Below are 144179 nucleotides of genomic sequence, written 5' to 3' on the forward strand. Positions count from 1 at the left end.
CAAAGAAGAGGATTGACGAAATTATCTCAAAGCACCAATCTCTATCTTGATCCCTTTATGAAAAAAACAAAACAAAACAAAACAAAGCCAAAAAAAACCCCAAAACTTCTGAGGCTATTCCCTGTGTAAATTAATGTGGATAAGTCTTATTATCTGACTTTTTTTCTTGATCATACTGTATTTTTTTTTTATTCTGAGGATATATGGATTCATGGTCATTTAAAATGTAAATGATGTTGGTGGTGGGCCTAGAGGATATATCAGCACACATGCAAATCAACAGCTATATGAATACTTTAGGGCAATAGTTCTCAACCTTTGAAAGAGGGAAGTACAGATCCCTGTAGGTAGTCATGTATTTGCTGAATCAATGAGAATGAGATGGAACTTCTTTCCAGAAAAAAAAAGGGTATGCATATTATTTGTGTAAAAAGGAGTTCAAAGACTATGAATTCCATCCATTCTTTCATTATAAGGTCACCAAACCCTAAGAGAAGAATCACTATTATATTGGCTTATAAATGTTTGCTAAATTCCTAGAAATATTCTAACATTCTTAGGAAGGTGATAAATTTAGCAAAACATTAATTAGTTTACTTATATACTCATCAAACAAATATGTATCAATTGCATTTTGCCATTATATTTGGTATTAGTGATTACTTTTTTCTGTTTCTCCTTTCCTTCCTTCCTTCCTTCCTTCCTTCTTTCCATCCTTCCCTCTCTCTTCCCCTCTTTCTTTCTTTCTTTCTTTCTTCTTTCTTTCTTTCTTCCAATGATTCATATGTTTTATAAGTTTTATCCTTCCTATCTACTCTACCTACAAAATATTTTAATATAAATTTGTTTCTATATTCCTTGCCTCACAATTTGCTTCAGAGACTGATTATCCATACTCCTGGTATATACCACTATCCTGAATATCCAGACAAATATATTCCTCTTTTGTGCTCAAGACACAATTTCCCTCATTCACTTTCAAGTCTTGTTTTGATCAACATAAATGCAGTATACACAATTCTGAAGGGCTCAGCTTGCACCGAATCCTTGTACCGTCTCTATTGCTTATGAGAAAACTCTACCCTTATTAACCCATACTTATTCCACCTTGTGCACCCAAATATAACAAATCTCCAATGCTTGATTATGTTGTTATGACTTCAATGTTGTTCTCATTTCTATAGATGGACATACTGACTGACAGGTAATTCATAAATTCACTCTTTTCCATTCAACAGTTTTACAGGGTGCCCACTATAGCCAGATATTAGGAATACAAAAACAAAAAAACATAACCTTTGCCATAGACACTTTACCATTTAGTGACAAACACTATAATATAAAAGAGCAACTGCTGTAAATGGAACACAAATACGGTATAGGAGTACGAAGAAATAGATGTAGATATCTGATAATGATTGCTGTATTATCTGAGATTTGTCCATTAAGCTGTTAATGTAAAAGGGCTTCAATACTGTGAACCAACACATGAGACCTTATTTATTTTCAAGTATTTAGATACTAATATTCTTAGACACTTTGTAATTTGGACTTTTTTTTCAGGTCACCTTTGACTTTTGCTAAAAATGAGTCAGGCTTGTGTAGTTTTGTGGGTGGTGGCAGGACTGAAATGATTACAGGTCATCAAGGATATCGATTGTAGGACAAGCAAAAGGATAGAGAGTGAAGAAAAACTGGAAGCTGGGGTGTTTTTCACGACCTCTCTTCTTGACATCTCAGCTAACTTGCAGGAGAAAATAGCATCCTTGGAAGGGTCCAATTTAATCAATTTGTTCCTGGGTAGATGGTTGATGTCCTTGGGGAATGGTACCATACTGGGAGCTAAGTATTATTATCTATTACTGAAAACCTGGGAATTTGCAAGCCAGACCATATTTGTTGAATCTATGTTGTTGATACTATGTACAACATTCATCCCTGCTGCTGTGCCCACTTGATGTAGGACTACAGTCTGTAAGGATGAGGATGGCTGGAGAAAGAGGCTAATTGACAGTCATACAACATCATCTTGTTCATGAAAGTATAAACATCTTATTCTGCTGAAACTATTCCTTGTGAGTATTCACAGATGATGGATCAAAATATATGCTGGCATTATGTGTTCATTCAGATAAATTTATCTAGATGTCTCTTCCCATACCCTTTCGTCACTATTTTTCCAACTGTATCTTTTCCAAGTCTCTGATCTTTAGTCACAGCCTGTGAATCCGTGTGGATTCTGCCTCTGACCATCTCTAATTTCAGGAAAAAAAAAAAAACAAACACAACAAAACAGGTATACTACTCACAAGTTCTTCCTATTGTGATTACCTTTCTTTACCAATTTGTTTGGAAATGTCATGGAGTGAAACTGTAGAGCTGCAGTTGTCTACTTTGGAATTGTTCTCGTCGATCCTACAGAGCCATTTGTAAGTAAGGCCTGACTTTTTCTGTTCCTCAGTAATTAGTCTCAGGGAACTCCTAATGGGGCTCTAAGGACAATGATTGAGAAAGAAGGGCAATGGAGATGGAGTATGGGCCATAGGCATATGAGCCATTTGCTCATGTGACTTAATCTATGCTTCATGCTTCACTCAATCCTGATCTCGTGTGTGTTGCTTTCATTTGATGATAGACTTCTGTCCGTTCCCTACAATATCAATTCATGAAGGGCAGCGCATATTGTATGGTAATTTGGTGGCCCATGGAAAGTGTTCATTCTCTATGTTACAGACCAGTTACAAGCCAGAATGTATATCTTAAAAGAAGATAATAATCTGAAGAGAATGGCGTAGGTTTGCTCTAAAATCTTAAAAGTCTACTTTGTGAGTCACCAATAAGAGTTTGCCCATAAGTGCCATACAGGATCCCCATCTGCCACAATCATGTCAAACATAATTGGATTTACAGTATCTTGTGGCCCAAGTGGTAGTGCAGCTTGTGCAATAATCTAAACTTAGTGCGCAATTTTCTCTTTTATAGAATCCCAATAAAAATAATAAAAGCACTAATAAAGCATAGACTTTGTTACTTGGCAAATGGGTTGGAATAATGAACCCAAATAAGGAATCTGTTGTCTCCAAAATCCAGAGGAATTATGTTCCTTCCTCAATAATAAGAAAGACCTGATACAGCAAAGTTCCCTTCACCTTCACAGGGATATCTGAACATGTACAGGCCATTGATCCTCTAGAAAGTTCATCAAGGTGAAAGCCTCTGAATTTTTGTGGAATTCTTTTCCACCTTCCATTAGCATGCGCCTTACCAAGGTGTTTAGAATAGTTTCTTCTTTTTGTTTCCCAAGTCCTACCAGCATGGTGTCATCAATGTAATTGAACACTATGACACCTTATGCAATAGAAGGGCAACAGAAGTGCCTTTAGACTAGATTCTGTCCTTAGGACGGATGTTAGATTTAGCTCTGAGGTAATTCAGCAACAGTGTATTGTTGACCTCAACTAAAAAGTAAGCTTCTAATGGGATTCAGCAATAAAATATTTGCTGCAGACCATGTGTCAGGGGATTGTCGAAACTCCAGCAATGAAAAAATGTGGATAACAGTTCTAATTGGAATCATTACTACTTAGATATTTTATAATCCACTGTTATTCTTTTATATCCATCTGCCTTCGGCATATGCCCACAGAAAAACTGAATGCAAATGTTGCAAGAAGTACTGCTTTTTCTCCTTTGAAGTCCTTGATGTGGCAGAAATGTGGTATTGCATTTTGTTTATTATGTTGATAGATAAAGGTCTTTCTGTGGCCTTTACTTGGGTTTTTCTCCACAGGTCAAGGAACTAATCTGGTCTTCTGCCGGTTTCTGAGTGTGTGCCTCACACCCACGCATTTTTAACTAGGATAAAATCACATGATGAGTTTAAGTGCACACAGGCTCACTGTGGTAACCAAACCATACATCGGTTATCTCTGTAGATCTCTACTGTGGTTACTATACTACAGTTGCGTGTTGGATCTCCAGGAACTGCTGTCAGACCCAGGGCCTTTTTTGCCTTAGAGTCTAGATATTCAACTTCTGCAATACAGTCACTCTGATAAATGTTGGCAGAATTTCTGGGAGGAAGGCTAGGAGGTAGATTTACAGAATAAGTTTTTGTCTGTGTCGCCACAACCTTTTATAAGGAAACCGAATATCCCCTTTATTAAGAGACTTTGGGTCCAGAAACTGACTCAAGAGTAAAAATTGGTCGAGGTGCTTGGACGCTCTTCTGGAAATTCAAATCACCTCTCTTCACAAGAGCTAGTATTTTTCATAATACACAAATCAATATGAAGTCTATAGATTGACCATCTACGTTAGTTCTAAGGACACCTTGATCAGTTGACTAACACCGAGGACCTCCACAGGTCAAAGTATGCTGATCACTGTTACTGCCTATAGTGCCAATTTCTGTAACCATGCCCGCCTTTATTTTGGTAATTAAGTGCTGCCACTCAGCTCTTGCTGTTCTGGGGTTTTATCATGCACATTGAATGTAAGGAATCCCTGGTATCCCATTATCCTCATTGGATTTTGGGAATTCCATTTAATGGCAGCATTTTCCACTGTCATCCCCAGGCTACAGGTAATAGTCCCCCCTAGAATCCTTCAAGGCTGCTGGAGCTTCCATGATTAATACATTAAAGTTAAGGGAGTGTCCTTGAACAAATTTAGGTGCATAGATTAGAGTTGGTGAGTGAGACAAATTCATACCAACTACCTTTTCTTCCTCATACTTTGGATATCTGCTTTTCAGTATCACAAATGTTTTAACTTAATTATTTGTTACCTTTGGGTGAAGGTATGATCAACCATTTAAGCAAACTGGTGGAAATACTCTTAGCCCCTTGAATAAACATATTGAATCTAGAATCTTTGCTTAGTGCATGTACTCATTTAAAACATTTGACAATCCAGCATTATAATCCTTCCACCCTGATCCAATAAGCTTAGAATCTATGTTTATAAGGGCTCCCCAGATTTTTGTAATTAAAAACAATTATTTTCATGTGTATGGCACTTCCTCACATGTCTAAGAGTATACTTGAAGACTATCCATGGTTTCCCAGTATTTACATGTAGTTGCTGTGTTCTTTGCTGGACCAAGAGCTACAGTGAGACAGAAGACGGAGGACAAAGCAAGGTGAAGGATGTTCTCTCTGTCTGGACCTTAATGGCCATAGGAAACTATATTACTCGTTAGCTACTAGTCAAAACCACACAAATAGACACATTGAGGACTATATACTGGATGTTAAGGGAGTTAGGTACTGGATAGGGCCCATTCAAAGATGCCCTGGGGTTACTGTTTCAATGCCAGTCCTGCCAGCAAGGTATGTTTAAAATAAAATATATTAGACTATATAAGTAATTGATATAATAAAACTCCATCAAGACCTTTTAAGTTTTCCATTAAACGTCAGGCTTTGATGAATCTCCAAGAGCTGGACCTCTTTCCTGTAAGTGTCTCATATCCTAAACAGGACTTACATTCTTTTGAAACATGGCTGCTTAAGGGTCATTCTTCAAAAACTCTTTCCCACCTTTGACATTTTTATGGGCTGGTCTTTTAAAATAAAATATGAAAGGTTTTCACAATAATGATGCCCTGGTATGTAGTCACTGAAATAACAGTGTTGGTTAAACTGAGAGGGGAAAGTTGTCTTAGAAGAAATATGGATGATTTTCTGTGAAGCTGACACTATGCTTTATCTCTCATCTAAAAGACAATATCACACGGCAGGTCAAAACATGGGCTCTGGAACCTAATTCCCTAGATTCAAATCCCAGCTCTAGCACTTACTTGCTGTGCCATATGGGGAAGTAAATCTCTGCTCTTCAGTTTTCTCACCTGTAAACTAAAGGAATTATAATTGTACCTGCCTCCCACGATTGTTTTAGACTTCCAATAAGTTAGGATATCTAAATAAACTAAGACATACAATGTTTAGAAAACTGTAGGACTACGTCAATGTTAGCTCTTGATATTTTGTATTTCCTTGTCATGCTTTCTTTACTTACTACAATTCGGTACTGATTATCAAAAAATAATTACAACAATGTCAACAACTAGTATTTCTACATCATTTAATGGTTTACAAAAAGTAATACTAAAATTATTTTTTTAATCTTCATATCTGTTTTGGTAGGAGTAATTGTCATCTCCATTTTCTAACTGAGAAACCTGACATTACTGAGATAATTGAGAGATGTCATGGTTTGCTAAAAATCATGAAAAAATAATTAGTGTAGACAGGATTTAAATTTATGTGACCTAACGCTACATTCCATCTTTTCCAAATATAAATTAATCGTATGATGCATGATGCTTATGAGGGTTTACTCATGTAATTCCAACTTCTGGTACTTGTAATTCATTCCTTCATTCATTTATTCATTCAGTTAATGGCTATGATGGGGCAGTATCCCAGACATGATGGGGCACTATTCCAGACATTGGAAACAGAGAAAAGACAAAAACTTTTGTTATCAAAGAATGACAGCCTGGATAAGAGACAAAAATTAAACAAATATTTATAAAAATATGTTTAAGAATGAAGATATATATAATCTATATCATAGAGAGCTCAATAAAATGCTAGCTCCATAAGAGCATGAAACTGTTGGTTATTTTGGTATCTTTAGTATATAGAAGAATGCTTGAAGCCATAAGGCTTAGTAACTAACGCAAACTAAATATATCAGTGAATTATGAAATATAGCAAGTGGAAGGAAGAGAAGAGGAAGGAAGGAAAGAAAGAAAGAAAGAAAGAAAGAAAGAAAGAAAAGTACTGAGAAAGGAAAGGAAAAGTGCCGTGGGAAGGAAAAGTACTGAGTGATATTAGATGACACAATGGAGGACTTAATTTAAACTGGGGAATTGGGGCTTGTTTGAAGATGTGCCAGTTAAGCTGAGAAAAGAGGACAATAGCAGACAAAGGGTGAAGGGTGAATGCAGTGATCAAGGTATAGGGAAATCACCCGCAAAAGCCAAAAGTATCAATAAGTCACAATAAAAAATAAACAAGAACAACAAACAAACAAACAAACAAACAAAAAAACAAAGGAGTGTGATTCTAGCTAGAACACATTGAAGGAAGGAGATAGCTGCTAAGGTGGAGTAGGGGAGAGAGGGAGGGGCCAGAAGCTAGAGGGTCTCAAAGACCATAATAATAATATGACATTTTTGTCCTAAATGCAATAGGAAATCATTGAATGGTTTGAGTAGAACATAGCTGTCTATTTGTTAAAAGACCATCTGATAGTTATATAAAAAACAAATTAGAGGTAGGCATGATTGGATATGGAGGGTGTTGTGGTAGTCCAAGTAAAAGATGATGGCTGCTTGGATTAATTGGCAGGAGAAATAGAAAGAAATTGGAGAATGGTAATAATAATAGCAAGAATTAAGATTAACTGAGCACTTACTATGTGCCAGGCACTATCTAAGAGCTTTATATAAATTGACTAACTTAATTTTTATAGCAATCATATGGGAATTAAACTGAAGAGTTTATGATAGATCAGATAATACATATATCTAGAGAAACTGTGAGGTTTCTGGTTTGACTAGGCTGGTATTAGTTGGACATATGCATCTAAAGTCCAATAGAAATTCCAGACTTGAAACGTGATTTGAAGGGATATATTTCCATTAAAAAAAAAAAATATATATATATATATATATATATATATATATATATATAATCTTGGAAAATAGATGAGGTTGCTCAATGTGAGAGTTTGAAGCAAAAAGAAATTGAACTGATATTTGAGTAATTCTACCATGTTCGGGCCAGATGGAACAAACATGTATAGAAGCCTAAAAAGAATTATTAAACATACTTGAGGAAAACCAGGAAAGCATGGTACCATGGCATGGAGGAGGGTTTTGGGAAAGAGGGAATGGTCAACTAGAAGAAATGCAGGTGAATGGATGATCATACAAGATGACCAGGGGAAATGTCTACTGGATTTAGCAACATAGAGGCATTGGTGTCATGGGGGCAGAAGCCAGAACACAGAGTTTGGTGAGTGGTGAATGATGAAGGAATAGGGAGGGATGGCTATTAATGGGAGTCAGTGATAAAAATGGAAGATAGAGTGGGAAATGAGGTTAATAGTGTGTCTATGCATATTTTGATGTTGTATATGAGCATATTTGCATGTTGGTGGGTAAATCAGATAGAAAGGAAAATATGGAAGATACAAGAAAAACTAGAGATAACCAGCAGCAAAAAGCCATATTAAGAAATTACAATACAGTTACAAACAAACAAAAAAAATGGGATGGACTTAGAGTTGGAAGCTATAGTTCCATTGCTGTCTTCCACCAAGGCTCCGCTTCTAAACTCCCTCTCTTGGCTGTACTGGAGAGGCCACATAACAAGTTTAAGGAGGTTGAACAGATTGACAAAAAAGAGTCTGTGCCTTCAGTCTTGAAATCTCTTTGTGCTGGCCCTCCCTCCTTGTTTGATTTAAATAATAACTTGATTACATAAATTAAGATGTCTTGGTTTGTTAAATTTGATCATGTTGACCTGCAAATAAGAAAAATAATTAATTCCCCTGGTCAATGGGAAGGAACAAGTCAAGCAACAAAATTTAGATTTTGTCCACTTAGAGACGGGCACTTGAGACTTGTGCTGTTGAATAGAGATCCCTTAAGGGCTCCAGAAATATATAAAAGGATTAAAGCCATTCATGTGTTTATTTATTCAATTATACATTGAATACTTATTTATTCTGCAGATATTTATTGAATGTCTAGTACTTGTTAGCCGCTGTTTTTGGCAAAGAGGGTGATGAAAACAAATGAAATCTCTGCCTTCATTATGCTACATTTTAGGGACAGAAAGGTACTAATTAAATATACACAAATATTAAATATACACATATTTAATATGAGTTCCGATAAGCACTTATGTAACTCTTTGATACAAGATTTAAAAACATAAAACTGAGAATTTAGGTAGCAATACAGGTAGTTTCCAAAAATGGTGATATGTTCTATGATATGAATATGAAATGGTTGCTTTAAGTGATAGAAGACTATTGCACCTATGTGTATTATAGAACTGTTAAGTATAATGCGTGGTGACACGTAGTGAATACTTAGTAGATTTTAACTATTACTATAGGACAGACTATACAACAGACTAGCATGGTGTGAAGAATCAATAAAGGTTTGGGGGGTGGGGGAAATAAGACTGAAACTTAACTAGAAAAGAATGACAAGAGAAGGCAAATGAAAAGGAGGAAAGACATCTTTTTTTTTTTAAATGTTTATTTATTTTTGAGACAGAGAGAGACAGAGCATGAACAGGGAGGGTCAGAGAGAGAGGGAGACACAGAATCCAAAACAGGCTCCGGGCTCCGGGCTCTGAGCTCCGAGCTGTCAGCACAGAGCCCGACGGGGGGCTCGAACTCATGGAGTCTGAGACCATGACCTGAGCCGAAGTCAGACTCTCAACCGACTGAGCCACCCAGGCACCCCAGGAAAGACCTCTTAAGCTGAGGGAGTGGCATATGGCAAGACAAAACAAGTAAGATACTGAGACATAAGTTTAGGGATCTGTTATTATTGTTCTGACTGATGTACAGTTTGTGGCCATCTGACTAAAAGTGCATTGGGAGAGCTCAAACAGGACTCAAAGTGTCTTCTCCCTTTGGAGAAACCAGGTATCATGATAATATTTAGGATGTGGTGAGAACAGCCGATCCTCTCCATCCCCTAATCCTCTCCATCCACCCTATTAGACTGTACCTACTAGAAATATCTACTTGGTGCCAGGGACTAACTAGGACTGGGGTACATGAATCAAATTTGAAGCCTACTCTCAATGAGTTAACAACCATGACTTTTTTGAGTAATTCCTACCATCCATGTACTGTTTTAGTGATCCCCATGTATTAATCCATTTAATCCTTAAAACAACTCTATAAACTAAATGTAATTCTTATCTATTTTATATAAGTGAAGAAACTGAAGCAAAAATTGCAACTCTTGTTCATTATTGTATTCTTACTTCCAGGCACAGTGTCTGACATCAGAAGTTTTCAATACTATTTTTTAATGAATAAATTAATAACAGACAGATGAGTATGTCAAAACCTGGCTTTGCTAAGGCCAGGGCTGCACAGACATAATCAGGTCACATTGCATTGGTTATATTGTGAGATGATTATGGGACAATTGTTCTCAAACTTTCTGAATGCATGATAATTGCCAGAGGTTCTTGCTATAAATCATAATTCATAGGTCTGGAGAGAAGTCCACGAATCTGCATTTTTAATAGGAACCTCAAGCATTTTATTCTCAGATGATACCTTTGGAACAAATTCTGGAAAAAAGAAAATTGATGTGCACAATGCTTTGGTCATCATTACAGCCAGATACGGCTGGATAATGGTTGTGGCTCAGCCTATCAAAGGAAGGAGGAAGAGAATGGTGACTCAAAGACAATATAAGGAAATCATCAGCTACAGTAGAATCTGGGTATCTATCTTCTTCATCTGTACTGTGGAGCTTCTCAACCTTGGTACTGTTGATAGTGTGAACTTTGTAAGTTTTTGTGGTGGGACAGCTTTCTTTTGAATTTTAGAATGTGTGGCAGCAACTCTGGACTCTACCCACTAGACGCCAGTAGTTTCCCCCACCCACCAAATTGTGACAACTGAAGACATATCTCCAGATATTGATAAATGTCTCAGGTGGTCCAATTGTCTTAAGTTGGAAATGATGGCCACAATGGACGACAGAGAGCTTCCTCCAGTCCCTTACTGGCCCAATTTCTGGCCTTCTCCTCTGGAATTGTGCAAGGCACCTGATCTGTTTCCCCTTGAGTACCAGGGGGCACATAGTCTGTGAGACTATGGTTTGTTTGCTTACCTACTTGGATTTTTCTAGAACTCACGATATATGTCACCATTCCCCTGCCCCATTTGATTTATTAAATCAAATGAGACAGACATCAGGATCAAGACATGGCTGATATCCAAAATAATTATTCCTTCTCCAGGTTCTGGAGGGCTCAGATCCTTTTTACTCAGTTTACAGGGAATTATAATTAACTATGACAGCAGAATAGGATCAGTTTTCCAGAAGACATATATTATAAAAAGGGGGAAAATCAAAGGAAGAGATAGAAATAAAGTCAGATAAAATTACTTGAAAGAAAAGAGCGAGATAAATTTGAAAATATTACAACACAAAATTGTTCAAAAATCTAGATTTTGTAAAACACAGGAAATTTCCCAGTCTAGAAATTACTCCAGTCTTTTATCTTTCATAAGAGTAAACAGTCAACATGTAATTACCCAAGGGTATATCCTTCACCTTTCCTCTCCATTAATTTTCCTTAACTGTTTTTAGCATCTTTCAGATATCTATGAGAACAAGAAGAGTGAAATCTTGTTAAGAATTTTTGATGGATGAACTATCAACTACTATTGTATAACACCATGCAGTGTCATATTCCTATTAATATATGCAAAAATCTTCCCTAATGCTAACATAATGCAAAGAGTAACCAGGCAGGTATTTGGTATTCACTGGATACTTATAGTGAATTAATTCCTGGTTCACTGGCTAATCAGATCAGTGTATTAGTGTGGGCATCCAATGAAACAGTTAAATAGCTATCCAAAGCACATTCTTAATTAAAGGAGAAAAAAAAAAACCTACTCAGATTTATATTGGCATCAACTTTTAACTAAATTTATTCACCTCTAAATCTATTATAATGAAACTTTATTGTTATATAAATTATTTGGTATAAGCTACCTTGACTAGCATGCTTTGTGAAAGAGAATAATGCCGCCTAATTAATGGTTGGTAGGAGAAGGAAAACAAGGAAGTCAATACTATTTTCAGAGGAGACTAAAAAGATGGAGAATCAATCAGAGAGAAGAGAAAAGCCCAGCACTGCACCATCTGTTATTCTGGGCAAGAAAATATTTGTAAGCTTGTTACCTCCATCCAGTTCCTTTAAGTGATTTCAGAAGATAAGGTAGCAGCAACAGTTACCTTATGCTCCTGTGCAAACACTGTTACTTCTGCCTTGAATTGTTTGCCCTGGAGACAAATACTCTCAAGTAACTTCCGTGGTTTTTACATGCGGTTCACCCCGAATCTGGTCAATTCCAGGTAGTGGTGGGGTGATTAATGAGACCGCCAAAGACCTCCACCCCAGTTGGCTTCAGTGGGAAGCAGGGATTGAGGAAGGCATAAAGGCAGAAGATGGCTGGGCAGAACGAGCCTGCTTCCACCACCACCACTGTCTTCGTCTGTACAGTTGTTCAATCTGCCAGAGGCTTCCGGTTGCCATGGTAACTGTTGGGCTCTGCTGCAAACTCAAAGCAGAGCCTCTGAAGTTAGGTACCAAACACTGGAGCTCCACAAACGCTAAGCCAACTGGGGAGGGAGCAGAGAGCAAGGACTACCCATGTAATAGGTCTCCAACTCCTATGGCTAAGAGGACATTTTTAAAATGGAATTTTTGCTTATGTTTTTGTAAAATGAGATTGTTCTTGCCGGGGATTATTCATGAGCATCATTTTTGGTGCCCTGGGAGAGGCGACTGCCAATCCTCTCACTCATAAGGGCAGCGGAAGGGGGCGGGGGGTTGGAAACGTGATTACCAGGAATGCACCAAGCCCGCTCATTCATTCATTCAATTATATATTCAGCATCTCCCGAGAGCTCATCTGTGCCGGGCATTGTGCCAGCTGCTGGGTCTGCAAAGAGAAACGAGACACCGGCCGACACTCCAAATTACCAACGATGATTAACAAAAAATAGCAGAACCTTCGTGAGCCTGGGGAAACGGATTAGGTACTGCCTTCCCTTGGAAGGCAGATTCAGAATCCAAACCCGGGAGAGAAAAAGGCAGCAGCCCCCGAAATAGAGTCAGGCAGGAGGGAAGGTCGGGGGAAGAGGGAGACTTCTTTTCCCAGGGAGGGAATCTGTCAAGGCCACTCAAACGTTTCTCCAAGGCTGCGTGAGAGAAGAGGTTTGTTTTTCTTTTGGAAAGACGGAGCCCTTTTCCCTACTGGGCTCCGATTTCTAGTAGGAGAAGCCCCGCCTCTCAGGGCCGGAGATTGGCCCAACTCGTTCTCAGATAATTTATGCCAACATCCTCTCGGTCTTATTGGCTCCCCTGCTCCATTCCGCTGGGAGTCGCATCCTACCTGGTTGGGAGGTGTACTGCCTTCCCACACTCTCCCTTCTCGTACTCACTCACCCGGCTGCTGCTGAGGTGGGAGAAAAAGTCCTGGCTGGGAGAACTGAGCGGAAAAAGCAATCCTGATGGGTTCTTGGAAAGCTGCTCTCTTCTCCCCTTTTCTTTTGTGGAGCCAAAGTAGAGTGGTGAGGCTGATGTTCTTGTTACTGACCCTGCATTTGGGAAACTGGTGAGTACATTCAAGGACTTGAAACTATTCTGTGGTATCCACCCACTCCCCCCTCATTTCTCTTTCTTAAAAAAAAAAAAAATCATTCTAAGTTAAGTAATTTGCATTCCCCTGGGCACAAGTGCGATCTTTTACCGTCCTTTTATTTTCCGATTAGATCTACTTGTTTTCAGATAGAATGAAAGGAACCTATGTGTGAAAGCGCAGAGGGGAGTTGAGTTTGGGTTTGTTTTGTTTTGTTTTGTGTGACTTGCCACAGTGGAAACTAGTAAAGGGTCAGTTACTGGGAGCAGGGAGGGGGAGTAGAAATGATTTTGCTACTAAATTTAGTGAATGGATGTCACTGATGAACTTTCTGGATAATTCTGCATTTTAAAGAGAAAGTTATTTTAGAAACTTGTTACACAACATGGTATGTATGATGCTTTTCTATAAAGTAACGTTGATTTTTCCCTTATCTTTTTTTTTTTTTTTTTTTTGGTATTCTGGAAAAACCAAAGTTTTATATCAAGAGAGATTATAAATATGGCTTAAAAATCTTTTGGGTTTGAGGGTGTGCTATATTTAATTTGGAGATAACCATGTATATTTTATTGAGGTATGTAAATAATTTTTATTTTAATTGGTTGTCTACAAGTAAGAAAAAAATGTAGGGATGTGAATGTGGTGTGTGTGTGTGTGTGTGTGTGTGTGTGACAGAGAAAGAGAGACAGAGAGGCAAAGAGAGAGACAGTAGCATCCCCAAGCCCCCAATTTAACAGGAACAAGACTTGAGCTTCTTGGATTGTAATATCTTCCAATAAAACTTTGAAATAATTCTGGTAGAAAAATAAAATGGTCAGGTATAGAGGAGTAGTGGCTGAATGGAATTAAAATATATTAACAGACACTATTTAGGTCTTGGATATACAATACATATCATGTAAATGTATTTTGTATAAATGCATATTTAAAATTATATTATTATATTATGTTATCCTGTTTAGAACTCCAGAATAAAATCACTATGCAGATGGAAACATGCCTCTATAACTACTTGTGTCATTACTGAAATAAATTATTATGATGATTAATTTTAGTCTATAGCTAGAGTGAATATTGTTGTCATTACCAGCAGATAGAACAACTGTATTTTCTCTCCAAAAACAGGAAATGGATTAAGCTATACTAAGCAATATTAGGCTTGTCAGAAAATGTTTGACATGCAATGTTTTTTTTAAGTATTGCAGTTTTAGTTTATTTACCTTTTTCCCTTAGAAACTTAAATGTTCTGCATGGGCACAAACATACTACCGACTAATTATTTGTGGTATATAAGTTGTACCATGATGGCTTATTTCTGTGAATATATTATAAAATTATAGAAGATATTTTGATAGATCATGTATCAGTGCTTTCACGAATCTTCATAATACTACAAATGAATCTGTGTTCTCATAAGTAAAAACAGATTTACCCAGTGGCTTTCTGAAATAACAACCTGTATGCTCCTTTACCTTTGTAAGTAGGAGTTTCCCTTGCAACCTAATAGGCTGATCCTTAAAGGACATACCGTCTACCTACAAAGATGTTTTATTTAAGTAATATCTTTTGTTTTTGAGGATATTTACATTGCAATCATCATAATTCGCTCCAGAAGTCTCTTCACGCTGCTCAGAATTAAAGAGTTGTGCAGTGTAGTTGACAGGGATGGGTTCTAGAAGTCTGGAGACATGATCACCTGTGTCAAGAGTCCCTAACCTCCTTGAACAGGTTCTTCATCTAGGAAATGAAGGGTGGTTGGAGATCATTAATGATTTCTACACATTTTCGTAGTCAATATGTTTACTATTTGAACTGAAACATAAAATACCTCAGTGGTTGCTCTACTGGGTTTTCTTTGCAGTTTTCAAGAGTGGAATTCTAATTGAAATTCCATGTACTTTGTTTTACCTTATGTATGAGTCAGAGAGGAGGCTTATGTAGTTAAAATTATATATAGATAAATAATTATATATAGATATATATAGATAGATAGATATATATAGATATATATAGATAAATAATTATATATAGATATATATAGATAGATAGATATAGATATATATAGATAAATAATATGTATATATAAATAATTCATTTTATCACAAGACTACAGATAATTTGGATTATTCTGGCCAATAAATAAAAGAATATTAAAAAATAAAGCTATATATTGCTGTTATAATTAGCTCTCAGGGCCTCCATAATGAGAGTTTGTGTCTTCACTTTAAAGTAGCTACAGTTGTGGTGAAGTTTTCATCCTTTTAATATTTAGTTGGAGATAATTGGTTTCAGCATGTATAAACCATTTACATTCATATTTCCTTCTCCCTTTCTCCTTCTTTTGAGGGGCCTTTCTAAAACTAATCACAGTTCTGTTTTTAAGAATTTTGATATGCTGGTTTCTAAAATAAATCTTTAGAGTCATCTATTTGGGGATTTACCAAATTGGGGGTTATTATTTCTTATATCTAATCAGAGACAATAGCTTGCTTCCTCATTAGTTTCCATCAAGTGCACAGAGAAGAGACACTATATTGATTTTTATATTGCTGAACTCTGAAAGCCTATCCTCTTATTGTAACTAAAAGCTGTAGTCATGGTACCTATGTTTCATTCTCTGTGAGGCTCTATGGCATCTTGATAAGTTGGTTAAAATCTCTTAAGCCTGATTTGACTTATTTGTAACGTTGAGAAAAGCTAATTATAATCCGATTTTTAACGAGTTGAAAAAGTAGTCGGAGGCTTTAGTTGTTTTAAAAAGTAATTTATGATAAGCTTTGACTGAGAAGTTATATTCCGAAAGAGCCCAGGGAACATAACTTGTTTTTTTTTTTTTTTTTTCAAACAATTTCATGAGTCAATAATCATACAGTTTAGCGTTCAGTTGCCCAAATGAAAATATTCAAATACATTTGCTTTATAAAATATATTATTTTCAAGTAATTTCAGTAATATATTTTATGGAGATACTAGTGAATGATTTTTCTTTAGGCATTTAGATTTTTGACTTAATTTTCTAATACAATACAATTAAACTTGAAGACAAAATTACTGAGTAATGATATCCCATGATCATAAAATATTCAAAGAAAGACTAAGAGACAAATGCTTTTGAAGCTAAAATGCCAATATCATTATTGATAAATCTCTTGTGTTTAGACTCTTTTAGTTATGCCCTTCTTCCATTTTATTCCATAATATATTATGAGACACGCTTTTGCCTAAGCAACAAGAGGACATGTTTGACTTTTTATTCAATCATTAAATAGGCTAACCTAATATTTTATAGTTATATAAAGGTGATTAAAATTTGTCTAAGAAAATATTAATGAAGGCAGGGTCCCAAAGGAGAGGAGACAAGGTAGGGTGGAAAACCAAAAAAAAAAAAAAAAAGGGCTCTTAAGATTTATTTATTTAATTATTTATATCAAAATATAATAAATGACTACCATGAGAGAATGAGGAAAGGTGGGCATAAATTAAATGTATGGACCTCAAGAGAATAATTCACAGGTACACACGGTACCAGTGGAGAATCCTGGACTTGGCCATTAGAATGTAAATCCTAGTTTTAGCTCCACCATTTCCCACTAGGGTGATTTCAGGAAAATCTTTGAGACAGAGTCCTCATTTGTGAAAATAGAAATGACACTCTCCTTTCCAGCTTGTTTCAAGACCAAGAGAGAAAATTTGTGCAAAATACATAGCATTTAAAATTTTAACTGAAAAGATATAACGATGGATATTCTGGGAATTACAGTGATTCTAGTATAATTTATACTGGTTAAAGTTGTCTCAAGTACGGTAAAGTCCTTCAACCCTTATGCATTATTAGGTATCTTTGGGATTCCAGTGAGATCATTCATAATTTCATTCAACAAATACTTCTTGAATGCCTGTTACATGCCAAACAAAGTGCAACGTGCTGCGTTTGCAGTGGCAAATAGACTAGATATGCGTAAAACCTATATGCAGCTTTTACTCATGGTAACGCCTGGATTTATGGTATTAATCAAAGCAAAACATTTTATAGTCACAATAAGGAAATATATATTCAGAAGGCCAATGATAAACAGAAGAGTCTGCTGTTGGAACAGATCTCAATCAAGGAAAGAGAATTAAAGAGCCAACAGATTTCTCACCAGCCATACCCGAAGAGGGAAATGTCTCCAGAATTCTAAAGCCACAGGTTCAGCATAGAACATTGTACTCAGCCAAATTACCAATCAAGTATGAAGGGAGAATAATATTTGCTTCTATTATTCTCCCCGTTTTACAGATGGGAAAACTGGGGCACAGCAATTTTTAAACTCGCTAAACATCTTGCTGATAAGTGCTGAATCCAACACTCAAATCCATGTATTCTATGCTCAGAGCCTGCATTCTTAACCACCACACTTCTCAGATTACAAATGCAATTTAAATCAAAGCAATTAGCATGACTGTAGATGGAGGGGGGAAGAAAGGAAGAGAGGGATGAAAAGAATGATGAAAAGAAAGGACAGACCATGCAGTTGATGGAAGCATAGTAAGTATAAAAATTTGTGTCGCTATCACATAATCTGGAATACTATGTATAGTGCCAGATTAATTATTTTAAGAAAACCTTTAACAAAGTGGAACACTTGATCTAGAAAAAAACACCATAGGATAAAGAGTTAATAGCAAGAATTTGGAATCCAGAAATGGTTTCTTGAGGACTCGGAATGGCAACTTATTTTTAAGGATGCTAAATAAAATCATGGTTGAATTTATTACACATAGGTATAATAGACATACCATCACTGACTAGTGGAAGCTACGTGAAGTCACATTTTCTTTCAACACAAAAGGCCTCTAACAAAATTATGGATGCCTTATCACCAGACTTCTTCAAGCAGAAGCTTGTTAGAGTTCTTGTGCTCTGTGGGAGGCAGATGAAATTTATGTCTCTTTCTATTTTTAAATATCTCAGAATCTAATTCTATCTACACTAAAATAGTGTAACCAATTGAAGCCTCATGTTTCAGGAAATAGTCTTAGCTATTAATTCACTCAGTAAACATCTATGGAGCATTAGCACTCATTCAACAAATATTTACTCAGGGCCCACGGTGTGTTAAGCAGAGTTCTGACAGCTGGAGATGCACTGGTAAGTAAGACAGAATCCTTGCCCTAATAACATTTGTGTCCTGTGTATGGGGCATATATGGAACAGAATATATGCTCAATGTACAGAACAAAGAAGGCAGAGTCCCTGTCCTCAGTGAACCTGCATTCTGGTAGTTTATGTTGATGATAAAATGCTATATAATTGGTATTCCGAATTCTAGATGAACTAACTATAGCGCGGACATCATAGAGGCTGGCATCAACTGTAACTCTGGGAAAGGACTCAATGTCATGGGCATAAGTTTGGGTCAGTATTAGTGAAGAAGAAAGAGTGGGAGAGACAGAGAGAGAGAACATTTCCTTAGTAACAGTTCTTTTTGAAAAACCTTCAAATTGTCAGAACCGGAATGACTAGAAAGATATTTTTCTTGTTTCAGTTCTACCCATTTGTATTCTCTTCTTTTTTAAGTGAATGGTCTGAGAGGATCCTTATGTCAATGAATATATTTTAATTTCTCATTTTGTGATTCTAAGAGTTAGGGAAAAAAGGTATATTTTTCTGCATTCAGAGGAACTCATTGCCATATCTTTATTCCACTTGATTTTAAGATCTTTTAATATGTTTTATAATTTAATAAGCTTCAATATTATGCCTCCACTTTGTAAAATTTTTAGCAGAATTATAGATTTTATCTGATGCATAAGAACATCAAAGGCATAGAGAATGTGAGTGTCATGAAGAATTGTACTGTTTCTATTGTATGTTCTCTCAGGGTCTATGTATATAAATTCAAACAATAGAGAATTTGGTGTTAATTTTAATATACTTTTAACCCAATGGTCACTTTTTTAATAGATTATAATTAAAATTATGGTTTATTTTCCTTCTTGTAAGAATATGTTTTCTTTTTATTCTGGCAGGGCAAACTTCATCTAATAATTCTTTTTTCGATAATTTCCTATAAACTCCCATACTGATTCTTCTATTTAGTTATGAGGATTTTAACCTCATACATGTGAACTACGGGATTCTGATTAAAACTTCATTAAATTTACAAGCTAATTTGGGGATTATATATTAACGGTAGTGTCTTGTAGCCAAAATATATACGTTGCCTTTATGTTTTGTTTCTGTTCCGATAGTCTTCTGTTTTTTTTCACATAAGACTTGTACCTTCCCTGTTACGTTTCCTCTTACTAATTTTATGTCAATTTTATAAGTCTGACAGTAGTACTAGTATCAGAAAGTTACTTTGTTCTTTGAAATTAATTTTATATTAGGTTAGCTACATTAGTAAGTTCTATTAAGGCCAATGATTTTTGTTTTCATTTGTTTGTTTTCTTGATTCACTTTAATTTTACTTGCAAACAGCAAGATGGGCTTGAATATTCTTTCCATTCATTCAGTGAATTTTTTTTGTGGGACAACTACTGGGTGTCAGGCACTGGTCTGGGTGCCAATGATATAACACTGAAAACCTTAACCGCTGCCTTCAAGGAGTTTAGAGATGTCCATAAATAAATAAGGTAGTTAAGAGGCCCCTGGGTGGCCCAGTCGATTGAGCGTCTGATTTGGGCTCATGTCACGGTGTTGGGGTTCATGAGTTTGAGCCCCGTGTCAGGCTCTGTGCTGACAGCTCAGAGCCTGGAGCCTGCTTCGGATTCTGTGTCTCCCTGTCTCTCTGCCCCTTCCCTGCTCGCACTCTGTCTCTCTCTCTCTCTCTCCAAAATAAACATAAATAAATAAATAAAGTTGTTAATTAAGATGCAGTGTGGTCAATTTTATGGGAGAATTAGATACTGGACACTTTGGAAACAGAGTGGAACACACTTAATGTTCCAGGTTAGGGTCCCTTCTCCTTCCTCAAATTTCCTAAGTATTCCTCTTTGTGTGTGTTAAGTGATGAGTCTTACATTCTCTCGTGCTAAAAGGAAAATCATAGAATTGAGTGGGCTATCATTTCACCTCTCTAAACCTCCGAAAGTTCAGATCTGTAACCCTGTTACCTACCAGGCTTTTACTTCTTCTGCTTCCCTACTAACTTGTACAAACAATAAAAATGATTCAGAGCTGCAATTGTAGAAGGGAGCTTTGTCTAAAAAAAAAATTAGCGGTTGGAATATAGAGGAAAAAAGAAAGCAAGAAAATTCGCTTTTTTAGTTTACTTTCATTTTCTTTGAATTTCAGATCTAAAATCAATATCTAGTCTCTAAAAACTAGCTCCTGTAGGCTTTGGCATTAGGATATCTCCTACTCAGAAACATGAGAACAGGTATGTTTCTTTCCTGGAACTTATCACTTGTCTTATGCTTATAAAAACATATTTGAAATTTATAAACAAAGGCTAATCTGTCATGCACAACAGATCACAGATGAGGCCTGGCTTTGAAGTATCATCTTGACCCTCTAAACAGATTAATGGAAGAGTTTTCCCCAGGTGTCAGAACCAGGGCATTTGAAGTCACCTTTATATGCACTATATACAGGGTGACTATATAATTTATCATCCAAATTAGGTCATTTTGTGAGTAAAAGAGGGTGCAATTATTATTCTAAGACAACAGATAGAAACCACGGCCATCCTGGGCAAACTCTGATGAATGTTTAGCCTATGTATGAAAGACAGGTTATATTACTTGATTGACTTGCTATAGACCTATATTATTTTTCTCTGTCTCCTTGAAATTATCAAGGAATCTCTGATTCCTTGAAATTATTATTCTATAAAGATCATATAGCATATATAGCATTACAATTCTGTTTGTAATTCTCCTTATAATTATAGGATATAGCATACTTTGGTTTACTTAGTCTGTTTGAATTATTATTAGTTCAAAGCTTTTGCTTGTTTTATTAAGAATAGTAATAACTCATTAGAGTAGTTTTTCACAAACGGTAAGTATATAAACTGATCGATTTGTATAATGTATTAAATAGCCTAGTAAAACAAAAACAAGAAAACCCAACACTGATGTATGTGACTCAAAATTTTTCTTTAGTAAATAGTTAGCAGTGTCAGTTAAAAAATATGTGGGAGGCAGAAGCTTTGGAGAAGCAGATACCAAGCTGAGATTAGACACGTAAGAGAGTTTTTAATTTTTTTTTCTTACATTTATTTATTTTTGCGAGACAGAGAGAGACAGAGCATGAGCAAGGGAGGGGCAGAGAGAGAGAGGGAGATACAGAATCAGAAGCAGGGCTCCAGGCTCTGAGCTGTCATCACAGAGCGGACGCCAGGCTCAAACTCATGAACCACGAGACCATGACCTGCGCTGAAATCAGATGCTCATCTGACTGAGCCCAGGGGCCCCAAGAGATTTTTGAGAGAAATGCCTATGTAAGGTAAGCAGGAGGAAGTGGACATAAGGAAAGAGAGGCTTCAGATAATAATGGAAGTCTGACACCTGTGAACACGGGGGAGAAAGAAAGTTTGTGTCAAAAGAGTCTCAGACTTCTAATCAAGTTTTGCGCAGGCTAGTGAGAATTGTCTCACATAAGCTGCCCTTTAGAGGGGTCCCTGGTCCTGTAGGAATGGAGCTGTACGACTAGGATTTCTACTACGTTCAGTTATTGCTACGAGCAGCCCAAGGGAACCTTGGGTCTCCTGTAGATGCAGGTCTGGTCCAGAGGGCCGGCAGCTGGGCCATCAGTCAACCACGTTCCCATGGAGGGAAAACTGAGGAGCGAATTTTCAGGGCTGCCCCTGCTGTTTTCTTGGCAGAGTATAAAGCCCCGCTTCTCTCTATAAAAGGCTCTGTTGAATTACTTAAGTTTATGATTAGAAATTTATTTCCGAACACTATCTGATGTATAGGAAAAGGCAGTTCATTTTTTAGGTAGGCATTAATGACACATTAACTCCTTTTCATGTCTTTGTATTATAAAATTCCTCAGAAAGGTCATAGCATACTATTGATATACAAACAAAATTTAATTTTCTGTAGCTCCACTAGTGTAGAATACTTAGAATACTCATTATGCAGCTTTCCCACCAAATCTTCAGCCATTTTATACATAGGCTTTGATAAAAGCAAATTGTTATATGTTATATATAACATTAAATCATGAAAATAATGTTCTATTTTTTACAGACTGTTCAATCTGTATGATACATCAGTCAAATGGGTACAATCAATCAAATCAATCAAGTGGGTACATTCATTACATCATAGGGCTCTATAATTATTTACTTAAATGTCCTCTTAGTATTTAAAATTTGTGCCATTTAAAATTTTTTTTTAACGTTTTTATTTATTTTTGAGACAGAGAGAGACAGAGCATGAATGGGGAGGGGCAGGGAGAGAGGGAGACACAGAATCAGAAGCAGGCTCCAGGCTCTGAGCCATCAGCCCAGAGCCCGACGCGGGGCTCGAACTCACGGACCATGAGATTGTGACCTGAGCCGAAGTCGGACGCTTAACCGACTGAGCCACCCAGGTGCCCCTAAAATTTGTGCTATTATAAATAATACTGTAATAAATATCTTTATATGTTATGGCTTTCTGTGTCATTTGTTTAAATAGGTTTCTCCTTTATTAAAAAATAAGATAATCTAGATCAGTAAAGCAACTTTGTCTTATTTTCAGGACTTACACATTTGTAGTACATGATATTTACTCTATAAATGAGTTAAAGCATTGGATTGGAAGTTGAGCACACATGTTAGAAAGTCTTTTTCATCAGAGCATGTGTTTGTGATTCCTTGAAATTATTATTCTAATCCTTTGGAATTCAAGGATGGAGATTAAGCATCCTATTCATGCACAATCCAAATATACTAATTACTTACCGTAAGAGTTGCTGTGTTCTTATGAATTAGAAAACTCACAGTCCAACCACCCTGAAATTTTTAGTGAAGATAAAATGTGATGATATTATGGAAACTTCCAAAAAAAAAAACCAAAAAACAAAAAAGAAAAAAAGTGAGAGAGACAAAACAAGTCTTCAAATTAATCAATATTCCTGGTTGTATTTTTTAAAAGGGTGTATCCTGGAAATTCTAGGAATTTATTTTTTCTTATCTGTAAAATAGAAACATTAATATTTATTTCATGGGATTACTCTGGATTAAATGGCATAAAGTGTGGAAAGAACCTAGCACACAATTACTAAAACGTGGTAAGAACTTAATGATGCACTATAGGTATTCAGTAGTTGATAATAACAATAAAAATGTCAACCATTAAGATAACAATTATTAAAATTTTATACTCAGTGGTCTAAATGTATTTCCACTAACTATAAAATTATACTTAGTTAAATTATTTAAAAGAAGTGCTTGAGCATGAGTCAAGAAATTCTCAGTGTTACCTAGGAAAATCATACTTCTTTCCCCTATGTGAATAGTCACTCAACATATGTAAACATTACAAATATCCCCCAGCTGTGAAAGATATCGAGACATCAGATCAACTATGTGAATTATTTTTCAAATTATGACAAGTACTTTTTAATCACCAAAATAATACCAATAAGGTCTTCACATACTTAATGAATATTCCGAAGGTAATTTAGAAAGCTTGGAGGGAAGATACAGAAAAATTAACCATAATGAAATTTCCTTTCTATTAGTGCCAAAAATGAGGACAGTTAGCTTTGTGATAGCACTGAGAGTCTCATATTACCTTCAAGCCAGCTGGGAAAAGAGGACTATAAATCACTATGAACTTGTACTTTGGGATTATCAGGACATTGCTACTGTTAAAAAATAGAAAAGGCTTTTATTTTTTTTTCATGGAAACTTCCATTTGACTACAATCATATTTCAAAGAAAGATCGACTGCTTCTATGTTCAGTGGCCTGCTTCAAACCACCAGATGTTTCACTCCATAAACTGGGAGTTTAAGCGAAATGGATGCTCTAGAATTTGGGTTGTTGCCAATATCTTAGCAATTCTAATTGGATAAGATAATGTTCCTGGAGGACACACCAGCAGGGACTCTTAATACTTCACTATTTTTAGTGATTTCGTTTATGAATGAATGTAGGTGTGTGGATATTTCATTGAGAGAAAATAAATTATTTTAAAGATGATCATATAGCTAGATTTCAGTAGTGTATACTTTTTGAAGTTAAATACAGCAATACAAATAATATAAATGGGTGCTTCATTGAAAACCTGTTAACTAAATGTACCATTGGAGTTTACGTAGGAATTTAAGTTGTATACAGTGGTAATAAAGTACCCCCAAATCTCGGTGGCTTACAACACTCAGTGTTTCTCACTGAGGATGCATGTCCCTTGTAGATCAGCTGTGGCTCTGTCCGTGTTGCCTTCGCTCTGGGAGTGAAGTAATGGAGTAGCTTCTACATGTTTCTGGTCTTTTGGCAGAAAGACAAGAGAGATATGATGAACTGTGCTCTGACATCAAATCTGCTCGGTAGTGATGCAGGCCACATATATTCCATTAGCTAAAGCAGACCACAGGGCCACCCCTGAATTCAGTAGAACAGGGAAGTACAATCCTCCAGCAAGGAAGGAGCATTTCAAGTCACATGGCCAAATTAGAAGTCAGTGGAGTGAGAAGTATAATTTTCTGACAGGAAGGAGAGAAGAAATACTGAGAATAATAGTCCTCTCCATTATCTGTTGATAATAACCATCAATAGAATTACAATGGAGAAGAAATGACTAGTCGATACTTTAAAGATGAAGCTTTCATTTATAATGTTAATTTGTACTCATTAAGAATAAAAAGGGTGGATGTTAATTAAGCTTATTGTGGTAATTATCTTTAAATATACATATAATTATGTTGTACACCTTAAATTTGTACTATAATATACATTGGTTATATTTCAATAAAACTGGAAAAAGGTTTTAAAAGATAAAGAGGGGGAAGGCTGCATTAGCGAAGATGTTTTAGGTCCAAAGCAAAAGAAATCAAAATGGATAGTGTGGAAAATTAAACTAAAGATACTGAGATAAATTTGCATGTTTACTGCTAGAGGGAAGCCTATCTCTGAAATATTTGGAAATAACTGATGTATTTTGGATTTACCTAATTTCACCAATGTAAGTGTTTATCCTTTTGACCCTTTTTCACTGGAGGGCTGAGATTTGCTGGAGTAGGTGTTAAGTCTAGGATGATCATACTCATTTGAGGATGGCATTCTTTATGAATAATGAAGAGTAGTTTGTTACTTCTGATGAATTGTAGATGAATATCTATATTGCTGCATTTTCTACCACAACACAGGATTAAGCTGCATCCTTATGCTTGTTAAACACAGGGGTGTAGTAGGAAGCATTAACTGAAGAGTTAGTTAGGACTTGTTTTTCAGTTTTCCTAATAAAAGTGAGTTTGTGCATTGGCTAGTTCCCTACTGTCTTCAGTTTTCTCATTTACAAAATGAAAGAAATGGTGTTATTTGGTTTCTAAAGTTTCACTTCTGTTCATAAAACTTGATAGTCGTGTCCCCCTTCATATATGTCAGGTGAGTCACCCATTCAAGATTTGATGACAAGACAATCTTTGAAAAAGTTCTTAGAATATGATATCTAGGTTCTTCTGAATTGAAAGAAGAGGCATGGATGTATTGAATACTTTTTCCTTTATTCTTCTTTTCTACACATGAATTTTTAAATATCTCACTACAGCAATTATTACAACTTTTCCTGTATTTATTTACCTTTTAATTTTTGGGGGGGATGTGTTGTGGTTGAGTCACCATAAACAGTTGTGCAGATTCTATACTGCGCAAATCTAAGACCATCATTCACATTTCCAGTGTATAATCTCTATGACCTTAAATGACAACTGTGGATGTGGTCAAGATTTAACTTATTATTTAAAAATTATGTGCTACACTTCTTGTACTGAATTCTTAATTTTTGAGTATTATTATATCAGCATGATTCATATGAAGAAAGTATCAGTCTTACTGAATGTAAAATATTTTTAATGCTTTTTTTCTCCTCTTACTACTTCCTAACAAAGAAATAAGAATTATGATTATCTTAAACTGTGTTTTTAAGTACACAATTTGTTGAAATTTCTATCATTTTTGAATTATTTAGTGTTGATAAAGTGGATGACGAAGATGATGAGGATTTAACAGTGAACAAAACTTGGGTCTTGGCACCAAAGATTCATGAAGGAGATATAACACAAATTCTCAACTCATTGCTTCAAGGCTATGACAATAAACTTCGCCCAGATATAGGAGGTAAGTTTGAATTATCTGTTTGGGATTTTGGTGACTATGAAAATCTTATTTACTGATGTCATTTTAATCATATAACTCATTCCTTGAGTGTCTGATGTATGTCAGAGACTGTTAAGTTTGATAATTTATTAGTTAAATTGGCAGTGTTAAGAATTCACAGTCTGATGTGGGAAGAAAGACATAAATATTTTTGATATAATTATTTTACAACTGCTACAATAAAGAGCACAACAGCAAAGTTTTGATAAAACTGCCTGAAAAGCTGAGAGATATTTCCTAAAAGAGATTATTTGAAAGGTAGGTAGGGATCTAGTTTTGTGCCCGTGCAGCACTGTTTTAATTAATGAATTCTAAGCCAGTAATAGTGCAGGTAATCTTACTTTGTTCTTCTCAGTCATTTGTATTTAAGTGTAAGTTTTATAATAATTAACTTCTAAGTGCCCCCCATGACTTTTTTAAAACAAACAAAAAATATAGATCAGCCAACATTTTCATTGGGATTGCATTAAATCTATGGTCAATATAGAGAAATTGAAATCTTTACCGTATTGAATTTTTACCATACCAAGTTCATAAGCATCATCCCTCTCTCTCTCTCTCTCTCTATATACATATATACATATATATGTATATATACATATGCATATGTGTATATATGTATATATGTATATATGTATATATATGTATATATAGTTTCCTGTGAAGAAATGTTGAATATATTTTACTAGATTTAATTCTATATATTTGGATTTTGTGTTGTAAGTGTAAATACATTTTTAAAAATTTATTTTCTAATTTTACATTAGCAATATATATATAAATGGCTAAATTGCATATTTTTTGTCTTCAGAAGCCTTGTGAAATTTCTGTATCAATTTTAATAATTTATTGTTATATTCTTCTAGATTTTCTATAAAGATAGTTGACCATTACAAATAATTACTGCATTGCAAATAGTGTCTACTTTGCAAATAAAGAATATTTTACTTTATTTCCAAAATTATGCTTTTTTTCATGCCATGTTGAATTGGGTAGGACTAGAGCACATTTTGAATAGTCTTGGATTGTTCCTGGTATCAGGGAGAGCAATTCATACTTCACTATTAGGTATGATTGCTGTAGGATTCTTTTTTAAGATGCTTGTTAGTTTCTCTTATTTGCTAGAATTCTTTTTTTCCTCTATGTTTTGAATAATTTCTGTGCAACCACTGAAACAATCATATTGATTGTGTTTTACTGTTTGTTCTATAAGTAGCTTTGTCTGATTTTTAAAACTTTGCAGTTCTGTAACAAATACCAGTTGGTTGTGATATGGTAACTACAAAATATCACTAGATTCAATTTGATAATATTTTGTGTTGGAATTTTGTATCTATGTTCATGAAAGACATTAACCATTTATTTTACTTTCTTTAATGTCTCTTTTAGTTGCAGAACTGAGATCATGATAGCATCTACAAATGAGTTATGGTTTACCTCCCTTTTCATCTCTGAGTTTATCTAAAATGGATGATATTTTTTCCTTAAATATTCAGGAAAATTATTTGGGGAAGTCATGCTGGTCTAGAGTTTGATTTGGGAAAAAAAATTTAACAGTTCAATTACTGTATTTTATTTTTTTAATGTTTATTTATCATTTTATTTTGAGAGAGAGAGAGAGAGAGTGCAAGCACAAGTGGGGGAGGGGCAGAGAGAGAGGGAGAAAGAGAGAGAGAATCCAAAGCAATCTCCATGCTATCAGCACATAGCCCAACTCAGAGCTTGATCCCACAGATCATGAACTGAGCCCATATCAAGAGTCAGACGCTAAACCAGCTCAATGGAGTGTGAGCCATCCAGGTGTGCCGGTTCAATGATTTTAATAATCAGGTTTAGTAGGCTGAACCTCTTAAGGAATATAAATTTTCAAATTTACTAGTGTTAAGTTGTTTCATAATAACATTTGCGATATTTTTTGTATTTAAGATCTGAAGTTTTTTTCCCTTTTTTGTCATTTCTTTTTTTAAAACTTTTAAAAGTGTTTATTTATTTTGAGAGAGAGAGAGAGAGAGACAGAGAGAGAGAAAACGAGAACGCACAAGTGAGAGCCAGTGTGTGAACAGGGGAGGGGCAGAGAAAGAGGGAGAGATAGAATCTCAAGCAGGCTCCATGCTGTCAGTGCAAAACCAATGCAGGGCTGTATCTCGTGAACCACAAGATCATGACCTGAGCCGAAATAAAGAGTCAGACATTTAACTGACTGAGTCACCCAAGTGCCCCAAATATCCATGTATTTTTATTTTATATTTTGAAATACCAAAATTCACTCTTATTATCAAAGTGTTTAAAAGCAATTAGTTTTTACCATGAAATTATTCCATTTGTTATTCTTTACTTTCTTCAGTACTGTGTCCCCATTTAGAAAAAATATTCCTTCCAGTGTTTCTTTTGGTGTAAATTTCAGGGCAAAAAATTATTTCTGTTTTTACATGAAAAATATTTTTATGTTGCCTTCATTTGAATGATATTTTCAGTTAACATTTAAACCCAGGATAGTTGCTGTTTCCTGTCCAAATTTTATAAACCTCACTCCATTTTATTCTATATTCTGTTATTTCTGTTGAAAATCACTTTTCAACAACAATGTTGCTGTTCTAGAAAATAAACTATCTTTTATCTCTGCAGGGTTTCTTTTTTTTTTTGTCTTTGGGTTTCTGCAGTTTTATGTAAGGCCCCCAGACTTTTTGTTTTGTTTTTGGTATTTGGGAGAGTTCATAGGGCTTCTTGAATCTATTTGTTGGAATCTTTGATTGCTTTTGGAAAATTCTTGGTGAATATTTCTTCAAATATTTTTTCTATGTCAATTTCTTTGTGACTCCATTGCACATATGTTTGACGTTTTCCTTAAGTCTTTTTTTTTTAATTAATGTTTATTTTATTTTTGAGAGAGAGTGGGGGAGAGAGTATGAATGGTGGAGGAGCAGAGAGAGAGGGAGAGAGAGAATCCCAAGAAGGCTCTGTGCTGTCAGTGCAGAGCTCACTGTGGTGCTCGACTCCATGAGATCATGACCTGAACCAAAAATCAAGAGTCAGATGCTTAAGTGACTGAGCCACCTAGGTGCCCCTCATTCTCTTTTATTATTGGCCTCTTTTCTGGATCAATAATTCTTACTTGCAGTATTTGCAAATGATTTTTAAAGTATTTCAAGTATTTATCAAATTTGCCATCTTTTTATCTATTTTCTTATACATATTAGCTGTAATTATTTTAGTCTTTGATAATCACAGTATCTTGATCACTTGTGTAACTTTTTAAAAAATTTCTTTTTCATTTTATGTCTTGGTTTAAGTTGATTTGCTTGTTTCATTTATTGTATGTTAATTTTTTATTGAATGCCAGTAGAGTATATTAAAAATATGGAGACTTAGATGATGTTATTTCCTTCCAGAGAGGATTCTAATTTTGTTTTAGTAGTCAAGTTAAGGAAATTGCCTTTATTTGGCCCAAACTGGTGTATTTCTTTTTGTAAAACTTTGCTTTTCCTCAGGGCATAACCATTTGAAGTGTTTCCACTGATAGCCTGAGGTTTGTACTAGGAACCCCTCTCCTTGATGGCCCCACATATGCCAGAAATAGCTGAAATCTCTACATATTATTTTAGATTCTGATTTATATTTGGTTTCTTAGCATCACACTGCATATGCACAATTTAGGAATTAGTAAATACCTTGAGGAGAAATTGCAGGTAGAATGTTTGATTAAATTCTTCTCTGTTGGTTCCTTTCTTTCTTTTTTTAATATGAAATTTATTCTCAAATTGGTTTTCATACAATACCCAGTGCTCATCCCAACAGATGCCCTCCTCAATGCCCATCACCCACTTTCCCCTCCCTCCCACCCACATCAACCCTCAGTTTATTCTCAGTTTTTAGGAGTCTCTTATGGTTTGCCTCCCTCCCTCTCTAACTTTTTTTTCCCCTTCCCCTCCCCCATGGTCTTCTGTTAAGTTTCTCAGGATCCACATAAGAGTGAAAACATATGGTATCTGTCTTTCTCTGTATGACTTATTTCACTTAGCATAACACTCTCCAGTTCCATCCATGTTGCTACAAAAGGCCATATGTCATTCTTTCTCATTGCCAAGTAGTATTCCATTGTGTATATAAACCACAATTTCTTTATCCATTCATCAGTTGATGGACATTTAGGCTCTTTCCATAATTTGGCTATTGTTGAGAGTGCTGCTATAAACATTGGGGTATGAGTGCCCCTATGCATCAGTACTCCTGTATCCCTTGGGTAAATTCTTAGCAGTGCTATTGCTGGGTCATAGGGTAGATCTATTTTTAATTTTTTGAGGAACCTCCACACTATTTTCCAGAGCGGCTGCACCAGTTGGCATTCCCACCAACAGTGCAAGAGGGTTCCCGTTTCTCCACATCCTCTCCAGCATCTATAGTTTCCTGATTTGTTCATTGTAGCCACTCTGACTGGCAGAGAAGTCATAGCTCTTTGGACAGACATTAACTTCAATTTTTGTTTCTCCAGCCCTATGCGGCAGATGCAAATTCTAAGCCATTTCTGTGCAGTAAAACAGCAAATGCACCAATGGGGAAAAGTGGCCAGCATAATGTAGAGCTTACATACTGCATTTCCATTCCTTCAAGGAAATTGTTGCATCAAATCCTGATTTTGTTAGCTGCTGTGTGATTCTTTCAATAATTTTAAAATTTTTAAATAAATTTTATAGTTATGTTCATTGGGAAGATTAATTTGATACCAAATATTTATCACAAGAAGCAGAAAACTATAGTTCCATTTTACTTATCATACTTCACTATTATTAGTTGATAGTCTGTTTTCTTCCAATAAATAAATTCCCTGAAAGTAGAAATCACCATATCCCTAGTTGTTAAAGCAATGCCTGAAGCATAAGGTTCACTTAATATTTGCTGAATGTATATTTTCTGAATAGAAGCCAGTATATATAGTCTTTTTTTATTCCATATGTAGGTATTTTGATAGCCCTATTTCATCAATTTACATTTTAAGTATATTATTTCAGATCAAGATACGGGCTTTCAAATTCTATGTACATCTGTGACATCATCACTTTGCTTAATAGTGTAGATTAAACATGTCCCAAGAACCTTGATAATCGTACCATGCACAGTAGCACTTTATCTGTGTACCTCAGAGTATACATAATGAATAGCTGACTTGTTTAGGTGACCTTTGCAGGCATTCCTCTCTGTCCAGAATTTCATTGCTATCTTTACTCTTCATTGATGCTATGAAAATTTATACAGTCAACTTATTGAGGACTTCTAAGCTTAATGGCAAATTAACATTAAAAGGTTGTCTAATTCTAGTAAATTTTCAACTACTCTATGTTGAATCTTCTTTTTTTTTTTATTTCTTAACAACTATTAGGGTAGAGTCTATGGCTTTCCAAGGAGTTTTAGTGATTCAAATAGTTTGAGCTAATCTAAAAATTAATATCTGAACAGAATCAATGCCATCACTCTCCTAGGTCATGGGGTAGGCAAGTGCTACTAGAGAGGGACTTGGTGGGGTGAGGTGGTGAGGAGGTGTGATCTGCTTTTTTATTCCATCTGCTTAAGTCTTTGAGGTTTCTAGTGATGGGAACGTGCAGGAACTACCAAGGGGGATGGTCTTCCTGTTCATTTCATTGGGTGCAGTTGAAACATTTGTCTTGTTAGTTTCCACTTCATTTCAGGCAAATCTTAATTAGCCCTTGATATCCTTTGAGAGGCATTTGTATAAATAACAACGTTTATGAGTAGGAGGGTAGGATTGTTTTCTGTTGTTTGTTCATAGGCCTTTTATACTGTTTACTTCCTTGACCTGGGAAACCTAGATGGTTCTACCTTTCACCAGCATTAGCCCTTCCATCAGTAGATGTGAGATGTGTGCTGCTGGTGCACAACTTTCTTGGGTCAAAAACCTAGTGAGATCCTTCTAGCCCAGTCAACTTCTTTTGATGTGAATTATGCCCACAAGAAATTAAAATATCCTAGACACACAAAAGAGTGGGTGTGAAGATACTCCACTGCTTTTCTCTCTAGAACCCATGGCTCCTCTGTTTCTTTTACCCTGATCAGGTGTAGGAGCAGGAGCAGGTTGCTAAGTCTGCTGCCTACAGAGATGTTTAACTACAGAACAAGAGGCCCATCTTATATTTTCCCAAGAAGACAATTTCAGTAAATAAATAAATAAATAAATATGCTTAATTAAATATATATAAATTAGGTTATATTAAAAAATTTAATGTTTATTTATTTTTGAGAGAGAGACAGAGCATGGGGGGAGGGCAGAGAGAGACAGAGACACAGAATCTGAAGCAGGCCCAGGCTCTGAGCTGTTAGCACAGAACTCGTATGGGGCTCGAACCTGCCAATTGCGAGATCATGACCTGAGCTGAAGTCAGATGCTTAACCAACTGAGCCACCTTAATTTATAGGTGCCCCCATAAATTAAGTTATATTAAAATAGATAATTAAATATATATTAAAATTGTCATATATGTGCATTGGATACTTAAATTGGTTCTTGGCTATTGAGTATTGAAATGTTGTTTGTTTGGCTAAGAGAATACAGTTTTACTTTAATTTGATTAATTTCTATTTAAGTAAGCATATGTACCATGCATAGTTGCATTTTACCTGTATCCATAATAAATGACTTGACTGTTGAAGTGCTCTTTGTAGGCATTTTTTTCTATCCAAAATTTGTGTTAGTATCTTTTCTGGATTTTTGTGTTAGTATTGTGGCTACAGTATTAGACTCACTTAAGTACTTATTTACCCATGTGTACCTTTTCATCCACACATAGCCAAATACCCATGTGCCCATATGTAACCTGCAGAGGGAAATGGTGAGTGTTAGTTGACATTTCCCTGTTAGCAAGTCCTGGAAAGAAGTATCTGGACCCAAACCCAAAAAAGTATCTGGGTTGAGAACCCCTGCTGTCTTTTCTATGGCAAGAAAAACATTAATTATGGTTCTTTCAGAGTCAGTATGTTATAATGGTATCATATGAATCAATGGGTTTCTTTCTTTTTTTAATGGAAAAGACTGTTAAACTTATGTTCTAGGATTAGAGTTTTTAATTGACCAGAATTAATTTTTAATTAACCTTAATTAATTAATCGGAATTAATATAAAAAAGTGACCCAGAAGCTACATAATCTGCTAAAGATATCTTTGTTTGAATATGTCATCCAAGAAAGCATGGTTAAAAATGATTATGAAGAAAATATTTTTTAAATCCATTTTATTTTATGTCTGGAAAATAGGTATCTGGTTTTAGCTATCTGGAAGCTGAACATGGAAATTTCATTGACCTCACTGCTTTCTTTTTTTTTTTTTTAATTCTTTTTCCTTCCTCATACTATTCTCTGCACTTTCTTTAAGGTGCCCAAATTGTCCATTCTTTCCATATATTCACTCCCACCAAGAGTTTATATTCTGGTGAGATACTTAAAGCAAAGTACTTAGAATCACAATGCGGAGAGGGGCTTTGCAAAAATAATCCAGTGTCGTCTACCTGCCTTCCATCTATGAAAAATGTAATTTGCTATGGAAGTACATGTTTTTTCAGCATTGTTATGTTGTCAGAAAAAAGGAGATCTCTCATTTCCATGTGTGTTGAAGAATTAAACATAGTCTATGGCCACTTTCTAACGATCACTTAATGAGCCTGGAATGACAATGTCTTTTAGTTTTCTTTTTTAAATACCACCCCTGCAATTAAACAAACTTTGGACTGAGAAAATCATGGTGCTAAGAAAAAATATTTACTCTTACAAGAAGCCTATATTTTCAGTGATTTCACCTACAAGTATTGTTTATAGTATGAAGTAATAAAAGTGGTAATGAGTCACTATTAAGGAACAATGCAGATTTCTGTTGTTTTCCTCATTACTGTATATTTTAAAGCATATCATCTCTAGCTGTAGTTTCAAAATTAATCTGAAATATTTTAGTCCACCTTCAGGCTTATTCTTCCTCATGTTTTGGGCCCGAAGTTTAAAGAACCGAATGAAATACAAAGAGCCCAAAGATATAAAATAGAAGACACAATAACTTTAAAAATACTCCTGGTATGCAAATATATATTTGTTAAGTTATTTATTGAATATCTTCATCAATAGCAATGTTCTACATGGGACTCACTAAATGTGATTCTTCATTCGTCCCATCCCAGATGGACTTGTTTTATGTTGCTCATGAAATATTTCTGTGTGGCTATGCCCTAATGCAAGAGTTAATACTTTTATAGTATACATATATTTGTCTTATAATTGGTTAAGGAAATATTGATATCAGGAAACCAGGATAGATCACTCAAATCTAAAATGTTCTACACTGTAAATGTGAAAAGTACGTCCTGTATATAGAAATGTCTTCAGGAATCTTATTTCTTGGCATAGACAATGTTCAGCCCTTACTATCATGCAGTAAAGAGATGTTTAGTGTTTGTTGATTTATCAGATGAGCTGAAAAATAATCTAATTAAATAAGTTTGAACGTTGCCCTTAATATATATATACAATATATATATACACTTACATATGTATATATATATATATATATATATACTTACATATACAATATATATACTTATACATATACATATATATATGTATATATATATGTATATACATATATATACATATATATACATATATACATGTATATACATATATACATATACATATATACATATATGTATTCAGAGTCATATATACATGTATACATATATACATATATATACATATATACATGTATACATATATATGTATATACATATATATGTATATATATATATATACTTATACATATACATATATATGTATATACTTATACATATACAATATATATAGTACAATATATATACTTACATATGGAACGAATCAACCTATTTTTTATTAATTGGGTTTCATAAAATCCATTACTGTAAATCTGACCAAAATTATCTTAATTTTGTATGGTATTTATTGGCTTCATTTCATAGTCAAAAATAAATGGCAAATCATCTCAGAAGTCATCAGGCTTTATAAAGCCTTCTATAAATCATGTGACCTTATGTTTATACAAAATATAATTATTGGCTAGCAGATTAAATAACACAGTCACGTATTGTACAGATCTACAGACCTATAGTTTTGCATACTAAATCTACTTTTAGCAAATCTCATTTATCTTTCTAGTAAGGAAATATGTATGCCACCTACTAAAATCTTTATTTGAGGAAAAACAAACTATGTAAATGTTATTATGTTTTTCTAAGTGTAGTTTAGTTTTAATCACAAACGTTGTTTCAAAATTCTCTAGGCACTGTTTTTGCCAAATGCCTCAAGTATTCCATTGAATCTTGCTGGTGTGGGAGACCCTCTAGCTTGGAAGTTTCCAATACAGGGGCCTTGGAGCTGGATAGAGACTCTGACAGGTGGACTCCGCTATGTGTTAGAGGTGGAGGTGTGTCCAGACAGGTTGAACATAGTGTCAGAATTGTAAGAATGATAAATATTAGGCCAGAAATTGGAAACCAGATAAAATTTAGCAAGGGGAGCTGAGTAAATATTACTAAACATGCCACTTTGGTATAGAAACTTTCAATCTACAAGGTGTTTTTTTCTGTTTTCTTTTGTTTGCATCATCTCTCTATAAATCTCTGTGAGGTATCTAATAGGTTTTCTTCTTGAAATGGTTTTCTTCTTATCTACTTTGTGAACCCTTTACATTCACTCCTCAACAAGTATTGGCTAAATCAATAAATGAACCCTTTATGTTTTATTTAGTAGGATAAGGAGAATAAGAGAAACTATGTGACAATGTTTTTCATGGCAAACAAAAAAGCACAATTAAATATGGCGGCATTGCAGGTGTTTATTTAATCATGTCATTTGACAACATTTAAAAGGCTGACCTGCACTACACATTTCGATAGAATATAAAAACAATGATATACAGTATATACCATTTAAGACCAACTGGAAAGACAGAAATGGTTATGTATGAAACACAACAGATGAACTCTATAGTGACATCTCTACAATATACTCTGTGAAAGTTAGATAAAAATACACTTAACTCGGGCACCTGGGTGGCTCAGTCGGTTGAGCATCCGACTTCGGCTCAGGTCATGAACTCACAGTCTGTGAGTTCGAGCCCCGCATCGGGCTCTGTGCTGATGGCTCAGAGCCTGGAGCCTGCTTCCGATTCTGTGTCTCCCTCTCTCTCTGTCCCTTCCCTGCTCATGCTCTGTCTCTCTCTGTCTTAAAAATAAATAAAAACATTAAAAAAAATACACCTAACTCTGGAGCCAACTTAAACAACCTAGAGGAATGTTGTTAACACGGGAGAAAGAAGGAACAGCAAATAATTATGAAGCTCCCCATAAGAATCAGACCTGAAGGTAGATGCTTGACAGACATTATCTCTTTAATCCTCAGAACCATGCTTCAAGTCCATTGTGTGCTAAAACATGCTTATATTTGCTCACAATAGCTACTTGATATTGTCCCAAGTCTGCTTTCAGCAACGTCACATTGGTATCCTTAAATGGGTCTCTGTGGGAATAGTCACCCATGGATACCTGTAAGAACAATAAATCAGGGCTTCCTCCCCATCCACTACTGGAGCAAGGCTGTTGTTAAACATTTACCAGCACACCATTGATATGCATTAAATGGGATTATTTTATATTTAGCTTCTAATACCCATTCCAATTCCAAAATCCTATAATATTGCAGAAAGCAAATTATCTAGCAATTTATATTGAATTAACTTTGTTAATTTTAATGAATGATTTAAATATTTATAACACTTTTAGGTTGTACATTAAAATATTTTAGTTAAAAGTGTTAATTTTTACGTACATAATTGATCAGTAAACTGAAAAGGTGTTTGTGTTTTTGTAATGGGGTATGTTTCCTCATTTTCTAATGAGGAATATTTTATTACTTAAATGGTAAATGTTATTATTTATCAAGATTTATTAAAGCTAAGATTTCTTTAACACAACTTCTGTTCTTACCTTTGACCACTCCTTGTGTTGGTATTTTGCAGTGAGGCCCACAGTAATTGAAACTGATGTTTATGTAAACAGCATTGGACCAGTTGACCCCATAAATATGGTGAGTAATGAATATTACATAATTGTCTGTCATAGAGTTCTTGAGTATGTACCTTCACAATAAAATGGTTATGTGACTAATTCTGATAGCTAATTCTGAATGAGTTCAGGGCAACTTGTGAAATTACTGTGTGTCATGTTCAGGGACTAGAGCTAGAATATTCCATATCTATGACTGTGTAGTCTGTTATTCCGAAGTGCTGTGTTTGGTAGGAGCGATGCCAAGGCATAAAAAATTATCTGTAGAAATCTGGAAAGAGAACCAGAAGGACTGAAGGGAAAACAGAGAAGAAAAGGACTTATTGGCAGAGTGGAGAGCACACACAGAGTCATGGAGAAATGAAACAACCTAACAGGATCAGGGGAACTTCCAGCAGTTTGATAACACTGGAACATAAGGTGATATGTGAGGAAGTGAGGCTGAAAGATGCTTAAGGTCTTTATTAAAGATGATCTTCCAAGCCATAACAGAAGGCTGTGTGTTGCATGAATTATATCCACTTGGATCAGAGAATTGACTGGAAGCTTTTCATCAGGAGGGTATCATAGGTGGATGTATATTTTAATAGATCACTATTATAACAGTGTAGAAGATGGGTAAGACCAGTTAAGAGAGTTAGAGAGACCACTTGAGAGGTTGCTTTAGTCTGGGCAACAGATCTTCTATTCTGGGGCAATCTAAAATTCATATTCTGAGGGAGTAGGGCTTAGGGCTTTAACATATAAATTTTAGGGTGACACAATTCAGTCCATAACACCACCTAAAGATAATTCTTAAGACTGCTGATTTACTCTCTTACTTCATTTATCCATTAGTACAACAGTCAAATCATGTCTTTATTATAGATCTTAACCACTTTTTTATCTGAATAACCATCATGCCTAACAATTGCCTGTGTCTGCTGATTCCTACAGTATTACTGTGAGCCCCAGGTTTTCTCTCACTTAATATGATGTTCACGCAATTGTCATTAGCTTTCACAGCTGCCTGCATTGACTACTGTACTGACAGTATTTTGGCCACACCATAACTGACATCCTTGTCTCCTTGGTGCAAATGAATATGAATTGGCTGTGGAAAGAAGTTGAATGTGAGAATCTGAAAAGAGGAGCTAACTCTCAGGAGAAAGAGCTAGAACAAGTATTTGTCAGAAATTAGCTAAACCTCTGAGAGATGGGAAAAACAATCTTAAAGAGAAGGAAAAAAGGAATAAATATCAGACCGTAAGGAACACATACATTGAAAGACCTGAAAAATGAAGTTGAGGTAGTAAATGCAACATCAAGGCTGGCAACAAAAAGAAGATAAAACGGTGGCAAAGAAACCAAGGAAAAAGGAAGTTCTAATAAGTTTTTGAGTATTAGCTCTGCCCAAATCGAATTCCTAAACAAATAGTTAATTTTTGTAAAGATGAAGCATTCTATATACTTGTGTGTATCAACATTATGTAAATTTGATTACCAAAATGCTCATTTTCTCCTTAGGAGAATCTTACATAATGTTTAATTCTAATTAACCAATGCTTAAAGAAAACAACCCTACTGCAGTTTATGGAAGGCTACATTTTCTGAACTGTGTGTGTTTTGTCTTGGGCTCTTGTTTTCAATTTGTTGAATTCATTTAAAAAATGTGGTCATTAAAATAAAGAGAAATAGGATTTAAGGCTGTATTAGTATTCCAGAGATGTTTTGACAAGAATGGCTACGGAGAGGCTTCTATGGTGTTTTAGTGTATAAAAGTTTCATAGGATTAAAGATTTAGTTTTCCCAGTAGGGCAAACTACACACTTGTAACCCTGGCCAGTGATAGTTTTTTAAAAAGCTAATTAAATGAAGTTGCTATTTAAGCTGATGATACTAAAAGCACATACGAGGGAAAAAAAAACACATGGAATAATTGATAATGTTTATTAAAAGGGAAACATTGTCATACCGGGGATTAATAAGAAACAGTTTACCTGGAAGTCTGTTTTAACTAAACAATGCAGGAAAATTAGAATTCAGTTTTCATAAAATGAACAAAATTGCTTTGAATGTGAGTGTCATTGAGCAAGCAGACTTGAGTGTAATTAAGCAAGTAGGAGGAGAGGATGTTCTTTTTTTCCCCCTGTTAACTACTCACAAATTTAAGTTACTGGTAAGGAACAAAATTAATGTAATAGTTTAATGGTTTTATTTGTTTTAATTAGCCAAAATTTGGTTTCATGTACAATGGTTATTTCTTTTTCAGCTTGGCTATATAAAATGGTATCTCTGTAAATTACTGAGAAGACCTAAAACATTATTCTACAGTAAGATATATTTTTCCTTTTTTTTTTTTTCATGGTTAGATTAATGGTTTCAATTTTGGTTTCACTATCAAAACTTAGGATATTCAGTAATTGACCACTGAAGAAATTAGTCAATAAATAGATTATTTCTATAGTTTACATTTAAATTCAAAATGAGTAACAGAGGCATTAATGAAGACTGAAGAAAAATAAAGTAACTTGGATAAAGGCTGTTCAACTACTTGTGCTCTAATTAAAACTCTGAGTAATTTATGAGCACAACAGTGTATAAAATTGTTGAATCACTATATTGTACACTTGAAACTAATATAACACCATATATTAACTATACTGGAGTTAAAATTTAAAAAAACACCTTAATAATAATAAACAATCTTAAAAAGAAAGAGAACAAAAATATACAATTGGAATTAAAGGAAAAATAATGTTAAAAGAGGTTATTAGCCTGGAATTAAAATGTATTTTAACCTCTTCATTTTGGGGGCTTTGGGAAAATTATGAGTTGTTACTCTTCTGAATAAATATCTCAGGATAATGTAACAATACCAGCTTACCTTCTGATAGCTAAGACAGCATTCAATGCGTGTAGCAATTCTCTGACTCAAATGGCAATCACTAAGAGTTCTAGGCAATCCAGGATGACGTTATGGGTATCGAACAGGAGGGTAAGCACAAGGGGAGTAAGTACAGAAACAGTCATAGGTGAAAATTCCAGGTATAGTTTGGAGGGAAAGACCAAGCAGGCACTGCACCAGGCAGTGGAGATGGGCTGGGGAATTGCGCAGGCAGGCACCATGATCTCCCTGGAAAACAAGCTCACCTTTTTCACCGAGGACCACTCCCACATCTTCACCTTTGGCGGATACAACCTCCAGCCCCTGTGGCGACTCTATCTTTGGTCTGGCCCCCATGGCGAGCGACACGGACCAGAAGCCCTCCGCTGCCATCCTGTGTGGCAATGGGCCTGGCTACAAGGTGGTAGGGCGTGAGTAAGAGAATGTTTCCATAGTGGATTATACTCACAACAAACACCAGGCTCAATCTGCCGTGCCCCTGTGCCCTTAGACCCATGGCAGGGAAGATGTAGCGGTCTTCGCCAAGGGCCCCACCTGCTGCATGGCAATCATAAGCAGAACTACTTTCCCCATACAATGGTTTATGTGGCCTGCGTCGGTAACAACCACGACCACTGTGCTTTGGCCAGCTGGAGAAGCAGATCCTCTCCAAGCCTCCTGCTCCTTCTGCTGGCCCTGCTCCCCTGGGCATTTTATTTTGAGGGCCTAGGGCCTGGGCCCCCACCAGCCTGTGACAGATGGCCAGTCTTCCTCTCTCAGTGCTGCCCACTGCCTGGGAGTCCACACCTCAAGGACCAGGTAGGCAGGAGGCTTCACAGCCTCTACAGCTGCCAGGAAGAGGACCCAGGAAACCAAAGACTGCTGCCTGCCTCACTCTCCTCTGGAATTTTTCACTGGGGCCAGACCAGTTCCTGGCCTCCAGCCTTTGCTCCCCTCCCTCCCTGCTGCCCCTTTGACCAACAGAGTAGGTTTCTCTTGGGTAGTCAGAGAATACAGACTGCAGAAATTCTCAAAGCATCTTATTTTCCTAGCAAACATATTTCTCCAGACCTGGAAGCCCTGGAGATTCCATGGAACATTTCGGATCTGACCTTTCCACTCCCCTCACCTCTAGAACCACCAGGTCTCACCATACTCATGTCCCAACCTGCAGGGGAGAGAAAATCCTTCTCTGCAGGATGGGAAGTTTGCTCCCTCACTTTCCAAGGCCCAGGAATGAGTGAACTCCTGGGACTGGCCATCCAACCCCAGAGTGGCAGGGCTGGGAAGAGCAGCCTGGAGAAGCAGGCACTGCCCAGCTCTTAACATCCATGCCCACTCCTCTCTGAAGCGACACTGGTGTTTGGAATGGCAGTAACTTATTTTCTCTTTTTGGTGTTGGTTAAAAGGGAACACAAACCATTTAAATAAAACTTTCCAAATATTTCTGAGGCAAAAAAAAAAAAAAAAAAAGGAAAGAAAATTACAGGTATAATTTGGATGTGACTTTACTTATAGAAACCGGTGCATCCTTATATAGTTCGATATTAAGAGATAACCGAGATTAGTATTTTGATACCCTGGGCCAGAGAAACAGACTCAACATGGATGGACCTAGAGGGTAGGGCCTTAAGGCTAAGAAAAATAAGTCAGTCAGAGAAAGAGAAATATCACATGATTTCACTTGCATGTGGAATTCGAGAACAAAACAAATGAGCAAAGGAAAAAAAGAAGAGGAAGACAAAGCAAGAAACAGACTCTTAACTACAGAGAACAAACTGAACCGAATTTAAATAAAAACTTAAAAAAATATATATGTAAAGAATGAGGTCCTAGTTCATGTGTGAAAAACTTAACTTTATATCATTCTAACTGCCAGAGTAGTACATCACACAGTCTTAGGATATAGAGCTGAGGCTGAACAGATTCTTCCTGCATTAAATGGCGATTGGTCTTGGTAATGGAGACAGAGCGGAGGAGTAAGGGCACCCATCCTGAGGAGTGTGAGTTAGAAAGTAGCTAGAGCACCAGCCAGACTGGATTGCAAAATAACTACCTGCTGGAGATGACTACAAGGGGGTGAGCAGGACACAAACAGAGTTGAGTGAACTTAGCAAGAATCAGGATGCTTTCTTTCTGATCAGTATAGACATATTTAAAAATAATGCTCCCTTACAGACTCCTTTTATCAGAAAAGGAAAATCCAAATGTTCCCCATAAAAGAAAAAAAATACTCTTAAACAAAAGTATATGTGGAATCACAAAAGTAATAAACATGATTCATTATGGACCAGAAATAAGGGATTTCCCCAGCAATCAAATTTTGTTTTACTCATTTAAGTGGAACAGCCAAGTATCAAATGTGTGTATCGAGGGGGGAGGAGGGGTTGAGGAGTTAGGGATTATAGTTAATAATCTATGTGAAAATGGTGAGAGCTAACTTTTAAGTCTTTCATTACTTTATCTTATCAGACTCATTTTTGATAATAAACTCCCCATGCATATAACTTGTGTCTAAACATTCTAAATATATTGAGAAAGCTGGTGCTCAGATAGAGATTTTTCTTGAAGAATTTCTTCCACTGCAAGGAATATATTTCTTCAGTATGTTTCATGCAATTAGTGCTAATATTCAACTGATTTCTCTCCTTCTCTCTCTCTCATTCCCTCTCTTTTTTGTCCCTGTTGCTTCTAGATTCCAGGAGATAATGCTTTAGGCATAGCTTCAACATATCAAAGAAACCCTGTTTATTCCTTTTGCTATATTAACAGGAATTAGTCACTCCTTGCCAAGTACATTAAGTTGAGGAATTATGAAACTGAAACAACAAAGGCATAGAAACAATATATATATATATTTGTATCTGGATAATTGACCTGGATATGCTAATGGAGAGGAAGAAAAAGGGTTTTTCTTTTTTTGGCCATGACAAACTAACGTACTTGAAGAAATATATGTATATTTAACAATTTTAAGTTTATTTGTTTGGTTTGTATGATATTTTAAGGCTTGTTTCCATGGTTTTAATTTTTTAACTTCTGCATATTATGTTAATTTTTTGGCATTTGTTAGTCTAAAATCTATTTATTTTCATAAGCTTTGTCTTAAAAACAATATAAAATTTAGGAACTTTTTGATTGAACACTAGTAAATATAAAATTATAAACGAACAAATGTTATTCTCATCTTTATGCTTCTTTGATCCAGTGTGCTCATTTGCCCCATAAGTAAGAAGTTAAAGCTCTAAGATTAAGAAATTAAATTAATAGCTGAATATCTAAAAGTTATTAAAATAATATTATTATTATTTGATGTAAACAAATACATTCTCATTTTTATCTTGTGGTTTTGTTTATCATGCATTTATTTCCTGCCTGTATTATGCCAGTTGGTGCATTGGCTACTAAGTTATAAAAGATAAGACCGTCTTCCTTCAGAGAAGCATAAATCCTAATGGAGAAGATGGCTAAAAAATGCAAATCAGATCAATACAGAAGGGGGAGTACCCAAAAGAATGCTGTGTATGAACCCATATGTATTTAAGTTACAAATGGTGACCTTATACTATTTATGTATGTATGTGTGTATGTATTTGTTTATTGTTATTTATTTATTTTTGAGAGAGAGAGAGAGAGAGAGAGAGAGAGCAGGGGAGGAGCACAGAGCAAGGGGGCTTTATGTACATAGTATTACCAAATGCTACAATATTATATATATTGTTTTATAACTTTGTATATTTGCATTTATTATATCATGACTGTTATTCCATTAATTATTTTTTTTTAATACCATTAAATGTCGCATAATATTTGGGAATGTATTTGTGCCATAATATATTAATAATCCATTATTTAACATTTGGAATGTTCCCACTTTATCGTGATTAAGGAGGTGCATATTTTGAATTCTTTTCTAATGATATGCCTCATGGTAGAGACGCTGGGCTAGTTACAATTTGAGTCCTTTATGAGTTAGTAAATACAGAATGTTGTAGAATGTGCCTGTACTTCTTGGTAGTTCTGGCCTCAAGCTAGGTTTTAAGAGGGAAAGTTCTGGCAGAAGGAGTGTCTAGATAGTATGTTTCAACTTGTGACTTTCACACATGTGATTAAAAGCTGGTTTTGGCCTTGCTTTCTTCTTCCCAGCTGCTCTAAGGCACTTTTTCATTTGTTATGGTAGATTCAAACATACCTCTGGATTCCTCCTTTTTTCACCCCTTTGTTTAAAACTGAATTATTTGGGTTATTTGGTACCTACCAAGGGCTTTCAATACTGAACCCAAAGTTAACAAGCAACCACTTGAAAAACATTGTTTTGTATCTCAATATAAAATGTATTTATAGGAGGACAGTGATATGTGTTAATGCTTTGCTAATAATATAAAAACATAACCAAACAATAAACATCTAGGAAAAGGCAGTTTTGTACATGTAGTGGTACTTTAGCATGGCCTATGTTAACTTCAAGGGGTTACTATTTCCTCATTTTAGAAGATTACTTTCTAAAATTGTGTAGAGGTACATATTTTAGTTGAATGTTAAAAACCATACTTCTCTTAAATACACACACACACAAGTTCTGCTATGCTGTTTAATAAAGGGAGCTTGTATTTAGAAAGATGGCAGTCTACATGGTTCAGTTTGAGAGAAAACCACACAAATCTTCCCATTTGTAGATATCAACTCCAAAGTGTGTCCAAATGTCCTCAGCTTCTGCAATTAAAGATCTATTATTCTGTATAGCAAGGGTGTCTCTCTTTCCTTCATTTTCTTATTTTCTTCTACTTTTTTCTTCCCTATGCAAAAGCCTAATCAATATAGTATAGAAATGCATTGAGGAAGGGCTAGAATCTTGTCAATATTTTCCAACCCTGTATTACCCAAACTGTATATAAATACATTTTTTAAAGAAAAATCCAAATTCTCAGCCATTGTTCCAAGAGACTTTGGTTAAGTAATTCATGACAGGGATCTGGAATCAGAAATTTGAAGTGTTCTTCAAAGACTTCTAGTCGACCAGGTTTGGCAGCCACAGCCTGAAGCCATATCCAACAATCAGAAATTAAATGGGATTAAATGAAAGTAACAAAAACACCTACAGAACTATTTTTATGGGAGGAAGGGTCATTGAAAGACTACATGTCCATTTCAGTCTTTATCCTAGCTTATGTTTAAAAATTTTAAAGTTAATTTCTAACATTTTATAACATTCTCATGATCAACAATGTTCTCATGATCACTGGACTTTAGAGCTCAGAAAGATCATAATAATGATCTTGCCTTGTGCCCTCATTTTTCCAGTGAGACAGAATAAGTGACTTGGTCAGCATTATATTCTAGAAAGTCACAGCTTTGGGACTATAGTATGATTTCCTGATTCCATCCAGCCAGTGTTCTTTACGACTTCTCACTGCAATATACCCTTTCAATATCACTATCCATTCTGTTATCTAACATGTATTTAAAATTGTGCATATAATTAAAAGAAATGCCTTATCTCTTATTCAATGTGTTATTTGTTCATTTTTTAGTGGAAAGGATTTTAATAAAATACTAAAGCTTTAGGTCTTAAATTGGCAGTGAGTATGAACTAACATCAATTGCTCTACAATTTAATTAAAATGTGAAAGGAGAAAAACTTGTATAAATGTCTTGACATTTGATGTTTTGCTAAAATGGAAATTATGGCAAATTTCTATAATGGGAATTCTGCAAATTATGTGCTAAGCCTTGGATTTTCTAATAACACTCAGCTTTGTGATATGCACAATTATACCCAAACTATGGAGGTAAACACTGGAAGTCAGTGCTTCTAAAACAGTACATACAATGCCATTCTAGCAGCATATGACAGTGTCAGAAAATTCATTTTCTGCATTAAGACTATGGACAATGGAAATAATCTGTAAAGTGGTAATTAATATAAATAATTTAAGACATGAGACATGTAGATTCTTTCTAAATACAGTATTCCATCTTGCTTAGATAGGAAGAATAATTCTTACAGCAAGAAATGCTTTTTTCAGCTTTATTGAGGTGTAATTGACAAAAATGTATATATTTAAGGTGCACCACTTGGTGTTTTGATATATATATATATATATACCTTGTGAAGTGATCAGCATAATCAAGCTAATTGACATATCCATCACCTCAGAGATACTTTTTTTCTTTTTCTTTTTTCCTTTTCCTTTTCCTTTTTTTTTCTTTTCCTTTTCCTTTTCCTTTTCCTTTTCCTTTTCCTTCTCCTTCTCCTTCTCCTTCTCCTTCTCCTTCTCCTTCTCCTTCTTCTCTTTCTTCTTTTTCTTTTTCCTTTACTCGTTCCTTTTCTCTGTGTGTGTGTATGTGTGTGTGTACGTGTTGAGAGCATTTAAGATCTATCCTTTTGGGGCACCAGGGTGGCTCAGTCCATTAAGTGTCTGATTCTTGGTTTCAGCTCAGGTCATGATCTCACAGTTTCATGAGTTGAACCCCTATGTGGGGCTCCTACACTGGCAGCAGAGGGCCTGCTTGCAATCTTCAGTCTCTCTCTCTGCCACTGCCCCACTTGCACTGTCTCTGTCTCTCTCAAAATAAATAAATAAACTTAAAAAAAGAGAGAGATCTATCCTCTTGGGTTGTCTGGGTGGCTCAGTCAGTTAAATGTTCATCTCTTGATTTGGGCTTAGGTCATGATCTCAGAATTCCTGAGATTGAGCCCCACGTCAGGCTCTGCATTGATCGCCTGTAGCCTGCTTGGGATTCTCTCTCCCCTTTTATCTCTGCCCCTTCCCATCTTGTGCTCACTCTCTCACTCTCTCAAAATAAATGAATAAACTTAAAACAAAACCTATCTTCTTAACAAATTTCAAGTATACTATTGTTAACGAATATATTTTTAATACAGTGTAGTTACAGATGCAGGAATACTTGTCACACTCAGACCACAGACAAAAAATCTAGCCATCTAGCATTGAACCAATCAATGGCATTTTGCACATGTAGATGGAAAACAGATGGTTCATTGGTGATAGGGCTTCTCTAGGGAGCAGAGCCCTCATTTGAATTCCAATCCTCTGTTGCAGGGAATTCCTTACCATGCTTTTAAATGTTTATTTTTGAGAGAGAAAGAGAGAGAGGGAGAGAGAAAGTGTGTGTGTGTGTAGGGGGGGGGGGGCGTGAGGGGCAGAGACAGAGTGAGACACAGGATTCAAAGCAGGCTAAGCACTGACAGCAAAGAACAGAGAGCCTGATGCAGGGCTCAAACTCATGAGCTGTGAGATCATGACCTGAGCCAAAATTGGACACTTAACCTACTGAGCCATCCAGGTGCCCCTACCATACTTTTAAGAGTACCCGAGATGATTATTTCTTTCCAGATGTCATGATATGTATTTCTAGGTTTCCCATTTAGAATATAACCTTCTCTCACATGTTGACCTATATTTGTATGACTTTAGTTTAGATCATAGACCTGTAACTATGAACTTATCCATGAATTTATGAGATTTTGGCCTAATTCTTGAAGATTAATTCAAATGCATTGTAGACACCAGGGAGGATACATATATATATATATATATATATATGTATATATATATATATATACACACATACATATACACATATACATATGTATATATATATTCCATTTATATATATATAAATATTCCATTTATATATATATATTCCATATATATACATACATATACATATATACATATGTATATATATATATTCCATTTATTCCATAAACAACTATTTATTGTCTTTTATATGCCAGATGCTATTTTTCAGCTTTGAGTTTACAGGTCTGATTCTGCTTTTTATTGTTTGTTTATTCATTTGTTTTGTTTTTTAGAGTCCACATCTAAGTGAAATCATATGGTATTTTGTCTTTCTCTGTCTGGCTTATTTCACTTAGTATACTTTTTAGTCCCACCCATATTGTCACAAATAGCAAGATTTCATCCTTTATATATGGCTAGGTAGCATTCCATAGTGTGTGTGTGTGTGTGTGTGTGTGTGTGTATGTGTGTGTATACATATATATATATATATATACATATGACATCTTCATTCATCATTCAATGACACAAGCTGCTTGTATATCTTGGCTATTGTAAATAATGCTGCAATAAGCATAGAGGTGCATATGTCTTTTCAAATTAGTGTTTTCATTTTCTTTGGGTAAATACCTAGGGGTGGAATTATGAGATCATATGGTATATCTATTTTTAATTTTTTGAAGAAGCTCCATATTATTTCTACAGTGGCTATACCAATTTAGATTCTTGCCAACAATGCACAAGGGTGGGAGGTATATAGAGGTTGGACAAAATGAGTAAAGTGGAGTGGGAGATATAGTCTTCCAGTTTTGGAATGAATATGACATGGGAATAAAAGGTACTACATAGGGAATATAGTCAATGGTATTGTAATAGCATTGCATGGTGACAGAAGGTAGCTACACTTGTGTTGAGCATAGCAAATCATATACAGGCATTAAACCATTATGTGGTATGCTTGCAATTAGTGTACTATTGTGTGTCAACTGTACTTCAATTAAAAAATAAAAAAAAATAAAAGAAGAATGCATGCTAAACAAGAATTTAGGTTATAGTATTGGATAATCAAACACCCCTTGTCCTCATGGAGCTTACATTCTAGTTGGGGCAACACTATAAAATAAGTAAATATATAACATATTAAGTGATAATTAATAAAATATAGAGAAGTGAAGCAAAGCACTCGGTAGAGAGGGTCAGGATGGTGGGAAGGTTTTAGTGTACGCAGTATACAAGGGAAACATCACTCATTAGGTGACATTTGAATAGAAATCAACAGTGTTCAAGGAGAAAGTCATGCAGATATCTGGAGAGTGCTTTGTCAGAGGCAATAGCAGGAGTAAAGGCTCTGAGATGTGCATGGAACACCAAGGAGAACAGTAGTGTTCGTAGTAAAATTAAGAAGGTTAAAAGAGGTAGGAGAAGTTGTTGTAATTAGGGTTCAGATCATCTGGAATTCTAAATACATTTAAAGGTTGTAGCGTATTTTTTTTTTTTGTCTGAATGAGTGTGAGAATGTGATAGAAAAGTGTTGATCCACAGGAGTGATAATGATATGACTTAATGATTTCAGTGAGACCACTATCCTTCTGAATGAAGGACTAAGTATAAGAGAACAGTTGTGGAAGCAGGGAAATTAGTTACAAGTAATTGCAATAATTAAGGAAAAAGTTGATGGTGAAGCAAATCAGAAGTTACCAGATCCTGGAAGTAATTTGAAAATGGTGATTCCAGGGTATTTTGATAGACCAGATGTGGAGTTTTAGAGAAAAAGAGGAGTCAAGTATAACTCCAAGATTTTTTTTACTTTAACTCAGAAGGATAAAGTTGTCACTTGATGAGATGGAGAAAAGATACAAGATTTTTTGTTCTGTTTTGTAGGATAATGGAGATCAAGAGTTCTGTTTTGAAACATTAAACATGAGGTGTCTACTAACCAATCCAGATGAAAATGTTAAGGAGGCAGTTACACATACACGTTGGGATTTCAGGGGAAGCAGCTGTATATGGAATGTAGCTTTTGCAATTTTCAGGCGATATACGTGATACTTATAGTCACGAGATTGGATGAGACCTTGGGAGTAAAGAGAAGGGAACAGAGTGCTAAACTAGGGCACGGCATTGCTCAGGCAGATTAAAGATGTAGAGGGACTAGCAAAGGAGACTGAGAAAGAGTGGCCACTGAAATAGGAAAAAAACAACTCAAATGGTGTCCCAAGTTTTGAGTGGGCCAGATGTTTCATGAAACAGAAACTGATTAACTGATTCAAATTCTGCAAATGAACTAATAATATGAATATTTAGAATAAATTAGCTTTCCAGAAGCTAGAGAATTTTTACGACTTGGAATATTGGTATTAGAACTGGCAGTCTCTATACATGAAGAAATTTCTTCAAAAATAAAACTATGTCTATAAAATGTTCACATCTTCCAGAGGAGGCATTGCATGGCTGTGTCTTATAATCCCTGTAAATTGGAATGTTTGCAAAAGCCCTGTTGCCCCCTTTTAAAAATGCTAAGAAGAGGGTGCCTGGGTGGCTCAGTTGGTTAAGCATCCAAATCTCAGTTTCCGCTCAGGTCATGAGCTCACAGTTCTGTGAGTTTGAGCCCTGCATCAGGCTCTGCACTGATGGTGTGGAGCCTACTTGGGATTCCCTCTCTCCCTCTCTCTGCCTCTTTCTCTCTCAAAATAAATAAATAAATAAACTTTTAAAAAATAAAAATGCTATGAAGTCTTTCCTTTATTATCATGACCATAATATTATAGTATGCTTACCGTGTGTAAAATCATTGTTTTAAGTAATTTACATTAAATATTAGCAAGAGCCTTATGTACTAAACTCTGTATTATCCCAATTCAAGAGGAGGAAAGAGAGCCATAAAGAGCTGAGAAATTTGGAGTACCTGGATGGCTCAGTCAATTAAATGCATCTAACTCCTGATTTTGGCTGGAGTCATGATCTCATGAATGTGAGAGTGAGCCCTGCGTTAGGCTGGGCCCTGGGTGTGGAGGTTGATTGAGATTCTCTCTCTCTCCTTCTGCCCCCTGCCCCAGCTCACACACGTGCACGCACACACACACACACACACACACACACACACACACTTCCTCTCTCTCAAACAAACAAGCAAAAAAGAAAAAAGAAAGAAAAGAAAAAAAAAAGAAAAGAAAAAGCTGAGAAATTTACTTAAGGTCAACTAAACATTGTTATATTCAGAATTCAAGCCCTAGAAGTCTTCCCCAAAGTGCCATTCACCCCACAATCACTACACCAAATTGCCCCTTTTTAAATGCAGTCTCACCTCATGGGTTCAGAATAGTCCAATTATGCATACTGAAAATAATTTGGGTTTCTCTTGACTATATATCAGATTCCTCACTTGGCTGCTTTTTCTCCAGCCATTTATGTTTCTGTTTTGGTGCTCGATGCAGTGCTATAGTGAATCTGGAGAGTCTTTCTTTTGCCTTCCAGATTGTCTTTGTATCTCACTTCAGCTCCCTGTGTGGCAGACATGTCTGTTCCTCTTTTATATCCATCTCAGAAAAACGTGGTGATGTTCAACATCGTTTTGATGCCTATGCATTGGGGAAGTTCCTAGAATTTTTTCAAGAAATTGTCCTTCCATGTGATATTTGGTATCAGTTGCTCATAATTTTGATAGAATTTCACAAGACATGCATAACTATGGAAGGTTGAATTCACAAATTTATAAATGTTTAGGGGACCTTATTGTTTAAAGATCTGAAGTAATGGATTGCTCATGGTGTTCTGATAGAAGGAGATATTGACATGTCCAGAACTTTTCTTGGCCTACCGGTAGATGCCCTGGAAGAGGACAGTCCATACTTCTTATCCTCCTATGAATGTTGCAGGGAATAGGCAATATTGTATGTTTGATCCCATGCAGTGACCTTAATGTAGGTAACATTTTGGAATTACTCTGCAAATAATCATGTATCTTATTTTGGGAGACCTCCAGTTGAACACTAGAATTTCAAATTTCATTATCTTTATGCAGTACCAAAATTGAATCTGAAAACTTAACAAATGAATATCTGTATGGAAAAAAATGGTAATCTATATTTTCTGGAGCATATTTTGTGTTTGAAAGGACCAATAAATAATTCTCCCATTTTTATCCCTCTGCATGGATTCTTAATCTACTGACAAATATTCATAGAAGACAGGCAAATGGAGATAAAATAAACAAAAAAAACCCCCCAAATTTCTCCTACTAGTAATTAAAATGGGGCTGTAGAATAGGGTTGAGAAGGTGAGACTCAAATCGCTTTGACGGCATTCCTGTGCACCTACCTGACTCCCACCTTCCGGTAAGATTTTGAGACATTTCATTCAGATCAAGTTCAGGGTGCAGCACATGAAAAAGAGATTAGAACTTATTAATAAATGATTTTTAATATATCCAATTTAGTCAGTTAAGAAATATGGAACAAACTTCTCTGAGAGGTAGAGTGAGTAAAAGATGGGACAAAAAGGAGAGTGTAGATTTATATAGAAAACATGAGTTGAGGAAATGTGATTCTTCCTACCACAAAAACTAGTTATTGTAATTTATCTAGCAAATAAACACATGCATAATTTTTGTTAAAGCCTCCCGAATCCATGAATATCCCACTCCTACTGCTATAACTGTATAACGATGGTCTATTTTATGTGTCATGTTGGCTATTGTATAGTACCCAGATATTTGTCTAGATGTTGCTGTGAAGGTACCTTTTAGATGTGACTGACACTGAGATTAGTAGACTTTGGGTAAGTCAGCTCATGCTTTGTAACGTGGATGGGCTTCATTCAATCAGATAAGGCTTTAAGGAGAAAGGACTGAGGTCCCTCAAGGAAGAAGAGATTCTGCCACCAGGCTGACTCTGAGTCAAGACTGAAACATCAACTCTTCTCTGTTTCTTCAGCCTGCTGGCCTGCTTTGCCAGTTTTTGCCTTGAAAGACCCCAGAATTTCATCAGTTACTACCTTTAAGTAAATCTATCGATCCTTTCTGGCTATCTCTCTGTCTGTCCAACCATCCATTGACCCGTCCATCCATCTTAAGGGGTCTGTTTCTCTGGAGAACCCTGACTGAAACAGGTTCATAAGGGTTGTAAGGATCTTTCCCATGCCAGATTATTGGTTATTTATTATATACATCTAGAATCTAACTCTTTCTTTACTAGTGTATATTATACATTTTTTAAGGAGTGGGAATTTTGTTTTATTTGTATCCTTTGTAGGGTTTAGCCGTCTGTGATCATATTAAGATTGATGTCTTACTCTTTGAAATTGTACATCGAATATTATAGAATAAATATTTAGCAGGAAATGTATGATTAAGCATGATGCATAAAATTAACACAGGGAGTATTAGGGCTTTCAGTTTATAACACTCAGTTCAGTAGTACATAGGGATGGAGTGGTGTCTAGGTTCCAAGTCAATTATTGGTAATTGTTGTCAAAAACTCTTACAGATGTAGAATTTTCTGTGTGTCTGAGGTATGCACATTTCCTGATGGACACAAAATACACTACTTTTTTCATTGTATATGACTTAAATTTTTTCCCCCATTATGCCCTATACTTTACTACCTCTTTACTTCCTCCCCACTTCTATTATTCGACCCCAGCATGTATCTGAATGTTCATATATCCTTCAGTGTTTGGGTAAAATACTACTTTTGTCATGAAGTCTTCCTCAAATTTCCCTAGCTGAAAATCACCTCTACTGTCTCCATTTCTCTTTATCTGTACGTTTCCTAAGTTTTATTAATTTCTAATTTTTTATTTTTTGTGTATAGTATATTCATAACAGGAAGGCTCTATTTTCATCTTTGTAAACCCAGAACAATATAGAAGTAACTTAATCACTGAAAAATATTTTTAAAAAGTTAATCGGTGAATGCACATGATGTTATGTTCTTTTGAAAATCTACATTTAGAGTCATAAAAATAAGAGCCCAAAGGGTTGGTAACAGAACCCAGGATTCATGTCTACTTTTTGATTCTCTCCCAGTATATTTCTGGATGACTTCAATGATTTATCATGACATATCCTCTTTGTTCCTTATCTCTTTTTCTAGTTGAAAAATAGAATAGCACCAAGCTTTATACTTAACCATATTGTGATAGTATTAAGGACTGGTGTTTTTATAATAACTGAGCAAAGTGGAGCAGCTACCTATGAACTTTTACCACTAAAGCTATTTGTCCTGTGGATTAGCTATGCCTGTACCTTTTGTCTACATGTCTGTAGCCTTCACATCTAATATATTGATAACCATTATTTGGCCCAGTATACTACTATTTTGACCACGGGAATAGATGGTTTAGGGAGATTAATGCCAAGGTGTGAAGACCAGATCAGGATCAAACAAACTTCATGATGAAATTATACACCTACATTAGTTACGTAGGTCTGCATTTTGTGTGAAGTTTCTTCCATTACTAGGACAATAGTATTGAAAACTAGTACTTTTAATTGTGAGACACAGTGCATAACTGCAAGTCTGACCACGTGGTAAGAAGACTACAAGGCATATACTTTCATCAACTATGCTTTGATTCGATTGAGTTAAAAATAAAATGACTCACTTCTTCGCCTTTATTCATGAATGCTGTTTTCTCAGCTAACTTGCAAGGAAAAAAGTAAGTCTCATAATGTACATTGGATCTCAAATGTTAAATGTACTGTGCCTTATTTCAAATTGTTTATCCTAGAAGCTATTGTACTTGTCTTGAGTGAATGGACCTTCCTTTTCATGTTTTTTTTTTTTTTTTTTTTTTTTTTACTTATTTATTATCCAGTTAATTATAGCTTCTAAATAAGAACATGAAGAACAATAACACAGTTTGATCACTTTCTGGAAGTTATACTAATACAAATGAGTAAACGAAATTGGATTTTTCGATTACATATAAAGTAGCAGAAACTTTAATGACCTTCTTATCTCAGTGAGGCACTTATTAAGGATTAGCAGTTTAAAAGAGCTTGAAAGTATTAGCATCTGCAACGGGTTTAGGAAGGTTGGATTATCAAGACATATGCTCTGTATCTTTCTCTTCTTGGTCCTCGCTTGAGGGAATAATTATGAGTAGAAAAATTTTCCCATTTCCCCCAAGACTCTCTCCTGGGAGAGTTTACTCTTTAGAAATCATAACTCTTTCAATGGCAATTAGCAGTTTTATCAACAGGTATTCTAAAGAAGATCCTGTCAGCTGCTAAGCAGGGTTTTCAGCTGCTTGCTAAATCCCACCCCTAGACATGTTAGTTCTCAAGTGCAGCCTTTAATGCCCTGTTAGTTAGGAATACTGCAGCCAAGTATATATCAGGTAGCATGATGTCCCCTTTACCAACCAATGTTGGAGCTTTGCGAAGCCATAATCCTGGCAGGAATGTAAGCCTTATCCATTATCTTAAGCAGTTAATACTGTTTGATTCCATACAAAAATACAAAATAATTCTGGCACATAATGTTATTAAATACTCTTTTTCGGATCCACCAGAGAAGAGACATGAGCATTCTTCTATTTGCATTTGCTATTAAAACCAGAAACCATGTCATTAACACAAGTCACACTGTTAGACTCTGAGTGGTTAATTATTTGTGTCAGTCGAAGAGGCTGCTTCGATAAATCATAATTTATTCTAAAGAAAAGACATCTGGCCTGAGAAGCAGGAGGTCAGAATAGGGGTTAAAGATAACTGTTGTAAAGCTGGCCACGGATTTTCCACAAGATTTAGGGAGAAAGTACCACCGATACTGTCTGGAAGGACCCATTTTCGCCACCCACCCCCAATAATGCATGCCTAATCCATTAATATTCCTTAGTGAGTTGATTAAGCATCTACAGAGTAAATATACTTCAGTATTATGTATTATGAGATATGTCTTGCGTTACAACTCAGCTTGAGTTGTGAACATCAGCAAGTTTGTGGCTATGGAAGTACTTGGTTGGCAAAGAAACCTCAGCCTATATTCCACAGTACAATTTGATCCTGTGCCATTCCATACTCAGTTGGAAAAAACTAAATCTCAGTCCTCTCTCCCTCTCTAAATTTCTCTGGCAACCTCATGGCAATCAAAACTATGTGAAGGGGAGATCATAATGCGAGTGTTTTTGTGCCTAAGGACTTCAAATCTTCACATCCATGCAAAACAATTGACTGGCTATATGGGTAGAGTATTGAATGATCACATATTACATCATTATATGGACAAATTATCCGGAGTAATTTATCTATATTTCTTAACCCCTTTTTAAAGGACATTTCAACTGTGTAATGTTTAGGCCCCTATTGGATTTTAAATACAATAAGACCTTGGATTGCAAGTAACTTGTTCTGTGAGTGTTCTGCAAGACAAGAAAACATTTCTAATAAATTTTAACTTGACAAACGAGCGATGTCCTGCAATACGAGTGGTACGTGATGTCAAACATCACAGGATCACAACTGATCCAATGGCTCTTGAAATTTGCTTTGATATACAGGTGCTTTGGATTATCAGTATGCTTCCAGAATGAATATGCTCACAAACCAAAGTTTTATTTTAACTATTAATATGTACGTGCCTTCCCCAAATTGCAACACTGTTCATCTAAAATAGATAAGATGATGGTGGTTAAGGTGGCTAAGGGTACAAACTTGTAGTAAGTAGTAAATAAGCCATAGACGTCAAATGTACAATATAATTAATATAGACAATAATATACCATAATTATGTAATATGATAAATATTGCTACATTGGCAATCTTTGACAGTACAGAAATATATCAAAGTAACTTTACGTATGCTGTATGCCTTCAAATCATACAATGATGGGGGCACCTGGGTGGCTCAGTCAGTTGAGCGTCTGACTTTGGCTTGGTTCATGATCTCGCAGTCTGCGAGCTCGAGCCTCGCTTAGGCCTCTCTGCTGGCAGTTCGGAGCCTGGAGCCTGCTTCGAATTCTGTGTCTCCCTCCTTCTCTCTCTGCCCCTCCCCCGCTCATGCTCTGTCTTTCTCTCTCTCTGTCAAAAATAAATAAACATTAAAACAATTTTAAATTATACAATGTTACATGTCAAATTTATTCAATAAATAAAAATAAAACGCCAAAATACATAAAATAAGGTTTTCCTTTCTATTCTATATTCCTTATCTATTCTATTTCCTCTATATTCTAGTCAAATAAATTATAAATATTCTGCTGGGAATTAGGATTTGATACAACTTTCCTAATAACAAGTTAACTTCTAGTCTGTGTACTTATTATTCTCTCTACCTTTTTAAAAAATTTTCATTCAATTGGTCAAACTCCTAATTACACTTCTCTTTCATACACTAAACATGTCCGTCCATGTAAATTGGCCAATTGCTAGCCTTACATCGAGAGTGAGGAACCAATCTCTCCCACAACAAGTAATTCATATACTATTTCATATTCTTCAATTTACTCTTTTCTGTCTCTCTTAATATCAAAGTTGTACACATACATAATCACTTTCCTCAACAGCATCGATCATTACCGCATTCTTATTCATTAATTTTATCAAATCAATTTTCGTGCTTATAATATGGCAGACATTTTGTCAGGATACAAAGGTAGGTAATACCTAATCACTTCCTCCAGGGTTCTCTCATAACCCTGGAATTTCTTATCTACAGTCACTTGCTGATAATGGGCACAGCCTGTGCTCTAACACCAGCACCCATCAGGCTCCACTATGACCACCATTATGTATGGTTGTCGTGGATGTGGATTTTGGATTCAGCCTGTGGTGATTCAGTCTCCCTATCATTTACTTATTACCTCTGTGATGTGGGGAGAATTATTTTACTTCTATATTGCTCAGTAAATGCGACTTAAAAATAAAGGTTATAGCAGTACCTATTTCACAGGGTTGCAGTAAGGATTTAATGACATGATACATACAAAACTCAACATACAGTGCTTGGCATGTTAAAAGCGCTTAATAAGGGTGTGTGTGTGTGCTTTGAAAATTTTGAGAACAGCGGATCTAAATAATTGTAATTAATTTTTTGGACAAAAGAAAATGTAAGGGATTTTAGGTAATTTGGTATTTGCATCTTGATTTTGTATTTATTTGTGATTTTTTTAACCGATGCTCCATGTGAATGTCACAAAAATTGATACAATTGTTGACATTAAGGTAATTTGCTTTTATATTAAATGACTATATACTACATATTATAAAATCTTGAATAAAACTTACAAAACAATTATGAAGCCGCACTAGGAAGCAGTTATTACTAGAAATCTTGGACTTCATCTTATATGACTCAGGCAAATAATTAAAAATGAAAATTAAGGTAATGGCATATTTTTTATTTGAAAACACTGAGTTTCAGTGCTATTCACTTACAGAAATTTTATAATGTAAAAATGAAAACATCTAAAAAAAGTCTAAGTAGTGACTTTACTATAAGTTGTTACCTTTCTTTTTATCTTTCAGGAATACACAATAGATATAATTTTTGCCCAAACCTGGTTTGATAGTCGTTTAAAATTCAATAGTACCATGAAAGTGCTTATGCTTAACAGTAATATGGTAGGAAAAATTTGGATTCCTGACACTTTCTTCAGAAACTCAAGAAAATCTGATGCACATTGGATAACAACTCCTAATCGTCTGCTTCGAATTTGGAATGATGGACGAGTTTTATATACTTTAAGGTAATACTGTTTTAAAAAATATAGCTGCTTTAATTTATTTCCCATACTAATATTTGGTCAAGTCATAAATTTTCCTTTTTCAGTATTACAAAGAAAGAAATATGGAGTTCCTTTCATACACTAAAATCTAAAATAGCGGTATACTTTGGAAACTTTTTTTAAAGCTCAGAGTAACTAGCATATGAAAGGAATGAAAAGCAAACAAGAAAAATCTCTTGATTCCTCCCTCCTTCCCTCCCCAACTCTGCAACAAAAGAGGGTGTGGTGTGAACATTATGTGTTTTAACCTATGGTGCAAATAGTTGAGATTTTCTCTAGGAGCCCAATCTACTATAAAATTTTCAATAATGTAATAAAGCATCCTTAAGAAAGGATTAAATGAAGGTTGATGTATATAAGATTCAAGTTTATTTAATTCGTTGTCTTGAACATATCTTAACATATCTTATCAAGGATCATCCTAATCTTAAGAATCATCCTTAGTGAAAAGATGTTCATGAAAACTTAAGAGAGAACAATCACCTTACATAACCATGTATACTCAGTTAATTGTGTGTGTGAGTGTGTGTGTGTGTGTGCGTGTGCAATGTGTTTTTTGTGATCCTGAAGTATAAAGTTTTAACTGTAAGCAGATTTACTGAAATGTATATAGTGGTAGCTTAATTGGCTGGAAAGGAAAATGTTAGAATTTTCATACTCACTTATGAATGTTACAATATTAACATTTAAAACTTTGAAGTATTATAATTATTATTATTTTCTAATATATCACAGACTGCTATTACAGGCCAAAATCATTCTTGAATATTAGACAAAGGATTTTTAATGCTTGAAATTACTTATTATTTAATATTTATTTTTTCATTTAAATAGATTGACAATTAATGCAGAATGCTATCTTCAGCTTCATAACTTTCCTATGGATGAACATTCCTGTCCGCTGGAATTTTCAAGCTGTAAGTGACAAAATGCATGATAAGTTCATAGAATTTTAGCCGCAGACCTGTTTATTTAAAAATGTAAAATAAAGTGAGATAAATGCAATTTATATAATTTTCTGAGGTGGGGATTATATTCTTCTCTCAGATAAAATAATTACAAATGACATATTTGTTTCTGGCTTTTAAATTAAAAAGTGACAATGAATGCATAGTAAATGTATATTTTATTATTTCATTCCTTACAAATTTTGGTTTTATCCCAGTGCCTTTTCCTATTTTGATTAAATAAAGTAGTCCTGAAGATAGTGTTCAAATGTTTTAATACTCCCATGAATAAAATGTTGATTCAAATTTTATTCGTCTCCCTGAGGCAAGATTTAACTTTATTACATTGGATTTTAAAATATGTTTCAAAGATTGGTTTGTGAATAATATTTACTACATGAATACTAAATCTTTGAGACTTTAATGAGTTGGAAAAGCCAAGGTAGAAATGTTTATTTTATTTGAAAGAAATATTGAAATACAGAGAAATGATTAGAACTAAGTAATTTTGATATAAAAATATTTTATTTCAAGAAAATAATTGTTACCTTTCTATATGAATATCAATTCTATTTCATAATTACTGACATATTTACATATATATCTTATAAAGGTTTTTCTAGACAATATATAAATGAGTAAGTCTTAAAAACATGTAAAATGATTTTAAGAAATATAATTGCCTATATCCACAAATTGTCTAGTGCTATTTTCCTTCTATTGAAATTTGACTTCTTTGTATATTACATACTAAAATCTATTCACACTACATTTTATGTATTCACAAGTATTATCCTGCTTCTTCACTCACAAAAATCCCCAAATATCTCTTGTTGCTTTTATTGAATTTTCTTGACTTTTCTTAATGATTTGTGTCATATTAAAATATCCTTTTAAAGTTATAATCTATCTCACTGTTTTGATTTTCTAACATTAACTTCTTAATGAATAAAATGGCCAAATCATACCAAAGACTTGATGAATACAACATTCAAAGAGTAGTTGATATGAAAATATTTGAAAATGTAGCAATTATTGTACTTGCCTCTGGATACCATGACTACATCTTTGGTGTGATATCTCTTTGACTATGATTTGGAAATTAATTGTTGGAAATTAATACTCTATCCTTGTGAATTCAATTGGTTATCACCTACATAAACATAATGATCACAGCTAACTTTTTTCAGGTATTCCATATCGATCCAGTAGAGAATTAAGTTTTCTATTCCTAATGTTTTACAACAAATATATTCAAAATATTTCAATATATCCCCATTTCAACAGTCAATATCATGAAATTTAGAGTAACTAAGTAATGAGCTCACTGTTTTTATTTCTACCCACACTCCTATATACTATATTGCATCAACAATGATAATTAAAAAAATAGAGATTATGGAAAAGCAAGATGGTTAGAGCCTATCAAACAAGACAGAACGCGAAAAAAAAAAAAGAGAAAACAGATTTTTAAAACAAGTTAGTGGAGAGATGACAGCTATTTTATCATGGCTGATGAAGAGATCCTGGTACAAAATGACATAGTGTTCTGGAAATTTTTAAAGTTAATAGTGGATTCTATCGGTAGACCAACTCTTCTGGTTGGTCTATGGTAGACCAACTCTTCTGTTGAAAACAATTTAAAACTTATTATTAAAAACATTCTCAAAAACATGTGAGTAATCACCAGGAAAGAATTGAAGCAATAAAAGTGAAACCAGAAAGTTGAGCTTTGAATTTGACAGATTTGTGGATTAGAGATCTATTAGAACATAATTTGTACGTACAGCTGGGTTACAAAGGCTGGGAGCTTAGGGTAACATGAATAACCTCCCCTTCCCCCATACACACACACACTCTCTCTCTCTCTCTCTCTCTCTCTCACACACACACACACACACACACACACACACACAACCACTAAAGTCTAAAAGAACAGTTGCCTCTGCAATCAGCATACTAGGGTTGAAATAACTCCTTGAGAGGATATAATTGCAGACCCACCCTCACGTGAATTTTCAGCCTGAATTTCCTTCACTCGATTACTTTAAAAAGCCCTTGTGGATTTTCCTGACCTGTGTCAGAAACAAAAATTTTTTGAAAGAATGCACCTCTATGTTAGGCAACTACATTTCAACACAAGTAACTAACAAAAATCTAGTATTCAGAGTATGTAGATAACAGACTAAAAAAAAGGGGGGGGGAAGAAAATCCAATAAAAGAACAGGTAATAGAACAAGCAGTTCTCCAAAGTAGAAACCCAAGAATCTAATAAACATATGAAAAAATTACGAAGTTTCATTCATAATAAGGAAAATGTGAAATAAAATATACTTAGAGACCAGTAAAAATAGGCTGTCCACATCAAGTTAAATGAGACTGTGGATCCACGTGTATTTTCACACACTGGCTGGTGAGAGAATATATGGTATGCTCTCTATGAATAGAAGATTGGCACTGTTTCATAAAGTGGAAATTCTATGCCATCCATGACCTAGCTCTTCCATACATAGATATATGTCCCACGGAAATTTTGTGTATCTGTATTTTGTGAGGCATGCATGGTAATGGTACAAACAACACTGTTAGTAATAGTCAACAAGAAACATCATAAGCATCTACAATAGCAAAATGGATAAGCAAATTTCAGTACATCTTTACAATGGAAGAAATTTACTAAAGCTACGTACATTGGCATGGATGACTACTACAAATATCACATCAAAAGAAGTAAAACATAAAGTAATGCATCTAGTATGGCACCAATCAAGTAGAGTTGAAAAAGAACCTAAAATAAGCTATATGTTTCAGAAATGCATATCAGAACATCTATTTTCTGATTTCAGAAATCAGGTTAGTGGTTACATTTAGTTGGGTGAGGGACTACTACATTGGGATGGGGACATGAATTTCCCTAAGAAACTAGCATGATTCTGTTTTTTGATTTAAGTGGAGTGGCATGGATTATCATTATTGGATCATTATATGGTTAATTTTAAACTATACACATATATTTTATGCTGTATTTTCTATATTTGACATATCCTATCATACAAAAATGAATTTCAAAGAACTTGTCTTTGAATAATGGTATTGCAACAGTAACAGATTTGGATCTTGCTAAACTCTCTATGTTTATTTTAATTTTTTTATCTAGATGGGTACCCTAAAAATGAAATTGAGTATAAGTGGAAAAAACCTTCTGTAGAAGTGGCTGATCCTAAATACTGGAGATTATATCAGTTTGCATTTGTAGGGTTACGGAACTCCACTGAAATTTCTCACACCATCTCTGGTAAGGAAACACCAATCAGTGAATGATGCTAGCATCAAACGGCTTTGTATTTAAACCTATTGGTTCAAACCTATGCTTTTATGTATTTTAATAGCAAAAATAAAACCTTTTTTTTTCTTCTAGGGGATTATATTATTATGACAATTTTTTTTGACCTGAGCAGACGAATGGGATATTTCACTATTCAGACCTACATTCCGTGTATTCTGACAGTTGTTCTTTCTTGGGTGTCTTTTTGGATCAATAAAGATGCAGTACCTGCAAGAACATCACTTGGTATGATATGTAATATTATGCTATAAGTATCATAGGACTGTTGAAATATTTCAATGTGAAAAAGTTTGTAGTTGAATATATTCGAATATCCCTCTACATTACAATCAAGCAAAAATTTAAAAAATACTCCAGTGCAATACAATGTTGAAAGGAATATATGAAAAACAAGTAGTAAATTGAATCACAAAGAATTTAATTTCAGAAAATTTTATATTTTTCCTGTTCATGGAGTTCAAGGGAAGCATAAATACTCAGCAAGAATTAATAAGCGAAAACCATGCATAATTCCTGAATCTTCATTTGGTCAATATTTTCAGTCACTTTTCATCAAGATTTTTATTCTTTTGCTGAATCATTGATAGCCAGCATTTATTGACTGATGTGTGTTTAGAAGGCTTCGGAATCTCCCGCTCTTACAATGGTGCTAATCAACAGCCAACTTTTCTAAAGGGCAAGTCGCTGAAAGGGACAAAAACTGCCAGGCTTCTGTGATCTATGAAATGTGTAATTAGTGTATGAATATTTTGAGAGTTGCCTGTACAATAACACTGATTAAAAGGGCAATTTGTGATTCATACTTGATAAAATAGACCTTTGGTTTCTTTCTTTAGCAGTCAATTGCAATAATCAAAATCATATAAGAAAATATGCCTAATTACTATACATTTGTTTAAAAGAAAATAACATCCATTTATGTATTGATATACAAAGATATCTTATTGATCAATTTCATTCCCAAGATCAGTGCAAAACATGATCATACTACTGAAAATTGTGTCTTAAAAAATATAAAGTTGGGATAGTCTATTTTCAACAAAGGAGGTTTTCATGTGGTTTCTATGATAGCTGGTGAATAACTACATTTAATAAATACAGTAAAATGCAAATCACACAAAAGTGGCAAGATAAAGCCCGAGGCACCCAGCTCTGTATTTGAAAATTCAGTGCCCTTGAGAGTCTAAAGAGAGGTGTAGATATAGCCAGTGAATAAAATGTACTCATACCTGAGTTTCGTTTCCCTATTTAAACTAGTATTATAATTTCAAATTATTTTATGTCCTAAAGTAAGTAAAGTATTTCAGATTCTTTGTATGCTACCATGAGTTGTTTTAAGAAAATTGGAATGGGTTGTTTCTATTCTACTATTATATTTTTATAAAGCCAAAAAACATGCCATAGTTTCAGAAAGGGTATAGCCAATTGTGGAATTGTGTTGTTATGTGAATCCATAGTTTTAAGTTTTAGCGTATCAACTGTGAAGCCATAGCCAGATCTATCTTGAAGAATATCTCTTATAATTGTGGGCCCTATGTGTTTGGAGGACCAAGATTTTTCTTAAAACGAGTGTAGGTACATACATACATACATACGCACATAATTGAAGGACAATTTCCTGAGTTGATTTATGTCACATTTATCAAATTTTTTTTTATGAAACAGGCAGTGTTTTGGGGGCTTTAGTGTTAACAGCGAACAGTAGTTATAAAATCCTCATGTTTATGGCATTTATGTTTTAGTGGGGTATGCAGGTAATGTACAAATATAAAAAGCATATAATATCAGTGAGTAATAAAGGTTATGAAGAGAAAGCAAAATAAATATAAGAGTATGTCAGGGGATGTGCGTAAATATGCTGTTTGCTATTTTGTGTTATGGAGTCAGGCCAGACTTGTTTGAGGAGGGAGCAGAGACCCAGTCAAGTGTGGGAGCTAACCTGGTGGATATCTGGTAGAACGATAATCCAGGCAGGGAGAACCACCAGGTCCTAACGTGGGATCTTCTTTGCCATGCCATGCTTGAAGGCCCGAAAAAAAAAAAAAAAAAAAAGCAACAATGGCTAGACTGACTGAGAGGTGGTAGAAAATGAGATTGGAGACATGCCAGTAGTTAGATCATATTTGTAACAGGTCATTTTACAGACTTTGGATTTTATTCTCAATGTGATGTGGAAGACTTGTAGGATTTTGAGCAAGGGAAACCAAGGAGGCAATATCAATGAATCTGCTTAATAACCCAAATATTTTTTTATTATTATGGATTCAAAGATATTTTATAGGAAATCCACTATCTTATTTTTATGTGAAAGACTGTGATATTAATTACTAAATTAAAGACATAAATATCTGAAAGCTAAGTTCTGTAGTTTTCATTGATTTATGAATAGAAATGTAATAGTACTTTAGTAAAGTGAAATTTAATGCAGTCACTGATATTGAAATCAAAGCACACATTGTCTTTAATTTTTTTTTTTGAGTCAATTGGGACAAAAGTATGGAAGCCAGGAATACATTTGGAAATCTATCGTTTTCTGAGTGTGGCAATGTTGTGATTTGATAAGTTACCAGAAAAAAAAGGTGTAAGGTGAGGAAGAGGAAAGACTTGTTTATTCGTGGTAATTGTTGAGCACTTCCTGTATGCCTAGCCTTAATAAATAGTTTTGGTTTAAAAATCATTGCAGCAAAATTGTCAGGAATAATAGGGTAAAAAAGAAATCTGTTATCATATTTGGATATTTTAACATTCTTTCTCACTCATGGTAGAACAATTACGTGGGAGAAAGATCAATGAAGATGTAAAAAATCTGAATGAAATTATCAACTACTTGACCCGATTAATATTCATAGAAGACTATCCCTAACTACAAAACATACCATACTTTCACGTGCATATGGAAGTAAATTAAGAATTAATATACATAATATAGATAATAGTGGCCTTATCTATTTGGAAATTTTAAAATGACCTTTTAGATAACCCTTGGGTCAAAATGGAAATTAGAAAATATTTCAAACTAAATTTTAATAAGAATTTAACACATAAATATTTGTAGATGCAACTAAAGCATTGCTCAGAGAGGAAGTTATAGTTTTACAATGCTAATGTTAGAAAGGAAGATATAAAATCAATATTCTAAGTATCTACTTTAAGAACTAATAAATAAAATAAATACCTCATGTGTAAATTCATTATAAGTAGTAAGATATTACTGTGCCAGTTTTTTAGATGAAAGGCATAGAGACGTTAAGAAACTTCCTTAAGGTCACAGAACTAAAGGAAGAGTCAGAATTTGGGGCCATGTCTGGTGGACATAGAATGAGAATTGTAGCGGTTTAGGTAAGAAGAGATATGGTATGTGCAGCTGTGAGTTAAGGGTGCCAAGATGAGCTGTGGTAAGAACCACAAGAAAGCCATAACTAAAAACAAACAGATACTCCCAGAGATACATACACAGGGCTGGGGCCCAGGGTGACATCCCAATTTTATATGCTGAATTCTTCAAAATATGAAAATTTTCTCTGTGCTTTTTAGGTATTCCATTGACATAATCTTGCTACTATTCTTTACTTAAACTTGAGATTAAAAAATAACTTCAATTCAAGTTATTGTGTAAGAAAACACTGTACTAGTTTGGATTAATTTTAATTGTTTGTGACAGAAAACCTCAAATCTCTATAGCTTAAATTAGGTGGAAGAGGATTTGTTTCTCATGTGAGAAGCCCAGAGGTAGGTAGTGGAAGGGCGATTGCAGTGTGAGGGGCTCAGGCTCCTTCTAGTTTTTTGCTGTGTTGTGGATGATTTTAATTCTCATGATTATCTAATGTTCTAAGATGGCTGCTGGTGCTCTAGCCATTGTATTCCTGCAGAAAGCTCTGAGGAAGAGGGAAAGATGGGCATTTCCTATCTCTTTAATGCCGTCTTTTATTTTTATTGAAATATAATTGACATTATATTAGTTCTAGAAGTACAACATAGTGATTCAATATTTGTGTATATTGCAGATCGATTACCGCTGTAGGTCTGGTTAACATCCATCATTATACAGTTACAAAATGTATTTTCTTGTGACAAAAATTTTTTTTTAAGTTTATTAATTTTGAGAGAGAGAGAGAGAGCAGAGGAGGAGCAGAGAGGAGGGAAAGAATCTTCTAAGTAGGCTCCAAGGTGTCAGCATGGCCAGACCTCACAAATGGTGAGCTGAAATCGAACGTGAGTTGCTTAACTGACTGAGCCATCCAGGTGCCCCTGTGATGAGAACTTTTAAGATCTACTCTCAGCAACTTTTAGATATACAACACAGTATTATTAACTATAATCACCATGCTGTATATTACATCTCCATGACTAATTTATACCTGGAAATTTGACATTTTTGTCTCCCTTTTTGCATTTTTAATGCCATCCATTGGCCATTGTTTACACCCTTGACTTACTTCTCCTCAGCTGTGTCCACACATAACTGAGAGAAGGGGGCAAAGAAGTTCTTCCAGACAGCCACATGCCAGCTAAAACTTGGAGAATTTATTGCTGTGGAGGAATGGAAGAATGAGTACAGGGAGTCAGATATCTGCAGTCCACAAATTTAGGTGAGGAAAACTCATACAGACACATGGGTCTCCTGGGTGGCTCAGTCAGCTAAGCATCTGACTCTTGATTTCTGCTCATTGTAATCTCATGGTTCCTGAGATCGAGTCCCAAGTTGCGTTCTGCACTGACAGCACAAAGGCCACTTGGGATTCTCTCTCTTTTTTTTCTCTCTCTGTCCCTCTCTCACTCACTGTCTCACTACAAAATAAATAAATAAGCTTAAAAAGAAAAATAAAATTCATACAGACACAAAGAGCACATTGAACATAATGTAGCTATGGTTACCAGTAATTTTTTGTGTAAATAAGGAGTAATCATATCCTTTTGTTTCCATTGTTTGTGACCGCTTACAGCATTGCCAAATCAGATGGCAGAACTAAAATAGTCTGTTACTTTTTGTCTCCTATTTTCCCCTCCCTCCGCAGGTATCACCACAGTCCTGACTATGACAACTCTGAGCACAATCGCCAGGAAGTCATTACCTAAGGTTTCTTATGTGACTGCGATGGACCTCTTTGTTTCTGTTTGTTTCATTTTTGTTTTTGCAGCCTTAATGGAATATGGCACCTTGCATTATTTTACCAGCAACAAAAAAGGAAAGACTACTAGAGACAGAAAGCAAAAAAATAAGAGCTCGGTATGTTATAAAAATCTGTATTTTATAAACATCAACTTATCATAATAGAGATAGTGTTCTGAATACTCATGTTATACTTGCTTAGACAAATATGGATTCTTGAAGTACCCAGCAAGAGATAAATAACATTAAGATGACACCGGAGTACCTAACATGGCCTACCAGGAGAGGTATATTGATAGTGCCCCTTAGAAAAGACTCTAAATCCCCTTGTAAAGAGTGGTTTCTTATTGTGGATTTTCCCCAACTGGTAGATTTTTTGTACCCCCAAAATTATTTAAGATCTCTCTTTGATGCTATTTTTGTGTTAGGATTTTCACTTCTAACAAAAGGTGGCCCACAAAATTACTTAATTTTTAGAGATAAAGAACCCTCTTTAATATTAGTATTCAGCTGTGTTTGAAAGTCATAGCTATGAAATGTTTTTGATTCGCCTATATTTGTGCTCTCTTACTCCCCCTTCCCTATCATGTATCTACCCCAACATACATCACATCAAATTGATATATTAGAAGTGGCTCTATTAATTTCAATATACTTAAGTATTGGATGATCAACTATAATCTATTATAATGGCAATTGTAACAACCTTCAAGTAATATCCAACACTTACTGAGTATGCCAGGTATTTTATGTGCATGATTTCATTTATGTTCCTATGAGGACAAGTGCAGCGATTTGCAGAAGGACAGACAGCCTTAGGAACTGAAGAATCCAAGACTCAAACCTAGGTCTTTTTTGGTGCCAGAGCTGAAGCTTGTAATCACTCCTTGGTGTTTCCTGTTCTTATAGGACTCAGAAAAGTCAACATTTGTTCCTCCAGTATTGACCAAAAAAAAAAAAAAAAAAAAAAGCCACTTTTTTGCTGATTCCAGGAAATGTTTTTTTTTTTTTTTCAAAGCGGATTTGTTCCCACATACCTAAATTAACGAGAACAGCTATCCTGAATGGCAAGCTTGTAAGCCTACCATAGAGCATATATAATAAGTCACGGAGTTTTCTATATTATCTCCTAACTTAGCAAGTTCTAGGATTCAATGCTTTTCTTCCCTCCTCCCAGTTTTCATTAATTTCTTTATCAAACTTTGACATCATTTTCAATTGTATTTTACTTTTCATATTACACTCCAAGGACCAAACTTATGTGTATTTGCTTTCAGTTTCCCGCAATATTCCAAGAAAGTGGAGCACATTGATGGCAGTACACATTTGATAACCTACATTGCAGAATTAGTCTGTGACTTTCTCAATTTGACTTATTTTAGCTTACCCATAGGACATAATATAACCCCTGAATGGATAAACCATCAGGGAGCCATAATGTCAATGTTAATATCCATTTGCTAAATTTTTAGGTAAAGAAAAATGCAGGTTTTCTACCATTTTCCTTTAATCAAAGCCAAGCATCCTCTCTGGATTTTCCATTTCATCATTTACTCATCCATAGCTATGTTCAATGACCACTTTGAAAATTTTACTTCTGGAAACTGAATAAAAGGCAGGAAATCTATAATCTCACATAGATTCTCTAATTTCATTATAAAAATATACAATGTAGCGACTATTATTATATTATCAAAGACACTCAACCAAAAAGTGGCTACTCTACGACTATAGCAAATCAGTTTGGCTATCACATTCACTCAGTAAACTTAACCATTGGAGTGCAAATTTTAAAATTATGATTTTTTAAAATAATTCATTCACCAAATATTTGTTAGGGACACCCATATCCTAGGCAATGTTCTAGAATTTAAGGGAAAAAAATCTATACATTGGGTATTTAAAATTTAGCATCAGGTCCAGGAGGCAAAATAATAAACATGAAAAAATAAGGAATAAAAATTAAATAAGAGCTTTGAAGCACTAAATTTCAAACATTAAAAGTTAAATTGATATATATTGTTGACTACCTAGGTACAAAAATATTTTTATTAGAGCTATCCAGAATAAAGTTCTATAGTCTCTCCTTTCTGTTCAGTTATGTGATTTATGAGCTCTTTTAATAGTAAATGACATTTTGATTGAAAAACCAGGATCAGTAATCAAATCTGACTCCCTGCTTGGTTTTGTGTTCAACCATATGGTCTTGCTAATTGAGTAAATCAGATTGCACTTTCATGAAGAATAAACAGCTTTGCTTGTTGTCTCGAGTGCTCTACTTAATGGTTTTGTGGAGTCTGTTCTTTCTTCTGCCAGCCAGGACAAAAAATTGCATAACCTAGACCCAGAAGTCTTGAAGCATCTTGGCTTTATACCTTTTCAAATGTTTCGGTTGTTGTTGTTGTCGTTGTTGCTACTGTTCTCATCTTCCTGTTTTTCTTTTCCTTCCTCTTGCTCTTCTTCCTCCTCCCCTCTCCCTCCTCCTCCTTCTCCCACTTCTCCTTCTCCTTCCCCTTCTCTCTCTCTTCCTTCCATACCCCCACTTTCTTTCATAAACTCAAAATTCTGAGTAGTTTAAAACATAGCATTTTTCCCTTTTTGTTCTCTGAATGACTTATAGGAACAGTCAAGTCAGAACCAAAGACCTTGACTAGAGTCACTGAAAGATCAACATGTCTATTATTAAGCAAAACCAAAATCCCCTTCTTGAGGTCTCTTTGCTTAACTGAGAATCTCAGATTATTTCAATTTATTTAAAAAAGCGATAATATTTGAATACAATAGATTTTTAGCTCCAATGACTCTCTTAAAAAAACAAATAAATAAAAATACTTTTTACCTTACTCTCCATGTGATATATTAGGCCTTTTCTCTATTTCCCTTCCTTTTTCTGTTCTCTCTCTCTCTCTCCCCCTCTCTCTCTCACTCTCTCTGTCTCCCCCTTTACTTCCCATCTTCCTTCCTTTCTTCCGCCCCCTGCTTCCGTCTTTCCATATCTATTTCTTTCCTCTTTATTTTTTGTTATTGTGAATATCATTGACATTTTAATTTGGCCCATATTTCCATCCCATATAATACATATTATTGTGTTTTTACTCATACTCATTAAGAACATGCTTCAGGTGTGTTTATGTCAACATCTGTTTTTTTGTTTTTTTTTTAAATCTAAGTTAAGAGTGTTGTAGCATGGAATCCAGACTCTACGAAACAGGTAAAGGTCATAGAAATACAATTGTAGTAAGCCATTCATTATTAACTAAAGAGTAGTTCGTGTTGAAACTGGAATCTTCATCCCATGGATGATTAGAAATCTCAGAAAACCATATTATACCTATATCAGGAGCCTGGTATACCCATCTGAGGAGAGACTTACTTATTTGTAATCTCTTAATTTGGTTAAAGTATGCAATCATGGAAATGTATTTCACCGATCATGGACAAGGCATTTTGGAGAGAAAAAACAATAGAATGTGTTCTTTGCTTTCATAGATCTTAAATGTAGTTATGGAAAAATATAATATACATGTAAACATAAGATAAAGTATAATACAAATTAAAAATAAAAATAAAGATAGTAAGAGAATTAGCTCAGAAGACTGGGTTCAAATACTTTTTCAGAAGCAGTGTTTTCTATAGTAAATATATATTAGCATATTTTAAAGGAAATGTTCATATTGAAATAGAGACAAGTACCATGAAGCCTAACCTATGTGGTTTATCCCTCGCATTGAGGAAGTCCAGAAACACCAGGTGATGTGGTCTGTGAAACACTGACTTCAGCACACAGTGCTGAGAGGAGGTTATGTTAATGTGAGTCACGATGGAGTGGGTGGTTTCCTTTCATTTCAGGTGTAAATAACTCACTCAGAAAGTTGTAAAGTAATGCTTTCAAAGGGGATTTGACAGAGAAAAATTCATAGGAAGTGTGATGTCATCGAATTCGTTCTTTCAAGAGTAAGTTACAAAGTTCAGGAGAACAAATTAGGAAGAATATTTAAGATAGAGAAAGAACCATGTGAGCCAAGCTGAGTCTTACGTGAGAATAAGATATAGATAGACTTATGAGACTTATGAGAATAAGATATAGATAGACTGATATATGTTCCAAGCTGTATTGTCCAGTGCAGTAGCCATTAGCCATATATCGCTAGGTTGATTTAAATTGATTAAAACTAACCCCAATTTAAAATTCAGTATCTTAGTATCATTAGTCATATTTCAAGTGCTCAATAGCTGCATCTGACTAGTGAGTACCATGTTGAACAGTGCAGACACAGGACATTTTTGTCATCATAGAAAATTGTACTGGACAGTGCTGGTCTAGAAAATAGGAATCTTAGGAAAGAAAATAACCTAGGTTGAGGATAGAAAAGCGGTATATGGCCAAGTTGTGGAAAGTCTCCAGTACCAAGCTAAAGAATTTATATTTTGTACTGTCAGGACTGTTAAGCCATGAATGTTTTTAGGCAAGATGGCATATTTGTATCTATGTTTTTGAAAGACGATTAGAGGTAGCCTGGAATATACACTTGAATGACAAACAAGGCAGGGAGATAAATTTGGAAACTATTGCAATAGTTCAAGAAGTAATATATCACAGAGAGCAGGACCCAGGATATTAGAGTGAAGATAATATGTGGGAAAGTTTTTGTTTGTTTTGCCCATAATCCCCACCCCTCAGCTCCTTCTCTTCAAATAAATGATCTTATTTTCAGTTAATACATATCTATATAAATAAACATTCATCTACCTTTGAGAATACTGAAATAAAAGCCATATAAATATGGAGTTTCACAAATTATAAATCTTTCCCTTAATGGCATTTGGCAAAGCCTCTAGGAGAGATCATTTGATATTGATGAGATGTGAAATACAAGGTTATTTAAATAACTGTAAGGTGTCAGTAGGTGTGGGATGTTGTCAACAGACGGCATAGCCATTTAATATCAGCTATGACAATGGTCGTATAAAGATCCTCGGGAGGTATATAAATACCAACAACAGTGGCTCTTTGTTTTTTTAACCTTGATTTCCAAATAACACTAATATTTCTCTACCTACTTAAACCATCATAGATTATTATAGCTGATTATTATAGCTTGTGACCAGATTAGTCACAAGTAAAAAAAAATCTCATTGAAAAAATTAATTTTAGGAGTGCCTGGGTGGCTCAGTCAATTAAACATGGAACTCTTGATTTCGGCGCAGATCATGATCTCACTGTCCATGGGATGGAGCGCCATGCTGTCAGCACAGAGCCTGCTTGGGATTCTCTCTCTCCCTTTCTCTCCGTCCCTTACCCACTCATGCATGCACATGCTCTTTCTCTCTCTCTCTCAAAAAATAAACTTTAAAAATTAAGTTTAATAATAAGTGCACAGTTGAACAAATCAAAAAGTATAAAATGTACAAGTGAAGAATAAAATTCTGTACCGTGAACACTTGCTCCTAGTCTTTAGAATTAACCACATTTTATCATTTTGCTCTTACTTTCCTCTGATGATTATTTCCATTATATATCCAATTCTTAAGGTACCAAGTTTATTAAAGTTGTGACTCTTTGGTATAAAAGAAAAATATAGCTTTCCCACCATCTCCATCTTATGCTTTCCTTTAATATTTTATCTTCCCTTTAATAACTATTGTTGATTACTTTTCAAATTTCAAATAATACACTTAAATATCTACCTCTTAATTCATTATCACTAATTATAATGCCAATCTGATTATTATTTTTGATAGTAAATCTTTCTCTTTCTGACCTGAAAATTTTCATCTCATCTCTTTTTCCATGGTGTTAACATTTCTGAGGGCCAGTACACTCTCTGTTTTTTTTACCTCATTCATTTCATTACTTAATATTCCTATCTTCTATTTCTGAGAATTTCCTTGATTCTTTATTTCAATTATTTTCTGTTTTCTCCTAAATTCCTCATAGAATTCTTATTAGATACCTGTAGGCCTCCTAGGTTAATTATCCATGTGTTGCAGATATTCTTTTTTTATCCTATTTTTTACTATCCTATTTGTTATTGATACATTCTTTGTCTGTATATTGTGGGCAACTTCCTTCCTTAAGATTTTATTTCACAATGTTTTGATTTTTTTTCCTGAATTTACAATGTTTTCCTTAATTTCTGAGAGCTTTTATTTTCTAACTGTTCTCTATCCTGTTTTCCTTAAATGGATACAACTTATCTCTTTAAGTATTTCTGAGTGAACTAATTCAAAAGGTTAATATTCTCTTATGTTTCCTGAATTATTAGAATCAGTAATTCTAGCTGTTCTTCTCCATGTTTTTCTTTTGTAGTGTTAGTACCTTGAAAGTTCACCTTGGAAGTTCTTGGCGATTTTTCTCCAATAGGCCCTGCAAGCTTGGCATGTCACTCTTGAATTTCCAAGTGTCAGATTTCACTTCCGTGGTGGGGGTGGGGATGGGGACCACGACATCTTAGTGCTTCCAAACATGCACACATACACTCTAAATGATGATGAGGGTTTTACTAGGACATTCCAATACCAACTTCAGGAGCCCTAATCCTCCCTGGAGTGGCATGGGATGATCTGATGGTCGAAGTTTCAAGGTTCTAAACGTGAGCAGACATCAACCTGTCAGCATCTCTACTTTCTACATGCGTGGATGAGTGATGGTTCAGACCGCGGTAGCTATTCCGGAGATGGACATTTCACAAAGGCCATGTTTTCCATCCTGTTTTATCATTCCCATTCTTCCTGCTTTAGAGTAAGCATCTCTGAAGCTTTGATGGGAAGAACAGCTCTTCCCCTCATGCTTCCATTTCCTGAGCCTCTTCCAAAATGTGACTTCCTTTGGTCCACTTCGCTTGTTGGCTTGTTTTCACCTGTTCTTTGTCTTTCAGGAACAGCACAAACTCTGACATGCTGATTGACCACTCAGCATCACTAAGATCCATCTCATGTCTGTTGTTAACACTGATGTGGATTTTTGTAGGTTTTGAAATGGATTTTATGAAAGTACAGTGTCTTGAGAAAACCTGTGCTCAGGCTGGCATTCTCGCATGTAAAGTTTTAAATGGGAGATTAAGGACAGTAATATTAGTGTTTCATAATATTGATAACATGACCTAATAATATTTCATATTCACGTAATTGATATTTAATAACATTAATGATGTTAGTGTATGATACAAATAATAATATATAAACATACATAAATATAATTTGTACATAAATGTTTTATTTACTAGTTAATAATATTTATTTGACATTAATGTGTCTTGATGCTTGAAATATATTTTGTATACCTATCTCCTTTATTAATATCTACATAGTGTAGTCCTTAATATATAACCAGACATACATATATTTAATAATGAGACCATGATCAATTTATTGTAATGTTAAGTTCAGCTATATTCTTAGTGACGTTTTCAAATAACAATATAATGGTATATTCTCAAAACTATATTATTTAAAGTAAAAAATAACTTTGATTATGTAGTTTATTTTTCTATCACTTACCTGATTTATTTTTTTTATTTTTTCAATGCTTGCTATTTTGGGGGGGGACAGGACCTTTACTTGAGAAATTATAAGATGGGTAATAAAGTTGCACTTCAGATAAATGAGGTTTGGAATGTGCATATTCTACTGATTAATTTTTTAGTGGTTTCCAGGTCACAATCTGTGTGTCAAAATATTTTATTTTATTGCTACTGTGTCAGCTTTTGGGATATTTTTCTCAGCACATATAAAATATATTTCTGTTCACATCCATCATTCATTAAAGTGTAGCTTCTTTCAGTTTATGGACTTGTGGTGTTTTGAGGGACAGCAGGAAACTGGAAAATTGTCCATTTAAAGTGTCACTGCATTAGAAGCTCTCCATGATTTTGAACACTACAGATTAGTCCATTTTTAAAATGAACCACTTACAGTTTTTCTCCACCTTTGTGCACTTTAATGTTTAATCATCCCCTCATACACAACTGATATCTTCTAACAAACACACCATCTTCCTATTTATGTCAGTGCTGAGGGATATTTGGAGTGTATTTTGTGCCATATAACCTTGAAATTGCCTATTAACAAAGTTGTATTTAATTTTTTAACATATCTATCTATCTATCTATCTATCTATTTATTTATTTATTTATTTTGAGAGACAGAGCGTGGGCAGGGGAAGGGCAGAGAGAGAGGGAGACACAGAATCCAAAGCAGACTCCAGGCTCCAAGCTGTCAGAACAGAACCTGACGCAGGGCTCGAACTCCCGAACTGCCCAGGTGCCCCAAACAAACTTGTATTTTAATCACTTTCCACTCTGATTAGCACTTGAACATATGTTATGTAAGTACTAAGTGACAAAGAAATGAATACCAATTTGCCTCATTTTGTACATAATTTTAGTGCTCCATTAAAGTTTCAGAGTCTTATTCAAGTATCCCCAAGTGTCAAACTGAAAAGATATGTCATTAACATTTAATAATATACTGCTTCTGCTTTTTATGATACATCCAGGCAAGTGGAGTCATGAATTGATTTGTGTTTAGGGCATTGCTCCTTATCTTTAGGCTGCACATTTTGTTTCTAATATTATGACTTGTGTGATGCATTTATCTTTTTAAAATATCACTCTATGTAATTATTTGCTACTTTTTACATCTACTGAATTTTAACATTTAGTAGTTTGGTTTCTATGTTTCTGTTGAAATAAAATGGATTTTAGTATAGGTCCAAATTTTTTTTAATTCTCTTTTGTTTAATTTTTAAAATCTTTTCCATACAATATTTAATATTCAAGGCTTTGAGATTTGTCTCTTTCAAAATGCAGGATGAAAAAATGTAAACATTTTCATTAGGAAGAATTTAGGATCAGGTTAAAATAATTTCTATGATCTCAGCATTATATTTAGTGTTTAGGTAATAAAATCAATGATTCTTACAAGTTGTAGGATTCACATTTTAAGATAATCCCTAAATATGGAGAAGTTCTGAAGGAAGAGTTATGAAAACTGGAATCTTCATTAATATTTTAATTGCTGTTTTATTCAAGGGTTCATTAATTTTTTTTCCAGTAACATTAAAAAAATTTTTTTTGACATTTATTTATTATTGAGAGACAAGAGAGAGAAAGAGCATGAGCAGGGGAGGGGCAGAGAGAGGGGGAGACACAGAATCCAAAGCAGGGTCTAGGCTCTGAGCTGTCAGCACAGAGCCTATTGGGGGCTCAAACTCACAAACCAGGAGATCATGACCTGAGCCAAAGTCAGAAGCTCAACTGACTGAGCCATCCAGGTGCCCCTCCAGTAACATTTTTTATAAGGTGCATGTTGTTGTTGTTGTTACTGTTATTGTTGCTTAGCACGTCTTTTATTTTTTATTTTTTTTTTAATTTTTTTTTAACGTTTATTTATTTTTGAGACAGAGAGAGACAGAGCATGAACGGGGGAGGGTCAGAGAGAGAGGGAGACACAGAATCCGAAACAGGCTCCAGGCTCTGAGCAGTCAGCACAGAGCCCGATGTGGGGCTCGAACTCACGGACCGCAAGATCGTAACCTGAGCCGAAGTCGGATGCTTAACCGACTGAGCCACCCAGGCGCCCCTAGCACGTCTTTTATACCAAATTGTGATATGTCTCCCACAGGCATCAACACTAGCAATGGCAATAAGATTACCTATTGGCAGCTGAATACTTGTATGTTTCATATTTTGCTTTGTGCTTTATGCACATCATCTCATTTAATCACCAAATGGATCTGTGTATTACTGTGACTTTTGTACAGAAGACACGGAGACAGAAGGAAGAGCACTAACAATTCCTGTTGGAGGTGACATAACTCTGCTGGGCAGAAATGGAATTGTTGACCAAACCTGTCTGACTCCAACGTGATTGCTTTAATGTCTCACAGTATCCTGGACTTGCTTGATTTTAAAATATTAAATTTTTTTTATTATATAAGTATTATTCAGAACCTGGTATCATAAAAAATTAGTTTGATATGGGTCCCACATGATCCTGATAAAAGTAGCTGCTATAAGTGGGCAAGATGGAGCACTTATCATTTAAATAAGTCATGTAATATACTCATCACAGCCATCCCAAAAATCAGGTGCTGATATAATTCCAACTATGAGGCCAGCTATATTGGTAGAATGTACCAAATTTTGGACACAGTTGTTCTCAAACAAAAACCTGAGTTTTTAACTCCTGCATGTTGTCTCTTCCAAATATGATGCCTTGCACTTATCCTCTACTACAAACCCTATCCATGCCTTTTTTTATTCATTCACAGTTCTTCAAAGCTTTTCTGCATTATCAAAATTCCATCTTTGCTATTTGCTCTCATTATCACCAAAATAAATAAATTATGTAATATAATAGTAGCAAACAGACACTTAGAGAATTATAAATGTTTTAGTGTAAAATATATATTTTTGTTTTAGAATTAGATTCATGGTTAACAATATTTTGGTGGGCCAGTTTTCTAAAGGTAAACAATATATTCCACATTTGAGCGTTTTTTCCCTGAAAGGTCTTTGGAATGTATAATAATATTAAGTTATGTGTTACAAAGTAAATTATAATCTAAAAACGCATTAGGATTGAACCCCTCTCTGATTTCTAAAAACTAAGATTATTTTTATTGCAGAGTTTGCCTTGAGGAGCCATACTGATCTTTCTTTATGAGATTTTTTTTCTGAAAAACTCATTTATTATTTTACTCAGATGTCCCCTGGACTCCATCCTGGATCCACTCTGATTCCAATGAATAGCATTTCTCTGCCACATGGAGAAGAGGATTATGGGTACCAGTGTTTGGAGGGCAAAGATTGTGCCAGTTTCTTCTGCTGCTTTGAAGACTGCAGAACAGGATCATGGAGGGAAGGAAGGATACACATACGCATTGCCAAAATTGACTCCTATTCTCGAATATTTTTCCCAACAGCTTTTGCCCTATTCAATTTGGTTTATTGGGTTGGCTACCTTTATTTATAAATTCTGTTCACTAGGCAAAAATCATAAGAAGTTTAACTAAATCTGATAAAATTTACTGCACTTCAGTAACAGGAAGTTTTAAATTTAAAATGCAGAAAACCAATGTAAAATTAAAACTATTAAAATGTAAAACTATTGAACCATTCTATGGCTTCAAAGGTAAATAAAGTAGCAGCTTTCATATTAATTTACTTAAATGTATGTAAAATAGATTAGTTGCAAAATTCAGTATATAAAATAGTATTATATATTTTTACTTTAATCTTATTTATTTTACTTATATCCCATTAGGATTTTGAATTTGTTAAGTTCTGTGGTTCATATTTTAAAGATGGATTACTTTAATTATTTTAATAATATTATATTTAAATATAATCTGTCCCTTTTTGTAATGGGAGCATAATCTCATGCCTAATATTTATATAGTAATTTTTTGCTTGGAAAATATTGTTATTTTGATTTTTCTCTTACTTTTTATTTGTATGCCCTGTTTGCAATAGAGCTAGTGAAAACTATGATTTCCTGGCATTTCTATCCAGATGTTTTACTCCCAAGAACAAATTAAATTAGAAGAAAAGGCCAGTTTTTACCTTATTATAAGACCAGTTTTTAATCTGTATTTTAGTCAAGTCCATTTCCTGACACAATATTAAATAGAACTCTAGTTACATTTAGTTTTGGTGATTTACCAACTAGGATGGAAACCACCAAGGTCATTTCTTTTAAATACAAGGGGAAAATAAAATGTTACACTTATCATTTTATTCTCTGCCTCACAGCATTTATGAAGTATGAAGAAGTTAACACAGAAATGTTTGGATCTACCAAGACTGAAATTAAATACAGAAAGAATTGATTTTTTTCTTTATGTTCTACAAAAGCATACATTCTCTAAATTAACAAAACGTTGAAGAATAGTGCTTGTATATACTTATTGTGGATAAAGAATTATTATGTAACAAAGTGAGTAACAGTTCATATTGAGGATATGGGCTTAAATATGTATCATTAATAATTGCCGGACTAAAAACATTCTAGAAATACAGTTTTAGGTGCGTGTCATATATTGTCTTTTCCAGCTCCTACGTTTGGCTCCTGTCAGTTTTACATCTTTGTTATAAATTGTTATGATGTTCTCTTTTTTAAAAAATGAAAGCAGGCTCAAAAATCATGTTAAAAGTAAAATTCTATTATAGGCATCTCTAAGGAACATGAGTGCGGGAGCCCTCTAACTTCTTAGACATAAAAGCAGAGAAAGCCTCACTGTAGTGTAAAGCCTGTTGGTTAATAGTTTCCCAAATGCCTCTTTCATGAAGAGGAGAGTTAAATTTAGGCTTTAATCATTACGTTCTTGTAAATAGTTCGGCATATCAGTTGTTTATTAAGAACTCCATACTCATTCATCTAATTTTGGGGGAAATCACCAAAGTGATCTTGGTAATAACCTTTAAAAATAGATTCCATTGCCAGGAACAAGTATGAGGATAAAGAGTGCTGTGATCAAAGCCTAGCCTATGGAATGTGGAGGAAGCTCACACCTGTGCATTTGACACTAGTTTTTAGTACAGTAATTCCCCCAACTGGTTAGTGAATACATGAGTGAGGCTTTGACATGGTTATGCTCATCTTTTTAGAATAGTTTTTTTTAATCTAAATACATTTCATTGTGTGTTCCTTAGCTAAATCAGATTTTTTTTTTACTTTGATTATAAACCTCTGAAAAAAAAGTAAGCATGAATTGACTGATAATGCCCAAAATATCCACCGACACTACCTTTTTTGAATGGAGAGCCAAATGAAACTTTGGCCATGTATATATTCACGTACAGATTATTCACGCATTCATTTTTATAACATTGAGTATTGATGGATATTCTTAATGTGAACATTCATTTATGGATAAATGAAAAATGAAGTATCCATGGAGAATAAAACACTTCACTAAAATGTACTATGGCTATTTCCGTGTATTAAGCTATAACCTGTTCATTTTCATGAAGGCAATTTTAATTCTGGGATTTCTCAACTCTATCTGAGCATGATTGTATTTTAAAATACTTTAAAATGCTTAATATAAATAGCTTGGATGTTCTCATTGGTGTTCCATGAACTTGGCTTTAAATGTTGGCAATATTAAGAAGCGGAAATAAAATTGATGAAAATATGAAAGATGCTTTACTATATACATTCATTGTATATGTCATGGAAACAAGCACTTTGCTTTCAAAGCAAGTGGCATTTTGAGCAGTTTGATTTAAACATGTAGATCAGAAAGAGAGGTGTACAAATCTTGGTACTTCTAAAAATGAGAATAAAAAGGGGAAGATGCAGCTAGTCTCTTTTTACAAGAATTTGGGACAAACTTATTTTCAAAGGGAATGCAGTCTAATTCCTGATGGTCTCTTCCTCCAGGAAGTTTGACAATCTTGAAAAACAATTTTCGGGGGCTCCTGGGTGGCTCAGTCAGTTAAGCGTCAGACTTCAGCTCAGGTCATGCTCTCACAATTCCTGAGTTTTGAGACCCGCATTGGGCTCTGATCTGACAGCCTGGAGCCTGCTTTGGATTTTGTGTCTTCCTCTCTCTCTGCCCCTTGCCTGCTTGCACTCTGCCTCTCTCTCAAAAATAAATAAACATTAAAAAAAAGAAGAAGAAGAAGAAGAATGATCGATAGTACTCTCACATCAAGGGACCCATAATTGTAAAATGTGAAATTGTATTCCAAGTCAATATTGTTGACTGTTACGGAGCCCTTGACAAGCCACTGTAAAGTCACAGACACCATTACCAAATCACCGTCAAAAGCATTCCAGATGGAGTTTTCAGACACAATTGACATGGCTCTAGTAAATACAAGGTCAGTTGTGCCTCTTTTGTGTTTGCATTTTAGAAGTGACATAACCTAATTCAAAATGTTTATGCAGCACTTTCTATTGACAAGGTCCTGATTTAGATACAATGGGGAAGGTATAAAGATGAACTACCAAGAAACATACATGAGAGGATTAGTTATATAATTTAAGGGGGGAGGGTAACTGGGAAACTTTCTAGAGATGGGAGCTTGCGAATTCACTATGTCAGTAGGTATGGGTAACTAGAGATCACACTCTCCAGTTGAGTAACCAACTCAAAACTTCCATTTTCATTGAAAGTTAAGATGCATACGTAGACAATTAAAGATGAGGCTACAAAGCTAGGTCGGGCCCTATGGTAAAGGGGCAAGAATACAAATCTCAGGAGGCTGCATGACATTCTAAATTCATGGAGAGTTCACAAAGATACCTAAGTACAAGAGACAGTATTAATACTGCAGAAGTTTCATCTTACCAGGGTCTGATGTTTGGAGTAGGAAAAGCCAAAGCCAGTTCTAAAGCAACTATAAAACATGAGGTGAGGGAGGATGAAGGTTAGTACTGCAGGGATAGACATTCAGGGGAGGAGGGGGAAGATAGCCCCTAAGTAAGAAAGGACAAATGGAGACATGAAGCTGTAATTAACAGGCAACATTAACAGTGACACCGTGTGTGTGTGTGTGTGTGTGTGTGTGTGTGTGTGTATGTGAGGGGAGCAGGGGTCCTGTATTGAAGAGTACGGAATTGTATGTAAATAGATACTAAATCACTACAAGGATGCATTACAATCTTGTTTGCTGTTACTTTAAACATTTTAATCAAATGTCATTTTTTCCTATTGATCTATGTTTTTACCATATTAGGGATGAAGAACAAGAATAATCTCCTGAAGTACATATCACAAAGAAGGTCTACTAAGATTTATTACTATTGTTATTATTTAAATCTGTTTCTCATTAAAAGGGATTTCTCTTCAGATAATTTTCTCTTCTTTCTGAGGAAAAAAAATGTATTTGGACAAAGAATGGAGGAAAATGGGGAATAGAACTAGGCTGCTGTGGGACCAGACAAATCCAGGAAGTTGATTTGTATTCTCAATTTCTGAAATATTTGTCTCAAAATGAATAAATACATTTTTTATTGTTGGACAATGACATGTACCTGGACCATGAATAGTTTGAATGTGAATAGTTAAGATAAGCCTGTGATAATTATAATGCAATTAAGCAGAAAGGACTAATTAACAGATTTACAGACATGGCTGACCTAAATGGAAATAGTTTGGATTTCAGTAAGTTCCTGTAATAACAGCTATTTGAATCCATTAAGTGTAAGCAGTCACTCCATACAATAAAAGTTTTATGGCTTGCGGTTGTAATGGCTCCTGTTGTCTGTCTCTGCTTTATCATTTTGGGGAGCATTTTGTGAGTGTAAGGCAAAGTTATCTCAACTTTTCAAAGTATTGTGTGGTTTCATGATCCTAAGCGCAAAAAAAAAAGTCAGTAACTTGTAATAAAAAAAAGTTACTTTCTCTTAAAATGTGTTTTATAAAAATAGTTTTCATATAGATACATCCCTTTATTGTTTTATAGTATATAATCATGACTTTAGCAATGAAATTAATTTCTGATCAATGTTGTTTCATATTTTTCCAATTAGGAAATTAAATGTAAGGGTTTCCCTTTGATAGAGAGTTCTGAAAATGAATTGAACTTTAAAAAAGTAGATAAGGAGAGCTCGTATTTATGCATGCTTTTCACTGCAAAGGCTATGAATTTCTGGATTCTTCTAAACAACTTGTGACTTCACCCTAATATGAACTGCCTGATATGCTTCCCCAGGTGAGTCAGTGAGAGCAATATATATTGCATGGATTGATACCCAGGCCTTTCCAAATACCCCATGTTATGAAAATGTCTTATGTTATTTGAGGAAATAGTGCAGGAAAATTAAAAGCCAGAAAATCAGCAAAGTGGGTATTTCCTGCTGCATCTTGCAGTCCTCTGTTCTCTGCCACCATGGTCCAGTACTTTTTTTTTTTTTTGAAGATTTTTTTTTATGAGTCTTCCTTCAGGGCCAATGTTGTTTCCATAAAATGCTGAAGAAGATGGAAGAGGATTTTTTTAAAGCTTCTTTTCTGTTATTTAAATTTTATTTTATTTTATTTTACTTTAAATATTAAATTTATTGTCAAATTGGTTTCCATACAACACCCGGTGCTCATCCCAACAGGTGCCCAAAGATGGAGGACGATTTAATGTTACCTGAGCACCTGCCATTGTCTGGAACTTCAAGCATTATATATTAATAATATAGTATTCACAGCGAAGAGCTCTATTTCATAGATGGGAAAAACAAGCTAAGAATATTAGATTCATACTGTAACCTGAAGTTAAATGCAGGGACCTTTATCTTTCAATTACATGGAACTACTCTGATGACAAAATGGTTGTTCATATTCCAACACTATAGCGGGTTTCCTTCTCCAAAGAGGAGTTTAGATCTAAAGCACAGCCGCTCACCTCTTCAAAGCACAGAAATACCCTATAATTTAGCAGGAGCATGATCTTCATCAGCTTATTTGTTATTTCTAATGTAAACTTCATTTCGGCTGAAATGTTTGAAATATGTACTGAAAGTGTTCTGAAAAAGTCTCCGGCCATCCAGTCAACTATAATACAGAGTACTGACTTTTTAGAAAAGGAGTTGGCAGACGATGGTCACAGCACTGGTGATTTGAACACAGCCTTTCCCATCCGTGGACATATCGTCCACGGTTACATTTGCACTGTAATAGCAGAGGTAGGTAGCTGTAACAGAAACCAAGTGGCCCATATAGTGTAAATATTTTTCTCTGGCACTTTACAGAGAAGGTTGGCCAACTTGTATTTTTGAATAACTTTACTTGTGGCATTTAAAAAAGGACCACATTTTAAAAAAGGCCTTTTCTTAATTTTCTTTTTAATTTTAATTTTAAAGGAAAATAGTCTTGGCTGAAAAGAGTTTTATGGGAAATAAATGCAATTAATCGCCCTCCAGTGCACTTTAAAGTTTCAGCTCCTCTCAAAGAGACACTAATCGAAGCTATGTTCTCTTATTTAGAATTTGTAAAAAAAACATGTTGTAAATCTGTTTTATTAATGGAAATACATGCTTCCTCATAATTGTGTCAATGTTATTTGAAACAGATAAAGTAGATTAATCTAGAAAGAAGATTGCTGTTTCCGCTAAAATTGACACAAGATGCTTTAAGTAAAAGAAAAGTGATAAATGCAAATCTTAAAGTAATTTTAATATTTTCCCTCTTGAGACAACATGAAGTATGTTTCCTCATTAAAATTGTTTGTGTCAATATAAAATCTTGCTTTTAACATTTTTCACAGTATTAAAAATCTAAGCAGCCCTTTCTGAATAATTTCACTGGAATAAATATTTAATTTACTTTGCACATTACTCATGTACTTTCCCTCCACATTTCAGGATGTGCACTTCAATTATTAAAATTTACATTTCAAATAGTCACAAGGAGTAGTTTGTTAAAAAGTGCACATTCTGAATAAAATAGGAAAGCTTCTTTAAGATAATACTATAAGAAACTTTAAGATAATAAGAAACTTCAGTAACCTACTACATGTTGACATACTCAACATTTACCATAAACCAAATTCTTAATATTGTTTCAAGTACACCACTAAAGTTTTCTTATATTCATACTAAGATTGAGATTTTTAATTATTTTTTAGCTTCTAACCTTCAAATTATTGTGCCAACATTTCTTCATTCTGATTTGTCTTTTTAAATGATTACTCATAGTAAACATTTTGACAACCTCACTTTGCACTAATATGAATAATTAATATTAGCCTACTGCTTTACTGCACAAGCTTCTTTATATTGATCTCAGCTGACCATTAGCAAAGTCTATGGGATATGAGAGACCAATAGTAAGCACTCCATTTGGCAAACAAAACAGCAGTGAACCAGACACTGTGGGAGATCTAGTCAATAACACACATCAAGTTCAAGCCTTTTTCTTATAAATTCTGTGTTACAATGTAAATTCCAAATTTTAAGAAATTTAAGAATATTTATTTTAAGAATAAATACAATATTTAAGAAATATTGTAAAAGAAATTGAAACATTTGTACAGCATGCATAATCTCACCCATCTTCTAACTCTGTCTCTGTCTAACTCTGTCTCTCTTTTTGTAAGAAAATGTATTTCTACCTCAGTGTTTTTGATGTGTTTTTTTCATTATGGTCCCAAAAAGAGAATAATGAGATATTGGAGTTGTGTCATGTGAGAAGGATTTAATAAAAGGATAATTTATGAAAGTATGGACAAGTATTAGAAAAGTTCCCAAGCATCTTCTAGAATCCTGAAACTCATTATAGAAGGAGGAGCTGGTGCTAAAGGACCAACGGTAGGGGAAAAGGCAGGAAGCTAGAAAGAAATATCTGTGGGCCAAAAGACATTTGACAGGCATTGTGACCTTCAGCTGAAGGACACTGACAACTCATGGCATCTTTGCTGGAGGGAACTTGTAGAATAAAAATCTCATGGCATCTCTTCTCTCTGATTTTCTGCTGGTGTTCATCATTGGCAAACCCTACTAGAAGCCAGGGGTCAAGGGCGATTTTGATATCATCCTTACAGGTCAGTTTTCTGGGATACAGAGCAGACAGCAGAAGGCTAGAGAGATTTAGAGGGAATATGGAAAATACCAAGAATAACGTTTGAGGACACAACTGGGAGATTCTGAATTGATTACAATTAATACACCTTATATATTAATATTAATAAATTAATATTTATTTTCTCTCTACCTGGAAAATAACAGGTAGAGGCACCCCAGGCAATTCTGAGGTCTGTGCTTCGCACTGCAGGGTCAGCAGCCATGATTGGGCCAGGATGTCTTGGCAAGCTAGACTCATGCATCCAGGAAGCTTCTCTGTCTCTCTGGCTCCATTTTCTATGATATTGCCATGTAAAATTTTTGGCACATTGTTGCAGTAAATTTCTAAGTATACATCTGCTCTAAGAACCAAGGACTATTTTGCTAGATTTTTTAAATTTTCATTTGTTGCCCAAGTTCCAATAATAATGTCTTCTTTTTTTTTTTATTTTTTGTCTCCATTGTACATTTTTTTTTCTTGACAGTTTGAATGGAGAAAGAGAAGCTGGACTAAGAACAACTAGATCTGGATATTCCTACTTCCTCCTTTCTTGCTAGGATTACAATGAAGTGACATACTTTCTGACTTTGATAGTTGTTATAAAGCAGAAGAAAATAATATATGCTGAGCTTTTACTCTGTGCATAGAATTATTTACAAAAATTCAATCATGCATGAGTGTGCAAGTTTAAAATGTATTGACAGTATTGGCTGCTCTCACAATTGAATATTTGTGATTCAACATGAGCACACCATATAGTTCAATTCTAATGTAACCACTTTTGACAAATAATCAATATAGGAAATTGCAGGTGGCCTGTTGAATAACTATGGCGGGACTAAGAGCCATGTTTTTTTAATCATGACTTATGAGACAGAATGGCTTCTGAGAATAAAAAATGAGTGTGCAATAACAAATATCATGACAGTAAGAAAAGTAATTATAGTTAGCACATAATATTTACTTGGTATTATCTGAAGAACTTTCTTCATAATAACTAGCCTAATCCTTAAAACATCCTAAGAAGTAGCTAGTATTATTACCCCAATTTACACAAAGGGAAGCTGAGGCACAGGGTGGTTGAGATACTTGCCCAAAGACACAGAGAAAATGAGTAGTACAAACAGGATTAAACCCAGGTGTCCCAGCCTGTTCTCTGTATCACACTACAAAACTGTCTCTCTAGGCAGCCAGGCTCCATATACCCCCCCGCCAAGCCCTAAAGTATTACTGTAAATGCATTTCTTCTGTAGTCACTGACATTGAAGGATAGAATCAGCAGGACATGCATGTCCAGAATGGGATTAAAAGCAGAAGATTTCATTAAGAGTCTGACAATCTTGAGAAACAAGATTATATGTATGGATCCATATAACTGGAGAGTCAAAGGCCACAGGTTAATTCTTGTAACATAAAACTACAAGGATGCAGGGGAAAGATTTCCAAATGAAATATATATATATATACATATATATTTTTAAAATTATTTTATTGATTAAAATTACTTCCAGAATGATCCAGCAATGCTGTCTATGTCCAAAAAAATTGAAAGCAGGATCCCAAATGGATTATTTGCACACCCATGTTCATTGCAGCATTATTCACAATAACAGGTGGAAACAACACGATGACCATCGATAGAAAAATGGATAAAGAAAATGTAGTATATACATGCAATGGAATATTCTTAAGCTTTAAAAAGGGGTAAATTATATGGCATGCTACACCATGGGGAAACTTGAGGACAATATGCCAAGTAAAATAAACCAGTGACAAAAACACAAATACCGTAGATTCTATTACCATGAGGTATGTATGTATGGTGGTCAAATTCATAGAAACAGAAAATTGAGTGGTAGTTGTCATGAATGGGGGAAATTCAAAGTTGTTCAATAGGTATAAAATTTCAGTTTTGTAAACTGAAAAGTTCTAAAGATCTGTTGCAAAATAATGAAAATATAATTAACACAATTATACATTTAAAAATGGTTAAACTGATAAATTTTATATTCTGTGCTTTTACCACAATTAAATATATATCTGTTAGTAGATTGGTAGATGATAGATAGATGACAGATAGATGATAGAGAGATGATAGATAAATTAGATAGATAGAGATGATACATTAGTTTTAAAATCTTTTACAGAATGGATATAGATGGGTGGCATCTGGAATAGTCATTATATTTAGGAAAATTGAAACCCTTTTTGTATAGTATAAAAAGAAACAGCTTTTGAAATTATGTAGAATTGGAATAAAATTCTAGCCCTCTCTTATTTTGTGTGGCCATGGACAGATTCCTTACACTTATAAGCCTTGCCATTTTGTTTTAACTGATTTAAGAAAGATTACTTTTACAGAAACTTTTGGCATCTTTCAGATGCTCCAAAACTATTAATATCTTCCCTGATGATTATGTGAGGAGAAAGACTTATGAAAAGGAGGTTTCTCGAAATAATGACTTTCTGATCCAGGATGATAATAAGAAGCATCATTGTACCTCTGCTGAAAATGTGATGCCGATTCAGATGCCCAGTTTGTAGCCCAGCTCTATTAGCTACTGACCATAGGGCACTGGGAAAACTGCTTAACACTTCCAAGCCACCCTCATCTCAACTATAAAACATGGACAATAAATGCGGTGACTTTATAGGCTATATGTAGACAAGGTGAAGTGAGTGCTAAAAAAGAATACTAACAGGTCCTTTCTTCCCCCAGCCTTTCTATTCTACAGAGTCAAAAGAAGAAAATAAATATTTGTCTCCTTATACTTTTTTATAATTTAAAGATGACCACGTGAGCCAATTCCCGGATTAGTTCCATTAATTTAAAGAGTATCTGAGTATTCTTTCTGGAAAACTCCTTTTTCTGTTAAAAATTATACTAGACTGGTGTGTGCATCCAGTCCTTAGATCTGTTAGCTTTTGGCCTTTCTTTCCTTCCTCCCTTGAATTCAGACACAAGACCTGGAGGTGTAAAAGTTGATGTTTGGGAAGAACAGGGATCATTGTACCACTTCTGTGTTGCCAAATAAGCCTTGGACTTCTTATTCCAGATTTCTTGTCTTTATGAGTTAAAAAAAATAATAAACCTCTATTTTTTAAGACACTGTACAGGCATATTGCAAGCAGTGAAAGAAACAAAGGAAATAAAGCACTTATCACAGTGACTTGCCTACAGCAAATTATTATTGAGAGACATATATGTCAAGTTGAATATACATCTCATGATGCTTCTATTTCATATTCTATGATGCAAAACACATGTTAGAAGAAGAATGCATTAATATCAATTTCCTTGTAAGTGATAATTCAATATTTTTATCACTTTATTAACTTTTGCCAATAAATACATGATCATAAGAGGCCAATTGTATTATGGGTTTCCTCAGTTTTTTACAGGGCTGGTGTCCAATATATTTTGATCGATTAGTTGAACAGTAAGAAAGGTAGACATTCAAGAATGTACGTGAACATATGGTAAGAACTTTCAAAGGGTTTGCAAAAATAATCATTTTTGGTAAGGACTTCATTTTGCATTAAAAATTTGCATGTGCATCTATCTGGTTTGGACCATTTTAATGAGTTTAAAATATCTCGGGGGGAGTAGAGTGTCTATACCATATGCTGAAGCCTTAGTTCATTGATTAGTTTATTGAGCCGTGCTGACTTCCTAGTATAAAGCTGATTCATTTTGTGATTCATCATAGGAAAGTTAATAAGTTGAAATGCTTCTTTGACTGTTCAGAAAAATGTGTTTCCTAATGGTCTTTAAATGGTGTGGTTTTCAACCATGACCCACTCTCCTTAAACTATCAAGCTGAAAATTAAAATAACATTTAAAGTTAAGATGATACATTCAATGAAGTAATGATGTGACTGACTCTTTGCAAGTAGCATATAAAGCAAATCATACTTGCAGAATTCCATTATTTACTGAATCAATTGCACGGTGGATTGTGTTTTCCAGAAAGAGGTGTAACAACATTTACAATGCACATGCTCTTTTTACAATGTGATTTTGACCTTCCTCCAATTAAGAGGTAAGACTTATGTTATTTCTTTATAATCTGGAAAGGCTTGTAACTCTAGTGGAAGTAATGATGTGAGCATTCCAATGTTGCATTGTAAAAAGAATATAACTTTTACCTAGTTCTTTTGGGGTACTTGGTCCTACAACCTAGCTAGTCTGCTGTGAAGAAGCCCAAAATAGCCTACACAGAGAAATCACATGGAGAGATAATATGCAGGTGGTCTAGCCCTTAGTCCAGCTAAGGTCCCAGCTGATAGCATCAAATTACTAAACATGTGACTGAGATGTCAACAGATTAATTCCTGTCCTCAAGCATTGAATCGCCTCTAGCTATCCAATCTTCTTCCCTGAGGTTCCAGACATATTGGAATCAAGACAAATCATCTCCATTGTTCCATATCTGAATTCTTACTCTACAAAAACTGAGAGCATATTAACACGAATGTTTCATGCAGTAAGTTTTGAGGTATTTTAAGCAGTAATAGTAACTACTGAAACTTTTCTTCTTTAGAAATCATGTAGCTATGAGTGATAGAAACTAGGATTCTCACTATATCCTCTCTCCAATTATTCTGAATAATGTGAGCCTCACAAATTCAGGGATATGTATTTATCTTTTAATTTAAATACCCTCTAGGCCAGGTGGATTATCTGAATATACAATTTCTGAAACAACCTACCCAATACTGGTATTGGTAGATAGCGTAGCCACCCTAAAGCATATAGTCTAAGTAAGTCATTTAAATTAATATTTGCTTCAATATTCTGGGAAAACCTATGTATACTATACACACTACACACCTATTGTTTTTACCTTCAGATTTCTTTCTTTTTTTTTAAATTTTTTTTACATTTATTTATTTTTGAGAGACAGAGAGAGAGCATGAGCAGGGGAGGGGCAGAGAGAGAGGGAGACACAGAATCTGAAGCAGGCTCCAGGCTCCAAGCTGTCAGCACAGAGCCCAACGCGGGGCTGGAACCCACGAACCGGGAGATCATGACCTGAGCCTAAGTTGGACGCTTAACCGACTGAGCCACCCAGGTACCCCCAGATTTATTTCTTTATAGCTCTACTCATAAACACTATCTTCATTACGTCTCTTGAACTCCTAAATTGGCTCAAGACTCTGTTGTTACCCTTTCCACCCTTATTCATTACAATCTATTCTCCACACAGCAATTTGAGGATTGTTTGTTAATATAAATTCATTAGTTACTTATTTACTAGAAAGTCCTTTAATATTTGGCCTTGCCAACAAGACCAAACTAAACTATACAAGATTATTTAGTGCCATTTCAAAGATGCCAGGATATTCACAACTAAGAACTTTAAGTATAATTTATCATTTCTGTTTAGATCATTCTTTTTCTTACAGTTTGCTTTGTTGACACTTTGTTATATTTTAGATCTAAGCTTAATTGTAATCTAAAGGAAGCATCCTCTGCTTTTTCTATAAATGTGGAATCCCACCATTATTTTCTGCTCTCTACATTACTGATCTGAGTCCATTTATTCACTTTATAGCACTTATTATAACCAGTAACTTTTATAAATTTATACACAAATATTGATTGATTAATTAATTGATTGTTTTTGTGTTGTAAATTTCAGGAAGTCGGGGCCAAAATAGCTACCACATAAGAGGAAATCAATAACTATTATTGAAAAAATTATTGAAATAATGATTTAAACAGAGAAAAGCTGGAGTGTCTAGGTGGATCAGTCAGTTAAGTGTCTGACTCTTGATTTCAGCTCAGGTAATAATCCCACAATTGTGAGATTGAGGCCCATGTTAAGCTCCACACTGAGCATGGTATCTGCTTAAGATTCTCTCTCTCCCTCTCTGTCTCTCTCTCTTAAAATAAATAAATAAACAAACAAAAACAAAGAGAGAAAAACTATAATCATACTCCAAGTTGAATACAACAAATTTGTGAAAAATTAAGTATGGAATGCAAGATATAGTCAGTCAAGTAAATAGACAATATTTAATGTTATCATCATCAACTAGAATAAAAGAAAACAGATTGAATAAAAATTCAGACAAATAATATAGCATGTGCAAGAAAACTGGAAAAGAAAATAATAAAGACAGAAAATTATAAATTGATAAACATGACATGAATTTAATGGATTAACACAAGCAAGCAACTAAAAAGCAAAGATGAAAAATCATGGTTAAATAAGTGAGAATAAAGAAGATAATTCATGTAATCAGTATTGGAAATGTAAGGAAGATGAAACATCAAAGACTTGAGACATCTTAGAATACTTTGTACAATTACACAATAGTAACAAGACAACAAGAACTACCCAAGATTGACATGGAAATATTAACTATTGAAATAACAATGGGAATCAAGAATGAAAGGCACTAGAGCCAGAGAAATGTAACAAGGAACTATTTTACATTTAAAGGAAAAGATTAGAAATATTTTTTTAAATTTCTCAATTAAACTTTCCCAGAAAATTTATTTAAAATCTGAGAAAGGAAAAAGAGGAACTGGTAAAACTATAGCCCTGTTGCCTAAGTGTTAGTAATACACTTTATATAAAATTCTAGCCAGTAAAATTCAGCAATCATAATTCCATGACTGACAGAAAATGCTGGCTACATATCACTAAGATCTTCTGAAATGATAATCCAAGAGGGTTGTGATCACCAATATCTCACAGAAATCGTGAAGACATAGCTAACATATATTATGATACATTCCTTATGCATTTCTATTATAGATGTGTATGTGTGTGGGTCTGTATATATATATACATATATAATATGTACATATATACATATATAATATGTATATATATATGTATATATATATATATATTATATATATATATATATATATATATATAAATACCTTATTTCACTTAATTTCTGCAGTTTCCCAATGAAGGGAAATTAAGTAGTGCAGGTTTTGGTACTAGCATTTTCTGTTCATATCATGTTGTTGGTAAATGGCAGAGTACGACTTGAAGTTCGATTAGCCTGACTAATTACAGTGTGTGTGTGTGTGTGTGTGCGTGTGTGTTTCCTTCCTTCACAGTTTGATATAGAGAAAAATGAAAGAAATGTCGTTACCTCTATAAAAAGCAAAATAAATTAACAATCAAATCACAGAAACATTAGGAACAGTGGCTCTCAATGTGAAATATTATAAACATCATGGATTTTTTCCCCAGATGGTATTGTTTTAGAATAATATTTCCAGCTTGCTGAAGTACCACAAACATATTCTCATCTCAAAAGTACATTAATAAGTAATAAAAGCGAAGTGAAAGTAATAAAGTAAAGCCAAATTGCCCTCAGGATTGATGAGAGCACCTATTAATGAAATAAGACTTTTAAATGCCATAAAAATAACAAGTAACAAACTTAAACTTTTCTAGTAAATTGTAAAAAATGGAAATAATCAGGCTGTTTGCGATAATCATTAAGTGCTTGAGGAATATTGCTATTGTTTTAATGCCTATTTAAATTGATTGGAATCTCAATGTGATTTCTTTGGCAATGGATTTCAGTGTTCACAAACCATCCATAACAAAGAAAAAAACCATGGACTCAGCTTTCCTCTTCTGCCTCTATCAACTTTCCCATGGATCACTTAAAATTTTCAGTTCTACTAAATACAGAAATCCTTCACTAAATATTCAACATTGAATTTCAGTGGACATTTACTCAAGGGTATATTAACAAATTTCAAGTTTGAAATGTTTTCTGTTATATTTGTTTTGTGAAATTCTGACTATAATTCTAAAGGTAACCATTTGATACATATTACACCTAGTCATTTCATATACCCCAGGAAAAAAGGTGCAATTAGAGTCAAACAGACCACTATCCATCTACTCTATCCAATCACATTAAATAAATTACTTGAATTTTCCATTTACCAGTCTGGAACAATTAGATACAGTCCAAGTGTTTTGAATCTCATCTTTAATATCTGAATCAAAAGTCCTTCCAATGTATGAAAAACCATCTGTTACTCATTTCTGTTTCAGAAACTTCTCCCAGACACACCGCATGACATCTATTCGTCTTGAGAATTAGCGTGGAAATATTTGGAGACATAAGATCTAACATTAGAAATTAAAAACCATCAAGCAATATCAAATACAGTTGATGGTATTAAGAGTAACAAGACAGCCTCATCTTACCAGAGAATCAATATTTTTTCTCCCTGGTACTGGTTTCAAACTACAGGTGTATTTTATCCATTTTTTAATATGACCTTTTTGAAGTAATGTATGTGTGCAGGATAGGGTAGTACATGTAAATGTATGGTGGGATGGTTGGTAGTTCTCTAAGAAAAAGAAAGCCATGATGGGATAAGTTATGTAAAATATTTATTAGGAGGGATGCTAGAGGAATTACCATTACCATTTCTACCTTGTATGGTTTTTTTAAAATAAAAATTAGACATAATGTAGTTAAATGGTATATTTCTACACCTAGGTTATCAGTTTTTTAAATGGTATCCTTTTCTTAATATGGAAATGATATCTATATCTATATTTATCTCTTGACTAAATTTACCTCATTCCTAGGCAGTATTCCATGCCATTCCCATCATTTCAACAATAGAGGAGAGATGTCATCTCTGGAAACTTCTGATAAATATTCAAACACCTCTTCATAATGGCAGAAGGCTTCCAGGGAATTGTCACTGCCTTCCTTCCACTGGCATGGATATGTTTATCTGAATTGTAGTATCTACTTGCTTTTTATGTATTTTACTGTTTACAAGGCACCTTAGGGAACCTTATTTCATTTAATCTTCAAACATTAAAAATACAGCTACAGAGAATTACTTAGCCCCACCACACAGTTAAGAAAACAAGAGCTAGTTGTTTTCTGAAAGTTAGGGAAGTAGTCAATGAAGGCCAAAGATTTGAGACCTTTCAGGGCTAATTCCAGAGTTCTTTCTGCCACAATACCATTCCTTTCTGGTTAGTGACTTTCACTTTGTCCAGCCCAGGAAAATCTAGCCTTGTGGGATGTGAGGAAGGAGACAGAGGATTCTGGCTGAGATAAGGGACTGGGCCCACAAGAACAAACATCCTTTGCTAAAAGACTGAGGTCATTTGGCCTGGTGGGCAACAAGGAAGCAGAGTGGTGAAAAGCTGAAAGCATTGAGAAGTAGAAAAGGAAGACTACAAACTTCCCTAGGTGTGGTCTACCTATTGCCACATAGGAGATCCAGTACATTTCCCCAAGAAATTCTACAAATCTAATATTGTAATAAAAATATTACAGTGTTGAATAGTCACAATATATGTCATAATTAAACTATACCAACTAATTTGATTCATGAAATAATGTTTTGATATTTAATTTTAGAGCTAAGAAGATTGGAATTTAGAGACGTTTGGTGACTTTGATAGAACTCATCAGCCAGTAGTTTCCAGATTTGAAAACAGAACCAGCTATTGACAATCTATTCGTGCTTAATTTTCTCTACGTAAATCCCAGTGAACCGTGCTTGTCATGTATAAGACATTTTGGTCCTTTGAGTCCTAATGACAACATTAAGAATAGAATTAAGAATAATATTTAAATAATATTATAATTCCTTTGAAACATGAAGTACTAGGTAAAAGGTAAATCATCTGAATAGACAGATTTCACTTTTCATGATGATGCATGAGTAATCTTTATTTCTACATATCTAGAATCAAAATGGAATTGGCTTTGACTGAATTTTAGTATTTTGTCTTTTCAAGAAAATCTTAAAACATGTTACATATTTGGGTGTCTGGGTGGCTCAGTCAGTTAAGCGTCCAACTCTATTTCGGCTCTAGTCATGATCTCACAGTTCATGAGGTCAAGCCCCACCTTGGGCTCTGTGCTGATAGCATGGAGCCTGCTTGGGATTCTCTCTCCCTCTCTCTCTCCCCTCCCCAGCTCCTGTGCTCTCTCTCTCCTCTCTCTAAATAAATAAATAAACTTTAACAGCAACAATAACAAAACCATGTTACATGTTCAATAATGAGAGATTTTCATACAGATTATTTCTTGTTTATCAATTATTGTACTGAGCAAGCAATAAAAAAAAGTTTGGGAAGATTAATTAATTATAGTTATACTCCAGTAATTTATATGAAACCAAATTTGTGGCTTACCATTAATTCATTGGGGGTATAATTATTTAACAGTGTTGCTAGAATAGTTAGCAGGAGAAAGAGCCTAGTGAGTAAAATATGATTTATTGATTTTAGTATCATTTTTTTGCGAAGGAATTCATGGGAACATGAAAGCATTAACATAAGGCCAGAGCAGTATTTGCCTACAAAAATAGTGCTTATAGGATTTTTGGAATAACTACCTGAACATCAAGAAATGTTACTTATGAAAGTCACTGCTTATAATATATTTCACTGCAGAAAAACACCTCACTATAAATTTAATCTACACAATGTTAGTAAAATGTACTAACTTTTTTCTGATAACATTTACAAAAAGATGATTTACACTGTTACGAGCTGAGTTAAACTAAGAAAGAGAACTGAGCCACCAGTGATGGAGTAACCCATTCAGGCAACAAACCAAAATGAAAGTGTTAAATCTGTAATTACTTACTGCTATAATTTATTTTATTTTATTTTATTTTATTTTATTTTATTTTATTTTATTTTATTTTATTTTATTTATTTTTGACAGAGAGAGAGAGTAAAGAGACAGTGAGCACAGGGTAGGGACAGAGAGAGGGAGAGAGAAAATTCCAAGTAGCCTCCACTCTGTGGAGCTGAGCCTGACATGGGGCCCAAACACATGAACCATGAGATCATGACTTGTGCTGAAATCAAGAGTTGGGCACTTAACCAACTAAGCCACCCAAGAACCCCTACTTACTGCTACAATTTAAGCAAAAGTTTGAAACTGGAAAAAGTTTCCATCCCCCCATTCCATTTCCCCACCTCAAACAGCACACCTGTCCAGTATCAGGAGAATAGATAAAGACATTGGGGTTGGGTTGGTTCACTGTTGAGGAAGCCCTGAACAAGAGGGGCTGGCAGACTTATGGACTTGGGATTGGGGGAGAGACCAAAGAGGAAGGGCTAGGAGTGGAAAAGTACTAGGTCAGCCTGAGTAAATGTGCCATCAGGTTTTCTTCCCCCTTCCCGCATAAGGAGGCCTCAACAGAGGCACTCAAAGACCTCTGCCCCAGGCCTCAAGATAGAGACGTAAGGAAAGAAAGTCCTATAGATAGGAATGTACATATGAGAAGAGAATGTACATATGAGAAGAGAATGAGAAGTGGGTCCTGAGCTCTTGACTTCCCTTCCCCCCAGTGGCTGCAAAATAGTGGCTGTGCCCCAAATCTGCTATGGAGTCTGGTGTCCCCATAAGGTCTGCCATGTAAAGCCTTTGTAATTACCTGTGGTTGGGTCTGAAAAAATCACACAGGTTTGTAAACAGAAGCCATATTCCTCATACATATTTCTCTCTTTCTCCTTGTGGAGGCAAAATATACTCCATTTCTTTTTAATTCTAAAAAATAAAATAAATGATAATTCATGATGAGTGCAAATAATTATTCTTTATTTTCAAGACGTATCTTCATTTGTCAATTGTTGCAACTATGGTACTTGATAGGTCTGATTAAGGAACTTTAATCCTCTGTTCTGTTTTTAGGGGATAGGAGTTGGTACTTAGGTCTTAACCATTAGACCATTTTCTTTACTAATTCACTCACATCCTAACTGATTTCATCCAGTAAACATTACTTAATGCTAATGAGTCCCCAATTCATATCTCTTCCTTGAACTCTATACCCAGCTACCAAATTATCATATTTTGTTGGTTCTCCAGTAGACATCATCCTCTTGCCACAAGCTCTTGAGTTCCATCTCCTTAAACATGCCCCTCCTTTATTCCTCTCCCTGTTAATAAAAGATATCTGCATCCTTCCGGTTAGTTGCTCAGGCTCAGTTTGGGCCTGACCAAACATTTAGCTTAGGCACAAATCATGCTGGTTCTTCCTAAAAACATATCCAATTTATGGTCACTTTCTGGTTCTTCCAAAGCTCTTTCCATGGTGACAAGTTACTATCATATCTTGCCTGGATTGAATAGACACTTCATTTGCCTCCTCTGTTCTCCACACACCACAGAGTGATCCCTTTGAAATGTATGTAAGACAGATCATGCAAGTCCTCTGCTTGAAATGTTTTCATGGCTTCCCATCTCTATCAAGTAAAAATCCAAAATTTTCAAGCCATAAGGTTATACGAACTGAGCTGGTATTACCCTCCAGACTTTATCTACTTTCACCCTCTTCCTCTTTTTTCCCCACCTCAGCTGCACTGGTTTCCTTGCAGTTTGCTCAAATACAACGTGCACACTCCAGGCCACACTTTGTACTTGCTGTTTCTTCTGCCTAAAAATGTCCTCCTTTGGATATCTTCATGATTAGCCAGCTCACATATCACTGCTCACATATCACCTTATCAAAGAGGCCTTCCCTAACCTACACAAAATAGCAACAACTCCTTTCCTCTGTCTCCACTGCAGTTGATAACCCCTCACTTTGCTTGACTTTTCTCCCTGAATTTTGGTGGCCATGGTGAATAAGTCAAATGATTATTCCCTGATGTTTTTTCTAAATATTCTATTAAAGTGTTACTAAGGTTAAGTATTTTTTACTTAGGATTTTTAATGGATAAAACTATTGTGTTACAACCCAGAACTGGCGCTCAACAAATTTTTGAAATTACGTTCTTTCAGTATTCATTTTAACTAAGCTGAAGCCCTTTTTAATTTTCTTAACAAGTCAATATGTGGGGCTAGAGTTTACTATTATGTAAAAAAATATTATAGGGGATAATAAGTAATTTTTGAGATACTTTGTTCTGTTGAAACAAACTCCTCAAGCATTGTCATTCATTTTTCTTTTCATTTAACCATTTATATGTACAGAAAACTTTTACTTGGTTCCTTCTACATATATCAGGCTCTAAGTTAGCCATCCTATTTGCAAATAAAAAAAAAAAAAGCACGGCCCCCACCTTTATCTTTTTCAGAAATGAAATGTCCGATTTAATCATAATTGTGACCTAATCAATAAAGCAGGTCCAGTTAAACTCTCCTTACGTGTCAACACCATTGAAAACGACTTCATATTTTATTATCTTGGTAAAAGCTGATCATCTTTAACTGACTTCCCAAAGATTCTGGTTTTTCAGCAATTTGGGTAGTATTCCCTAATTCCACATCAGTGAAGTTTGATATTATCATTTATTTCTCCCTTGCCAGAAACTGTTTTGGGGCCATTTAAAAGAAGACTAATTTGTTCCTGCAATATCTTGCTGAGTTAATTGACATAATTTTCATCCACCTACATCCTTTGCAAGATGGATATACTCATATTTCAAGAAACTAAACTTATACAGTATCTGCTGTAATTCTTAAATCATGAAGAATAGGACTACTTACACTGTTTTATTCAAGGAGGGCTAAATTCACATCTAGATGACTTTGGATATACATAGACTAGTAGAAAATGTTTGCATTTTCTTCATTAATCAGAGTTTTCATTCTTGCTCCATAAAAGATTTCTTTAAAGCAGTGAGGTGTCCTAACAACAATTATCACATGGTATTACTTATTATAATAGATCCACATGCATATGAAGTTAGATGTTAGAACATCTAGGTTAGATGATTTTTATAATATATGTTCTAGTTATAGAGAATCTATTTTTAAATGCCTTGATATCTGACTTTCCAACTTTAGAGAAGACAAGGAAATTTGATAAATCAAAGAATGATCTAGCAATTTTAATAAACCATCCATACTGTAATAATTGTTTTATACTTGTCAGTTTGTGACAGTAGCTTCAAGAGATATTTCAAATTAGATTTTTAAGTAGTGATCAAACAGATGTCCATTATGACAGGATACCTGCCTACATCAAGGTTTGAATTACATCAAAAAATTACCAAATGACTTTCTGTTTCTATAACTAACTATTAGCTTTTAATCTTAAGTCAAAATGATCTCCTAGGCTCATGGTGCATACCTGCATCTTCCCAGAAACTAAGAAGGAAAGAAGAGATATAAAAAAGGATAAAATAATGCCCCTTAATTGTAAAAACTTACAATTTTGTTAGTTATGACAAAGTCAGCTGACATTTCAATTACTTTAGGATATGAAAATTATGATATTTTTAGTCAGCATTATAAAAATATGTTCAACTTGGGAAAAGTGATAAATACAGAAAGCTGCTAAATTTTTTTCTTATAAGGTCAATATTGTTTCTGATAGGTTTCTTTATTGCTTCCTTATTGTTTCCTTAATTTTCACCAACTTGGAAAATGTAACCAATGGAAAAAAAATTGAGGCAGAGAGAAAGTACTATGGATCAGGTGGTCAGCAAGGAAATATCTAAACAAAAAATTATAAAAAATAAAGAAAAGAAACGGAATGTGTAGGTAAAATACTTTGATCTTATAGTTTGATGTTAGCTGCAGTTTGCTGGAATGATACAAAAATAATTGAGAAAGAACATATGGTACATCAGAATTCATCAAGAAAAGAGTTAATGATTCTAAAGATTAGGGCCAGAAGTGGAGAAGAAGCTACTCAATTTAGATAATTGGTCAAAATATTGCTAAGAATTCTAAGTCACATCACTGAATTCAGAATCATTTTGGGGAAAAAATAAAACCATCAGCACTGCATCCAGACTTTTAATATAACTTTCCTATAAAACCTCATTCTTTTATGTTTGTCAATCAGTGCTCATAGTTTCAGTTACAAAGAATTAAGCCAAAGGTAGTGTAGAAAAAACACTGTATGAAAAGTCATCCTGGCCTGAATTTAATCTTACTATGCTAGTTACAGAATAGTGATTTTTCTAAGTCCATCAATCTTTTGGCAATTATTAGTTGGCATTCTACTGTAAGAAAGAGCTTTTTCCTCTCCCTGAGTTTATTTGTTTGCTTGGTCTTTAGAGTAACTATGTGATTCATGAATTCTTTTGTGCTTGCTGTGGCTTTTTTGTTCATTGACAAAATTTCTTCTCACCTATTTTCACAGCATCCTTGGGTAGTAGGAAACTAATCCTTTAGAAAACTATAAATGAGTGAGGCACTTATTCAAAATATTTAGCATACTGTATATAAATAAACAATGTTTAGTTCTTCTCAAGATTTTTAATTTTACAAGATAATAGTCCCTGTGTAGCTTGATAGTTATATCTGAACCCTTGACAACACAAGGATTTGGGGCACCAACCCCTTGTGAAGTCAAAAATCTGCATAAAACTTTTGACTCCCTCAAAACTTTCCTACTAATAGCCTACTGCTGACCTGAAGTTTTGCTGATAACCAAGTTAATTAACTCATATTTTGTATGTTATATGCATTATTACAATAAAGTAACCTAGAGTGAAGAAAATGTTATTAAGAAAATCATAAAAAGAGAAAATATATACAAATTACAAAAATTTCCACTTTGTGCTGATGATACCAACTAAATACAGTAAGGTTTTACTTTCCCCATTCTGCATTTATTTGTGTTTTCTTCCATAGTAAGAACCCTGGCTCCCACAATATCAATGTATTTGGTCATTTGCTGAGTCTTACAATACACATGACATAATTCCTGTTTCTATATTCTTCTTTTTTAAAGTAGGACCCACGCTCAATATTCAGCTTGAACTCATAACCCTGGGATCAAGAGTCACATTATCTATGGCTGAGCCAGCCAAGCACCCCTCCTGTTTCTACATTCTGAAAGGATATAGAAGTAATGGAATACTAGTCTCAGTGAGCACACCTCACAGCTTATTTTCTAAATAAGTACTATACTTTATTTATATTTTTAAAAATCTGTGTGTAAGTGACCTGTTAAGTTCACCAGTCCAAACCCCTGTTGTTTAAGGTCAACTGTATGTATGTGTGTGTGTATTGCATGTATATATATATGTATATATATATATATATACATATATATATATGCATTCCTGCTGCACATCTCAGCTTTCTGCAATACTTTTTAAAAATACTCCATTGTGTTCTGTGTGTTTTGATTCATGACAGTCATTCTTTATTTTGAAGATTTACTTTCCCAGATTTGGTCAGTGGCCCATTTGTCAAATTGGTTCTTGTATCATTTGTATGTGATCCCTCATTTTTGAGTGATTGCATCCTTTCTGGCTCAATAAGATATTCCAGAATCATCTTGTGATCAGCCGTAACTCTAAGTACTCCTGCGCTTAATGAGACAGTATTTAGAAGACAAATTGTGAGGTGTGCTCACTGCGACAATAGTTCCGTTACTACCATATCCTTTTAGAATATAGAAATAGGAATTAAATCATGTTGTATTATAGAACGGAGCAAATGAGCAAACACAGTCGTACTGTTGGGAGCCAGGGTTCTTACTATGGAAGAAAAGACAAAGACAGAATGGAGAAAGAAAAAAATCTTATTGTATTTAGTTGGTGTTATCGCATAAAGTGATACTTTTTGTTTTTGTCATTTGAACTTATTTTCAGTTTTCTCAACTAATGGACTGTTGTTCTTTAACTTCCATTCCCATTGACATAAATACAAGTTTTGTAAGTGTTTTTAACGGAACACTATTCCCACAAGATGCTTGAGAGTTGAATAAAGATTCTGTAGTCATTAAGTTTGAAAAACACTGTGTTCTCCACCTCCTTTCTCGAGACAGATAACGTGTAACTGCATTTTAAACTCTTAAGAAATCCATCAGTAAAGGAACCTGTCTAATCAGTTTCCCTAAACTATTTGATCACAGAAGCCTTTCCCCTTTTGAAAGGCAAACCTAATCAAACTTGTATTACACAGAATATATTTTAAGAATGCTTTTCTATATCCTTTCTACAGAAATATATCCACTAGTTTGTCAATGGGGCCCTTAAGCAGCAAGGGCAAAGCTAGAGGGAACATATTATTTTCACAGGTGCAAACTGTGAGGGATTCTTTGCTGCCTTGTAAAAGGAAGACATCCAAGGATCACTTTTTCTGGCAAGATCCAAAGGCAAATTTAACCAGAGTCTGCTGATGAGGCTCTTCACTGCCTCCTGTTTACGGCTTGTAGGTGATGGTTCAATATTTATTAGGCAGCTCTAGTCAGTGGCTTAATGATCATTTGTCCAAAGCCTCTTTTTAACACCAAATCCAGGAAACAAATTGCTGCCTCCTCAGTCCCAAAGAGATTGTCTTTCCTTATGTAACAGCAATGATTTAAGTGTAAAAAGACTTGGAATTACCATATGAGAAATGTTACTATATGTCTAAGATCCAATTACTACACATCTACCTCTGCTGTGGAAATATTTATGTCAGCCTGAAATGAACAAAGACTAGTTGAAAGTGTAAAAAGTGAAGTTAGCATATGTAATACAGTTTTACTAGTCTTTAGCAAAATTATATTACATATGCTAACTTCACTTTTTATACAAATTATACATTTTTATACAAATTATACAAAAATTATACATTTTTATACAAATATGCTAACGTCATTACCTTATACAAATTAAAACTCAAAGAAACTCTTTGCAAACCCTAGATAGACATATAATTTTGTTTGTTTGAAATGATGGACCAGTTCAAGTCACTATTTCTTAAACTGCATAACCCTTTAATAAATGAGAGAATACACAATTTAAATGATCTAGCTTCTTTTACTATTTCTTTCCTGGTTGCATATAAGGAATTGGAATCATGTTAGAAGTTTCAAAAATCATTTTCTTCAGATTTGTATCATGCCTCCATAAGCATCAAAGCTCTAAAGATAAGATATCTTAAATAAAATTCATTGACATATATTTTTGCATGATTTTTATACTGCCTTTATTTCATATAGGTGACACTGTCTCTTCCGTTCAAAACTAAAGTTCTATTTACTCTGCAAATATTCACTCAGCCCTTTCTATTTGCTGGATACAATTTTAGAGGTTTAGAACACAAAAATAAATACATGGGTCCTGCCATCAAGATGCTTACAGTATAAAAAGAAGACAGGCATGCAATGAGACACATGAGTGAACAGTGGCAGAGGAGCCCTAATATAATGAATGAAGCATTATGGGACGTCAAGAATAAATAGATCAATACTGCCTCTAGTGTCTATAAACACTGATGCTTTTCTGAATTAATTTTCATCAACAACTTCACCTGAACTATCAGGCTAAAATTCTGTAAAGGCAGTAACAGAATGAATTCTAGCATTCAGGAAAAACACTGATATGTGAATTAGAAAATTTCAGAAACAGAAATACCATTTTATTGCCTTTTATTGAGTTCAGAATGATGGCAAAGAGATTGCCGGCGTGGTAATAGAAGGAAGGAGTATTGTGGCTTGACATGAAGCATCCTTTTCCTATTTATTTGGTCCTGATTCAGAACAGGATTGAGAAGACACAGGATGCCAGAGACTTCCAACTCAGTTGTTCGAGCAGTCTGATGAACCTGTTGGATTATATGATTCTTAAAGGGCATTTGAAGTTTAAGATTTTATATATCTGGTCATAACACCATTAAGTACGAATAGAGCAGAATGTAAAAGAGGCACATCGGAGCAGGAGGTGGGCCAAGTAGATCACTGGACTGAAAAACTTCTGACAATCAGGGGGATCCAAAAGTGTGTGGGCCCCTCGTGGGGAAAGGCTATAAATGATGGAGAAGGTAGCAACAGAGTTGAGGCGTGGGGAGTGATGCGTAAGAAAGAGAAGGCCAGGTGAGGACTCTTGTCCAGTTCTTTCTCCATTACCACTACCAATGGCAGGAACCTGGGTTTTGTTTTTTTTTTTTTTTCTTTCAGGTATTATTAAAAAAATGCTTGCTTTGATTTTCCATGTGGTAACTCGGAAAAGCCAAACACCTATATATTCGTCTCCACTCTTTGCTAGACTGCAAGCACACAGATCAGGGAGCTGCACAGCCAACCTGGAGAGAGCATCTTCTCTGGACAAGGTAACAGGTCTCTCTCTTTGCTCAGATGAAAGGTTCCTGGGCTAAGGGGAAAACATTCCCCAAATCTGAATGAAATCCCGTTGGTGTAACATTTATGCATAAACTGGAAGGAGGCAGTTTTCATGTGGTTTGGGGTTTTCCGATAAAAATTTCACACTGTTCTAGTTTGTTGGTTTCCCCTAGGAATCGTCACAAATGAGCCTGTGTGAAGCAGTTCCCAGCAGACATTTCACTTTATTAGCTTTCCTCTTTCTCTTGTGGCTGCTTTTTATCTTTCTCTTTCAAACTCTCACAGCCTAGTCCCTCACAGCTATGTGGTAAGTCAAATTTTCATGGCACTGCTCTCTGAAGGCCCCTGGTGGGGGTGAAATGCTCCTTTCAGTGTAACATGAGCTGAACACTCTGGGGTGTATTTTTCCAATGGAAAGCGAATGGGAGTCCATCCAACCCAACATCTTTATTTCCTAGAAGATGAACTTGAGGCTCAAGGAGGTTAAGTGAAATTGACTTCTCTACGTCTATGACCCTAGTGACTTGAAGCTGCCACTATGCCTTCCCTTGTTCGCTGCTATACCTTAAGTGGTATCATTGTCTTTAGATTTGTCTTTTTCAATCCGCTCTCCACACCGATAAATGAGTGAATATTCAAAAATATTCTCTTCATGGTGATGTCATAAAATTTCTAAGGTTTACCATTGCCTTAAAATAACCCCTAACTCCATTACAAGTCTGTGACTCATCTGGCCACTTCGGATTTTCTGCTTGAACTTTTCTCATCTCTCCTTCTCAAGGGCTATCCTCCAGCCGTACTGACCTCAGCATGCTTTGGCATGCCTCTGCGATTTGTAAATGCTGCTCCCTTCTCTACATGGACTTCCACCTTCCCCTTAAATTTGACTCCTACAGATTACAGGTCAGAACTTGAATGTCACTAATATCTCCTACATACACGCCCTCCCCCCACCCCTAGATACCACTTAGCAACTATAAGATATATTATAAATATGTTTTTTTAAAAATGTATGTTTATCTGCTAGACTATGAGCTCCACTGGGACAGGGTTTTTATTTGTCTTTGCTAATTGCCATAAGCTCCAAAAGTAGTACGGTGTCTAGCACATAAAAGACTCATGATAATTGCTAATAACAAAGGCAAAACCGGAAACAGACATTTCTCCTTTTCAGTCTAATGTTCTTTTCACTACTCCATATATTTTAATCACACTCGAATCACCTATAATTCCACAGTAAGCTTGTTCATGTCCTAGCTCTATGCACTATTTTTTTCACACTGTGGTTGCAGCTTAGAGGATTACTTACTGTTCCTCTAAAGTGCCACCTGACTTGTGACTTTGTTTCTCTACTTCCTCTTCAATCTGGTGAAATCTAGTTCATAGATCACCATTTCTATGAAGCCTTTTCTGACTCCCCAGGTTGACATTCTTATGCCTCCACTATATTTTCATCGCAATAGGGACACACTTCCAAGATGATTTTTACTATGTGTATTTGGCACATACTTCCAAGATGACATTTTCTGTATTTGTTTCTTTGCTTGTCACCATAAAAGCCTCAAGATCCGTGTGTTTAGGGTTATGATTTACTTTTTTAAAGTTTTTTGATGTTTATTTATATTTGAGAGACAGAGAGAGACAGAGCGTAAGTGGGGGAGAGGCAGAGAGAGAGGGAGACACAGAATCTGAAGCAGGCTCCAGGCTCTGAGCTGTCAGCACAGAACCCGATGTGGGGCTTGAACTCATGAACATGGAGATCATGACCTGAACCGAAGTCTGACACTTAACTGCTGAACCACCTAGGCACCCCTGATTTACTTTTTAATGTCAGTATTTATCACATGGTCTGATGCCAATTATACCCAATGAATACTTGTTGAATAAATAACAAAACTGGTATAGTATTTTACCTGTTTCTTGTCCCTTTAATTCTTACAAATAAGAGAGAAGCACCCACATAGTTTAAAGCAAAACATACATCTAATACCAGAATACCCCAGGGTTCCACTTTTACCATTTATGAGCTCAGTTACCTGGGGCTGTTCATCTCACTATTCTGAACTTCAACTTCCTGATTAATAAAATGGGTTGAGAATAAATAATTGAATAAATAAATAAAGCTTAAAATTAAGATATTTAGAGGGAATCCTTAGGAATCATTATGACAATGAATAAAGTTTTTTAAATCAGTGGCACGATATTCTGATGTTGTTATTATTAGAAATATACAGATTGAAATTGAGATCTGGAGAGGGAGGTAAGACCATGGTGTAGTAAGAGGACACGAAGCTTGCCTCGTCCACCAAACACAGCTGGATAACTATCAAATCATTCCAAATATCCAAGACATTGACCTGAGGACTGGTTGAACAGACCGCACAACTAGAGAGAGGGAACAGGCCACATGGAGAAAGGTAGAAAGTGTAAAGACGTGGTTTGGGGAGAAACTGGTCCTGGGTGCTGTGGAGGGGAGGGAGCCCTGGTCATGGAGAAAGGCACGAGAGCGTAGGAGTGCACAAGGGGAACACTTCCCCAAAGCCATTGGCTGGGAAATGAGAGCATCTGATTTTCGTGAGTTTTTGTTACTAGTGGGGCTCAACGACTAAAGTTTTAGATGTCTGTGGGCTTGGCTAGGATAGAGACCTGAGGATACTGCCCTACTTGGGGAAAGAAAGCACCCAAGCAACCCCAGGGTAGATGGGCACAATCTGAGGATCACCTAACGTGTACGGGGAGAGACTGTTCCTACTTCTTAATGTACATCTGTGAGAGGTGTCTTTGCCCCTCCTGGAATAAAATAGCCAGCAGGTGCCATTTCTTTCCCTACCCCTCAGCATAGGTACAGAGACACCCGCTGAGGGCGGCCAAACCAGACATTGGCTGTTCAGCTTGCTTTGCTCCCAAATCCATGCCCTATAATCTGGTGGGACTGCCCTTCTGGGTCAAACATATATTCATCTGAGCACAGTGAAACCCTCCCCCAGAAGAGCAGTGCAGGCCCCTGCCACACCAGGTTCCTAACGTTTGGAGGTTAAAAAGTCAGCAGACTTGGGGCGCCTGGGTGGCTCAGTCAGTTAAGCATCTGACTTCGGCTCAGGTCATGCTCTAGAGGTTCGTGGGTTTGGGCCCCATGTTAGTTTCTGTGCGGACAGCTCAGAGCCTGGAGCCTGTTTCAGATTCTGTGTCTCCCTCTCTCTCTCTGCCCCTCCCCCCCTCATGCTCTGTCTCTCTGTCTCTCTCTTAAAAATTAATAAACGTTAAAAAGAATTTTTTTTAAAAAAAATCACCAGACTTGGCTAGTATACAGCCCAAAGTGCCCTGCACTGCTCTAGCAGGCAAGCAACCCAGACACAGACAGTGTGAAAACAGTGATCTGTAAAATGCCTAAGATGCATGGGGGGAAATTATTCACTCTTCTGAAAGTGCTTCTCTGAGATCAGCAAGCACAGACTCCCCTCAGAGGGGACAAATGGCTGGAGCCATTTTGCTCCCCTACCCCTCATCATAAACTAACTTCGGTACACAGCACAGCGCCAACACTGGCTCCCTAACCTACTTACAACAAGTTCTGTCACCCTGCAGTCTGCTGGTACTCCTTTCCTTGGGCAAGCATGTCTAAAAACCAGCACAGCAGGCCCCTTCCCTAGAAGACCAGGACAAACACCCACGTGCACCACATCTACTAAGCATAGAGTTCTGCAAAGCTTCACTTCTGGTGGAAAGAGCATCAGATCTCATTTAACAAACAGACCAGAGCACACCTAATTAAAAGTTGCCACACTCTGGACAAGGTCCAAACACTCCCCATTGCAGGCAAAGAAAAACTCAGCAGACAACTGACCTGAGGAAAAGAGCAGCCAAACACGGGTGCAGAATGCACGCAGCACATACCAGAGACAATTCCTGAAGCACCAGGCAATAGACATTACATGACCTCTTCTTCATAAAGCCATTACTCTCAGGAGCTTGAAACATAACAAGATATTCTAACACACGTTGGAAAACAGAGACTTAGACAAAATGCCAAGATGGAGGAATTCATCCCAAAAGAGAGAACAAGAAAAGGTCACAGCAAGAGATCTAATCCAAACAGATATAGTAATATGCTTGATGTTGAATTTAAAGCAACAATCATAAAGATTTTTGGGTAGGGGACTATCCAACAAGAATATCTAACAATTTTAACTGTTAATGCCCCCAACTTGAGAGACCTAAATATACGAAACAATTATTAACAAACATAAAGGAATTCATTAATAATAACAATAATAGTAGGGGACTCTAACATCCTACTTACATCAATAGACAGATCATCTAGGCAGAAAATCAACAAGAAAACAATGGCTTTGAATGACACACTGGACCAGGTGACTTAACATATATATTCATCCTAAAGCAGCTGAATAGAATAGACAGTCTTTTCAAGTGGACATGGACATTCTCCAGAATAGATCACATACTAGGTCACAAATCAAGCCTCAACAAGTACAAAAAGATTGAGATTATATCATGCATCTTTTCTGACCACAATGCTGTGAAACTTGAAGTCAACCACAAGAAAAAATTTGGCAAGACCACAAATACATGGAGGTAAAGAAGATGCTACTAAATTGGGGTGCCTGGGTGGCTCAGACATTTGAGTGTCCTACTCTTGGTTTTAGCTCTGGTCATGGTCTCAGGGTCATGGAATAGAGCCTCAAGTTTGGCTCTGTGCTGTGCGTGGAACCTGATTAAAATTCTCTTTTTCTCTCAGGGTTCCCGGGCGGCTCAGTCAGTTAAGTGTCCACCTTCAGCTCTGGTCATGATCTTGAGCTTGGTGGGTTCAAACTCCACCTCCATGTCGGGCTCTGTGCTGAAAGCTCAGAGCCTGAAGCTTGCTTTGGACTCTGTCTCCTTCTCTCTCTGCCCTTCCCTGCTCATGTTCTCCCTCCCTCTCTCTCTCTCTCTCTCTCAAATAAATTACAAACTCAAAAATTTTTTTTAAAATAAAAAAAATAGGGTCGCCTGGGTGGCTCAGTCGGTTAGGCATCCGACTTTGGCTCAGGACTTGATCTCACAGTTCGTGGGTTCAAGCTCCGCATCGGGCTCTGTGCTGACAGCTCGGAGCCTGGAGCCTGCTTTGGATTCTGTGTCTCCCTCTCTCTCTGTCCCTCCCCCACTCATGCTCTGTCTCTCTCTCTCTCAAAAATAAATTTAAAAAATATTTTAAAAAATTCTCTCTGTCTCTCTCTCTCTCTGTCTGCTCCTCTCCCCTGGTTGCACTTTCTCTCCCTCTGTCTAAAAAAAAAAAAAGAAAAAGAAAGAAAGAAAGAATATTCTACTGAATAATGAATAGATCAAACAGGAAATTAATAAATAAATTTTAAAAAATACATGGAAACAAATGAAAATTTAAACACAAGGGAACAAAACCTTTGGGATTCAGCAACAGCAATCATAAGAGGGAAGGATATAGCAATAGAGACCTACTTCAAGAAGCTAGAAAAATCTCAAATACACAACCTAACCTTACACCTAAAGGAGTTAGAAAAAGTACAACACACAATGCCTAAAGCCGGCAGAAGAGAAATAAAGATTGGAGCAGATATAAATGATAAGCAAACTAAAAAACAGTAGAACAGAATAATGAAATCAGGAGCTGGTTCTTTGAAAGAATGAATAAAATTGATAAGCTTTTAGCCAGACTTATCAGAAAGCAAAGAGAAAGAGGCAAAATAAATAAATCACAGATGAGATAGGAGAAATAACAACCAACACCACAGAAATACAAATAATTATAAAAGAATATTATGAAAAATTATATGCCAACAAATTGGATAATCTGACTTCACAGGGGAAGTCTCCCAAACATTTAAAGAAGAGTTAATATAATTTCTTCTCAAATTATTCCACAAAGTAGAAATGGAAGGAAAACTTCCAAACCCATTCTATGGGGCCAGTATTTACCCTGATTCTAAAACAAGACAAAGACTCCGCTATAAAAGAGAACAAGCCAATGTTCCTGATAAACATGGATGCAAAAATTCCCTACAAAAATACTAGCATTTGAACCCAACATTATGTTAAAAGAATCATTCACCATGATCAGATGGGATTTATTCCTGGGCTGCAAGTGTGCTTCAATATTCATAAATCAATCAACCTGGTACACCACATTAATAAAAGAAAGAGTAAGAACCATATGGTCCTCTCAATAGATGCAGAAAGCATTTGACAAAGGACAACATCTATTCATGATAAAAACCTCAAAAAAGTAGATTTAGAGGGAACCTAACTCAACATAGTAAAAGCCATATATGAAAAACCTATAGTTAGTATCATCCTCAATGGGGAAAAACTGAAAGCTTTTCCTCTACAGTGAGGAATAATACAGAAATGTCCACTCTCAACCCTGTTATTTAAATAGTACTGGAAGTACTAGCCTCAGCAACGAGACAACAAAAAAGACATAAAAGCCATCAGAATAGGCAAGGAAGAAGCCAAACTTTCACCATTTGCAGATGACATTATATAGAAAATCCAAAAGGATCCACCAAAAAATTGCTAGAACCGATACACGAATTTAGTAAAGTAGTAAGATACATAATCAATGTAATCAATGTATAGACATCTTTTGCATTTCTATACACCAATAATGAAGGAGCAGAAAGAGAAATCAAGTTATTGATCCCATGTACAATGACACCAAAAATAATAAAACACCTAGGAATAAACGTAACCAAAAAGGTGAAAGGCCGGTATTCTGAAAACTATAAAACATTGATGAAAGAAATTAAAAACACTAAAAAATGATAAAACATTCCATGCTTGTGTATTGGAAGAACAATTATTGTTAAAATGTCTACACTGCCCAAAGCAATCTGCACATCTAATGCAATCCCTATCAAAATACCAACAGCATTTTTCACAGAACTAGAACAATCCTAAAATCTGTATGGAACCACAAAATACCCCGAATAGCCTTAGCAATCTTGAAAATCTTTAAAAAGGAAAGCAAAGCTGGAGGCATCATAATTCTGGACTTCAAGTTATATTACAAAGCTGTAGTGTTGAAGACAGTATGGTACTCGCACAAAAATGAACGTATAGATCAATTGGGACAGAACAGAAAACCCAGAAATGAACCCACAACTATATGGCCAACCACTATTTGACAAAGTAGGAATCATTCGTAAATAATTATAATTATTTATAAATAATTTAAAATTCTACTTTGATGTATTTCTCTCAGCCTTGCTTCTGAGTACCCAGTGGAAAGAAAGTCTCTTCAACAAATGGTGTTGGAAAAACTGGACAGCACGTTCAAAATTGATGAAAGACCTTAATGCGAGACTTGAAACCATCAAAATCCTAGGGGAGAACACAGGCAGTAATCTCTTTGACATCAACGTTAGCAACTTCTTACTAAATATGTCTCCTGAGGCAAGGGAAACAAAAGCAAAAATGAACTATTGGGATTTCATCAGATAAAAAGTTTCTCACAATGAAGGATACAACAAAACTAAAAGGCAGCCTATGGAAGGGAGAGGATATTTGCAATGACATATCTGATAAAGGGTTAGTATCCAAAAAATATGAAGAACTTATAAAACTCAACACCCCCAAAAAATCCCCAAATAATCCAGTTAAAAAATAGGAGAAGATATGAATATACAGTTTTTTTCCAAATAAGACATACAGATGGCTAACAGACATATGAAAAGATACTCAACATCACTAATCATCAGGGAAATATAAATCAAAACTACAATGAAATATCACTTCACACCTGTCAGAATGGCTAAAATCAACAACACAAGAAACAACAGATGTTGGTGAGGATGTAGAAAAAGGGGAACCCTCTTGCCCTGTTGGTGGAAATGCAAACTGGTGCAGCCACTCTGGAAAACAGTATGAAGGTTGCTCAAAAAGTTAAAAATAGAACTACCCTACCATCAAGCAATTGCACTACTAGGTATTTTCCCAAAGGATACAAAAATACTGTTTCAAAGGGATACATGCTTCCTAGTGTTTATAGCAGTATTATCAGCAATAGTCAAATTATGGAAAGAGCCCAAATGTCCATTGACTAATGAGTGGATAAAGAAGTGGTATATATACACAGAAGAATATTACTCAACCATCACAAAGAATGAAATCTTGCTATTTGCAATGGCATGAATGGAGCTAGAATGTATGATGCTAAGCGAAATAAGTCAATCAGAGAAAGACAAATACCACACGTTTTAAGTTTTATGTGGAATTTAAGAAACAAAACCTATGAACATAGGAGGAAAAAGAGACAGAAGCAAATCAGAAAATAGACTTTTAACTATAGCGAATAAACTGAGGGTTACTGGAGAGGAGATGGGCAGGGGGAATGGGTTAAAGGTTTCTGAGGGATTAAGGAGGGCACTTGTGATGAGCGTTAGGTGTGTAGTTTGTTAGTAATGAAACACTGAATTCTACACCTGAAACTAATACTACATGGTATGTTAACTGTTAACTGTGTTTATAATAAAAACTTGTTCTTTCTGTTAAAAATAAAACAACATGAAGTAAATATAAAAATAAGATCTGAATTTTTCCTATAGCAATGAATTAATTTTATTTCAAATGCTCTTTTTAGTGATTTAAATGTCTATGAATTATTTTCTTCCTAAAGCAAAGTTTGCTTTATTTTATAATATATCCTAATTATATAAATATGAAACATTTAGAAAGGTATAAATAACAAATCATATTTTGGTTTTTTATCTGTAAATAATTTAAAATCATACTTTGATGTATTTCTCTCAGCCTTGCTTCTGAGTACTTTTTATTTCCTTGTTTTACATAGCTGTGATCATAGCACATAGTGTACCTTTTATTCTTCTTTTTTAAATTAACAGTTCACCATAATCATAGCTCATGCTATGTTCCAAAATGCATCTTAATAATTGAAATTAACATAATTAACAGTTACTTTTATAATTTTACATTGTTTAAAAAATTCACAGTTATGAATTATGTTATACTAAATTTTTGCCTACAGCTATTTTAACCTAACAGCAAAATTGCAAAATATCATTTTTAGGTCAAATAATAAAAACATTTTAACTCTCATGATAAATATTGCCAGATCGATTTCCAAAATGGTTATATGAATTCACATTCCCATTAGCAATATGCAAGAATGTTTTTAAGGGTAAACTTCCTGAATAATGTTTTCTTACATTTTCCCATATCTATGCTACTTTTTTTTATTTTTTAAAGTTTATTTTTATTTATTTTGAGAGAGAGAGAGCAAGTCGGGGAGGGACAGAGAGAGAGGGAGACAGAATCCAAGCAGGCTCCAGGCCATCAGCACAGAGTCCGACGTGGGTCTCAAACTCACAAACGTGAGATCATGATCTGAGCTGAAGTCAAGAGTCAAACGCTCAACCAACTGAGCCACCCGGGGGCCCCTATACTACTTTAAAAGACAAAAAATATTTTATTTTTTTCAATATATATTTCTTTGCTTATCAGTGAAGTTTGCATTTCTCATAAACAATCTATATTCTTTTTTTTGAGTTATGTATTTATGTCTTTTCTCCATTGATCTATTTTAAATATTTCTAATAGATTTATGAGAAAAATTAGTATAGCCAAATATCATCACATTTATTGAAAACATTCATTCTCCTTGTTCTTCATGATGACTTTTGATATTAAAAATTATTTGAGTGCTTATTTTATATCATGTGCTTTTTCAAAACAACCCATGCAGTTGGGCACTGTTACTATCCTTACTTTTGATAATATATGAGTTTAATGCACAGAGAAGTTAAATAATTTGCAGTGGGAAGTTCGAATTCTTACCAGATGGTGTGCTTCAAAACCTATAGTGCTTGGCAGAGTGTTGTGCTGTGTCAAGATCCAAATTAATTTAAAGAATGTGATTATTTGAAAAAAATTCTTTCATCTTACAGTTTTCTACCATTCTTGATGTTATTCAAAACCTATTAGTTCTTTTTTGCTGAGTAGTAAATATGTGGTTCCACCAATTTGGATTGTTATAATGTTGACATATAACATAAATATATATTTAAGTTCCAGATTCGGAACTCTACTAGTCCCAGAAGTCCATATGAAATTGCCAAGAATTCACATGCCTGCAATCACTTAACTGACTGTAGAAAAGCAAGAATCTTTCATCAGACACTGGGATATGAAAAAACGAAATCTCTTCTAAATTCACCATGCACTCCAATTTGATATACAGATCTGGCTTTGGTAAAGTGAAACTTTACCTGCTCAAAATGACCTGTTGAAATCTCATTTGACTTTTATTCTCCCTGGAGTGGAATTCAAAAATATCAACTATGGGTTTTTTTTTGAAATGTCATTATTCATAAATATTGCATTTACTATTTCATAGAGATTCTCTGACTTCCCATGAGTTGCCTGAGAAATTATTTGCAATCTTGAGATAGCAGGTCCTATGTAAACATCAAACAATTTGATCTATTAGATAATATAGTGGCAGGGTAATTTACAATGTACATTAAATAAGCAAGAGAGCGCATAAAACAAACCTTCCAGCTTGAATTTTTGTACATGAGACAAAGGCTATATAACTAACATCAATATAAAAGATGGTACTTACAGCATTCTCACTGAAAAAGAAATAAAAGCGCAAAATCCGTCCTAATTTTTGAAAAAGCTGACCTTGGTTTTGAATAAAAGGACAAACTGCATTAAACAATACAACATGGAAACGAATCTTGTCATGTTAGTTTTCTATGTAGCATGAGGTGATAGGCATTGTGTTTTACGACCAGTGGGAATATCTACCATCAGAGATGTCAGGAAGACATTTTATTCTGAAATTTCAACTCTAAAGTCCTGCTTAGTGTCTTTCAGATGAAATGAATTGTTTAAGAAAAACCCATAGGAAGATGCAATTATTCTTCTCTACTATTATCAGCAACGTAATTTCTGGACAAATACAATTACCACACGTCACACTTGTTTTGCTGTTATATGTTAATATAAAGCTATGCTGAATATTTTCTCTTATATGTTATATGGCACCATAGTATATATATAACATGTATTGAACACTTAATATGTACCAAATTTACTTCTTATAGGAATCCTTAGTGGTAGGTGTTGCTAGTATCTACTTTGAGAAAAATTAAGACATGCTCATAACACTTTCTGTTGATCCTAAAACATAATATTTGCTATATTTGTTGTCATCATTGCTATCATTCTATAATTAGTAACTAATACATATTGAAGGCACATGTGATTAATTTAATCACTAAGATTTATGCAGTGAGAAAATTTCAAAACCATGTTTTAAATTCTTAATAAATAGGAAGAAAAAGAGGAGATAAAGGGGCTGTTAATGAAGACATATTGTATACGGTACAAAGCAACATTTTATTAATATGTATTATTGAAGTGACTTAAAAAGAAGACTCTGAAGTTTTATGTCATTCAAATACCAAAGACAATGATCCTTCTCATTAGGGGGAGAATGCTGCTTACTGTAGTTACAAATCAAGACATAAACATATTCTTCGTCATATGTTCTGTTTTAATGAACAGAGTTCTGTTGGGGTTGCTAATCTTGGATAACTGAAAAGAAAATAGCAAACACATTTACACAGACAATGTATTATGTTAACATGTGGAAGCCCAATCACAGATCAGAATGGGAATCAGGCAGGCAGAAAGAGGGAAGTGGCTTGGGAATTGATCTGGCCAAGATTTGAGGAACACAACAGAAGGACCCAGAGCACTACACCCAGAGATGTGGAATAAGTAAGCCTTGGTCTGATTCACATCCACTAAATATCTAGGGGCACTAGTCAGGCAGGTGGCACGCATCCATCATAGGAGTCTCTAAGCACAAAAGAGGGGATGATGAGCCTAAATCTCACTGAGATCATAGTGAGTAGAATCTTCTCAACCACGGAGGACATACTGATGAGGATTTTAACCAGTTGCTATAGCTTCTGACAAGTTCAAGATGAAACGAAGGCATAATCAAAATGCTGTGGCAGAAATGTCCTCACACTGATTTTCTACACTTGGCAGAGAGAAGGGAATGGGGAGCAGTTCGTTTCAGGCCTGGGGGCCTTGCTTTAACCATTTTAGATAATGGGCTGGAAACAGAAAACAAAACGCTGACTCTGACTATTGCATCCAAAGACTTCTAATATGCTATCAGGTTCATTGTTAGTTGCCTGGGGACAGAAAGGAACAGCGGCGTCATCTGTCAGGCTTCTTAATTGGGCAGCTCAGCACAGGCACGAAGGGACAGAGATCATAAAGCATTAGGATTACATTTGTTATTTGTGAAGTAGTGACCACTGAATCCCTGGGAAAGAATAAGCTCTTAAATACACAAGCAAAATCCACCAGTGAGAGAGGAGTGGACATCTCTGATTATAATATCTATTCATTACCTCAACAAATAATAACTGAGAATCCAAGTGTCAGACATGTTTACAGGTGCTAGGGTTAAAACTATTAAAAATAGTAGATGCTTATACTCCAGCAGGGCAAACTCGATTTCCCTTTCCCTTTATGCAAACCAAAAAATAATTTATTTTACAATCAGAAGTTCTGTATGTATATTATTGTTATGGTAAGGCTGAGCAACACTGAATTTTGATTGTATGTCTTTATATGATTTCCTAGAAGGTTTTTAGGGTATTATTCTCTAGATACATGATCAAATGTAAATTTCGTTAAGGATTTGTGCAAAAATGGTATTTTAACTAACTGTGACAAGTTGTCCTGAAAAAGCCTGAATACAGATGAAGTTGTTAAAATAGCAAGGTAGTTTTATTTAGATTTCAACTGAGAATAGGTTAGATCATGCTTCACTTCCACTCACGGGACTCTATCATCATCAATCTTTACAAGCCCTCTCTTGTACTTTATGTTTTATTTTATTTCTTTCCTGCATTTTATTTTATTTTATGCCTATCCTTCCTTTAAATAGATTCTCACATTCATATATCATCAGGGAAGTGCATAGAACTTTAAAAAATATACAGCATTGTTGAGTGTATGTACATGTTTTAAATACATTTTACAATAAATTATAAAATTTTAAGAATTATTCGGCTCTTATTACGTGCCAGGCACTTTTGAAAGTGGTTTTGAGGGGCACCTGGGTGTCTCAGTCAGTTAAGCATCCAACTCTTGGTTTCACTCAGGTCATGATCTCGTGGTTTGTGAGATTGAGCCCTGCATCGGGCTCTGTGCTGTCAGCTTGGGATACTCTGCTTGGGATTCTCTCCCTCTCTCTTTGCCCCTCCCCTACTCATACTCTCTCTCTCTTTCTGTCTCAAAAATACATAAATAAACTTAAAAAAAAAAGAGAAAAGAAAGTGGCTTTCATATATACTGACTCATTTAATTATTACAACAATTTTATTGTGGTGTAAGTACTACCACAATAAAAATAGTACTATTTTTTTCTATTATTTACGGATGAGGAAACTGAGACACAGAGCTAGTGAGAGTTCCTCAAGTTTACACAGCTAACAAGAAGTCATATGCAGGTAATATGGCTATGGGATCTGGAAGTTTTAACTTGCCTCTATGCATGCTGCCTTTATATGTGTCGCATTGTGATGTAGCTCTATTTTCCATATCTTGATTTTCCACTTGACACTGTATTTTTAAGATCTGTCCACCTCAGTGTAAAAATGTTATTCATTGCTTCCAACTAGTACAGCTGCATGCCATTCTATAGTATATATTAAGTGCATTTTTCTTTAACTTCTTGTTAGAGACACCTAGATTATTCCAACTCTGTTTCTTTTTTTCTTTTTTTTTTTTTTTAACGTTTATTTATTTTTGAGACAGGGAGAGACAGAGCATGAACTGGGGAGGGTCAGAGAGAGGGAGACACAGAATCTGAAACAGGCTCAAGGCTCTGAGCTGTCAGCACAGAGCCCGACGCGGGGCTCGAACCCACGGACCGCGAGATCACGACCTGAGCCGAAGTCGGCCGCTTAACCGACTGAGCCACCCAGGCGCCCCACCAACTCTGTTTCTACAAACAATACTGTGGTAGACATTCTACAGGATTCTCTTTGGAGGCCAGCTTGTATGTTTGGATGTGGAATGGAATTGTTGAGTCATGCTACATACGCATGTTAAATTGTACTACATCTTATGAAAGTGCTCTCCAAAATGGCTATACCAGTTTTCATTCCAAGAGGTAGACGTGCACATCACTGTTTTGTTACCTAATACACAATCCTTGATGTTTATCATAGCATTTGTCAGTTTGCCAGTCTGAGTGAAGGTATATCACGTCATTTGCTGTTTCTCCTTTCAGAGGAGTTGTCTTTTCATACGGGTTTAGCCATTGGAGTTTTTTGTTCGGTAAACGGATCCTGTTCTTCATCCATTTTTATAATGTGTTTAGCTGTATTTTCTTGTTGGACATGTTTTAGACTAATGTAGAAATCTTTAAAAATTTTTAAATTTAAACCCTTTTGATTTTTTTTTAACTGGCAGTTCTGGTATTAACAATCACAAATTGCAAGCAGATGTCTGTAGTGGAACCAAGAAATTCAGTGATAATCACAGATTATCATGACTGAAACAAAGAGAATAATGACAAGGACAGAAAATCCACAGCACAGTGTTAGAGAAAACAGACTAGTGTACTGCATAAGAAGGTTTACTGAGCATAACAACCTGGGGAAGTGGGTGTTGTTATCCCAATTTTATTGATGATTAAACTGAAACTTTGGACAGTTAAGTTACTTAACAATAGGACTGGTAACTGAAGGTCAATAGTACTTGGGTAAAGTAAGATACAGTGGGTCCTGTATATTCATTTCTTATCAATAGAAAGAGTGATTCTGATGGATTCGTTCTTTGCTAGCACTTATGAAAGACTGTCTGTCTAGGGGAGCCTGGGTGGCTCAGTTGGTTAAGCGTCTGAGTCTAGATTTCAGATCAGGTCATGATCTCATGGTTCATGAGTCTAAGATCCACATTGGGCTCTACACTGACAGTGTGGAGCTTGCTTGAGAATCTCTCTCACCCTCTCTCTCTGCCCCTCCCCTGCTTGTGCTCTCTCTCAAAATAAATAAATAAACATTAAAAAAAAAAGAAAGAAACACTGTCTATCTAAATTCTATTTGTGTGAGATTTGGTGACTACTGCTTTATATACAGAGGAGAAAAAAATTATCAAAGCATAAGTAAGGGGGAAATGCCAGCTGTCCTCTTTCTTCTCTCTAAAGCTATAAATGCCAGAGTATCTTTTGGTGCACATAGAAGGGAAAGGTAAGTTTTGGTAAAATATGATTGAAAACAAAATCTTCTGTCAATCCAGGAAACCTGTCCATAAATAGAGTAGAGAAAGAAAACAGTTTATTACTGAGGAAGCATTAAGTCAGAAGGTGATGTCCTTCACAGGCAGTTGGCTAGGAGGTTGCAAAGACAAAAAGAAATGTTATCCTTTCATATAGTCAAGAAGACACAACCTGTTGTGTATGTTTTGAAGATAAACAATAACTAGTCTTCCAGCAAAGGGCTTGACAGCCTCCTGATCACCCATAGGGTAATCACCTATGATCACCTGGCAATTGGGGTGACTCAAAGGAATGATAAACTTTTCATATCTCTGTGACAGAAGACAGTTTTGCAGCTGGAAGCCAGCTGAAGTTAGTCTCCTAGCCAGGGATCCTACCTTCCTTGGATGTTTATATTCCCAGGTCCTCGAGAAAGCCATTTCTGAGTATTCACACAGCTAACAAAACACTTCTTTAGTTTTAAAAATGATTTCCATACATTTAAAAAGAGAATTTACGATGATGAATATTCTAAAGCAAGTTGTCAAAAGAAAAAAGGAGCAGAGGCAGAGGGAAATCTTTTTCCTTATTTCCAACAAGGAGAATTACATCTTTTATTTTTATTTATTAAAAAAGTTTATTTATTTTGAGATAGTGTGCACATGTGCACCAGCGAGCACAAGTGGGGGATGGTGCAGAGAGGAAGTGGGGCAGAGAAAGAGGGAGAGAGACAGAAAGCTAAGCTGGCTCCATGTTGTCAGGGCAGAGCCCAACACAGGTCTCAAACTCACGAACCCTCACATCATGACCTGAGCCAAAATCAAGAGTCCCAAGCTTAACCAACTGAGCCACCCAGGCACCCCTGTCTCTTATTTTTAATTTGTACTTGCCTTTACAGCTGCTAATGTATTCTGCAGTTAATACTCATGGGTACTCTACAATGTCTGAGTGTCTTTTACTCGCTGGTAATTTTAGGCTAACAATGAATATATTAGGGTAGAACAAGGCATATGCTTTGATAAAGTGTTTTGTGTGTATTAAAGAGATTTGTTCTCACCACAACCTAGGAGAACAATACTATTACTATCTCCTTTTCTGGATGAGGAAGTAGAGCACAGAACTGAAATAATAAATCCAGGTAGCCTGGTTCTGAAGTCTAGATAATTAGCCACTCTAATATTCTAGAATCTCTTTCAGCTCTAATTTTATCTCTCTCCTCACCCCCTTATATCTTACACCTTTCCTTAAGACAATTTTGATGACATTTTAATTCTGAAAAGCACTAATAGTTTCCTTCCACACACATACAAGCTTAATTTTCTGAAGGAACCAGACTACTGTTCTGACAGCAAATGACTGCTAATAATTTTAAATGTTTGGAATTTATGTGTTAATTTCTGCTCAACAAAACAAAAATGTATAAAGATTTAAGACATGGGATACAAAATCAAAAAGTGCTTGCCTCATAGTCTTTGTTTCTTCACATCATAAAGTATATAAGATGTCTTCAAAAAATCTGAAATAGTTTATTATATTTCTATTAACGTGATTTTTTTTTTGTATAAGACAGTCATGCCTATGAGTATATAGGTACCAAAGCAAAAATCTTGCCTTCCAAATATATGTTTCTTATTGAATCTCCAAGGTAAATTCACTGTAAGTATTGGGCTAAACACTGAGAATAGTTGAGGAGGATAAGGTCCTGGCCTTCAGACATTTACACACTAATGGGCAAGGTGGATCCATTAATGTTCCAAACAGTGGAGCAGTTCCAAACCTCTTTTACATTCATTAGCTCATATGATCTCCATTGTAACTAGCAATAGAGGTCTTATTTTCATTCTCGCTTTGCAGGTAAGGGAATTGAGGCTCAGAAAGGTTAATTAATTTGTTCAAATTTATACTCTAAATGAGAGCTGAAACCAGAACTTTCCCCTAAATTTTATGCTCAATAAAACTGCACAATAGCTGTTTCATTTTCTAATCCTGCCCTTTAAAATATAAAACCAAGATTTCTAGTATTAACCAATTAGCCAATATTTTACTAAGAGGTATTTTAGTTTGTTTCTAGAATTTGATTTGGAGAATGTAGTGGAGCTCTCTTGTTTTGTACTACACAGAACTCATTTTACCCATATTCTGGTAGCTGCAGCCTGGTTTTCAACAGGACGGAATCCCTAGCTACTCCTTGACCTTAGGGTTTGGAGTAAACACTGCTGCTCCAATCTTTTTCAGGTTCTTCATGTCCCTGCTCAGCACCCATGTGCATTTGCTTCCAGTGCCCTGAGTTTAAGACTTCTTTTCCAAAGAGTGCCCTCAGGACTGTGGACCGCTCTGCCCTCACACACAGGAGGCCTGGAGTTTATGTTTACTTATGTCCAATAACTGAAAAGAGTAGGAGTAAAATGGAGGAAAGGTTAAAGACATCTCCTTCTGGACAGTATCTGAAACACACTCTTATTCTAGACTCTGTCTTAAATTACACCCTTGTTTGGTTTCCTTCCCATCTCTATCCTCCTTTCTGGTTTCTCCCAGGAGTACTATCTTCATCAACTACAGAGGGATCATTGCCTTTGGGATCAGATTCTGGAGAATCATGTGAGTGACCTGGCCCTCAGACAATTGAGGACTCATATTCTTCTGACATACGTTTGTGTTAAGGCTTGGTATCCAATTTAAACCAAAGAGATGCACTAAAATTGTCCCGATAACTCTATTGGAAAGAACATTGCCTCTTCCTAACAGAACTGAAGTTGAAAGAATATAAAACCTTGACCTCCTACAGCTAGTATTTCTAAGCCTGTTAGAGAGCAGAGCCAAAGCATGAAGAGTCAAGTTAAGCCAAGTGATGAAGAGAAAACAGATGCTTAAGGATGTCATTTATGCCAGTACATCAAGCTGTGCTCAAAGGCAGCCCTACCTCTGGACTTCTCAGTTACATGAGCCAAAAAATTTCCCTTTTTGTTTCTGCCAGATTGGCAACTGGCACAAATTCTCTGAGAAATAAAGAACTACTCCTTCTTTTTTTTAAAGTGTCAGGGGTGGGAGGGAGACTCTAAATACTCTATTTTTTTAAGTTTCTGTTTAAATTCCAGCTCTTTTCTTTTCTTTTCTTCGTCTCTTCTTTTCTTTTCTTTTTTTCTTTCTTTCTTTTTCTCTTTCCTTTTCTTTTCTTTTGCATTTTTGCGCATTTTTTGAGAGAGAAACAGAGATAGAGACAGAGTGTGAGTGGGGGAGGGTCAGAGAGAGAGGGAGAGACAGAATCCAAAGGAAGCTCCAGGCTCTGAGCTGTCAGCACAGAGCCCGATGCGGGGCTTGAACTCATGAGCTGTGAGATCATGACCTGAGCCGAAGTTGGATGCCCAACTGACTGAGCCACGCAGGCACTCCTCCAGCTCTTTCTTAATAGACAAAACTGAAATACACTTTTCAATTGGGATAAAGGAGAGTTGAATCCTCTTTTTCTCAGCAGTTAAAAAAAATCTTGATACCATTCAGTATACCCAAATTTAGGTCTATATAATAAAGACAAAGATCAGGTCACTGCCTTTTTAAGCTATTGGTACAAATGTTTTCCAGCAAAATAAAAAGCTTTCTCTGAAATATTGTTTCTGTGCTGAGAAAAATTCCATCTTTGGCAGTAAAACCAGGTTGTAAATTTAGTGCAATACAAACGATTTTAGTAATTTTTCACTAAATTAACCCAAAGCTTTATATATTTTATGTAAATATACATAAATTTATATATATTATACTATCAATTACTATTTATAAATGTTGAGAGATAAGGGGTGGTATGAGGTAGTACATCCTTACCAAAAAGAGATAATGTTGTTATTATTATTACTATTATTATTAATTTTTATTGGGGGTTCCTGACTGGCTCGGTTGGTAGATGTGTGACTCTTGATCATGGGGTCGTGCGTTCAAGCCCCATGTTGGGTGTAGAGCTTACATTAAAAAGAAGTTATTATTATTATTTCTACTCTTATTAATTAGAAGCAATACATCACCGAGAAGAGTATGGTTCTGAAATAGTATGAAAATTCTGACAGATTCTAGCTGTCTACTTGTATAGTTTTTGGGAAGCATAACTTTTCTGAGACTGAGTAACCTTAACTGTAAAATGAGAATTATGATGGTATTTAAATACTTAAGTTATCTGATGAATAAGTGAGATAATGTAAATTTAAATTCTTAGCACAATGTTGACCATGTAATAAAAATTTTAAATTAGCAATTGTCATTGTTTCCATGGGGGAAATAATTTACTCACATTTGTTATATACACAATTTTTACAAAAACTACTCTTTTTTTGCATGAAAAATATCTTAATATGTAAAAAGCTCACATAGCTAAAAGTAAAATATTTTACTTTATATCATATCTCTGGAGAAGTTCTCCCTGCCGTATGTACAGTGATTAAAATTAGAAAGTGTGTGATATGTTTTGAAAAGGTGCATTAGGAGTGTTTATTGAATTAATGAATGCCTCTTCACTGTGACGTTGTGCTTATGTGACATCAAAAAGGTGTGAAAATTCAATTTTAACTGGTCGCTTGCTTTTTTATACGACATGTTTGAACAAAAAGCGTTATTAACTTTTAATGAATGTTTGTATTTATCTTACTCTATTAATAAACGTGCAATTAGTATTAATACAAATGGGCAAAAATCACAACTAACCAGTGTAGTGTTACAAAGCTTTTACAATTATGAAATAGTTTAAAATATATTAGCACATTTAACTCAAAATCTCTATGGTTAAGAGGTAGTAATACTACCTCCATATCACAAATTAATAAACTGATACTTATAGAAATACGATACATTGAATGAAGTTATGGAGTTGAGATACTGAATCTGCCACTTGACCCTAAATCTCATTTTGCTCCGAACACTTCTGCCATTTTGAATTACTCACTCATGGGGTCTATGAGAAAAGCTAATGAAGGAAAATTTGGTGATTAAAATTTGTGGCAAGCAAAGGCAGGGGATCTCTTCATGATCTAAATCCAATCAAACCTGATACATAGCATATCTAGACTAGGGCCAAAGACGATGCCTTTATTCTGTGACGGGATGGTAAACAGGGTTCTGACCTTCACAGTGTTCTCTCGGTAGGCATCCACCAAACTGGTAGAACCCTGCCTGTTATTTCAGCTGAGAAAGCTTAATAGAAGAAATGCTAAGCGAGAATTGATTTTTTTTTTAATTATAAAATTGTAAAAAAGCAGAAACGGAACACTAAAGCAGTGGTTATTAAAGTATGGTCCTGGGGATCACTAGGACTATTTTGGGAGGTCTGTGAGATATAAAAATATATATGTGATAATACTATGGCAAGATTTCCTTTTTTTCACTCTCACTTTTGTCCCCTCCCACTGGAATTTTTACAGAGAATATATAATGTGATGACATCATCAGTAATGATTAACAAAATATGTGGTGTGTATTATGTTTTCCAGAATTTCCAGTTAATAAGTTTGGAAATAATTAAATATGTACATACTTAAAGATTACCTCAGTTTTTTCTTCTACTATGATCTTTCTAGGGTATCTGTGGTCATACCTGTTATAATGTCTATAACATCCTTATTGTCTAAAAAATACTTATCTTGAAATCCAAAATAATTTCCTTATGCATATATGTAAGTAATAATGAAGAAAGTGCACTTTGTTATATTTTTTGCAATAATATTTTTATTTTTTCTAAACACTTCTATGAATTTACAAATTTCATGTATATCTGTTATTATTTTAGAATTTATAATATTTTACTTAAAGTAAGATAAAAATTTTAAGGTTTTTCAGTTGTAGGAGTTGTAAACTCCTAAAAAAGGTGTTTAAGTGTGCCTAGGTGACTCCGTCGGTTAAGCATCAACTCTTGATCTTGGCTCAGGTCATGATCTCACGGGTTCTTGAGTTTGAGCCCTGCATCGGGCTATGGACTGTCAGTGCAGAGGCTGCTTGGGATTCTCTCTCTCTGCCCCTCCCCTGCTCTCTCTCTCTCTCTCTCTTTCTTTCCGAATAAACTTTTCAAAGGGGGGAGTTTAGAAGAGTTGCTTTCTCAAAACACAGCATATCTTACTCTTAACTATAGAGAACAAATGGTTACCAGAGGGGAGGTAGGTAGGGGGATGGCTTAAATAAGTGATGGGGATTCTGGAGCGTGCTTGTGATGAGCACTGGGTGTTGTATGGAAGGTATATTATACACATGAAATAATATTACACTGAGGTAACTACCTAAAATTGAAATAAAAACCTAAATAAAAGTAAAGGAGCTAAAAAAGATGAAACCGATGCAAAGAACTTTCGGACTAAAAAAAAAAATCTAACAAAAACACTGGCACAAACTTAAACATAATGAAAACTGTTTTCCTCATGTTTATAGGTGTTAATAATTTCCCTGATTTTGTCTTATGAACCAACATTTTCTAAGAGTATTACTGAAATATTTAAGTTGTGTTGTTATCAGAGATAATGAATTTCTTCAGTGGACATTTGAGAAGACTGGACACAGCAGAAGGAGAAAAATAAGTGAGCTTGAAAAGAGGCTCATTAAAATTATTCAAATCTAAAGGCAAAGAGAAAAATGAGTGAAAAAAAAAGCAAAACAAACCATTCAATAAGTATGGGACATTATTAAATGTTCAGACATATGAATATGGTAATGGAGTCTTTAAAGGAAAAGAGTGAAAACTGGGCATAATAAATATTTGAAAAGACAATGGCCATTTTTTTTCCTTAATTAATGAGAAGCAGTGAACCATGGTCTTAAATCTTAGAGAAATCCAATGAGAGACACAAAGAAAGAAACCCTTAGTTATATCATAATCAAAGTGCTAAAAACCAAGGATTAAAAAAGTAAATAAGTCCAGAAAACAGAAAAAAAATATTAGAGAGGAAAAAAGAAATATAGGAGCTTTCAGAAACAATGCAAGCCAGAAAATAGTGGTGAGACTTATTTAAAATATTGAATAAAAAAATACATTCTCAAAACAGAAATCAATAACCATTGCGAATAACTTTAAAAAAATCAAGATAAAATAATAGCTAGAGAATCTATTGCCAGCACACCTGCCCTCAAGAAAATATTAAAGGAGGTATTCAGGCAGAAGGAAATGATACTTGATCATTGATAATTTGGATGTATACAAAAAATGAAGATCAGTGAAGATAGTAAAAATAAGTGTAAATGTAAAGAATTTTTATTTTTAATCTCTTTAAAATACAATTTATTACTTAAGGGAAATTAACACAGTATTGTGATGTTTATAGCACATGTACAAATTAAATTTATAAAAATAATAGCACAATTGTAGGTAAGAAATAAAAATAAACTGTTTTGAGTTTTTCATTCTATACAGAAAATAATATTATTTTGAGGTAGACTATGGTAAGTTATATATATTTTGTTAACACAAAAGTATGCTGGAAAGTAATAAAATATTTTATAAAATAAAAATACCAATGTTTTAGATTTCAAAATTGGAAAATGATATTAGTTTCACGTTTAAAAGATATAAAGAGAAAAGTCTGGGATTTTACTTTAAACTATATTCTAAAATTAATATGCACGGGCGCCTGGGTGGCTCAGTCGGTTAAGCGTCCGACTTCAGCTCAGGTCACGATCTCGCCGTCCGTGAGTTCGAGCCCCGCGTCGGGCTCTGGGCTGATGGCTCAGAGCCTGGAGTCTGCTTCCGATTCTGTATCTCCTGCTCTCTCTGCCCCTCCCCGTTCATGCTCTGTCTCTCTCTGTCTCAAAAAACAAAAAAAAAAAAAAAAAAAAAAAAACCCACAATTTCACAGGTATAGTTGGAGTTTTCAACATACATCTTCTTAATTTTTTTTTAAATACAAAAAAAGCAACTTTATCAATAATCACAAAAAAACTCTTCATCAAATGTTAAGTGGATAAGTAAGGCATGGGATGTCCATACAGAGCAGTACTATGTAACACAAAGGAATGAAGTACTGACAAATGCAACGAGAGGGATGATGTCGATTGCATTATGCTAAGAAACACAAGTAAAGAAACCAAACACTACGTACAGTATAATTCTATTTATATGGCATCTGAAAATGCAAAACTATAGAGACAGCCTATCAGTTGTTGCCTGGAGCTGGATTCACCTTAAAGTGGGACAGGGGAACATTTGGGGATGATGGAAATGCTCTTATGTATTGATGCGGTAGTGTTTACATGACATACATTTGTAAAAAACTACTCAAACCATGACTCAAAAAGAAGTGGACTGTTGGGATATGTATACAAACATGAATAACTAAACCGGAGTTTAGACAAATTTTTAAGGTAAAAAATTCATCTGAAACTTTGTAGTGGGTAGCAAGTTACTTCTACTCAAGAGCCTGCTCTTTTTGTGTAAAGTGATAATAAAAATATGTAGCTTTGATCAGTGTTATGGGGCTGGCACTCAGTAAGCATGAAATCAATATTAGCTACCTTTATTATTTTTTTATAAACTATGATATATTACAAGCCTTATAAATGTATAAATTCTCTGACTGCCACATCAAAAAAAAAAAAAAAGAAAATCAATTAAAAATTTGTCTTTTTATCTCTAGACAATGGAAATAAATTAAATCTACTAGTTTAACAAGAATTTCCAAAGTCTAGTACTTAGTTCCTAATTTTAAAAATTATTTATATATAATTTTTCTTTTCTATTTTGAAGTAGTCTGTATAATGGAATACTTTTGAACCATTTAGCATAAATTTATGGAAGAATATTCACATTTAGAGATATGGACATTATATATTTTAAGTCAAAGAATCAGGATAAAATTGTATTTATAGTAAGATCTCATATTTGTAAAAATGAATAATATATGTGGATTGAAAAATGTCTGGAAAGATGTACTCTGAAATTTGAATATTGGCCACTTCTGAGTTACAAGATACTAGTGTTATTTCAATCTTTTCTCTTAATCATATTGTCATTTTTCATATCATTACTATGTTTTACTTTTCAAATAGAAAACAAAAGAAAAAGACATAAAGAAAAAAGTAAGCAATAAAAAACATGGCTACCATTGCACATGCTCATCATAGCCAGAGAACACACTGAAGCAAGCAGAAATTTGTTGTTTCCCTAATTGCTGAGACTCATCTACACATGGCAAATTTCCTAAAAACCATCTATCTGTCAGAGTATAAGTATGGGTTATAAAGAACACTTTCCCAAGTATTCCAGAGCCACCTAGGTCAGAAAATCTCAAGTACTGCCAATAGCCTTGTTTTCTATGGTTTAAGCCATGCCTGCTGGAAAGACATGCATTTAAATAATTTAGAATCCACACAGTTGAAAAACAGAGTTTATGGGCCATTTCTCTAAAGGGAGAAATAAATAAAAGCTGTCTCTTTAATAAGATTTTCAAAGTCTACCATTCAGTTTCTTAGATATTTTCTTGTTTAAATTTTTAATTTCCTTCCTCTGGTTCTAGTTTCGAAAATTCAGAGTGGAGAGAACATTAAAGCGGAAGCATACAGCAAAATAAGTACAAATGACTTAAGAGCTTTGGTCTTTGATTCAGAAGAAAGCCCTGGGTCTTAGCTGACTCTGAACTAGGGGAGACATGGGTCTTCAAGAGTCATATTAAGTGGGTGTTGGGTGGCTCAGTTGGTTAAGGATCTGACTCTTGGTTTCAGCTCAGCTCATGATCTCAAAGTCCTGTTAAGTATCTCTGAGACTTAATTGCCTTATGTAATAATTAAAGTTAGGATTAGGTGAATAAGAAGTTCTTTTCAGTCCCTAAAATTACATTTATGCATTTATACATTTATAGCTAACAGCCTATGGTCAAAAATAAACACAAAAAATCTCAATACAGATTAATGTGTTAACTATTTGTACTATAAATTCTCATGTCTGCCAAGATCACATAAACAAAGTTTTCTTATGAGCAATACCTCAAAGCTTGACAATTAACTCTCCTAAGTGATATTCTGCTGCTTTCTCTATTGAGAGCAATAATATATATTTATCTGGAGGTTGGTTATGATATTAGCTCCATTTAGGGACACCTGTGTGGCCCCATCGGTTAAGCATCCAATGTCTTGATTTTGGCTCAGGTCATGATCCCAAGGTCATGGGATCGAGCCCTGCTTTGGGTTCTGCTCTGAGCATGGAACCTGCTTAAGATTCTCTCTCTCTCTCTCTCTCTCTCTCTCTCTCTCCCTCCCTCCCTCCACCCCTCTCCCCTGTTTGTGCTCTCTCTCACTCTAAAATAATAATAATAATAAAAATATCAGCTCTGTTTAAAGGAAAAAGCAGCATAACTTGTATTTCCTCCAAAAATTTATAAAATTGTTTTGGCTTTTTCTAAATTCATAGAATAGCTTAAACATTAGTTACAAAATTTAAATAAGAGACAAAAATTAGAGATGAAAGAAGGAAAGAATATAGGAAAAAAAGAAGTAGGGATGTATGGAAATGGAAGAGAGAGAAGTACAATTGTTCTTGATTCCATTAAGAATATTTAAGTTATGGATGTCTCAGCTCAGGCTCTCTTAAAAAACAAAGCCTGAAGTGAAACCTTAAATGCTAACATTTTGTGGGTGAGTGAAATCTCAGGAAAACTGGAGTGAGGTAAAATGAGCTATGGATGGAGGAACACCCCATACAAAGGGGTGCATTTCTGAGCTGGCTATATAGCCAGAAACAAGCACAGCCAGTTGTTCAGTGTGAGGGACATCTGAGACAACCACTGGGTGCAGAGTTACTTGGTTTCCTACCTCCTACTGGCCAAGTTCACCCCATAGAGTTTTTTATACTCAGAGTTCTAGGCTTTCCCATTCAGTATTACTGGGAAACTTCTGGGGAAGCTGAGCTCAAAGCCAATTTCCTGTGGGACTCATAGGAGAACTCATGGTATAGAAGGCAATTGGTGTGGCTAAAGGTGTGTGTGGTGAAAGGCTGTCCATTTATGTCAATGAACAACATGGCAAACCAAGAACCATGGCTTGAGGGTGGCTTGAGGGTCTGGCCACCCAGCAGGTAGAGTACATGGGTCTCATCACAAGGCGGCATTGAAGCTCAGAGGGACTTCCTCTCAAGATTAAACCCATCATAATGAAGATAATTCCAGGCAATATTCTTGGAGGTGAATCACAAGCAAAGAACAGAAAGTGATGGCTGAGCAAACCTGGAGAGATACATAAACTGAGTCCCACATATGGGGTGAAAATTCTCCATTTCTGTACTTTGATTTAGAATTACAACTTTTGTGTTAACTCGTACACGTTTCTAATTTATGCATATTCTGAAGATAGGTGGCGTTCTGAAGGAGGCTAATTCATGGCAAATCAGTCTGCAAGGAAGTTATTGATAACAGAAAAGAACAGTTCTCCGTGATAGCCAGGTGTATTCACTGTCTGAAATATTCTGTCAGATTGTAAGGGGAAGCATAGTAATATAATTTCCACCAATTAGCTTTTATGTAATCCTTAGGCGACCAAAGAAAGGATTTTTCTTTACAATGATTATCTAAGGATGAATTTCAACTAGACAAAAGATTTTTGGTAATGGTTGTCTTGTCTTTTTTAAAAATATCAAAAAAAGAAAACAACCAGCAACTGTCTCCCTTAAGTTGATTTTGATATAATTATAGGACTGGAACATTAGCTCTTGGTCCTGTCAAACTTGTGTCTTTTAAAGAATTGAGCCTTACTTGAGAGAGAAAAGAAGCCATCAACACTCTGCTGAGCAGTGTTAATGGATGACTGGTTTTTCCTTGTGTAACTGCAGAGAAAGATAAACCACGAACCATAAATCTGTTTCATTTTTCCTTAATCTGTATTCAACTTCAGTTCACTGACATCCGAAAGATTCCTTGTCATTAAAAGCCTGCACGTTACTGAGTTAATTCAGAAGAAATTACTTGTGAATAGGAAAAAAGATGGTATTTCAATAGATCAGTAGGCTGCTTATTGATTTTAAAATAATTATTTTGGTGACACATATGAAGTACCTTAAGATGGCTTTGAATTTTGAATTTTTATTTATAACAGAATCCAGACCTTCAGATATTTCCTAAAAATGAACTGAACATATATAATTTTGTCCACAAATTTTGTACCTGAGACTGAAATTTTTTACTCTTTTGAAAGTTTGTTTATTAATTTTAGAGAGAGAGAGAGTTCAGACGTGGGCAGACAGATAGGAGGGAGAATCCCAATCAGGCTCTGCACTGCTAGTGCAGAATCTGATGCAGGGCTTGAACCCACCAACCGTGAGATCATGACCTGAGTCAAAATCAAGAGCCAGACGCTTAACCTACTGAGCCACCCCGGTATCCTAAGACTGCAATTCTTATTTCAATATACATTCTCACTGCTTTTTAGTAATAGAATCCTTAAATATTAGCAAGGTATGTGGTTGTCAGAATAAAGATTGTATTGCATGGTGTTTCTTGCAGGTAGGTATAGCCACCTAACTGAGTTTGGCTCATGACTTGTGAATGAAAGTATATGTACACCTTCTAGATCTTGTTCTTGAAGAAAAGGAGAACACCCTCCACTTCTATTTTTATTTCTTGCCTCTGGCTGAAAGAGACTACAGTGGCAAGCCCTTTTAGAAAGTGTAGGCTGCAGCAGAGATAGTAATGCTCACAAAACATTCTATGCATTCCCAACATAGCTTAAGCCCATATAGTCCAATAAGACCAAATGACAACTTCTGTTCAATAAAATATGAGTGGAAGTTATCTATATCACTAACTGGCTTAGTCAGAGAAAAACTCTGGTAACAATCTTCACTCTCTTCCTCTCCAGGGTGACCAGGAAGCCTCATATTCCATCTGATGGTGCTCTAAAATGGTAGAGCGGCCATTGGCCCATGTCCCTAAGTGACTTTTGGGAGCAGAACCCTTTGCTGATGATATGTTACAGAGTGAGTAGACAATAACCTTATTTACATTAAGCCTCTGGGACTTAAACTGTTACATAAGGTAGTTTATCCTCACTAACAAATGGATAGAGACAACATCCCATGAAAGGCAGAACACAAAGTTGAAGGAACGTGGGTCTCCAGCATTGCAGATCTTCTGCATAAGTTTTGGTTCTCTTATATAGTTAGGCAAGAGGGAAATTAACATCTTCTTTGTTTAAGTTCCTGCTGATGACCTTATATATGAAGTTCCACACTATCCCAAGGGTCATTTACCAAACATGAATTTAAATTCCCTTTGTTCACATTTTCTAACATAAGAATTCTAATTGTACATAATAAAATAATAATTGTTAGGACTTTCCAAGCCACCATTTCGATATCTCCTTTGAATAATAGTCTGTGAAAATGTTCTCATCCAAGATTGCTGTATTTTAAAATATATATAACTTTGAACCTTTATTGCCTCTTTCACATAGAAATGAACTTTTATTGAACTATGACTACATTCTGGGAGTTACAATAAGTAATTTATGCCCGTGAATTTGTTTACTCTTTACAAAACTATGCAGTAGATACTATAATTATAATCTCTATTTTAGGTGGATGTGTGTGTGTGTGTGTGTGTGTGTGAAACTGAAATATACAGAGGAAAGTAACTTCCTGAAAATTACATAGACAATAAATGACCAAGACAAGATGCAAACCAAGTTCCTAATTATTCCAGAACCTAATCTATATTCATATTCATGATACTGTATTCATGTTCATGGTGAGATACATGCATACATGTTAAAAAAATCCTTTCTCTGTTGCTAATTTTATATTTATTTCTTCTCTCTTCTTTCCTCCCTCCCTCTCTTCCTTCCTTCCTTCCTTCCTTCCTTCCTTCCTTCCTTCCCTTTCATCCCTCCTTCTCCTACCTTTCCTTTCTTTCCTTCCTGTATTCTTGTGTCTTTTTTATCTTTCTTTGATTTTTTCTTCTTTTAAGAATGGAATGCACCCTATATTCAAGATTAGAAGTCTGTAGGATTGCTGTGTTTGTCTTTCACTGTATGACAATAAATCTGTTTGAGAAATCATGAGTTCTCTCTGCTTGCATCAAATCTCCCATGACTCCTGTAGCCATAATTTTATATCCAGGAAATTACTTTTTGAAGACAGCAAATTCATTCTGGAAGATTGTTGTGCCGACAGTTCCAAGGGTGGGATCAATCTCCTTTTTATTGTCCCTTTCTCTCCATTTAGTAAAGGTGCCTGTGTTGCTCTTTGCATCCCAAGTGGCTGGATAGGCAGTCCCTCAGTGTACAGAAAGCAGCCTGCAAGTGGGGCTAGGGGCTTGCTTCTAGGTAGGCTCACAGGGTGAGTGTGAAACTTATGGCAATGTGAGAAGAAAAATTATTGCTACTGTCACTTCTAATATAATTTTTATATGTCAACATGTGAAATATATGGCAAGTGCTAAAGCTACAGGATTAAAAAGCATAATCTTACAAAACGTATTTCAAGACTGAGAAATAAACAAAGAACACACATGATTAAAGTTTGATAGAGATCTCTTCCCTGTACTGTAGTAACAAAATGAGATGTGGAACTGAATTTAGTCAGAAAGCAGAGGGTAAAGGGTTGGGGAGGCTCTGGCAGGAAGTGGTCATTGCTCTGAATCTTAACTAATGCGTGGTAGTGAGAGAGATAATAATAGTAATATTAAGTTGGGATGTATGGAACTGCTGACATGCAACCTTTTTTTTTAATTATAAAAATGACAGTTTCACGTGGTTTAACTTATCTAACCTATGCTTTTCACTGATCTAAGGTTCAATAATCATTCATTCCTGTAGTTCTCAGAACAATCAAAGAAGGTAAGTCCTGCTGTTTTACATATGAAGAAATGGCCATAGGAAGGTTAAGTATATTCTTCAATATCAAAAAACTATTAAAAGAAAAATCACAATTCAAATTCATGCCTTTTTGCTCCAGAGGGCATCTTCTTAACAGCACTGATTTGTAGCAAGGACAGTAAGGGACATTCCATTCCTCTTTAAAAGTGGATGATTCTGTTTACACACATCCACATCCAACTCATAAACTTCCAGCATTCATGCTAGTCTAGAGCCCTCTTAAATAATAGAAAAGGGGAATGCTTATCTAAAATATCGATTCACAGAGAAGTGTCTACCTCTTGATGTCTTTTGGATTATGACATCAGCAAAGTGACATTATTAAGAGGTTAAAATTTCTAAGATATAAAGCAAAAGTTTACTAAATTCTTTTTTTAATGTTTATTCACTTTTTGAGAGAGAGTGCAAGCAGGGGAGGGGCAGAGAGAGAGGCACACACAGAATCTGAAGCAAGGCTCCAGGTCCTTAGCTATCAGCCCAGAGCCCGATGTAGGACTTGAACTCACAACCTGTGAGATCATGACCTGAGCAAAGTTGAACGCTCAACTGACCAAGCCACCCAGGGGCCCCTTACTAAATTCTTAACAGTTTAAAAAAATTGAAAATTGAAATGTAATTGACATAGACATGGTATTAGTTTCAGGTATATAACATTATCATTCTATAAATGCATACATTGAGAAACGATCACTACAGCAAGTCTTGTTAACATTTGTCACAACATATAATCACAGATTTTTTTATTGCGATGAAAACTTTCAAAATCTACCCTCCCGACAACTTTCAATTATACAATGCAGTAATATCAACCATAGTCACAAGGGCTGTGCACTATACCCCCAGGGCTCATTTATTTTATAACTGGAAATTTGTACCTCCGGTGTTTTTCCCCCAAATTAATTGTATCTGTTTTAAAGACTTAAGAGTGTATAAGTTTCGGGGCGTCTGGGTGGCTCATTCAGTTAGGAATCCAACTTCGGCTCCCGTCATGATCTCGTGGGTTCGTGAGTTACAGCCCCGTGTCAGGCTCTGTGCTGACAGCTCAGAGCCTGGAGCCTGCTTCAGATTCTGTGTCTCCCCCTCTCTCTGCCCCTCCCCTGCTGGCACTGTGTCTCTCTCCGTCTCTCAAAAATGAATAAATGTTAAAAAAAAATTTTAAAAAAAGAGTGTGTAAGTTTCTGTTTGATTTCTTCAATGTGCCTCAGATATAACCATTCCAATGTGAAACTCTCTTTAGTCAAATGATGCCAAATTTTACTTTTTGTTTCAGACTTTTAAATATTAAATGTATTTATAGCTTAAAAATTCACCCAAAGTGACAGCTAATATTTCATAAACAAGGTTGAAAGCCAACTTCCGAAAATATTTTGTTCATTTACTTTTATTGCAAGTCTAAACAATTTTAAATGAAGAAGGAAAATTCAATAAATGTACACATTTTATGCTCAGCCACTGAACTCAAATTGTGTGTAATCAGGGTAAAATCACAATGTCGCACTGTGACGGCTTATAGTATTGATATGACACAGTTATTCATAGGTAATTGCAATTCTCATATTCACATCTAGAAATGAAGGAAAAATATTAATAGAAAAGATTAACAGTAAGGGAATTTTAATTTGTTTCTGGTGTCACCACCATCACCACCACCATCATCATCAGTTAGCTAAGGAGAATGGCTAGTTTGCTACATTTGGAGTAAAATTAATAGATATTTCCTGTGTCCCTGAAACCTCTTTTCAATATCAATAATTTACCAGCCCTACGAAAGACCTCCTCAGGACTTCCTCAACTTGTGTAACTTTTACGTAGTGTCTGTGTGTTTGCTTATCTTTATATCCATCCAGGATAGGCTTTCCACATATCCAAACTTTGTTGAGGCTTCTTCTCTCATTGTTCCTTCCTGAGAAGGGGAAGCTAGGACCTTTGTCAGCCAGTATTAAGTGGTGAAAGACCTTGAACCATTTGCCTCCACACAACTGAATATCCTTATTCTAATAAACACTTCTAGTAAAAAATGAGTGTGTTTCCCCAGTCAGGAGTATCTTCCCTTACCATTTCTCTTCTAATTCCGGGATTAGGTTTCCCCAAAATTCCTACCAGGGTTAAAGAAAATCATGGGCTGGGGTGAAGGGGTCAGTGTCCCCTGCTCAGTAAACCCTGCTGGGTAAATAGCACCCCTTGATGATGAGCACGAGCGTGAAGCTTGTGTGCCTAGCCATCTCACAATGGATTGAACTCGCTCAAGTTTACTCTATGTCCTGGACAGCACTGTTACCAATTTTACTGTTTGTCTCAGTCAAGCTCCTACTTTGTGCCAGGAACTTCGAGGAACCAGGTATGTTCTGGGGATCAAAAAATCCTGGGTACTTATTGAATGATGCGGTCGGTGTCCTCACCTACTCAAAGACTTTTTTGTTTAGATGAAGGCAACTAAGTCACCCCTTCACTGCTGTGCCTGTTTCCTACAAAGAAGATAAGTCCCACTAGAGGTTCCTGAGGCCAACGAAAAAGCTGCTCTTTAGAGATGTTTCCTAGGTAGGGTTTTACCTTTTATAACTCCTTTTAAATGCCCCCTTATTTTTAGTGTATCTTAAGAGCATAACATATGCTTGGAATAATGAAGAGGCCTATCTTACCGGGATAAGAGAAAGGAGAGAAATCTGTGGCATTCTTACCTACAAAAGTGTCAATGATCTAGGCCTTTGGTAATGTTTGAATTGCAGGTGTTTGAGAAAACTTGAATCATGAATCAAAAAATTGGATTATAATTTGGAGAAAAGCAGAGTAGAAGACGTTCAGATAGGGAGTATGGATGTTAAAAGTTATTTTTTTCCCTCTCATTTCCATGTAGTTGAGTTTATTCCTCTCCTTTGAATTTGTTCAAAGAGCATGGAAGTCCAAGTCTCCTGGCTCAAAATTTGGAACACTGCCTCAGGGACCTGCATTTTGACTGAGGAAGTTCTCTTCTCTAACCAAAGAGAACACATGGGACGCAAAGTCAAAACAGTGAACAGACAAATAAAAAAGTGAAAACATGAAAGTTTGAGCCAAAAGACCAGGGTTTATCTAGCTGCTGCTATTTAGTAAGTTGTATAGATAGATAGATAGATAGATAGATAGATAGATAGATAGATATGATAGATAGATAGATATCATACCAAAATATATTTAATTTTCTTATCCTGAAGTTTCTCATCTATGTAAAATGGGATTAAAATACTTGCCCTTCCAACATCACCTAATTTTCATGGCAATTCTATAAGATGGTGAACATTATAGGTATTTGGAAAAACAAATTGCATTTTGAGTGCAGTATGGCTGTAACAAAGTGTGTGTAGGAAAATTAGTAAAGTGCATGTACTTGGAAATCAGACAGATTCTGCTACTTATTATCTGTGCTATTCAGCAATTTCTTTAACCTTTCAAAATGCACTTTCCTCATTAGAAAAATGATGATAATCACTCCTCATAGGGTTTTATGATATTTCCGTGACATAGCGTATATTAATAGTCTCAACATAAAGCCTGGCATATATGAGCACTTAGAAAATGGCAGCTGGCATTTTTCTTCTTCTAGAGAAATGCATATATATTGCACCTTGATATAAATGATTTTTGATTCGACTAAAGCCCCATATATTTTAAATATCATGTCAAAGTTAAACCAGAAAGCCTCTGTAGGTTGGAGAGGTACAACATCCTTGGGACTCAGGATCCTAAATCAAACCAATGATGCATAAAATTATTTCTATCCTGTGATATTATTTATCATGCTACTGCATTCTCAGTCAAGTAGAGGCGATGAAACATGGCAGACTATGGTCTTATGATCTATCTCATCATTGCATGTTTGCTCCATTTGCGTAGTGTTAGACAAAGGACAGCTTGGAACACAAGAGCTTGTTTGTTCCGGATGGTGAGAGATTAGTTGGCTCTTGCATTTCTCAGCTTCTTTTTGTCTTTAGAGAACACTTTTGTCATGCAACCAGATTTTTTTTTTGTCTAAACATCAAAAATTATACAGTTTATGGGCTATCAGTCTGTAAATCAGGTTTCCTTAATGGGTATAGGCTAATTATCGCCACTCTAAATGACTGCTAATAAAATGCAAATAGAGACATTCACTGCAAGAAACTTGTTCGATCCATTTTAACGTGTTTCTTGTTCAATTCATGGGAGTCATTCCTTAAATATGTTCATGTCCTTTGTTTATATTTAGCTAAATTAAAAAATTATATTTCATTTTAAAGTTCTCTTCAGGTAATGAAATATTTTTCATTAATAGAAAAGCTTGCTAGTTTGGGAAGGAAATGTGTACTTGTCATCATTTTTATAATTTACTTTGCTAATAAAATAAGTAATTTATGATTTCTACATTTCAAAGAATCCTAAAAGATATGTTCAATTATTTCAAAATTAATTTACATTCAAACTTATTTTTCAGGTACGTCTACCTGAATATTTTTAAAAAGTCACTTAGCAGAATGAAACTTGAACTTTCTCCTATATGGAGTTCTATAGAACTCTGTGCTTATTGTGATCCTTATCACAATTTTAATTACTTGTTCTATGATTGCCTTACCCATCAGGCCAGAGACTATTTCCATTTTGTTCCCTGTTATATCATCCAATTTTCTAAGATAGTGCCGGAATATAGTAGGAGCTCAATACTTATTTGTCACTGACTGAATGAAAGAATAAACTGAAGATACAATTTCAATTGTAAGTATTTATCTTATTCAATAAACAGAATGGCATCTTAAAAAACATAACAGGCTTTTCCTCTTCTATTTTTCCATGTAAGGATCTTGCTTCTACTTCACCAGAAGTATCCAATGCCTGAGGGGTAACTAGAATTGTCATAGAATGCAGAGAGGGGGAGAACAGTGATCAGCTGTTAACTTGGAAGAAATATAGTGTGTGCGTGTGTGTATGTGCGTGTGTGTGTGTGTGTGTGTGCGTGTGTGTGTGTTCATGCTTGTAAAGCAAGATAATAGCCTCAAATAACAGGCTTTGGGTAGACAAACAAAGGATTTTTCAAATTTCATTTTTATGTCAAAAATGTCAGGCCACTAAAGATTATATAAGTCTCAACGAAGACAGGGCTCAAAATGAGACAGAAGGGAATTCTCACCCACTGGAAGAAAAGAATGAGCACTTTTAAGACCTCAAGAAAAAGAAGGTAAGACAGAGAAAGAAGAAAATAAGAAGTTAGATGACAGACAGTTCTTGATTCTTCCTCTACTTCTCATTTGGGGTTGAGCTTTATGGGGAATAACAGAAAGTACACAGCTAAGTTGGGGGGTGAAAGAGAGTCCAAAGCAGAAATATTTTTTAACCTGTTTGAGTTCACCTACCTTCAGTGTAGACCACCACTGAAGGTGTACTTACTCCCTCATGGACATCATGGAGGAAGAAGGGAAGCATGTTCCAGTTGCAAAGGTCAACACTAGTACTCCGCCATCGCTTGGTTCCATTATTTCCTCTTGGCTCCTTATGGAATGCAAGGTAGACTTTTCTCTCTTGTTCTTTTAAGAAGAACCAGAAAAATAGGCTGGTTCTATCCTGCCTGCTGTTGTGACGAAGGGAAAGGAACATCATGAAGATGACAGCCCAGCCAGGAAGGGTAGGAGTGCCAGTGATCGCTGTGCTGGGACTACTGTCAATGCTGTGAGGGCAGATACAGGGGGCCTGGTAATTCACAAAGAATTGTTCTTTGAAGTTGCATCAAGAGGAAACTCTACAAATGTCTGCAGTAATGTATTTGCTCAGCAACTGCATAGGAGAAGATAACATTTCCTGGGGAATCCAGATTTGAGGACGGCAGACCAGGTAGACCCATCCCTGCTGCCACAGATCAACTATGTGTTCTCTGACACCCAGGAGTCTTTCTAGGTAAATGGAAAGAAGAAAAGTTACCAGTTGAGAGGAGAGAATTATCCCCACTACACGGTTAACTTTGAATTGACTGAATATTTGCCCCCTAAGAGATCATTTTATATTGAGAGAGATTGTTTATATTCAGAGGGGACTAAACTTAGTTTTCTTGGCAAGTGAACCACATCCTCCTCTCACCTCTAAAAGGGATATGGACTTGAAAATAAGAAAACAGATGGACTCTGTTGTATCCCATGACTAATGTTTGACATAAATTTCTTCTTTAAATCTTTAGAATAATTTTATATAAAATACATTATTCTCATTTTGTAGATGAGGCAAATGACAGAGTAAAAGATTTGTCTTTTACTTGTAAATGTCATGACCCACTAGTTCACTCCTAAAGCAATAAACTTGTCAAGACCTCTCATATAGTTTATTATTCAAAGAGCCATTAATAAGCATTTGGTAGCCCCTTCTTGCTGCACATAATAATAATTGTTATTATTGCTATGATTATTGTTATTATTCTGTAGCACTATCTAAATATCTTACTAAGCAAAATTTGCATCCTCGTATTGTTACTAAATGTGATGCTTTTCTTCTTCCACCAGTGAATTTTTGCAACCGTGTGCACTGCTTGCTTTAAGAACGCCCACAGGCATTTGGAGAACTCCCTTACCTTATCAAGGTTTACTGTGACTCATCTAAACATCAGTATTCAACTAAAGATCTTTCATGGTTAGTGTTCTTGGTTAAAAACTACAGAAACCAAATCACATTAATTTACACAGAAAAGAGGATGTATTCAAAGTGTGTCCAGAGGTTTGTGGAAGTGATAGAATGTTTCCAACCAGAATGACCACAGACAAGGCAAAGCAAAGGTGCAGGTTGATACTAGTCAGGCACAGGACAATAGCCAATACTGGATACTTTGGCCAAGGGCACCCATCTAATCAGCTGTGGAAAGACTCTGGCTCTTAATTGTTATTTCATGTCTGTATTAGTCAGGTAGGGTTGCTATAATATAATGCCATAGATTGGGTCAACTGAAAAAATCAAAAATTTGTTTTCTCACAGTTCCAAAGGCTGAAAGTCCAAGATCAGGGCACTGGCAGGGCTGATTTCTTTTGAGACTTCTTCTTGGCCTGCGGTTGGCTGCCTTCTCACTGTGGCCTCACATGCCTTTCCTCTGTGCATGTGAGGAAAGATGCATGGGCATTGCTACTGTCTCTCAGATGTCCACATCTCTTCTTCATCTGATTTGATAAGGACCCTCCCTAAAGGCCTCATTTTAACTTAATCACCTCTTTAAAGGTCCTCATGTTCTGAGGTACTGAGGATTAGGACATCAACATATGAGATTGGGGTGATACATTTCAGTGCAAACACTGTCATAAGGTCCAAAGTCCTGGGTAGAATCTTTAACCTATGTGCTGGGGTGCCTGGGTGGCTCAGTTGGTTAAGCGGCCGACTTTGGCTCAGGTCTTGATCTCACGGTCTGTGAGTTCGAGCCCCGCGTCAGGCTCTGTACTGATAGCTCAGAGCCTGGAGCCTGTTTCAGATTCTGTGTCTCCCTCTCTCTGACCCTCCCCCGTTCATGCTCTGTCTCTCTCTGTCTCAAAAATAAATAAGCGTTAAAAAAAATAAAAAAAAAAAAGAATCTTTAACCTATGTGTAGATTTATTTACTTATTTATTTTAGCTTGTGTTAAGTTTGGTTATATTCTTAAATGTTTTTGGAGAAATCAGTCTAAAGTATCTATAAGTTACAATTACATTTTGTAACCAACAAAAGGTATTTTTTTCCATTTCTTTCAAATTAAGTATAAAAAAATGTTTTCTATTGTATTGCTGTATAACAGATCACCTTAAAAAACTGGCTTAAAGGGGCGCCTGGATGGCTAAATCAGTTAAGCGTCCGACTTCGGCTCAGGTCATGATCTCAAGGTTTGGTGCGTGAATTCGAGCCTCGCATCAGGCTCTGTGCTGACAGCTCGGAGCCTGGAGCCTGTTTCAGATTCTGTGTCTCCCTCTCTCTGACCCTCCCCCGTTCATGCTCTGTCTCTCTCTGTCTCAAAAATAAATAAACGTTAAAAAAAATAAAAAAAAAAAGAATCTTTAACCTATGTGTAGATTTATTTACTTATTTATTTTAGCTTGTGTTAAGTTTGGTTATATTCTTAAATGTTTTTGGAGAAATCAGTCTAAAGTATCTATAAGTTACAATTACATTTTGTAACCAACAAAAGGTATTTTTTTCCATTTCTTTCAAATTAAGTATAAAAAAATGTTTTCTATCGTATTGCTGTATAACAGATCACCTT

General features: G+C 35.2%; 1 protein-coding gene across 1 annotated transcript; it reads left to right on the top strand.

The window, feature by feature from the left end:
• The first annotated feature begins 12714 nt into the window (after positions 1-12714).
• GABRG1 (gamma-aminobutyric acid type A receptor subunit gamma1) lies at positions 12715-81511 on the top strand. The gene is made up of 9 exons (XM_019412954.2): positions 12715-13413; positions 26550-26698; positions 37776-37843; positions 58703-58923; positions 59797-59879; positions 63067-63204; positions 63328-63480; positions 68271-68482; positions 79073-81511. Exons 1-9 carry the CDS (start codon positions 13310-13312, stop codon positions 79340-79342), a joined length of 1398 nt encoding a protein of 465 aa, XP_019268499.1. The 5' UTR covers positions 12715-13309; the 3' UTR covers positions 79343-81511.
• The last annotated feature ends 62668 nt before the right edge of the window (positions 81512-144179 follow it).

Source organism: Panthera pardus, unplaced genomic scaffold, assembly GCF_024362965.1.
Source record: "Panthera pardus isolate Hobbes unplaced genomic scaffold, ASM2436296v1 HiC_scaffold_13, whole genome shotgun sequence".
In the NCBI taxonomy this organism is placed as follows: domain Eukaryota; kingdom Metazoa; phylum Chordata; class Mammalia; order Carnivora; family Felidae; genus Panthera; species Panthera pardus.

What these genes read in the sequence shown, in the direction of transcription:
- GABRG1 (XM_019412954.2), top strand. Translation starts at nt 13,310, where the DNA reads ATGGGTTCTTGGAAAGCTGCTCTCTTCTCCCCTTTTCTTTTGTGGAGC. An exon ending in TCCGCTGGAATTTTCAAGCT is followed by an intron (nt 59,880 to 63,066) that starts GTAAGTGACAAA and finishes TTTTTTATCTAG; the next exon opens with ATGGGTACCCTAAAAATGAA. An exon ending in AGCAAAAAAATAAGAGCTCG is followed by an intron (nt 68,483 to 79,072) that starts GTATGTTATAAA and finishes TATTTTACTCAG; the next exon opens with ATGTCCCCTGGACTCCATCC.